Source organism: Balearica regulorum, chromosome Z, assembly GCF_011004875.1.
Source record: "Balearica regulorum gibbericeps isolate bBalReg1 chromosome Z, bBalReg1.pri, whole genome shotgun sequence".
Taxonomy (NCBI): Eukaryota; Metazoa; Chordata; class Aves; order Gruiformes; family Gruidae; genus Balearica; species Balearica regulorum.
This window is the reverse complement of record NC_046220.1, coordinates 30,928,997-31,051,106: the sequence shown is the minus strand read 5'-3', so window position 1 is coordinate 31,051,106 and position 122,110 is coordinate 30,928,997. Positions and strand designations below refer to the sequence as shown.

Sequence of the window (122,110 nt, the reverse complement as noted above, 5' to 3'; positions counted from 1 at the left end):
GTCCCCTAGCAAGGGACAGGGATCAAGGAACGTTTTCCATTGTCAGTTCAGAGCTGTGCATACATAACTGGGGTAGCTCTGGGCAGATTCTTGCATACTAACAACTTTCACTTTCATCTGATGCTCTGCTTAGGCAAATATATCCCATTGCAGATGGTGCCCTTTGCAAAGCTCTATGCTGATGTGCATAGGCTGCTTTACATCTGCACAACACTCAAAGATGTCATTCAGACGTACCCTGAGTAGCCTGATATTAGCCTTGCCTAAACTGTCATTGAGAATGTGGCCAGGAGGAAGAAAGTATGGAGACAGTGTCCCTGGCTTTCAACTAACGCACTCCTAACTCTGCACTGCAAAGGCAGAGGAGAGCAATTTCAGTTTAAAGTTTGGCTTTCAGTGCAAGTCAGCTGAACCTACAAATCAACACACAGATATTCATGCTGACATTATTACCACTGTTAGATACTTTTGATTACAGTTTTGGGTATGAAGTGATATTTTCTCTGGAAATGCCTAAAATTGCACAGCAGCTTTAACTCGTTTTTCCTGGAAAAACCTACAGAAAGAGTCTCCTTTGCCCCTAAGACTTGTGGTTTCCATTTACTTTGCCTGATATGTGTACTTAAATGCATTATAGCATCTGGAGTGGCCGCAATTGTTCTTGACACAGTGCAGTGAACTATAGAATAAAGTACTATGCAATCGTTCCCCTCCTATTGTATTATGCTTTTGCTGGTTGTGGATCTATAACATGATTGATGGCCCACACATTAACAATCACCCCATCAGCTTCTGCATCTTTCAAATGTTGAAGTGTAAAAATAATTTGTCATTTTTGCTTTATTATGTGGAAAAAAGCAAACATTGTAGCCTAGTTTCCAGTGGGGAGTGAGGGTAGACATCATCAAAAGAAGCAAAAATAAATGAAAGAAAGGAAAGGAAAGGAAAGGAAAGGAAAGGAAAGGAAAGGAAAGGAAAGGAAAGGAAAGGAAAGGAAAGGAAAGGAAAGGAAAGGAAAGGAAAGGAAAGGAAAGGAAAGGAAAGTAAAGGAAAGGAAAGGAAAGGAAAGGAAAGGAAAGGAAAGGAAAGGAAAGGAAAGGAAAGGAAAGGAAAGGAAAGGAAAGGGAAAAAGAAGGAAAAAGAAAAGAAAAAAAAGGAAAGGAAAGGAAAGGAAAGGAAAGGAAAGGAAAGGAAAGGAAAGGAAAGGAAAGGAAAGGAAAGGAAAGGAAAGGAAAGGAAAGGAAAGGAAAGGAAAGGAAAGGAAAGGAAAGGAAAGGAAAGGAAAGGAAAGGAAAGGAAAGGAAAGGAAAGGAAAGGAAAGGAAAGGAAAGGAAAGGAAAGGAAAGGAAAGGAAAGGAAAGGAAAGGAAAGGAAAGGAAAGGAAAGGAAAGGAAAGGAAAGGAAAGGAAAGGAAAGGAAAGGAAAGGAAAGGAAAGGAAAGGAAAGGAAAGGAAAGGAAAGGAAAGGAAAGGAAAGGAAAGGAAAGGAAAGGAAAGGACCCCCCAAAAGGTAATTAATAATGCTATAAATGCATACTGAGATACTGTGTCCAATCTGAGACACACTGAAGCTTCTGTGCCTGATCTATTCCTCTCAACAGCATAGGTATTTTGCTAGCAAGACCGCATAGCTGCAAATATAATTGCCGTATTGATTTCTCTCCCCTTAGATATCAATGTGTGCAGCAGCAGAGGAGAGCTGTGCTAAACACAGACACATCTGTAACGTCTCAGAGTTGCAGATGACATCTGCATGTTTTCTTTGCAATCCTATTTCCATATACCTTTTGCAATACAACCATCCCTGGTATGCTGCGTTCAGGGCAGTAGGCCATACTTCCAGATGTCCACCATGTTAAAAAAATTGGAAATGCACGACTCCATCAAGAAATAAGCATTCAGAACTTTAGATAAAGCAAAGTGCTGGTAGCAAATAACCAGTGGCATCTAATTGAACTTCAGTCTACTAAATTACATTAGAAGAAATGTGGCAGTATTTCCCACTTTTGTTTTTCTAGCCTGGCAGGCTTTTCAAGTCTTTGAAATTCCCATCTCTGCCAGAAAATGTAGCTGCTAACACAGTTTACATCAACTTTGAAAAACATCCCTTTAGTGAGGAACACTAATAAGCTCTTTATGGTAAATTTGCAATTCCAAAGAAGTAATGCCCAAACACATTTTTCTTTAAAAAGTAAATAAGAAAGCACTAAATCTTTAAGGAGGGTTAATTAAACCCTCCGCTCTTTTAAATGCTACAGTATCTGTTATATTACAACTCTGAGCTAAACATATGAGGTGTCTCTGATGATTCCCAATGCAAGCTAGTAGGGCAGCATTCAGCACCAGGCAGCATGTAGCACTCCAGATGCTGTGAACCTAATTGAGTGATACTTTTCTTCTGTTTGCTGCATATAGAAGTGTGTTTGATTTAAACTGCACTTAATTTTATGATGCTGTGAACATCTTAATTTTCTACTCAAAACTATGAAGATGAATTTCTCTAAAAGGGTATAATTTATTATTTTGTTTTTAGTTTTCTGTAAAACTGATTATATTTTTAAAAAAGAGTATAAACTGAAGAAGTTCTTAGCAAATTTACATATGGGTTTGTTGCAGCATTTGCCTTATTTATCTCTTTTCTAAGTTGTCTTTAATGTTACATTACTCAACATACCAACCCCAGGTTTTTTGTAGAGGAGTTGTATGTCAAGATTTTTATGTGGATACTTCTGCCACCAAATCTTAATTTCCTTTTCTTCCATATGCAAATGAGATCTACCTTATCAAGAAGTCACAACAAGTTGGCAAATTTAATTTTATATTCTTATAAGGCACTAAGACCTGCAAGAGAAGCATTGTATTTTCTTGTGGGTTCAAGAAAACCATTTGCCTTTATGAAGTGCAACTAATACAAGTGTTTAAAAGTTACTTACATAGATCAAATCTAACTTCAAATAAGGCTATTCATTTATGTGAATTTTTTTTCCTTACTGTGGGATCTAAATGCAAGTATGGCAACATTAACTTCATATTCTGTATGAAAACTATTAGAGAGCCACATTAGTGAACTTTTTGAAAATTATAGATCTTATTTCTATCACTTCAAACAAATATACTAATATATTCCATTTGTACACATAGGATCTAATATTTGAATAGGATAAATTATAGTTTTACACTAGACATTGAATAAATAAAATTGTATGCCATAACTGTACTATAGGCACTTCTCCAAGAGTATGTGAATAAGTACATAAGGAGTATTTCTGTAGTGTTGTGGTTATCACATTTGCCTCACATGCAAAAGGTCCCTGGTTTGTAACTGGGCAGACAACACTTAATTGTTTCTATACAGTTTGACTCAATGATTTTAAGGGTCTTTTCTAACCTAAATGATTCAATGAGTCTAAGTACAGAGAGCAGAGGCTCATCTGTTGTCACCACCTAAATAAAAATTACTTTATTGGACTGGAATTGTGTCTCGGTATGGTTGGCCTTCACATATATTCTTTTTCATTTATGTGTAACGTATCAGGCTGAAAACCTACAACTGTTGCTGCAGAAGAGCAAGCATTTTCACAGAAACGAAATTTGAACACTTTGTTAGCAACCTTCAAGAATTTGAAGTGGCATGTTATCAGAGCCTAGTGCAATCAGAGATTTTGGGGTATGTTTTTCAAAGCATCAAAATTTACTTGTAATGAGGGGACAACTATTTTCAAGAAGTTATATTGGGAAACTGTGAAATGAAAAAATAAAGTCTTTTTATTTTCTGCAATGATGATACTCTATTGTATTTATTTCTATTTAGTAGTCTGTTAATTTGTGTGATGCTGTCTTAAAAAAAAAAAAGGATTGTAACTAAGAACTACCCTCAGAGCCATACTTATAAACTGAGAGGTTCAAAATAGGAGATTACCAAAAAAGACATTTTGATCGTGTGTTGTTTTCTTTCCTACATGTGCTTAGCTAGTGTTTAAGTAGCTATTTCATTGAAAGTGGTAGTGTTTGTTATTTCTTTTCTGTATCAAGACTCTGAATTCAAAAGCATATTTGAAATCCATGGATGCTGCATTGATGGGGAGATAAAGTCTTTGCAGAAATGTTGCCCATGTATTCATATATAATAAATATTATTTATATATAATTATATATATTTATAAAATAGAATATATATATATATGATCAGAGGGCTGGAGCACCGCTCCTATGAAGACAGGGTGAGAGAGTTGGGTTTTTACCCCTTTTAGGTACCAGAAGGCTGCTGTAAGGTCTCCCTGAAGAAGAGAAGGCTCCGGGGAGACCTTACAGCAGCCTTCTGGTACCTAAAAGGGGCCTACAGGAAAGCTGGTGAGGGACTGTTTATCAGGGAGTGTAGTGACAGGACAAGAGGTAATGGGTTTAAGATGAAGAAGGGTCAATTTAGATTAGATGTTAGAAAGAAATTCTTCACTGTGAGGGTGGTGAGGCCCTGGAAAAGGTTGCCCAGAGAAGTTGTGGATGGCCCATCCTTGGAAGTGTTTAAGGCCAGGTTGGATGGGGCTTTGGGCAACGTGGTCTAGTGGAGGGTGTCCCTGCCCGTAGCAGGGGGGGTTGGAACTAGATAATCTTTAAGGTGCCTTCCAACTCAAGCATTCTATCATTCTATGATTCTATGATTCTCTACATGTATACATATGCATATATAGGCACATATATATGCATCTTGGGCTCCTGTGACCTAAAATCACATTCTAGCGAACATTTGGACCTATAGATAGTGATTTCTGTTACACTACAAGCATAATACCAGCTATTAAATGAAGAAGATATGATAGCTTTACTTTCATCAGTATGTGTAAACATGTGGTAAAGCACATCTGACTGATTATGTCAGTGATTGTGTGCTATTTATGGCCTAACTGCTCCAAGGGACATAGCTGGGTTGGTTGCATAAGCTAGAAATACTTTATTTCTTACACAACACTTCTGTGCTTCTATTGACTTGACTGTTCTACACAACAGAAACTGGTTTAAAATCTTGCAAAGAAAAATAACAAATTAAGTATGTTAAGAGATGCTCAGCTTCCAAAAATAAATGTGACTTCTAGTATGTTATATGGGAATACTGAACTTGAATGAAACTGAACTCATGCTTTTGTATTAAATAGATTTCAGAGACTAAATAGCAAATCAATAGGAAGTCTTATCGACTCTTTTTTACCCCAGACCTTGCATTAAAAAGAGTTTTTGTAAAACTGTAAACGTTGCTGTAAAATTCTTTCTTAGGTAGGCTGCAGCTCTGTAGTGCTACAACAGAACTTTTTCCTTGGCTAATCTTAACACTTTGGGACTGTATCATCATTTAGAGTAGAGAAAGTTTATTACATTGCATGTTGCATATTTTTTAAAACTGTTGCTTTGATTTTTAAGTGGAAATGAGTGCTTTTAGTCTGAGATTAAAAAAAAAAGAAAAAGAAAAGTTAAACATTTTTGATAGAGTTGAAAGACCTGAAGCATTGTTAACAGTGGGCGATGCTGAGCTGGTTGGATTAGCTGTTCAGATTCTGTCATTGCTTGCCTCTTAAAGGAGATAAATGCAATATTATGTTGATGTATTTGGAGTGTTCTTGCTTGTCATCTGTGCTAGGCATGACCATACTTCGGAGTGGTAGGAAGGAATCACTTTCTGGCTTCTGCCACCAGCCTCTATGCACTATTCTGAGCTGTAGTAAACTGGTGGAAAGGCTTTATCCTGTTGTAAGAGTGATCTGAACTGCTCAGTGCTCTTCTTTCATAAAGTCAATAGCAGAGAGATGGTGAGAAGATAAGGAAGGGAACAGTTTGTTGGACAGGACTGCTGCAAGGTAGAAATGTCCCTCAATGGTGTTACTTCTGAATAGAGTATAATATCTCCCCATGGCATTACTATTTCTGCATACTGGAAAGTTACAGCACAAAAGCTTATTTTAAAAAAGTGTTGCCATTAGGCTGCTGTAGTGTTTTTCTAAACAGAGTGCATGCCTGTTGATAAGTTTGAAGATGCTGTTATAGCTGGGTTTTTTATCAGTGTGTGAAAATTTTAGGTTTACCGAGAAGCACACAGGGCAACTTATTTTATCGTGAGATTTCAGAGCATAAGGCTTACTAACTCTGAGTTCTGTGGAAAAAGTTACATTTGGAGTAGTTTAAAAGTGTCATCTGGTACTGACAATTAGGGAACCATGATTCAAAACAGCTAAGGCCTGTTCTAAGATCTGTCAGCCAGTCTGAGCCTTAGTTTACCGATGTATATGAGAAATGTAAGTCTCTCACAGTTACTGAATTAATGCTTGCAAGAAGCTGAGAATTTTTAGACAAATAGTGTTATAAAAGACTAAAGAGTAATTTTGGAGAACTGTATTTAAGCTTTTTTCTCCCCCCTTTTATTAGCAGTAAGATAAACAATCCTGGATTTTCCTATTAATTACATTACCTCAAATAACACTATTATTTTTCTAAAGAGGATCATTTCAATATATAGGTAATTTTTGTACATAGAAAATGCTGTACACCTCCAAAAGCCAATATTGTAAATTATATCTTATTTCAGTTTAATTTGTTTTGATGAAATGACCTTACAAGACTGCTTGTGTCTTCTGTGCATATTTTGTTTTGTCTGGAATGTTAAGTAGTTGTCTGCTGGCCACAGCAGGTATTTTTTTCCACCTGATAGTATCCCTGGTCACTATTCTAAAGTGAAGAAAGATTGTTTTCAAAGGTAAACATAAAATGCATTTTAACTCTTACACAGTGGAAAATTTAGGAATTCCAATTTTGAATATCTTTCTTTTTTACCTATGTCTTCAAATCATAGATTGTTACATTCTCATACTTAAGTTTTCATCTTTTTTTTCACTTATAGATGTATTTGAAAACCTGTCATGATATGTCCTCAAACCCACACCAAAAAGAATTGGAGAGTCAGCAATTTTTAAATTGTCCTGTTTCTCTCTGATATCGCATCATTATCACATATCATAGCAGGATTACCACTAGTGCTTGTGCCCAGAACTAGGCCCAAAATACCTTTTTTTATAAAATGACAAGGAATTGTTAAAAATATTGCCTGTTTTGCAATGTAGGATGGATGTCTTTGAAGAACCTGACAATTCAAAAACCACTCTTGCATCATCTCTTTCATATTATTTTGCTTATCCCTTTCTCCTTCCTTATTCTGTTTATTATTTTGCTGTTTTCTCCTTACTATCTTTGTATTTTTTCCCCCACTTACTTCCTTTCTTTTCTTCACTTTTGTTCTCCAGTTTCCTGTCTCTATTCCCCAGACACTTTTACTTTCAAGTCTAGGGCCAGCCTGTGATCACCCCTTCATTTCACCTTTGCCTTCTGAAGGCCAAAGCACAAATAAGAAGAGTCACGCAGATTTCAGTGATCCCTTTATTTCACTTTTCCTTTTCCCTGCAATTACAGTTTGAAAGCAAACAGCACTCCCCTTATCACTGAAAAACAGCATATGCATGAGGCACTCAGGGAATGCAGCATTGCTACTCTGGGTTCCCATCCCTTCGAAGTTAAAGAATGATGAAACCACTTGTAACTCATTGTCACACCACTTTTCTCTTTCATACCTCATTTTCTGAGAATGAATATCTCATTCTAAAATCCTTACAGTGTGAAATTATAGGCATGATCTGGACTGTCAGTGCAAATTTTGTGTTCTAATGCAATTGTGTTTCTGTGTACCAGCTGGATCGGTCATGTTATATATTTTCACATCTAGTTATTTTCAGATCAAATAATTTGGCTGACAAAGTGGTAAATAGAAATGGAAAGTACTGGATAGTTATAACTGTAGATAACACTTTCTGTGCCGTTTATTTACATGCATATTTTATGCTGTTTTGATTTAACTCCAGCAGCTAAAACAACCACACAGCTGTTTGCTCACTGCTCTCCTGCAGTGGGAAGGCGAAGAGAATTGAAAAGGAAAAAAAAGAGTAAGAGTCATGGGTTGAGATAAAGACAGTTTAACAGAACAGAAAAGGAACATACTACTACTACTACTACTACTACCACCACCCCCAACAGCAGCAACAATAATATTAATAAATAAATATACAATACAATAAATATGCAATATAATAACAACTATAACTATAAATACAAATATGCTGATGCACAGCACAATTTCTCACCATATGGAGCTGATGCTCAGCTAGTTCTTGAGGTGCCCTGGCTCACGGCTGACCCACAGTTATATACATGGAGCATGGCATTGTATGGTATGGCATATCCCTTTGGCCAGTTTGGGTCAGCTGTCCTGGCTGTGTCCCCTCCCAGCTTCTTGGGTGCTCCCTGCCTTCTTGTTGGCAGGGCAGTATGAGAAGCTGAAAAGTCCTTGATTGCTTGGCAACAACTAAAAACATCAGTGTGTTATCAACATTATTCTCATCCTAAATCCAAAACACAGCACTATACCAGCTGCTAGAAAGAAAATTAACTCTATCCCTGCCAAAACCAGGACATATGCTTATATAACTCTTTTCCAAAAGTATCCAATACTTTTCCTCTTCTGGATCTATGCTCTTCCTTTTGAAGCTTTATTACTACCCAGTGTCAGTTATGTGTGTCCATAACCTCTTGTGGATGTACTCAAAGGCCTTAAGATGCTGATATGGTAAAAGACAATCCCCTCTGTGATTTCTGCTCAATGTCTAGAATCCAGATGTTTCACACAATAATTTAAAAGTTTTCCATACTCAAAGAGAAACCAGATCAAACACATCATCATACAATTAATTTTTCTTAGGGAGTCAAAGAGTGAGACTGGTTATTATTTATTTTAAAGTGTTATTTTTTTGTGGAGAAATAATCATGTTTAATAGAAATTCGGTGGAGCATATATGGCACCGGAATATTTTAAAACATTTAGAGTGTTTTGAAATTAAGTCTCACGGGCTGAACTGAAGGCCATTAGTGATAAGAGCAGAGTGCAGCCGCAATAAGTCTCATTCTTTGTCCCGTAGTCCTCAGAATTTTTAAGAGTGTTCAGGCTTCATTAACAAGTCACACATTTTGATAATCTCACAGTACTCAAGATGTGTAGCTCTCTCCTGCTCTCTCAGAATAGGAATTACTTCTTCATTGCTCCAATTAATGGTTGAGAATCATGACTTCTTGAAAGCAGCTTCTTCATAGAAAGGTTTTGCAGATCAGTGTGTGCTTCTGGCCAGCAATCTGGATACACTGCCTAGCATGTCCCTGAGTATGCAAAATAGGGTGGCTTTCATCTCACGCCACCTATTCCAGTCTAAAAGTTAAGATATCTAATCTAAGTCAATAGTGACAGGCAAACATCTTCAGAGGCCAGTTCACCCCATCCCAAGAGAGGTGTCTTACCACATGTAAGCTTAATTGCCCTTTGCAATGATGACTAGCTTAACTTGAAGCTTAACCTTTATGGATGACTTTATTTTGGTGTAATGTTTGATCCTCTACAGGTTCATAATTTTTATAGAGACACTTGAATTGTACTTCAGATTGGTTTTGAGCATATTCACCGAATAATGTTTTAAACTTTGTCTAATTAAGAATGGTGGAAATGAAAATATGCTGTTCTTCTCCATTTGTTATCAGTGAGAATAACACTCCAAATAACCAGGAAACAGTGTGGACTTTTAGACTGAGGAAAGATGTAGAAACTGGCTTCTAAAGCAAATAATTTTGGCACTGGTCCCGATTTGTTTGCCTTGCACATCTCTAAACTAATTCTTATCCTGATAGTAAGACAGAATTATTGGCTTCAGACTACTTTGAAGAGTTCAGTTTGAAGAGGTACTACCACCCCTGCAAAAAAATAAAAGAATAAAAAAGAAGGAACTTCTTATTAATCCAGTTAATTGGCAGAACATCATCTCTTTGCATCATTTGTTGCTGAGGTTGTCCATTTTCTACCTGGTATGTGTATTTCCATGACAAGTGTACTACAGAGGAAGTTATCTTCAAATGAGCAGTTAGGGCCATATTCTTATAATGATATATCTCTTATAATTCCTTATTGTTCTCTTATAATTCCTTATTGCTCCAAAACTTCCTTTAAAGCAAATGACAGAATTCACAAAAAATGTGGTTCTCAGTGCAAAAGATGATGAAAAATATAAATATATTTTCTCGCTATTTCACATTTATATGCATACATTACAGATGAACATATGATTAAAGAAACAGGAAGTTCTTCAAGTTGTAAGAGATGTCAAAAAGGAGTAACACACAATTGGCACAACTTCATTTGATATGTTAACTGGGGATCTGAGAATGAATGTATCTTTCTGACACCAAAACTGGAGGAACAGTGATAAGCAACTAAATTACAAACTTACTGCTTTGGAGAAACTGTAGTGTTTTAAAACACTAATGTATCTTAAGGCACACACATTGAGAAGGAGTAAACAGATATATGTTCCCATGAAGGATACTGAAGGTAACCAAATATAAGCAACAAGCATGCAACCGGCACTGATGATCTTCAGCTGGCTAGACCAAGTTCTTGTGCAGACAATTGCCATTCATTCTGGATTAAAAAAATCTGGCTGTGATTAGGATACTGAATTTGAATCAGCTCAAAATATTTTTTTCCCCCTCCTAGTGCTATTTCTTGGTGTTTTTTAATCATTTAGGCCTGAGATCAGAGCAAAACTGCCATTAGTTCTAATAGGGTTAGATACAGGGATGAGGAGTACCTTGGGTTATCGGTTGTTTTGGGTTTTTTTTTTGGTAAATCAAAGATACTATCTGTATAGTACAACAGCTATTAGAGCTGTGTTGTTGCTGTACCGTACTTGAACAAGTTTCTCAGAACCCCAACGCCTGCAGCAACAGCAGGTGTCTCTGCTTCGCAGCACATTCTGCACAGCCCAAGCATTGGCTAGCTGGGCCCTGGCTCCCTCCTCCCCTGCCCGGCCTGCGCAAACTGGGTGCTGCTTTTGCACCCCAGTCTGAGCTAGCAGCAGCAATAAAACCTACCTGCTCTTCTGTAAAGAAAAGAGGCTTTAATGGCACAACTTTGTAGTACGTGAAGTGCAAAAACCAAAATTCCATCTATTCCAAAATAGTACTTAGCAGTTATGGAAGGCAGATTTCCCCTTGCAAAAGCTGATTTGGTAGATTAGCTACTGTCCTCATTATTTATGATTGCTTTTCATATTTAAAACATTCTAACATTTGTTTATCATACAGAGGCTGCGTTAAAAGGAGTATGTGTGGGTGGGGTAACATCTGTGTCTCTTTGGGGCTCTTTTGTGGAGAGCAACCACCATGTAATGGTTGCTTAGTTTCACAAACCATTTTCCTCCCCATGCTCCATGCTACAACTTTAGTCACGAAGCAGGATCACAGGTCTGATTTACCTGAAATATCTGGGGAATAAAAAGTATCTCCACTTAAACATGCAGAAATATACAGAAGTGGAAAAGTAATGATGTCCTTCCTTTCTCAAGCAGTACCCCAGGGGAGCACATGATGTACGTTTTTGTGTGGATTTGGGTCTCCTGACGGAGCCGAGGACCAGCTTCTACTCGTGGGACCTAAGAAGCTTTGACGATTTTATTCTTCGGTCACCTGGCAGGTAGGTACCCATCGTTCACCGGAATGAACAAAATAACCTCTGATGCCCCTTATGTAGCTTTCACTTTGCCTGCAAGTGACTGGAGGGAGGCTATTTTGGGGCGAGGGGTGGGGGAAGGCATCATCCGCGCTGCGGAGCGCTCTACGGCGACACCAGCCCGAAAAGCGCGTAACCGGGTAAGCGTCTGCCCGTCAAACGTCTCTCTCCGTCGTGGTACAAGGCGCTGCTCGGACGCCACCACCCCCCGCCCACCCCAGCGGCGGGGCCGGAGGCCGAAGCCAGTGGTGTGGGCGGGCCGGGCCGGGCGGAGAAGGGGCTGCGCCCCGCCGGCCTCGCCGCACACACCGCCCCTCGCTCGGCGCAGCGGCGGCGCGGCACCCGGCGGCGGCACCCGGCGGCTCCCGGTGCCCGGTCAGACGGGGAGGGCGCCCGCGGGACAGGTAAGCAAGGACCCGTCCCGTCCCGCGCCGCAGGTGCGGCGCCGGGAAGCCGCGGTGCCGGGCGCGGATGCGGCGGAGCAGCGCGGCGGCATCCCGGCTCGGGCGGCGGCATCTCGGGTCGAGCTGTGCCCGGGGCTCGGAGGCGGGATCATCCCCAGAGCGGAGCGGGAGTTGCCCTCGGCACAGGTGTACTTGGGGGTCGTCGTGGGATGCCGGCACCGCTCTTCGGTACTGCCGCCTTTGCAGAGCAGCCAGGCACCCGAGCGTTTCCCTCCGTGCTGTCACTGGTCGGTGACCGGGCTGGTGGGGCGGCTCTGGAGCCTCGGGCAGGCTCGTATCTCTCTCCCCAGGTCGCATGGCCTCCGTCTCCCGTGCTAGCGGTCCAGAGCCGGGACGAGTCCGTTCAGGCTCTCCTAAAGCAAAGGATTTTTTTAAAAAGGGTTTTTAAAAGGTGTTTTCAAGGTTCGTTGTCACGAAAAAGCTTTTGGCAGTCCGAAACAGAGCCTGGAAAGAGGGTACATACTGAGATAGAGGGATATTTTTCTATATATGTAAATAAGCATAACCTGCACATGAAAATGCACATTCTTTAATAACTTGACTTCGGTCCAGCATATGTCTTTCAGCAGAAGCTGCCTAGAGAAATTCTCAGTTATGCGGTATCCTGTACAGATTTTCTTTTGGCGACAGTCATAGTAGTGTAAATATTTCCTATTTTGTGTTTCAGCCAAGAAGTAGGCTCTATCTGGAAATCTAGGCACAAATCAATTAGGAAAAATAAGCATCTGCTTTTCCCAGAATGAGCTGGGAATGCAGGGCTTTTTGGTAATCTTACGAATTACTTAAATGTTGCTGCTAGTTGTTGAGTACTTAAATGTAGTCAAAGCAGACATGTATTTCCCGGAATCGTGTACAGCTCTGAAGTTCTTCTCAAGTACCAACTTTTGATTATAGAGCGAGTTTAAAACCTTAGCTTGGAACATACTGTCAGTACTGAAGATGTTTCATGGCGTACTTTCTCAGGTTTGTAACAGAGCTTTGGCAGCAGCAGTTTGGAAAGCAGATTAACGAAATGACTCTATTTAGGAAAAATGTTTTTATGCAGTACTTGGAAGAACAAAAAAAAAGCCAAGTCTGGAGAGTGACATTTGTTTTCCAGCAGATAAACTACAGACCTACACTGAAAAGTCTTAGGTGCTTTGACTGAGCAGCATGTCTGATGTGAGACTGAAACTGAAAGCTGGCTTCAGGCTTCAGTTTCCTTGAAAACACCCCTAAATGGCATTTGTGCCCAATAACACAGTACCATGAGGAAAGCATATGTAATTAGGTATGTGCATTCTTCCTGAAGTGCAGGAGGGTGTGCAACTGTCTGAGCTGGAGACAGAATGTAGGAAAATAACAGCTTGGGTGGCCAAATTACCTGTATTGCTTGCTACTCAATGACCTTGTAAATGAAATGGTATTAAGAAGCCTATTTTTATTTTGCATTTCAAGGCAGAAAGGCCAACTGGGCAGATGTGCTCCAGATTTTTAATAAGCTAGACAAACGATGTAGTTTAGGCCCAAGTTTCTACTTGTTTGCTCATATAACTCATGCACCTGCACAGCATCAAAACATGGGACCATATCTAGTAAAAGTTATTTAATTTCTCTTACACTGACAACTGTAATCACCATGTGGCCTTGTCATACAATCAAATTTACAAGAGGTGCATCAGTTGCATCATATTAGTATTGATTGTTAATATGCTGTGGAGATGGCATGGCTTTGCATTTGGCTTCTGAAGATGGTACAGTTGTAAGTCTGGAGGTTATAAGTCTCTGCTAGAAGATGAGCAGTTCTCAGGATTGGCAATGAATTTTCTATGTCTTGCTCTCTGATTACAATCCATATCTTCCAAAAAAAATTCTCAACTGCTGGCTGCTCAGTGACCTGTGTGAAGTAAGCTGGTTGTATCTGTTTAATTTCCCTGGAAATCACTTATGAGACTTCTCCTGTTTTGTGCATCAGATGGTGAAATGGTCCAGAGTCTGCACTGTTCTCCAGGGGCAGGGCTGTGCATGCCAGTTTTGACTCCACACACACAGCCCCAGTAGACAGAAACTGTACTGCCTTTGCCTCAATAGCATTTCTATACTATAATTTTTACCACTTAGCTGGTGTAACTAAAATATGCATAGCTAATACCAACGCTTTAAATGCTACTGGAGGTGTGGGGTTGTGTCCTCACAGGCTGGGCACCTGGATAACCTGTCCAGAGGTTACAGTGTTAAATGAGCTGTTCCTGTGCTGCAGGTGAACAGAAGAGTTTGACCAAGTATGATATGTCAAGTATGATATAAGTATGATATAAGTATGTCATCCTTGACCAAAAGGATGTATTCTGCAGTATGGAAACATACACCTAGGGAAGTAAATGCAGTTTAACAAAAGCAGTTAACTTATCTATGCGAAGAACACAGGAACCATGCATTAATAGACTTAAGTTTGATTAACATTTAACAGAGTTTGGAGTGGGCTTTTGCCTGCAGCTGGTAAGGATCCCTTGAATTTATATTCAGATTATTTGGCAGGAGTTTTGTGCTGTGTCTCTACACACCTTTTTCTTGTCTAGGCATTTTCACTTCTTCTTATTAGGGAAAGTTTAGTGCCTTTTGAGGAAGGAAAGAAAAACCCCCAGATTCTTTGCATATGTGCTACAATTTTAGTCAAAACAAAGATATATTTATTCTTCTATAGAGAATACTATAACATGGATGTCATCCAGTATATTAATTTTTTAGATGGAACACAGTGTACAGCAGTTAAAATCCACTATAAGCCTTTCTTTAGATGCAGAGTGGAATGGTGTAGTGGAATTACAGTCACAGTTTTTGCATCCTTATTCCCGTTAAGCAGTGTCTTCCTTGATGAATTATGCCAGTGTCACCAGATTTTACTATATAGTAGTAATGTTACCGACTCACTGTCAGCAATGGAACTTGACCCTGATTTTTAATATTAAGGGATGAGTTTTCCAGTAACTGGTATTCATATCCCCCCTTGAAGATTAGAAACATACACTAGAATCAGCATATCATGAACTTAGATGTAACTGCATTATTTTTTCATCTGTGAGAAGAATGTGTGTGTTGATACATGTTTTTCTTATGAAAAGAGTGTGTATCATCTAAAGCCATCTGTCAGAAAAATAGGAGTAGTATTCTTGGGAGGGATTGCCTTTACTAGAATAGCTTTATTGATTGTGTCAGCATTCTTGTTAATTAACCCATTCAAACTGTCTGGTCTTTAATTGATGTTTTGCTTATGTAAGGATTTGTGGTTCATGCCTTTGGATGTACACATTAGGTTTATATTAAAATGTAGACAGCCAGCTCTTCATGTTTTATCTGTGTTTTGTATCTGATTGTCAGAGAAATTAGCCCATAGTCAGCAATGAGGTACTAATTCTGAGCCCTTTTGATGTGCAAGACAACGAAAGAATACAGATTGGGAAGCAGAAAGCAGAATTTTAACTTTGACACTGACTTGCTTTGTGACCTCAGGAAAGAAATTTAATCTTTTTTCTGCTGCTGTAAAAGAACACTCTTCTCAGCCTACCAAATTATTTTTGTTGAACACACAGAGATGCAAGTTAACTCTTGCAAAGAAAGTTGAATATAAAGACTTCATATTAATGTCTTACATTTAAAATAGAAACACTGGCACTAACAGCTGTTGGTTGCATGGCTGTAGTGTCCCACCACTCCAGTAACAGGAGCTGTACAACAGCACAAAAACAATAGCAAAAATGATCTTGCCTTTTATAATCTAAAATTTAAGACAAAAAACAATAGGAAATAAGGAAGGACAATGAAATAATGAAAACAGCTGTCAAGCCACAGTAATATTATTATTCATCAAAAATCATGGAAATGAAAATGTTTAAAGGCATTAATGATAGGTGAGAGTCTTCAAATAGGAGATGACACATAACTACCTCTCTGAAACACCATTATATTACCAATGAGGGCTAGTACTATGGCCCTGCCAAAGAAGGAGTCAACATCTTGTCAAGTACGAGAAAAGTTGGGCATGGGAAGTGACCATGAAGGGCAAGGGGAAGCTCGGAGAAGTCATGACCTTAGAGTGATGCAGAAGGTGGATATGCAGTCTGGACAAGTGAAGACCAGCAAGGTTTTGTGGTGGGGGAAGGTTGTCCAGACATGAGACTGGGGGGCCCTGACCCAGTCTAGTGGTGTCTCTCAGGGGCAGTGCTGGTCTGGGAGGATGTGCTTGAAACAGTAGCAGGGGATGTAGAGAAAAGGGAGGGCTGGTCAAGGCTGCTCAAGAAAGAAAAATGATCAAGAGAGTGATAGTGTGTGTTTAGGGTGACTGACACATCTAAGAGCAATAGCAGGATGGAATACCAAACCAGAGGTTAGCAGACAATATGTTACTTTCATGGACTGAAAAGGAAAGAAAAATAGACTGGACAGAAAACAATAAGCAAGCTGGTAGTTTGTTGTTCCATGCACACTCCCATTTCTTTTGGAAAGACGCGATTGTTTTGTAAAGTTTTCTGTACATCACAAGCATTGTGCTATGAGTTCTTGCCACATCATGCTTATCTCCTGCAGGGGTAGACCCTGTAAGCCCTCTTCAAAGTGACTAGCACTGTATTCAAAAAGTAATCGTACGAAACAAAACACTCTTCCATCAAAGGGCTTAGGAACAGTCATTATGAGATCCTCATCCATGGTTCGCAGTGGATCTGGCAGTGCCGTGCACCGCCTGTGCTCTGCAGTCATGCCACAGCTCTGCAGCGGTGCCAGCCCAGGGTGTGGGAGCTGCCTGATGGCTCCCCAGCTCTAGTTCTGCGCGTGTGTTGGGGTTTCTCATGGGCAGCCAGCATGTGCTGGAGGAAGCAGTATGCTGCAGTCTCATTTTGACATGCAGTTTTAACCATCGTAATTCATGTCTAAAGATCAGGGCTACAGGGTGCATCTGCCTTGCGTTGTAGACGCAGGCAGGAACAGTGAGGTTGTTAGCTTGTGGAACAAAGGGGAGGAATTTGCAGCTGTGATGATGTGCTTGTCTTTTCCTAAACTAGGTTGTAGGGGGATCCCACTACCATGGTGGTATCCTTCTGACCTCACATACTGCAAAGGTGAACTAAATCAAACTTACTTTTATGTTTTCACTATTGCTGGCTTCATTCAGACCTTTTGTACTATGACAGTCTATTTTTTATTAACCATGTTGCTCAAAACTTGAGTTTGGTGTTGATTCATGCACAGTGATTGAGATGATAGCTATTTTACGTAACCCATAGAGAAGTTTCAGAATCAATTGATTTGGATGAGAGCTTTAGAATCCTGACTTTTAAAGTTTCAGTATTGCTGAACTGATTAACTAAAGAGGAGTGAAACAGTTTTGATCACAGGGCTCTGCCAAAAAGAGCCCCCAAAGTGAATGTTTTGTGCAGAAGCATGCCTTGCAGTTTAAGCCCGGAGTGACAATGATTGTAACACAATGCTGTTCATGTGACAGCCAGACAAAGAGGCCATTATGCACGGCTGGCTGGCATCAGATCCTCCTAAAGCCAATAGTCAGACTGAGCTTGGTCGCCCCTGAGAACGTGAATACACTTGCATGTTAAAAAAGAAGATGTGTGTGTGTGTGTGCACGCACGCACATATGTGTGTGTGTGCGCCAAGGTCGCGTTAAGTTGTACATCCAAAAAGACATAATTGATTTGTTTATGTTTTTTTGGAAGTTGCTGTCAGGATTCTACAAAAAACATGTAATGTAGCACTGAGGACAGGCATGGTGGGAATAAGACAGAGTATGTCAATAGACCAAGTAGATCTTCCAGTTCCTTTGCTCTGTGCTACAAGATTGCTTCCCACAGTACGCTTTTGAGCGCGCATAACTGAGTTTTAGTTTCCTCTAAAGTCTTTATGAAATTTTGGACTGCACTGGTCTGTCAACAAACAAGTTATGATCACTGGAACTTAGGCACAAATAATGCTTATATGTGTTTGTGAGAAGCATGTATGTGGTGACTTACAAACCCTTTTTAAAAGATTCAACAAGAATCAGAGCACTTGATACATGAAGAAATGTCCCTGACAACTTGTGAGCTTCTTCAATCTTGGCCCCAAAGGCAGCATGCTTGTGTCAGCCATTGTAAATCTACTTAAAAAATAGATACAGCAGCTAGACTGGAAAGCTTTTCAATTAAAAATGTATTTGTTTAAAAACAACTGTTTTGCCTTTGCAGCCCTGAGGGCTGCATTGTCTTCTCCATCGCACAGGAGGTGGCACCCGATGATGACCGGAGTCACTGGTGATTACAGCTGGCAAAGACGCTTTGGCCTCATTCTCTAGCTACTGCTGCACATTACTTTTTTTCCCTCGTTTCCGCCCCCTCCCACCCCGTTCCCCCCCCCCCGTTTCCCTCCCCCCCGTTTCTCCCCCCCTTTCCCTTCCTTTCTCCCCCTTCCCCCCCTTCTCCCCCTTCCCCCCTTCTCCTCCTTTCCCCTTTCTGTCCACTTTTCCCCCCTTCTCCCCCCTTTTCCCCCCTTTCCCCCCTTCTCCCCTTTCCCCCTATTTTCCCCCCTATTTCCCTCCCTTCCTCCATCCCTTCCCTTCCCCCCCCTTTCTCCCTCCTTTTCTCCTCTTGCCCCTCCTCTTCCCCCTCTCTTCCCCCCTTCCCCCCCCTTTTCCCCCCCTTTTTTTCCCTTTTATTTTTTCCTTACCCCTCTCTTCCTTTTTCTTTTTTCTTATTCTCATTGAGAACCTTATTAAACTAGTGTTTTCTTTTGAATGGTATTTGCTCCTAAACACTTAGCTTAAGGGAAACACATTTACCGAGCAGTCTTTGACTGTTTGTTGATATATTGATACTTTTATAAAAACAAAGCACTGTGAGTTCAATTTCTTTAATTTCACGTGAAATTAAAATATGTTTTTTCATTTTGATCCGTTACATTATCTGAATACAGAAACTCAAAATATAAAATTATTTCATATTCTACGGTTGTGTTTTGTTTTTACTGACATGTTTTTCCTACTTTATTTACACTTTCCTAGTGAATATTTTACTTTAGAGAAGCTTTTGAAATGCAAACAGGAGCAGAAAGCATTTTTTGCAACTGGTGACAGAGTAGTATTAAATAATTCATCTTTTTATTTATTCAGTTCTCCATCATTATGGAGGCTTTTTTTGTCTATACTTCTGGGAGAGACGATCACCAAAACTACTTGTACTTCTGTTAAGAGTTTTGTGTCATCAAGATTTAATCCGAAGAGGGTCAGGCTGTATTTTGTGTTTGGGGTACAAATGATAAATCAAGAAGCATGGTATATTGGTAGTTCTATTTAAATACACAAGTGCTGGAAGATATGATGACTTCGTTATTCTTGCCTGCACCAACAAAGGGCCAAGTTCAGTCCTGCTCCATCCAGCATGTGCTGAGGGCTGCCCCAGCAGCCAGCCCTTCCCTGTGCTCACGCCCTGCACTCCAAAGGTATGATTCTCAGGAGCTGTTGCAGGCTCTGTATGAACATGGCACTTTTGCTCACAAATTCCTTTTTGTGCCGAGTTGCTTGTGGTTAAGGGTCAAAACTAGAGAGCTTAACGATTTTGTCTGAACTTTACATGTCAGTAAAAATCCCAGCCAATTTTGGCCTGACACTTGGATTTTTGGTGGTTGTCGCTTCTTTCTTTAATTTTAGCGTGCTTGAAGAGTCTCACTGCTCCTGGGAAAAAACAAGAGCTGTGTGGTTTGGGGAGCAAGGTTGGCACAGTTAGACTCGTGACCAGTGTTTACCTTACATGTTTTAGTAAGTCTTTCAATAGAAAGAAATACTGAGGATACAGCCCAGCTGGTGTCAGAGCGAGACTGAGCTGGTTAAGAAATTCAGTGATCTGAGTAAGTCAGGTGAATAAATGCTTGCTGAGGGTAAAGCTGAGCTAGACAGGTGGTATTTTTCAAACAGTCCTCAAGAAAAGGATTGGTACTTAATAGTTTTTTTTAAACTGTGTTAGAAGGGTGCCAGACTGTATAGAAGTTAGGATTTCCTTTTCTCTTGCAAGCACTATGGAAATGATGCTTGTGACCTCTGCATGTGCTGCCATTAAAGGATGTTTGTAGGCCACGACACATCCTTATAACAGCAGTGGATTTTCATTATCCATATAGTTACTCCTCTGTGGATAAGAATCTCTTCAATTATAATGTCAGTATGAATATCCTAAAAGTGCGTGTCATGTGAAACAGCACATTGTCCATCTCCTGAAGAGAGCAAAGCAAACAGCCTCTCCAAATCTAAGATCTTGTCTGTCACATGGCCCTTTCACCCAGCGAAAGGAAATTATTACTGCCAAATACTAATGTTTGGATTTGTACAAATGAACTCATGTCCCAGGTGTGCTTTACTGATCAAATCACATCCTCCTGGACCATGATTGGTTTTGGGGTCATAAAAACCAAGGAAGGACATTTGAGTATGTATTTTAAAAATTGTGGGTGGGGCTTAATGCAGAGATGGTGCTGTATGATTCTTGCCTGCTATATACGGTTTGGTATAGGTGTTGCTATCTCTCATGAGGTAAGCTCTCATGGTCCTGTTTGACGTTGTCAGGTCCTCCCATCCTTTTGGTATTTTCAGATGCATTGAAAGTATTCAAATGACTGCATTCCGTGACATCAAAATATGGGAACTTTGAAACTTGTGAAATTTTGGGTTTTATGATGCAACTGAGATTTTCAGGAATCTGAACACCTCAAGAAGATTTTGTGGAAAGATGGGAAGGAGATTTATCAGTTGTCTTAGTTTATATGCTCTCTATAGTGGTGTTTACTTTCATAGAAAAACTAGATAATTGTAATAGGAATAGAGTTTTTGTGAAGTCCTAAATAGGAGTCCCATTTGCCCATCTGTAGCTTTGTCCTATTTGCTCTAATTTTGTTATGTTACTTCCAGAGCCGTTACGTGCTTTGGGAGTGAGCAGGTGAATATCCACAAACCCTGGGTGGTTCTTCCATCAGAGACTGCATGTCCCCTGCCACTACTTCACAATCCCTTCTCACGTCCAGAGGCCATGCTCCTCAAAGCAGCAAAGGTGAAACAGTTAAAAATAATTAATACCCACGTCAGCTGTATGTTGGTTGGAGAGCATGGAAGAGAGGCAAAATAAAATACCTGGTGCCATTATTCCCACAGGGTGGTGTTGCTTTGCCTTTTGGTGGGAGTTTTCGATATACTGCAGCTGAGTAGTATTTCACTGGCTGCAGTGCATTATTATTATATATATTTATGTATTTATTTATTTATGTGGATTCTGATTAACGACATGATTGCTTTTTATGCACCAGAATTGAAATTAAGACATTGATTTTTTTCCCTGCCATGACAAAGATCTGTGAACCTGTGGCTGGATGGCTGCTGCTGCTGTTTTGCGCTGGTCTTGTCTTCCTGGCATGACCTATAGGGGGAAAAAAAAAAAAAGTAACACTCCGCAGTTTCTCAATGTCACATGAAGTCCAGAAGCAATAAACCCACCTTCCTGGCCCTGCTGGTGGTTTTACTTGCCTGCTGAGATGCAGGAAGGCTAGTGGTCTACCAAGTGTAACAGTTCTGGTAAAACCATCTCCTTCTTTTCCTGCAGGGGACTGAGGACTTAAACCTTGACCAGTGGAGCCTCTGCACCACTACTCAGGTGTTTGGCATGGGGACTGCACCTTCCTCTGGCTTTCAGTTTTGACAATGGTGTTTCTAAAGAAAATTTCACAATTTGCACAGGCTGCCTGACTCCATTGCTCCGTCACCACCAAAATCATAGACTCCCTCTTCACTATCCTCTTTTTGCCTACCAAAAACCCTCTAAACATACTCATCTCCTTCCCTCCAACTCCCTTCTGCTTAGACAGTTAACACATAAAAGCAGAAAAATACTTGGGGTCCTTTTTTCCACTCTGGCCATGGACTGTGTGAGAGCTGTGCCTGAGCTCCGCCCGGCACTGGGGAAGACCCTTCGGGGCAGGGGCGCCAGACAGAGGGAGACTCCTCGGGGCAGATCACCAGATGAGGACATTACCAGTGGCACCGCCGGCTTGTGTGTTTAACTCACGGCTCCGCCTGGTCTGTAATGGAGCTTTAGTGCTGCTTTAATCCATGCCACATGCCGGTGACCTGAGCAAACCCTGTGGGAAGACAGAAGCCCTGTTGTGTGTTTGTGGAGCAGTTGCTCGGAAGCTGATGTACAGCTGTGGCCAGGCTTGTTTGGAAGTGAAGAGTAACTTGATCTTTTAATCTTTTCTTTTTCTTTCTTTTTTTTTCTTTCTCCCTAGACTGATGTTGTAAATAACAACTGTTTCTGAAGGGTACCTGCCAGTGATATTGAAATGCGTATTTTAAACTGAGGGATAGATTTCATTAACATTGTAGCTGTGTGCAAAGAATTTGTGTTTTTTAATAAATTAATGTTAGCTAGTTTCATTTCTTTTAAAAGACATAAGACAACAGAGGCTGAAGGCCCAATTTTCTTATGTGCCTTGAGTAAACCAGGAATAACTCAAGTGAAGTCAGTGGACTTTTAGAGTAACTGATGTGAGGTGCATGAACACAGATTCCTTATGCATTGCCCAGGTAATGCATTGTAGGATCTGTGAAAAAAAACCCACACAAACACAAACACACAAACACACACAAACACTCTCTCTCTCTCTCTCTCTCTCACTCACTCTCTCTCTCTTCTGTGTCATCCAGATATCCCAAAGCTGGCCTCTTTTAATAGATTGTTAAATTTTCTTTTAGAAAAAAGCTGAGTTGCCAGACCTGTAATGGACTCTGCTAAGAATGCTTAGCAACATTACTGCTTTTTATGGTTTAGGCTTGTTTTGGATTAAAGGCACTAGACTTTGCAACTACTGCTACGCAGGTGTGCCACAGGGCTTCATCACTTCAAGACAGAAGATAGTACGGAATAGAAGTGATTTTCACTATTTCTGGGGAAGTTGTTTAAACTCTGAGCCCACAAAAGAGTGCATTTTTAATTATTGAATAAGAAGATTCGGTGAGTAGTTGTTGAAAAACTAAACAAAAACACAGCAAGAGAGATGCTTCCTTGCTTTAAGTGTCCCTGCTGCTGTCAGTAGATTTTTCCGTCTGCATAATCCATTTCAGAGAGCTGGGAGACTTAATCACATCTCTAGAACAATATTGTTCCTCTGCAACTTTAATGCACTTTTAAGACATGCTTCATTGTTTCTTGCTGAACTTTAGTTCATGCCAATTTGCATTATGTATGAATAACAACAGCCAGGATATGCATTCATGGTAAGTGAACCTCAAAGGATGCAGTGATTTGGGATTCTGGTCTGCACCACTAAAATACAGAAGAGGTTTTTGTGTGTGTTTACAGACTGTCAACCTTTCTGAGTGTACCACACCCTTTTACAAGTCAATTTTTGTTTTGACAGTGGATCAACTTCAGACAATAGATTTTTGTTTGGTTTGGTTTGCTAAAGTAGTGCTGGGATGCAGGGAGGAAATACTCTTTCTCATCTAGCAATGAGAGAAGACGTAAAAAATGTCTGAGGTTGCTGCCTCTTGGTTTGGAATGAAGTAGAAATCATTGCAGTCCCTCCAAAAATGTCTAGTGGCATTCAGAAACATTTCTGGAGGCTACATCCTAGGCTTCTTCCTCTTCACTTGTGGGAGTCTCTCACTACACTTCTAAAAGTTACCGTGCTTTCTGTTGTGTTGTCTGTCTCCAGGGAAATGCCAAAGTTGTAGTACATCAAGGTTTTCTTTTAGGCATGTACACGTGTTTTTCTTCATTGCAGTTTACAACAAGAACACCGATGGGAAAAATAAATGAAAAAGCAGACAGACAGGAGGGCGTTATTGGTGTCCTCAGAGGTGACCCAAATCTGTTAAAAATTCTCTCAGTTGTGATATTGTGTGTGGCGATTCCTTTGTAAATGTCGAAGACCCAGAAGTCTGTATTTCGTGATTCTGATGCTATACCCACAGTAAGCACTGTAAGCACTTTGTGCGTGTTATTGCCACTGTGGCGAAATATCTAACTGGAGGCATGGGTCCAAAAGGTAGGCTGAATATGGAGACTAACAGACCTAATTTTTTTTTTCAGCTCTGCTACTAATTTCTTTTATGAAATGACATAAAATATTTAGTCAGGAGTCCAAATACTTTCCATATACAGTGTGCTTATTAAGAGTAGCCTTAAGAACAAAAAGCCTTCCAGTGTTAGAAAAAGTGTTGTAGATCTTATTGGGAGTTACGTTGATAAAAATACTGTATGTGAGATTATTACATAACACATACTTAAAAATAAGTGTGCTTAAGTAAGTGAATCCTATCCTATCTTTTGCTAAATAAAAGAAGTTGAGGAAGATCAGGTATTTGCAAAAGGCACATGAGAGGAAGGAGAGCTCAGAGATAGAGTGCCACATGGAAACTTGCTGGAATCCCTTGCAGCGTGGAGCAGCCTTGGACTCCTGAGAGCACAACAAAGACCTTCAGACAGTGACAGAGAGCATCTGCCCTGGCTCATCTCACTCATCAGGGGAGACTCTTACCAAAAAACAGTCACTTGCTTTCCTGGAAGGAGGGAATTAGAGTGTCCCAATCTGCCCTCCAGAGAGAAGAAAGATGTATTCATATATTAGTTCACTGTGCAGCTAATAGGTTGGGTCAGACTAAATGCCTGTCACTTACCCTAGCCTGTGGTAGACAGCTTTGCTTTAGCTTTGAATACAAGGGTATGCTTCTGCCTTTCAGGAGCAGATGGAATGGATATCAATGCAGTTTTCATTCCTCTTCTACATATTCCTACCTTTCTTTGCACTCTCTAGAGCAGCACAGAAAATCAGTAAGGAAGGTCAAATAATCCCTTGCTCCTTACTGGATGAAATGGATGAAAAGAAGTCATTTTAAGCAATATGGCAGCTGGATTGTCCATCTTCCTTGCTGACAATAGCAACATACGTTTCTATACTCTTAGTAGAAAGCCTGTGTGAAATTGGAAAGAAGCAGTTAGTTGAGGGAGAAAGTGCATGTAAGCTGAGAGTCATTTTGCAATGTCAGGACTGGTGATGCTAAGAGCTTGGCTTTTAGAGCCAACAGAAGAACAGCTGATAGTAAAAACCAGCATAATAGCAGTTATTGGCCAGCCGAGAGTGGAGTTTTCACCAAGTGTCATGATTGTGAATCTGAGTCTTTAGTCATTAAAGTCAGTTGTCAGCACCACCCAGCATACTGCCATGGTCAGGAGGAGGGATGCGCTTCCTCCCAGCATCACCAATCATAGAATCATAGAATCATAGAATGGTTTGGGTTGGAAGGGACCTTAAAGATCATCTAGTTCCAGCCCCCCTGCCATGGGCAGGGACACCCTCCACTAGACCACGTTGCCCAAAAGCCTCATCCAACCTGGTCTTAAACACTTCCAGGGATGCAGCCTCCACAACCTCTCTGGGCAACCTGTTTCAGTGCCTCACCACTCTAACAGTAAAGAATTTCTTTCTAACCACTAATCTAAATCCACCCTCCTTCAGCTTGAACCCATTACCCCTTGTCCTGCCACTACACTCCCTGATAAACAGTCCCTCACCAGCTTTCCTGTAGGCCCCCTTCAGGTACTGGAAAGCCACAATTAAATCTCCCCGGAGCCTTCTTTTCTCCAGGCTGAACAAGCCCAACCTCATAGGAGAGGTGCTCCAGCCCTCTGACCAACTTGTGCTCCAGCCCTCTGACCAACTTTGTGGCCCTCCTCTGGACTCTCCAACAGCTCCATTTCTTTCTTGTACTGGGGCCCCCAGAGCTGGACACAGTACTCCAGGTGGGGTCTCACAAGAGCGGAGTAGAGGGGCAGGATCACCTCCCTCGACCTGCTGGTCATGCCTCTTTTGATGCAGCCCAGGACACAGTTGGCTTTCTGGGCTGGAAGCGCGCACTGCCAGCTCATGTTGAGCTTCTCATTAACCAATACCCCCAAGTCCTTCTCCTCAGGGCTGCTTTCAATCCATTCCTTGCCCAGCCTATAGTCGTGCTTGGGATTGCACTGATCCACGTGCAGGACCTTGCACTTGGCCTTGTTGAACTTCATGCGGTTTGCATGGGCCCACCTGTCCAGCCTGTCAAGGTCCCTCTGGATGGCAGCCCATCCCTCCAGCAGGGAGGTCTCCCCTGATCCCTCCCTCTTATGTGGGCTTTGCTTTCCCCTACTTGTTTGCACTGTCTGCTGCCAGGGAGCTGCAGTCAGGTTTGCCACCCCTGCATGAAGCGCCCTGCTAAGCTGCTTGGAGTGTTCCTGCTGTGGCCAGCAAGGTCATTTGGCAAATGCTGGCAGCTTTGAGCTGTTGGGCTGCTCTGCATTTCAGAGAGAACAGTTTTGTGAGTGAGTTTAGGTTTCATCCCAAATTTCCACACAGATCAGAGGAGAGCATCCATTCCATTGTTGCTCTTCCCAGAAGCTCCCTTGCCATGATCGTCCAGTCCCTCTGCGAATGCTGTGCTGTTGTTCACTGTCCTCTCAGCTGGTTGCTTATCTGCTAGCAAAATAAAGCAGGAGATGTACTACGGAACATGAAATTTCATCCTGTGCAGTTTCCAAACTCTGGATTGCTTATGTCTCTCATCCATTAATGAGAGATGACATGTTCACACCTTCAGATGATCACTGCATTTCCTTCTGAAAATAGTGAATACTTTTAATTTCTCCTTGAAAAAAACCCCATGCCCAATTTGCAGTACTTGTTTTTATTTCAATGAATGAATGAACCAAGGCCAATGTTCCTGTAGTTTTAACTGAGCGGCAGTAGAAGTTGTAACAGAGATGCTGCTAATGCCAGTTGGGCTGTAAGTTACAAGTCTACTTACAAAGTTTGCCTGTTTCCTGGCACAGTTTCTGACACACACTCCAGTCAATCACAGTAAAGTGCCCAATAACAGATGTGGCAATTAAGCTGAAGAATTCTGTCTTTCTCTTTTAATTTTTATTACAGAGAATAACAAAGTACCTCATTAAACATACCATCATAGAGATTTTTTTAATTTGGCATACAAATGTCTGCAAAAATTAGATCTCTGAATAGGGTGCCTTGTTACTAAAGGTGCTTTGTCAGACAATGCTATGAATAGACCGTTTTTGTAATGACAGATATGTGCTCATGCTATTGCTGTCCTTTCACAACCCATACTGCAAAGTGGTGTGGGTTTAAAGAAGGCAGTGTGTGTCCTGAAGGATAACATTTTGAGGGATTTAGGGCCCTGTGCTCAAGTTAATAAAAATGTGCTCTTGATTCTTCTGGGTTCAAATTACACTGCCTTCAGCTGGAATTAGCAGCAGACATTTAGGAAAGTTTCAGATAACCTGTAACCAAAGTATATTGACATATTTTAATAAGAGAAATTATCTTGAAAAAAGATATTAATTGCAACCAAAAAAAGTCTTCTTTTGATTGTTAGAGCTTCTAAGGCATTTGCCTTCATTAGTTCCTTTTAATGATGTACCACGCACTCTTTCTAAAAGAGAGTCTGATTCATCATTAGAAGAAATTAATTTAAGAATGATTTGAGATGTCTTAAAAATTATGGTAGGAGAAAACTGAAAATTATATAAATCAGAACGGAAAACTTTGATATGAAATTACTCTTTTAGTATCAAAGTGGTTTTATGCATAAAATACAAAGTTGTTTACTTTGTCATTGTAGGAAAGAACATGTTTTTTACTGCCCATCACAAGTGTTGGTAGCAGTTTTATTTCTTAGAGGTATTATTTATTCATTAAAGCACAGCATCTTGTCTTACAGCTCAACTATTTATCTAGGAGTAAACTGAATCTGTCTGTGTACATTGACCTGCATGTCTATATGTGCACCAGTGTGCAGATGTGCGTGCATGAAGGAGAGTAACCTGCAGACAGCATGGCACCTGGCAAGCTGAATTTCTCCCTAAGGATTTTTTTTATCTGATGACACATAGGGAGACTAAGCACTAAAATTATACAACTGCAAACATGGTTTTAATTTTGTAATATTTTTTTAAAAAGTATGTAATGTTGAGTTTAGGTGTTTTAAATGTTCAGCTACTCCTTAACCTGTTGTTCATACTATATCTGTAGATATTACAGGCCACAGATGGGATAATGAGACCAAATTGTCACCCTGTAATGTCAGTGCAGCAGTGCAAATCAAACCAGCTAGTAAATAAAGGTCAAGGGGGAGGCTCAGAGGTGTTGTTTCTATAACTGCATATGCTTACAAGTGTTATGAAAGGCATACAGTTAAAATAAAACTGAAGTCTTGCCCCAGTTCTCCAGAGGCAGTAGCAAGGATATACAACTGCCACCAGTATAAATGGACACAGTATAATCACTTGATGGCATCTCATTAAGGCCTTCAGCAGTAGTAAATTAACTGTGGTGAAGAGAGACAGGGAGGTGGGTGAGAAATGAAATGCGTATGTGGGAAAATGGGTCTGGTCTTGCACATGTTGTTTTATGGAGCTCCTTCCATTTAGTCCAGCTAGTAGCAATTCCACAAGATGCACTGAAAGGATCTCCCAGTGTTGCTGAGCCAGTTTACTGTGCATACCACAGTCTTATATGTTGCTCACTCTGTAGGATCACCTCATTGAGTTATATTGAAAGCTGTTCAGGGCAGGATTCCCTTTGACTTTAATGGGAATAAGTTTTGTTCCTTTAAATGTGGTTTTGTTAAAAAACTAAAATTAACCAGTCTCGCTTGGTTTTCCATTATGGTCTTCTGTTTTCCCCTTTGAGGAAAGAATGCAGGAATACTATATCTGTTCTAACCTTTGAAAATGCCAAAATAAAAGATGGAAGAAGTGAATGAATGAAGTATCAAAGGAAACACTTCTAGATTCCCCATTCTTCTACTAAAAATATTTGGATTGATTTTGTGGGTCAGGGGAGGGCGTGGGAGGCTTGTGCAATGAATCATAGGTGCTTTAAACTAGACTGCTGGAGGTGGAAAAGAAAAGCTGATAAGTAATGCATTGAAATGTTCAGAAGCTGTTAAAATGAGATGGCATCAGAGTTAATTAACTTTTTTTTTTTTTACAAAGCAGATCATTTGAAAACTGAAGTCTGTAACAAAGTACTGTGATAAGGATTTACAGGAGTGAAATGCTCAGTGTAAATCATGAAAACAGGAGCTAACTGGAATGACAACTTTATTTTCTTTAGAGCATTATATGCAAAATGGCATTTCCTTGGATGATTTATGAAGATGAAGGTACTGAAGCAGTGTTACCAACAAATTTGTTCACAAATTATAATAACTTGTTAGCAACTAGAAGATGTAAACAAATGATGGTGTTCATGTGTCTGATTTTTGTAGTGAAAGGGTCCAATAAAAGGTTGTGACAAGTGTGGGGAGTTGCAGACTAGAGAATTTTGCCAGTGATAACAGAGACTATGTCTGGGAAGAGGAAGAATCTAATGTATGATGGAAGTGTATCTGGAAAAAGAGAACATGCATGTAATGGGAGAAGGAAAGAAACAGGCAGTCTTTGAAGAGGGCCGAAACAAGACAGCAGAAGACTTTTAAAGGAAGGCAGGCACATTTGAAATGGATCCTAAATAGCCTAGGAAGTGAAAGGAATTGTCTGAGTCCTGTGATTATACTCCTTTATACTGTGGCAATAAGCTGGAAGTGACATGGTGTCTGGGAGGCTGGTACTTGAGATAATAGGAAAAGAGGGGTCACAAAGCTATCGACAAGAGAGGGTAAAACCATGAATGAGAATTTCTGCAGCAGTGGAACCAGGGCATCAGTGTATTTAGGCAACCACAGGATTGTCCCAGGCAACTTGTCAGCAACTACAAAGTTTTCACCATTGCATCCATGAATGCAATATCCTTTTCTATGATTCCCATTAGAAAAAAATGAGATATCATATGTCTGGTGACGCTATCTGCTTAAGGGACTATGCAAAAAATTCTTATCATGTTATTCTGTAATAAACAGAGCTTTCATACTTGCCTCTTAACATCTAACTTGAGAAGTAATTTTCCTTAAACACATGCATCTAGCCATTTTTACTCTTAGCCTTCTAGCTTTCACCTGTAGTATTAAAACAGCCCTAGGATTAATACACAGACTGATGGTCCAGTAAGGAATACATGATTTGGTTAAAAAAAGGAAAGAGGAAGAGCAGAGAAAGGGAGTCTGTCTGTGTGGATATGATTTTTGTATCAAGCCCTGTACTGTATTGCCTCTCTTTCTTAAAATATGTGTTACTTGCTTTCGTTACTGTTAACTGACTGTTAGCTGTCAACAGTTGCCCAGATCCCCAGGGCTGATAGGTGCCATCTGTGCCTGGACTGAAAGCTGCTGGTCCCTGTGTCAGTAGCCTCATCTCAGCTGAGTGACATCACCAGCCAGCCCCTGGCTCCTGCATGTCTCTGCATCCCACCACTGTTTTCTTCCAGAACATGGCCTGTGCCTTTCCTGGGGGCAGCTGGGCAGCCCTGGGGCAATTTGCAGCTGTGGAGAGGGTCTGGAAGGGAAAGAGGAAGACCTTGAAGGTCTGGTTGGAGGGTGCAGGCAAGGAACAGCTGCAATAGCTCACCCGCAAACAGGCAGGCAGGCAGTCAGCTGGGAAATGGCAACCTCTGAAGATCTAGACACGCTTACAAGAAAGAGATGGTGGTTGAAGGTGGCCTTTCTAAAACCAGGCTCCTGCATGCCCTTCCCTGTGTGTGGAAGAGGGAACTACTCTTGGTCCCAAGTTGTCCCCTGGCGACAAGCTGCACATTACCATTGCCCAAAAATGTGACCCTGAGGCAATGCTACCATCAACAGTACAGACACAGCCTGTGAAGATTTTCAGTGGTCTCTGTTTACAAAATTGTTTTTTTATAAATTATTTTTAGAAACAAATTCCTTTCATTTGTCCTTCCTCATCTCACGTATAGCTTCTCTGTCCATTGCTTACTCTTGTTTCATTATTTGGCTTGGGACGAAGGAGCATTAAGCATTTAAGGAATTTTCCTTTTTTTTTTTTTTTTTTGTACGAAAGCCTGAAGTTAAAGCAATAAATTATTGCCTACTGATAGTCAGACCAGAAATAGTTAATAAGTATACTTCCTTAACATAGTTTTATGTGGTTCACTTAGTGTCTTGTGGAAAAGTAGTGTATCAGGGTTTACGTTCTAGCTGCTGTTTCATCTTCTGAAAGTGTGCTTTTCGTATACTTTCGTTTGGATTCAAGACAGCTTTAACTGTCTTTGGTAACTTTTCATCTGTGTGGAAAATAAGGAGACAGCACATTGAGCCACAAGATTTTTGTTCATCCTGTCAACTTTCTGTGTGAGTAATCTTTAAACATGTAGTACCATGTGCTGTAGGTAACCTTAACAAACATAGGTTTGCATGTTCATGACCTATACTTGTTATCTGCCTGAAAAAAAAAGTGAACAGTACTCTGATTTAGTGGACAATGAGAGCTACAGTGAAATGACCCCATGCTTGTGATGTTTGGCAGCCTGCCTCAGAGGAGTAATAATGAGTCCATCTGCAAAGGATCTGGCATACTGGCATTTGTCTTTACTGTGCCTCCTTGCCTCATGCAAACTTGGCTTCCACTCAGCTTTCTTTCCCTCTCCTTTTAATACTAATTTGAGGGAGAAGAGGACTGATAAACGGATCTATCATCCCTGCCAGCTTAGTGGCTATGGAAACTCTCACTGTATGGTGAGAGTGTTGCATGGCAGTAAGTGGAGCTGGTGGGCCAAAAAGAGTCTTGCTTTTCAAGAGGCCAGAAGATCCTGGGGAAACAGTCATCTGATCTTTTACAGTAAGAACAAATCTTGTGAAAGATGCTGCTGAATGACTTGCAGGGAAATCCGGAGTCCTCGAGGATCCCCCTTGTCCTGTCACTACATGCCCTTGTAAACAGTCCCTCTCCAGCTTTCCTGTAGGTACTGGAAGGTACCAGGAAGGTACTGGAAGGTACTGTAGGTACTGGAAGGCTGACATAAGGTCTCCCCAGAGCCTTCTCTTCTCCAGGCTGAACAGCCCCAACTCTCTCAGCCTGTAGGTGCTCCAGCCCTCTGATCATCTTCATGATCCTCTTCCTCCAACAGGAGCCATGTCCTTCTTGTACTGGGGCCCCCAGAGCTGGACACAGTACTCCAGGTGGGGTCTCATGGGAGGGGAGTAGAGGGGCAGGATCACCTCCTTCAACCTGCTGGTCACGCTTCTCTTGATGCAGCCCAGGACACGGTTGGCTTTCTGGGTTGCAGGTGTGCCTTGTCAGCTTATGTTGAGCTTCTCATCCACCACCACCTTGTCCTCAGGACTGCTCTCAATCCGTTCTCTGCCCTGCCTGTAGTTGTGCTTGGGATTGCCCAACCCATGTGCAGCACCTTGCACTTGACCTGTGGAACAGTACTGATAACTGCAGTCCAAGAGATTGACACTTAGAAAACAACGTGCAGTGTGACACATCCCAACCTCTCCGAGATTCCAACTGAAAGTTTTCATGTTTAAGTGGAAGGTGCCTACTCCAAAATACAGTTTAACAGGTGTTCTCTATTATGTAAGATCAGATCATGTACTATTGTGTTTATATTTAGAAGGAATGGTACAGATATTCAGCCTGTGAAATGATAACATTACTTAAAGGATTGTTATGTCATAGCTTTCAAAACAGGTATTTCCGTGACTTATGGGCAAATAAAGCCTGTTCTCCAGACTTCTGTGTTATCAGTGGATTCTCTGGAAGTTGACAATTGAAGACTTCTTCACTTCTGTTTACTCCAGTTTAAGTGACCAATGGATTTGGAAGTTATTGGGCATGAGGCCAGAACACATACATAAACATTGTGATTACATAAACCTCATTTTCCTAGAAACCTCTGATAATTAAAGACAGAAAAATAAAAATTATCTAATCTGTAACTGAAGAAAAATGGCAATTCATTAATGATTTGTTTTTCTTAATAGCACGGCACTTGAAAAAAGTAGCAGTATATCTGTCCCCATAAAGGAGACTTTTTCCAGCACACTCAGCCTCTAATTTGGTTATTCTTCAAGTATCATTCTAAATTAGTTGGTTTTGCATTTCATGCACTTAGTCCATTTTACACACCTTAAGACTCTTCAAATGTGTCAGTTTGTTTCACTTTGAATCTTAGATAGTAACTCAAATTTGAGACTTTGTCTGCAGTGTCACTGTTTCTGAGTGACTTAAGGGTACTCTATTTTTCATGCAAGACCAGCTAGCGATTGAGAAGGGAAGCTGGGGTGCAGCTGCATTGGCGTGTCTTAATTGACATGAATGGCTGCCACCCCCAGAGGGACCTTAGGAGTGATAAAGCTTGCAGAAGAATAAACGTGTGAAGAGGAAGACTGGAGGGGCTGTTACTTTTGTGTGTTGGGGTATGAAATAAGGAAATTAATACTGTGTTTTGAAGGAGGGCTCAGTGACTGGTTTAGTATGATTTATGGTTAGTGATATATTTAGCAAATTCATCCAGCTGGGTCAGGTTGTCAGTGCGTGGTTAAGGCAGTTACCTGTCAGCACGTGTTCAGATGAGCAATAAGGTATAGAAGTAAAGAAACATGAGTTAAGAGGATCAGATTGGATTGAACTGCATGAAGAAGGGCCATTGTAATCTCTGATCATGGGGGATGTGAAAGGCTTATTTAATTTAGGGCACTATTGGGTTATCATTTAGCAAACTGTAATATTAGCTGTCCAGATCCCACATGTTTTCTATCAAGAGGAGTCTCAGCCTTGCCAGATGGGTTGCATATTGGTCTCTTCTGAGCTCCCCTAACTGGCAATGATGCCTTTGGAGTGACATATTTTGAGGATCTGAGAAAAGACCAGTCATTTTATTTACACTTGCTGTGATTGTACTTCTTCAGCCAGTTTAGGGTCTGTGTGATAATACTCCTATTCAGGTTAATTCGTATTTGGTTTATGAGAGAGGTTTCATGTGACACAGCATTAAAATGATTTACTGATTTCCAAAGGAAAAATGCCTTCTGCTCTTCACCCATTAATTCTCTAATGTAATCAATAAAAGCAATCAGGTTTTTTCACAGAAGTTAACATGGGACTAATTATCATTGACAAGGTTAGGTCAGGTTCAAATTTTGCTTTGCCTGACATTGGTAGTGTAAGAGATGATTTTATAAACAAATTGTGCCCCTGGTATAGCAGCTGAACTTCAAGAGTGAGGAGAGTACAATGTTATGAAAAACACTATATAGGAAGTGAAGGACCAAACAATTCTTTACCAGAAAATCTTTAGGAAAAGTCTTTGTCTCTTCTGGAGCCGTGATTTCCGGTTGTGGGTAACAGTCACTAAGTGTGACACGCAGTGCTGGCTTTGTCATGCTCTGGAGAGTGTGAAGGCAGAGGCACCAGCAAGGGACTGTGCAGTAATGACTGTGTGGTTTACAATTCAGTCTGAAAGTTTAACTATGATGCACAGAATGAAGATTTTTTTTTAAATAGCATTTGTTTTACATGCAGGTTAATGCAATGCAGATGTAATTAAGAACAGCCCATGGGATTACAACCCAGAGAACAGTTTGACATACCTGTGCCATATCACTGCACGAAGAGAGAAATGAGTGTTGTAAAACCTTAAAGATAGTATGACAGAGTATGAAAAGGTGTTATTATTCTGAAGTTCATCTTCTAACTAAACGGCATGTTCCTGCTGCATTTTTTATGTTGCAATGGTAAAAATGCTTTTGCAACAGTAATGAGAAAGCTACATCAGCATTTCCCCTGGTCTTGGGTCCATTCTGTCATGTTAGCAACTGTATCATACTGTTCTCTGTGGCTCATGCAGTTCTAATCCTGCTTAGTTCACCGACAGCACTTGATTTTGCTGACCAAAAAATACTTGTTCGCAGCCTTGAGCAACCTTCACTTCTTTTACTTTTTGCATTGTTTTACCTTCCTCTGCTCCCCTAGTTCCACTTATACTTATTTACCTTTTGTTACAACAAGTCTGAGGGAGAGCTGTGTGCCCTGAGTTTTGCTTGTGGCTCTGCTCTGGGTGGGTGGAGAGTTTAGTTTGCAATCATGTCTCAGTTTTCACTAGGTAGAGGAGAAGCATTTGTTTGCCTTTTTTAGTTATCTATTCTTTCTCTGGTTTTGATCCTGAAGTCCATAGGAAAAAAACCCCAAACCAAAGTAAAACATGTCCAAAACTGTCAACATCGTTCATACTGGCGGAGAAAGTGCCTACAAATCTCAGATGATGGGTAGTAATGGTTAACTGTCTGTGTTTATATGGTGCACGTACAGGCTTTTCATCTGCTTACTAGTGAAATGAATGTAGTTTGTGTAGTTGCTCCCATAACAGTGTATTTAGGGGAGTACCTGAAATTTATGGGAGTATATTTTTGGGATACTTGTACACCTGTTATACTATTTTCAAATGAGCTTGTTAGTAATTCTAATGTGCCTTGGGATGATCAGATTAATTTCTTAATATGACTATTATTGATGACGGTATCATCAAATCATGGAAAATGTATTTTGCTAACTCCAATACGAAGTTTGAAAAATGTCTTTTCTTACACCCCCCCCCCCCCCACCTGCACACACACCCCATATATGCAAATGTGTTGCTGGATATTGGAGAGCATTTTGGGAACAACTATTTGCCTCTTTGAAATTCTTTTTCATGGAGGTCAATGGTGCTACTTAAAGTAGAAAGCTCAATGCCTGGTAGCAAAATTCCTGTTTATGGCTCAGGGATATAAATTATACGATATGCTGTAGGAGGTCAGAGGAGCTTTCTGGTTTCGGATGAGTTAGTTACTCTCTCATACATCTACTAATCACTAATTTGCGTAGAGAAGGTGTTCTCCAACATGAGCATTTTCGGTACTTAAATCACAAGTACTACATATATGTAGATAGTGAAGATACCCATGTATTATTGGGTGACATAATTTAAGTGAAATATAATAAGAAAAGTGAAACTCTGAACAGGGTATCTCAGTGCAAACTATAGACAGCAAGGGTTAAATGAGTCATCTACATTTTTTATTGCTAATATAAACACTTTAGCAATGCTAATCAGTTGTACTGATTTTCTGTTTTGATTTTCCTTAATAATTAAGCAAAAGATCTGGAATGCAATCAAGTTTTACACTAGGGGGTTCATGCAAATGATTTTTTTTTTTATTTTAAATTTTGTTAAATGTATCCAGAAGGAAAGTTACTGAAGTTGAGAAAAAAAAAAGAAAGGGAAATACAATCTGCATAATCAAAGTGACCATTTTCAATGAGGGAAATAACCACTTTGTGGAAATTATTAGCTGAAAATACAGCTGGTTTTACTGTTTTTTAAACAACTGCACATTGACTACTCTGCTATGCAGTGTGCATGTGGAGAAACAGTTACAGACCATGAAATGTCTTTCAGCAGCCCTGATTTTTCAAGTGGGATTTAGCAAAATAGGATCATCTCTGTATCCTCAGATATCTTAAATATAATAGTTTCTTTTTGAGAGCTTTTTTATGTTGACTTCTGAAGAAGGCATTGTAAAGTAAGGCTATTTCATCTCTCTTTTTTTTTTTTCATGGCTCAGTGGACTTTTTTCTCCTAAAATAAAGTTATTGGTGTGGTTTGCTTTATTCTGTTCCATAATATTTAAAGTAAGAAATTTCCATTTCTGATTAATTTACTTTGTTTAAAATGTTTGTATTATTTCAAAACAAACATACTTATTAGAAATTATTTTCTTATATACTGCAGATTAGACTCAAAGATCTTCTATTTTGGTGATCTCGGTAGCCACATAGTGTTAAAATTTGTGTAAAAATGAGGATATAAGGTCAAATGTTCTCTGAAAGGGAAATATAGTAGCTTAAGTCATTACAAATTACCTATTACCACCATTCATTCTTGCATTTGTGGATTAATGGCAAGTTGGATTAAACGTGTTTCAGTATGCAAATTAAAATAATTTACTTGAAAACAAAGATAAACCTAGTCAAAGTGTTAGGATAATCATTTAGATTTTGATATTATTACAATCAATTTTTATAAGCAGAATTTTTACTGTATTTGGGAATTGTACGTCTGGCAGAGGAGGGGGTATAGCTTTTACAAACTATATTGGAAATTCAACTTTAAAGAGCAGTAACAATGCAGGATAACACATGAGGCTGTCTGTTAACAATGTAAAGCAAAGTAATTTAAACCTTTCCCCTGATTAATAAATTGGTTTGTATGAGAATTATAGGTTAGTTAGTAAGTGCACCGTGCTGGTTTTGGCAAGTCCTGAGCTCTCATTGCACCTTCCAATAGTGTTGTTTAATATCTTGAAGAACTGATAAAGAGTGTTCATGCATCTATATATAATTTCATTTATGTATTTGCATTAAAAAATAAACAACACCACCCCTGAGTCCTGCTGAACATCTTTATATTGCTTTTTGTTCTTCTGACTTGCATCTCTCCATGTGATGCTGTTGCGTGGGCCCTGTAGGAAGGCAGTTTATGGAGATACTCAGGTCCAGGTAGTGCCCAGGTGTTAGGGTGCAGCCTTTCCCAAGCTGACCCTGGGTCCAGGTGCTCAGACATCCTCATGAAGCCACATAGTGACATCAGTGTGTAATTTTGGGGAAGAGCTTTTTACAAAAGATGCTGCTTGAGATGGGGTGGCATCTGGGGTTTTTAAGAGGTCAGCATAGGCTGCTGGCAATAGACAGTGTAGCACAAACTCCTCCTGCGAGTAACTGATGTGAAGGATTTCTGATCATGTGTCATCACCTGAACCTTTCTACTCTTGCAGTGATGAGCAAATGCCAACTTTTATTTTAAATTACAGCTCTGTCATTTGGTGTGGACACTAAACAGACTGAGCCTGACTGCCTGCAATTTGATAGAACAGTGGGACCTCTAAAATGTAGCTTGTTCACCAGCTGACTGCCCTGCCACTCATGTGAAACTACTCCATTTGGGTTCTTCTTCCAAAATGGGCATGATATTGCTGCTACTAGGCAAGCAGTGTATGTTTCTTGAAGTACTTGTTGCTTTATATCATACATATTGATTATATATGGGTCAATACTTTTATCTCCTTTATCATTTGTATAATATTGTTAATGCATTATAAATATTTTTTCTTACAGCCACCTTTTTGGAAAGATGGTTCTTCATTTGAACTTGTTTTTTGGGTTCCCTGTCATACTTCTGTACCATTGGATGGGGACAACTTTATCTTTGAATCTGGAAGATCCCAATGTGTGTAGCCACTGGGAAAGGTAATCTTTTCTTCTGGAAAATACATAACATGGATTCTGATTATAATAATTTTGTTTTGTTTTATTTGGCACATTTAAAATGATTTAGAGCTTTTAGTTGAGTAATGCACTAGGAAGAAACTTCGCATTACTGCATGGGCAAGGTAAGTTCATGGATAAGTAAAAGACTATTTCACACTGGGCTGAAATGCAGTCATCTTTGCAGTAGGGGTTAGGATGCAAAAAACATTACAGTGGCACCACCAATGGTACAGAAACATCTGGGTACAGGAAGTGAATAAAAATACCTTTTTTCAATTTAAGTGAAAAGAAGCTTTTACATATGCAAAATATAATTAACCATATTGGAGTTTGGCCAAATTTGATTATGCTAATTCTTCCCTATTGAACATTCACTGAATATGAATTAAGATTTGTTGTTTAATTTTTTTGATGAGGTTCAGGAATTTATAACATACAGAAAGAAATTCAGCTATTTAGTCAATCCATTTATTTGCCATTGTTATGGCTGCATCTTTACAAAGAAAACTGAAACTTGTATTTACTTTTTTAAAAAGTCTCTATATATTAAAAAAAAAAAAAAATCACTTAAGGACTTTCCCCAGGAATTTGTCTGAGTTTCATGTGAAGCATTTGGAGTCTATGTCCTTAGTGTTGTTTACAATTTGACTTATAGAACAATGTATATATGAAGTAGTTACCATACTAAATACCTGTTTATAGTATTCAGACACGTATCTATTATGTTACTGGATACTGCTCTATATTGTGTATGTTTTGTTTACTATTTTTATAGATAAAAGTGGTTTTCAGGGAAGCTACAACATAGTGAAAGCAAAATGGGGAAAAACTCTAATATAACTATTTACATTGCGTAATGTATTTTAAAACAAACTAATCAAAGTCTGCAGAAAGAAAAATATATCTAGCAAGCATGCCCATTTTGTTGCATGAACTTTTTTCCTTCTTCTGCTAAATCTCAGAAATGGGGAGGAACTCCAAGTTAACTTACTAAAACATTCGCACTGTTGCTCAGAGCAGGCAACAAAGGTGCATAAGTATGAAAGAGAAAAATCCCAGATACAGGCTCTTTACTGCTGTTGTCACTGGCAGTGCTATACGCTTTCAATAAATCTACCCCAGCCAGTAATAAAATGGTCTTTACAAATGAACCGCAATCACAGGAAGGAGTAGAGCGTGTCCTGCTTTGAACAAAAATGCGTAGAGCCCCAGGCAGGCATTGGCATCCCACCAACATTTTGTCAGACTGGGTTGGACAGCTGGATGGATTAGGGTTGCTTGCCTTCATATGGATGAAGGAAAAACAAGGACTAAGTTCTGGGCTGTTAGAGTAAGTGGGTCTGGATGTGTTTTCCTTCAGGATAGGTGATGACAGTAGGAAGAGGAGATTGTGGCTGTTGCCGTGCAATAGGCACTAAGAGGTCAAAGAGGGCGTAAGTGAAAGTGAGTGAAAGCCAAATGGGCTGCATACTTAGTAAGTGTTTTGGCTGGTCCTGGGAATTAGTCCTACTGCAGGAACTTGCCATGCATTCCCATATTTTCTAACCCCATTGTGCAATCAAGGACTGACTGACTGCCAGCACAAACAGCCTGCTGAACAGTTTTCTAGGATGATTCAATATTTTTCCCTTTTACAACAGGGCTCTGTTCCTCTTGCCCCACCAATAGCTCTGTAGACTCTGGACATCAGAGTGTAGATTTATTTCTAGGACACTGCACTTATAATTTAACAGAAAATAATAATAGGACTACAGTATAGTATTTCTGAAAAAAAAAAAGTTCTCTGTTAAAAAATAGCTGGTAAACAAGATAAGGTATGGACTTTAATATTTTATAGTTGCTGATTGCTGAATAGACTGTTTGATGGCATAATTGTTACATCACTTTTCAGTAATTATTACTTAGGTGTATTTCTGTGCTAACACCCACTTAGTATCTAAATACACTGGTGGACCTTTCCACTACGAAAGGAGATATTTTGCTATGGATAAAGCTACAGTTTTGAAAATAAATTTCTCAGAAAATGCAGTTGGATTTTTCTATTTTGTATGGTAACAGAAGAAACCTTGTTTTCTGACTCTTAACTAGTTTTCCAGTTACCCAGTGACGTTAGTAAAAGTTTGTGGCCACAGGAGAGCATGTACTACACACTACTTCAATTTGCTGCTCATTTGAGACACAGGTGGTTTTTGGTTTTGTTTTTTGTTTTTGTTTTTGTTTTTGTTTTAATTCAGGCTTACATTACTGCTCTTTCAATGTCTAGTGGTATTATTTCATCAAATATATTACACAGTAGAGATATGATGGCTCTCCGTATACATATTTTTCTTTGCTTGGTTGAAGAAAAAAACTTTCAATTGATATCTTCTGTTTTTTAAAGTTAGCTGGTTCATGCTTTACTTAAACTTCCTGTGAATTTTTGTTGCACGCGAGTGTTTTCTCCTATTTATTTCTTTGTATACCAGGACTCTGTAAAAGACTTATTTAAATCAGTCTGTAGCATAAAGGACTTAACTTGATAATCTGCTTTCTCTCTCTCTCCCCCAGTTATTCAGTTACAGTGCAAGAGTCATATCCTCATCCTTTTGATCAAATTTACTACACCAGTTGTACTGACATCCTAAACTGGTTTAAGTGCACACGACACAGGTGATGCATGCTTGTTAATATTGTCAAACTGCTGATATTGTAGATATTTGTAAAGATTTTGTGTCTGTCCAAGTCAAGCATGATATGTAGGATATTTTAGTTATAGTGGCTAGTGTGTCTAAATACTATGGTCTGTGTCAACTGGAAAATGCTGTCCAAGCAATGTCACATAGGTTTCATTAGCAAGACGAGATGTATCATCCCATGAAGTGCTAACAGAAAATGAACACGTTGAGAAAAAGTGTACAATGCACAAAATTAAATTCCCCAGACCCTGGGAGATGTATTTGTTCAGAAATGTCGTAAGAAAGAGACCCCTTGCTGCTTGCAACCTTATGTTCTGGGGAAAGTGCATGCTACTTGAAATGAAAATAAAAAGATTTGTTAAAGGAAACTCCTGGTGCTTGCAGAAAGTAAGCAAGGGATGAATGATTAAAAACTGGTGACAGCTGTAAAAAGCATTTCCTCAGAGGAATATGCCCATAAGTATGAACCATCAGCAGTGGGAAAGGGTCCCTGGAGCACAGCAGCTGAAGCAGACAGACCAGTACAGACAGTATGTAAAAAGCAGATGCTGAGTTTAAAGAGAGAGTACACTTTTTTTACCTATGACATTCCTTGCTGGGAGTTCAGACTGTCTCAGGTGTTGTGGCAATGTGTTGTGTTTACTGCTTGGTGGAGTATGTGGTCAGCAGCCAGGAGAGCCAGGGGGTGGAAGGGAGATTTACAGATGTGGTGAGGAGCAGAGAGGAGAGAGCAGTGGGAGAGCCCACTTCTGATAAATTCTACTTGCTCGTGTCAGAAGGAAGCTGTATTTTCTGCAGTTCTTGACAGGTTTATGTGCTGATTTCTCTGTGTGCTGCTCACCACTGCTCTGCAGGGCTGCATTCAGCAAAACACAGCCACCCCCCTGGCAAAAGGTGTGCAATGCTGTGGGCTGCCCAGGAGGGCCAAATTCTCTCTTGAGCCCTCCCATGTCTTGCCTTAACCAGACCTTCTCTTTTCACAACATCTCTGACCCTAGAAAACTGACTCACCCTTGGGAGGATGTTCCTCCCTTGGAAACTGATAGCTGCAATGATCCAGCAAACTGATTTGTATTGCCAGCCCTTAGCTTCCATAGATGCTGCTAATGGCAAAGGCAGTGATGTTCTGGTTTGCATATTAGTTAAGTAGCTTTTTTTCTCTCCTCTTACTGATACCTGAATGTTCTTTAAAATGTGTAAGAATATATATTGTTTTGTTTCTGAACCATTAATTGTACGTAACAACCATTCATTCTTTTCTTTAGGATCAGTTATCGTACTGCCTATAGACATGGTGAAAAAACAATGTACAGGCGTAAATCCCAGTGCTGCCCTGGATTTTATGAAAGCAGGGAAATGTGTGTCCGTAAGTTTATCTTCTTTTTGCTTTGAAATTCCATACATTTATCACAATGTGGGTTTGACTCCCCTTTGATGGGCAGCTTGTGGAAGCTGAGTTTTGGGAGCTCGGTTATTCATCAGTGGTGCACGTGCAGCTCTCGTTGAAGTCAAATGGTGTTGTGCATATGCAAATGACAGGATAATTCGATCTCAAATGTCTAAGTAACCAGCTTTGATGTGATTCCAGCTAATGATTGTATGGAAAATGCAAAGCACAAGTGTCAGTGCATTTTTCAACACGATAAATTAATATGAGGTTCAAAACCAGAAGGGAAATATAAGGGTTTTCTCCTTACTGTGGGCCCTGGTTGCTCCCCATGTTTATCCTCTCTTGCAGATACAGAGATCTGTAACAACTGTTTGAAGGCAGCAGCACTGCCTTTTTGTGCGGCACATGCCCCTGTCTCCACGTCTTCCTAAGTCTAAAGAGGGAAGAGCTGTGTCCAGAGCCTGGTGGTGGCCTTGGCTCTTTTTCTCTTTTGTATGGCCTCGTGCAGACCTAGGAAGGCCTGATTCTTAAAATGGTACTTATTCAAGAGCACAGTAGCAAGGCAGTATGAAAGTAGAGGAGGTGTTCATCCAGAGCCTTGGAAGTGTATGGTGATACGCTTCCATACAGCAGGTTGGGTAGTTGCTCGTGTTGGCAGGACTGACAGCAGGGAACTTGTGATAGGCAAGCAATTGCGAAAGACAGCATATCCTTGGAGATGGGAAAATGTGTAGGGCTAAAAATGAAATTAATTCAATAGTATTTCAAATTATTTGTCCCTGTGAATGTACATGTGCAGCATGGACTGCAATGGTAAGATTCCAGAAGTCAGGGAATCAAACCTCTTCATCTTTTCATCTCCTTGAAAAACTGGGCTCATCAGGGGCAATCTTTTGTCTATAATGTCACTTGTGATGTTGACCTGTGTGTATACTTTTATTAATTGTAGGAGACAGAGAGGGCATGCATTATAGAGGAAAACAGGTAAAAATCCATTCCTTGGTTTTGCTTCAGCTCTTCTAATAATGAGATTTTAAAACCCTCCAGAACCTTAACCAACAATGTCAGGGAGACTGAGGTGGTATAGTTGAATTTTTTCTGGAAGTGTGGGGCCCTGTAGGAGCAGATTTGTGAGGGGCTGGAACATCTACACTGCAGGGGCTGCCCTTGGGCTTGTCGCCCAGTTCCTGAACAGGCAACTGATTGGCAAGCCTTGCCAGGAGAAAGATGTGAAAAGCCCAGCTTATTGGGAAAGCCACGGCATGTGAGCTGTTTTGGTGGCTGCTTTGCCTTGTCTTGTGTGCAGCTCTGTGTCACATCCCCAAGTCAAATCCCGACTTGGCTGGTCTGCATGGGAAGCCAACTGGCACACTCCCACTGCCCTGGAGCGGGACCTGGACCGAGGCGTGTGCGAAAAGCTGGCTCTGTAACAGGATGCTTTCAGCCTAACTCTCTGAGACACGCTGCTTTACCTGGTGGTTTTTTTCTCAGCCAAGAATGAGAAAAATGGAGATACATTCATTGCTTTATTGCCTGCCTTACATCTATAAGACAGTGGTGAAGCATAGCGTTCAAGGTATGGAGAAGCTTGTCCAGGAAAATGTTCTGTGAAATAACGGATAACTAGAGATTTGTCATTGGCGCTGGATTTTGCAACCCAGTTCAGGAGACAGCAGTGCAGTGGCTAAGTCTGTGGTCTTTACTGATAAATGAGAGTCTGAAAATCATTATCAGTATGTATGTTATTTATTCAATACAAATGCAAAATAGTTTCTTAATTTTTGCCTTTCTGCTTCTGTAAGGTGCATACTGGAAGTGACTGTCAGAATTTATTTGTGTCTATCCCTGGCAAATTATACCCTGTGAATATCATAACACATCACACTATCCTCATTTATATTTTTGTCTTACAGCACTTCCTGGAATTTGAAAATGCAGCAGTAAGATCTTTGATTTAAAGTGTTTTCTGCACATGAAAAGCAAGGTCAAAATGATATATTTAAAAACCAAGTTTTTAAAATAATGCATTTATCTGAGATCAGATTGGCAATTTTTTTAACCTTTTTGTTTTTAACATGTGTATTAGACTTTTAGGAACCAATGTCTAACTACATTTGGTTATTATGCAGCATATATGAGTGATCAAATTTAATTTTTTTATTAAGTAGTATACCTTTTGAACTATATAACAGCTTGACTGATCACGTGAGAGGTGTGATGATAAGTCTTTTATGTGGCTACAGCTTTTACATAGCTATGGTATATGTAGCAAATTCGTTCTATATCAACATCGTAATACTTGGAACCTGGTAAATTTAGATCACATTGGATGTACAAATTTTTTACTGTTATTACATAAAAATATACCAAATGGTGATATTCAGTTTAACTTGGAAAGCAAGTGTGATGCTGTCAGCTGAGATTAAATAGTAAGAGTTAGTGATATGGGGAGGACTCTTCTCATACATCATCGTAGCAGAAATATCACTGGCAGAGAGCCAATACAAAATCTTTTTCTGCAAGAAAATGGTGACCTCATTGAAAAACGCACATGCACCTCCCCCTTTTTTTATATCCTAGGATCACTGAATGATAGAATGGTTTGGATTGGAAGGGATCTTAAAAACCATCTAGTACCACCACCCCTGCCATGGGCAGGGACACCCTCCGGATCCCCATCCAACCTGGCCCTGAACACTTCCAGGGATGGGGCATCCACAACCTCTCTGGGCAACCTGTTTCAGTGCCTCACCAACCTCACAGTGAAGAATTTCTTCCTAATATCTAATCTAAGTCTACCCTATCTCAGTTTAAAGCCATTACCCCGTGTGCTGTCACTACATGCCTTTGTAAACTGTCCCTCTCCAGCTTTCCTGTAGGCCCCCTTTAGGTACTGGGAGGCTGCTATAAGGTCTTCCCAGAGCCTTCTCTTCTCCAGGCTGAACCACCCCAACAAGATGTGAAGATAGAAGAGGATCAAAGCTATTTGAAGTGTTGCAGATTTCTTCTTTTATGCTGTTGCTGCTCCACAATGCCACAGCATTTCTATTAGGGTAGTTTTATGTTTCATGCAGTGTGAATTTTTTTTACTTAGTGGAGGATGTAGGATGCTTCTAAAAGGCCAAAATATGTGTGGTGCTGTTGATGTTTTGTTTTTTGTTTGTTCCTTTATTTGACTTCTCAATTTAGAAAGCTCAATTAAAAAATTCTGCTGGTAGATGATTTTAGTATGACTCAACACTTAAGTGCATACAATGATGAATTGAAACCTTGTAACTTCCTTTTAAAAATAATAATTAGGAATCTACAGCATAAATACTCACCAGTCACTGTTCCCCTAGAGGTGGTACTTACTAGTGGTAGTGCCACTTCACTGCCTATAGTGGGAAGACAGTTATTTGTAAATGCATAAAGAATTGCAAGAATGTGCCAGCCTCACGTTGCTAAACTCTGTAAATGTTGTATTCAGAAAGGAAAAGAATGACCAACAGCCACAGAAAAGCACTGGCTGAAATTTAAATGGGAAGAGTTTTTTTGAGTCCTTTTCAAGTCTAATCTGAACAGATAAATTTGAATTCATCTTAGGACACAAAATTTCTGAGGAATTGTGACTGACTTCTATACTTGTCCTGAAAACTTTCAATAGGTGAAATTTGTGTTATGTTTTCACTGTTTGATGCAAATTCGTTTTGTGTTTTGTCTTTTGATTCAGTATATATGTAGACTGAGTTTTTTAAAAAACTGCAATCTTTTTTTTTTTTTACATTTTTTTACATTTATTTATTTTACATTTACAAAGTTCATTCAATTGTTAGCATGTTTCTGAAATGAAAGAATTCAAAGCCTTTAAGATGTCTTCTGGTGGCTTTCTTGTAGATTAACACACATGCAGAATGTAGATTTATCCTAGTAGCATTTTCATAGCTTGAACATTAGTTTCACCTACAGTTTCTGACTGTATGTGAAACACATGTAACACATTTCTAGGAACATTAAAAAAGACTTATGCCTGTTGAATTTCCTCTAGACATGAAATAGAAAATAAACCATTTATCTTAATGCATAACTGGATATCACTCACTTCAATAGCAACTAGTCATCAAGCATAGGAAAAAAGGATTAACCAAATGTTCTAGCATACAGTATGGAAGTGAAGAATTTATTTGAAAAAACACATTTATAATGTAGTTTAAAAGATATTTGAATTTTATTTTGCACAATAAGTGCTGAGGGACTTTAAGTAATTTTGAGGAAGTTGAAGTTAAACCTTGTGGAATATGTAGAAGGAGTTTTTTTCTATTTCCAGTTTGAAATGGTCTGTGCATTCAAATTTAATTCAGAAAATTTTGAGAACTTTAACAGCTGAAGTAGCTTTTTTTTCCTTCTTCAATTTGCTCTTTTCAAAGACTAGGTATCCAAATCAGGATAGAGTGCTATTAGCAGAAATGCTAAACACAAAGCACAGTCAGGCATGTAGTATGACTTCTTTTGTTGGAAGTCATTTATCTGAAATAAATAAATTGGAGATTTACTTGCAATCCAGAAGCAGGCCCAGTTCAGATATTACTCCAGTCTTCCTAATATGAATTCTCTGTAAAGTTGACAGGAATTTTATTTAATAGATTTCAGGTATGAAATCTCATGAAATCAGGTATGATTTCAGGTATTTGCCTTTTTGATGATATGATTAATTTGTTTAAAAGGTAGAAGTCTAATTGCAGAACTGTAGTTCTGGTCATTTACTTATGTGCATAATTACAGCCAAAATATTTCAAGCTTTGTTTATGTTAATTGATTTATGTCTGACTTTTCAAAATGAAAAAGCAACAGTCCCTGAAATGCATACATAAATGTCATTAAAGATCTAAATGCTTTTTATTACTGGAAATTTTTCTGTATCTTCTTTTAACATCACATAATGCAATGCACAGCTGTCTAAATGTCATCTATGGTGACTTACAATGAAATAACTTCATGTCACTTTCTTAATCGCAGAGCAGATTCATAAAATGCCATTCAGAAATTTCAAGTCTTACAATGTTCCACCCTTCATATATGCTCTAGTTCAGAAGGGGAAGTGGATGTTGTATGAGGCGCAGGGGTTACTCCACTCAGCTGTAGTACTTTAAGTAGGTATAGCAATGGAGGAGCAACCTGTGTTTGAACCGCAGGGGGTACGGTGGAGCCCATCAGCATATAAGTAGGCATTTGAACTGCAATCTTCTCATATGCTGCAGCACTGTCTTCCTCTCTTCATTGACATCAGTACGAGACACGTGATCAGTGTCTGAAAGTGCAAACTCGAGCTAAAATTGTATTATATATTCTATGCCTTTAGCATGACTGGCTTAACCCCCCTGGTATGAGCTCCCTTCCCAAAGCTGTGGTGCTGAGGCATGTCTGCGATCATGTTGGTCAAGCCCTTGCCTCACATCACTTTCAGCTTGCTATAATGTTGGTGTCGATGGCCTGGGTGGGTTACACATGTCTTTTCACATTGGTTCACTTTGCTGAGCTTCCTCAACAGGGCATGTTCATCCAGCTGATTGCAGAAGTACCAGTGCCTGCAACTGAGGTGGGAACAGAGCTCAAGCAGCCTGGTGAACTGGTGTCCAGGGGACAGGGCAGCTCCTCCCATGGTGCAGAAAGGGCTGTTACAGGGAATTGCACATGCAGCAGCAGATATTTTATAGATACTTCAAGCTGGCTGATACTCTATAATCAGAAAGAGCAAATCTACCTTTTGTTTTTTAAGAAAACAAAACGATACGATCCTCTGAAATAGACCTGTAAGTTGGACAAGGAAAGATTTTAGAGTAGATTTTGAAGGGAACAGTAAGACAGAAGAAAAGGGGAAATAAGATGTGAAAGGAAACACACGAGACTAAGCTCAGATTGCTTTTCATATGATAATTGATTTTTCCCTTACAAAAGAAGAAAATATGACTTATGCAATTTACTGCTGCCAGTGAATTTTTGTTGTTTCTTTACGCTGCTCAGTATCAAAAAGACTTCATGTTAAGTTTTTCACCTGCTCTTGCACATAAGTATTTTCTTATATCACGTCCAACAATTCCTTAGAAAATGAAGAGAAAATAGTCTCTCTGTTGCTGATGGCATTCATGTCTTTTCAGCTTGTTCCAGTGCTTTTCATGTTGTCCTCACCTTACACCTTTTGGTAGGTCCTGTAGTGAATTTTACTTCTCTTATGTTCAGTGCAATAATTTTCTTACAGATGCTGTCTCTTAGGGTTGTTAACTAGGATTCAATTGCCAAGAATCAGTTAGCCCAGAAGGTGTCTAAAGAATAATTTCTTTTGGTTACAAAATAGGTTTTTATGTATATCCAGAGTGTAGAAAGAATCATTCTTTGATCAGATATATTTTGGGGCATTAAGAAACTTTGGGGGAAAAAAAAAAAAGGTAATACTGGATATGTTTAATTCTTTTGTATATCTTGAACATTTTTTTGATGCATTCTTGGCTTTAGAAAAGAATTGCATGTACCCCTTCTTTGAGAAAGAAATTTGTGTATTTGTATGCCATATATATATATATATATATGTAAATTTTAACTGATCTTCATTGAATTTATTTGGAAGTAGCAATATTTATATTATACAACTTCCTTCTTCTTCAGTGGTCCTTATCACATATTTCTTCGTCATTAGAGTCAGCAGAGTTTTGGCTGTCAAAACCCCTGACATTGTTACCTATAGATAACTTCTATAGAGACTTAGAAGTGGTAGCGTGTTTTGAAGACTTGTGTTTGATTTACGTTCTACTACTGGAAAACTGAAACACCACTTCAAGTGGCTGAAGAGAAGTGACTATTGATTTATGCTATTGTGGCTAAGAAAAGAATACAGCTTTAATTTGCGAGATGACTCTGCATTGTAAACACTCTGACCCAACGTTTCATCTGTTGTACATTTGTTCTAAGACAATTCTATTTTATTATTGGATGTAATTGATGATTATTTGCACAGTGCCATAGCATGTGCTGTTACACAGGGACTGTAGTAAGGACCTATGTGCTCAGCATGGTTTGAGAGGCGGTGCAAGGAGATGCTCAAAGATGCTTCTTCTGTACTTCTCTCTGGGTCTAGTTTCTTACAACATTTTTGTATTTTTTTTCATCTGTCCCACAGAGTATGCAATGGAATTTTGCTTTATTGTATTTAGCCTTATTGCTCAGGAATTTGGGTTGAGTATGTTGGTATTCACTAAGTTATTCATACATGTGAACATGCAGAGATGTGTATGCGTACAGCTACTGTCTGTTGTCTTATCATTTTCTGGTAAGATTTTTCACACATTTGATTTAGAAAGAGCTTCACTCTTTCTAAATCAAGGCAGCACTTACTAAGCAAGAATGTTCAAAGATACAAGTAGTTCATGTTGAGTTATAAGAGTAATGGAACATTCTGATGTATTATTTAAAGTCATTCTTTTCATACTAAATAAATAAATAGAGAACAATGAAATAACTTTGTATATTGTATCATCTAACATTTAAAAATTCATATTCTCCCTGTTGATTTCTAATGAAGATCACTTTAATGCACATCTGAAAAATACCTTATTAGCAATAAAAGTTGAGAATGAAAATTAAAAGCTGTAAAAATATGAAATTAATGGCTGGGATCCCAGATAACCAAAGATTTTAATAATATATATGATTGATCTCTGTGTGGCTTTCCTTTTCCTTGGCCACACAAAATAGATGATCAACCATGTTTCATCATGTTTAATTAGGAAAAAACCAGGACATTTTGCAAGTATTTTTCCTAATTACTGTAGAGCATTTTCAATCCATTCAGGACCGAAATGATACACATGTAGTCCCATTAAACTTCTTCTAAACACCAACTTTGTCTGTTTCCCACTGTTCACCTTGTATTCTTTGGTATACCAATCAGATTCCTGTTGTACTTTCTCTGGAAGTGTTGGTACAAAGAAAATTCTCATCCTGTGCACATTTTTTGTTTTATTGTTGTTCAAACTAGAAGGAAAGTATTACAGTGTATATATTTTGGAAAGTTAAGGGTATTTCATGATTAATGTGATGCCAGCCGACTGTTTCTGATTGTAGATTCTTCCTCTTCAGTGTATTTATTCTGAGTCAGTTACATCGCTGTGCTGGGTATTGAAGCCGTTTCAAGTTTTTCTTAAAACTTTCAAATAAAAGCTCTATTTCAAAGTAAGCCTTAACTGTAGAAAAACATGCTTGCAAATCATAAAAAAAATTATAAACAAAAAATTTCAAGCAGCTCTGCTTAGCACTTAGAGGACAGGTTGCAGTGATTCACAGGGTTTGTATCTCGTGCATTACCTTAATCATCGCCATTTTGTTGTGCTTCATTTGAACTGTGTAACCATTCAGAAAAATCAATATTAAAATACTGATGTGTTGCAAATTGTATTTTACCCATGCTGTTGTAAGAGAACTACTTTTTATGCGTGCAGAAGTTCCCCTCTTTTTCTTGGTGTAAGAGTTTGCTTCAGAGAATCACAGGATGGTTGAGTTTGGAAGGGACCTCTAGAAGTCATGTTGTCCAACTTCCCTGCTCAGGCAGGGCCACCTATAGCCTCTTACTCAGGACCACGTTCAGATGGGTTTCCAACCTATATCATACTGTAAGTCTTTTCATTAAATGTGGACAATTTTCACTTTGTTATGCAAAAGTAGTTGAGTAGCACCAACATGGTTTTAGCTGGACCCTTCAAACTTAGGAGAAATAGAAGAGAGTGAAGTAATAGAAGAGAGTGAAAAATTATTTAGAAGAGACACTATCAAACATTAATACACTATGTTTATTTTGCTTTTAAAACATATTTAAGACATGAAAGATCTGGATTAGGAATATGTTTAGAATATTTTTCCTAGTGTTAGGAGTTCTACTTTAATTCTTTTTTTATGTCCTTCTTTGATAGCTCATTGTGCTGATAAATGTGTCCATGGTCGTTGCATTGCGCCGAACACCTGTCAGTGTGAGCCTGGCTGGGGAGGACCTAACTGCTCCAGTGGTGAGTTTTCACCTGCTTCTGCCTGTCTTGTGCTCTTTTCCCAGTGTTGTCCTCTCTCTTGGGCAGATTATCATGGATCCTGTGCTTGGGCTCCTGCTTTCTGGTCAGGGGTTTGTTCTGAGTTACCAGGTTACTCTACGTGACCTGATTTTTCGTCATTTGCTTGCAAACAATGTTACCAATGTTAGCAGCACTAAATATCATGAGCTATTTTGTGCTCAGAAACATGCCAGATTATACAGAACTTAGTGTCTGGATAAAATGATATTTTAACTATAAGAAAATCTCTTATTTTTTTTTTTTCCTAATGCATAAAGAATGATGGTGCCAGGTCATTTGTAAAAGCTATGAGCAAAGCCTTTCTCACAACCCTACCCCTTTCACTCTGCCACTAACTTGTCCTTTCCCCCCCTCCACTGTGTTCCCGTCTTGCATTATTACTTGCTCCCTGTCTGTTCAGTCTCTTTTCCATTTTACTTTCACCGACTAGTCATGTTTCTCCATGTTATCTTTCTTTCTGAAAGCCTTATATATCGAACTCTTCTGTAAATAATCAAATATGCAGAAGAAATGTCTATCACTAGACAATGTAGAATGGGGAGATACTGTTATTGATTGAGATTTCTAACTTTTACATTCTCTGAAAGGGCACTTTAGATGAGACAGGAACATCTAAATCTGTCTTTGGAAATAATCCTTCCTCTCACAGGACTTTCCATTTGCCTTACCTGTCTGGTATAATTAATTTTTTTAATACATGTGCAGCTCTTTTCCTCTGTTTCTTCCTTTGATTGCTTCTTTGATTGCAACCTCAATAGCAAAAATACTTTCTGATGTGCGTATACAACAGGCCAAAGCTCAAAGAGCCTTTGTTCATGTACCTTTGAACAGTGTGATCTCCGGAGAGGTTGTTGATCCTCTAAAGACTGCTGCGTGACGTTAGAGCTAACTGGAACTGCTGAAATTTGTTTCGGATCGCTAGTGTACTCCTAGGAGACGGGGGTAGGCTGAGGAAGAGGATGTTTTTGTGCACATGCTACAGGGACATTTCTTTTGGAATTTATCCCATTCCATGTGGACAAACTTAAGAAAGATGTTGCTTTCACCAGATTGTCCTTCTGAGTTTGAGTCTGCTGTTTGCTGCTATCTGTGCATGATTTCCCTATCCATGTGTTTGAGAACTGCAGTGCAGATCAAATTGAATTGAAGAGCAGTGAATAGTGTTGGAAGTACAGTAAGTGATAGGGTTTTGGCTCTCTGGCACTGAGTTTTATTGTTGCTCACCCTACACAGGAGATTTTCACGTGTTGCCTTTAACTGTATTTTCTGCACGATCCCCAGCTTGATTAGTTTTGGTAACAGAAAGGTACAATGAGATAAAATAGATGCTTTTTCAGATAATAATTTTGATTAAATAGCAAGTTACGCATTCAAGAAAAATACATACAAATTGCTATACTGTAATTATGTCTATCATGGAAACATTTTAACTATGTAACTATTTAACTGAATTAATGGAGAAGGAGCAATGATTAAAAGACAGGCCAGTATTTTTGTAAGGCAGACAGTTGGGGATTTAATGGTTAGTGATGACCAAATAAAATACTGTAACTGAAAGGGAGAGATTATTTGCAAAGTGTGACATATTAGGCAAACTTCCAGATTTAGTAATCTATTCATTTTCATGGACACAAACATGTCGGAAGCAACTGTTCTAAGCACTAAACGTTTTGTAAAATTGCAGAACTAAACTTTTTCTTCCAAAGTATTATCCTTTATTAGGATTGATGATTCTCCTTACAAGGGATTTCACCTGTAAATATCTGAGAGCAGAGTTAGTCCTTTTGCAGCATCTGGCCAACTGCCAACTTGATTTTGTCTGTTGTTTCTCAGTTGTGCTTAAAATAAATTTTTAAACTGTGCGCCACGGCTTCTATGTGACAGTGGCTTTCTGGATGGTAATTGCAGACAAGTGCAAATCCTAAATGCTATAATGTTCTCTCCAAAAATGACAGAATGATTGCACTGACTAAATTCATGCATTGTGCAGTAAAAGCTGAATCAGCACGCTTCCTCTGCATGTCTTTGCATACCACTGTGCTACAGCCTAATAACCTTTCTAGGGACTGAACTTTTTGGGATGCTCACATTTCCTTTTGTAGCAACCATTGCCTCCTTTTTGTGGTGAGTCTTATCCAATTCCCAGTAGCCTAGGTCAGTGGCTGCTTTCAGTTTAGGGAGAAGAGAGATAAAAATTTGACAAGATTACTTGAGGCTGTCCTTTTTCAGCGCTTAATTCTGGCTCAACCTGTAACTTTCCTCTCCATCACATCCTCTGCCTTTCTGAAAACCTTACACCCCACCTGAGAGGAAAATAGGATTGGATGTATCCTTTTGTAAGTAAAACCTGAGTGGTAGTCTCGGAATTTGACTAATTAAATAATACCTCCTTGGGGAACATTTCCTGTGTGAGAGGTATTTTTTCTTCAGGCCTTTTTTTTTTTAGTTAAAGGAAATATACTGTATTAGGCAGTGTTTGCTTGCAGTGAGTTTCAGTGGGAGGTGATGAAGGAGATGATGGTAACGTACATGTATCTGAAAAGAAATACTACTCGGATTGAGAGATCACTCATTTGCAGATCATTTCCATTCTAGCAGGAGAGATGACAGTCATGCAAAACAAGTTATTCTAATGAAGTTTTATTGACTGAACACAGTAGTGAGGTCAATGACAAACAAGTGGACAGAAGACGTGTTGAACTTATCCCTTGGAGCAAGCGAATCAGCACAAGCAGCACACTGTCAGCACCCCATTGAATAAGTGTTTGTGAACTTCAGGAGTATAAATTGATCAGTTCTGGGCTGGGGACAAGGACAAAATTCAGAAAAAAGGACACAGTGGTAAAGATAGGTGTGTTTGTAGATTAAAAATGTAAACAGATTTTATTGAAAAACAAACCAACACCTTTCCCTCCCAAACTGGATCATTGTTTATATCAAATTTTTAACTTGTATATGTCAGATTGGATTGTTGCATGTTGTAAGAGCATTATTGACTGCAGTTTGTGTATAAAGCAGTCTTCTGTAAAAGTTGCTACATGTAGTAATAGTGGGCTGTCTAGATGTGTAGAGATGATCAAACTATGTTTTACATTTCTAGATTGTTTTCTGCCTATTTTCTGCTCACACTCTTGCAACAGTATTTGCTGTAATACATAATATTCAAAACTGATGGTCAGCTTTGAATGTGTGTGCAAGATAGGTACACATGCAGCCTAACATGGAGCCCCACTAAGCAATCAGGGCATTCACTTTGTTTTTCTTTTCATGCCTAGTAGTCCACAAATAATTCTGTCGAAATCAATAGGACACTTTCTGAATAAGCTGGAGCAGAGGCAAAAGGCCAAAATCAATATTACACTGACTCGTCTGCAATGGTTATAGCCTTTGTGATCCCCCAGCTGGCCTGAGTAGTACAGCAAAAAGGGAATGGCGTGGTTTTGGTTTCTGACAAGTATGTTAGGATTGTTTGCAGAAATGTGAATAGGTATTTTCTATTTTTATTATATTTAAGTAATTAGATTTGTTTGAATCACTGGATTTTAATTTATAATTTGATTCTGTTGGTGATTAGTAGAGTTGCATTGGGACTAGAGTCTGAGGGCATGGGGGAAGAACAAGTGGCACTAAGGCGTAATTTGGATCCAGGATTTTATAAAGCATGAGAAGAGAACTGGCTTTTTCCTTAATACATTAAGCTGAGCATTTAAAGCTGGCATCTCAGAGAAACATCTTCTTTCCTTTAGATGCATTTGTTAAGGAAATTTTTAAGGGACAGTAGCTCTGCTTTACTGTCATGGGTGTTTGTAAAGTTCGCAAAATCTCACTGTTTTTTTCATGGGACTTGGCAGATGCAGAATATGGCAGAAACTGGATCCCTTGGCATAGCATTGTGAGGCACTCACATGAGTTACAAGCACTGCCAGTTTCTCAGTGGAGCTTATAATTTCCATTAACCCTGCAGAGGTGGATGTGTGACTGTTTTCCACAGACACACTTGCACCCCAAGTGAAACAGCCCCCTTGGTGCAGATACTAGGCAAGGTGCCTGGGAGAATCTTGTACACTCTGACGGCACAGCTGGTGTATCTTGAATGAGCTTCTTTGACAGAGGTATTGCTTTCCTTTCTGTTTGTCAAAAGCATTTTGACTAACAGAGCTTGCAAGATATGTCTAAAGAGCTAGCTCATCCTTCAGTTTTCCAACAGGCTGTAGAAATAGGTTCTAGTTTTAACCATATGCTTACACCAGAAGGGCCTGATTCCCAGAACTGAGAAACTGCTAAACACACAAGCAAAACTGCAGAGTAGCCTGACAGAGAGGTATTTGATTTTATGGAAAATGTAGAGAAATAGCTCATTCAAGTAATGCAGAGCTGCCCCCCGCCCTGGTTCCCAAATGGCCACATGTGCAAATGCATCTTGTTAGCAAAAGGACTGTTAGGTCATAAACAGCGTTAAATTTAGCCTTTTCTTTTTACATGTGTCTTCCCCGTACTTTTCACTAACCTTAATTCTTCTGTAATTGTTATTCCTGTAATTTCCTGACTTCTCAGTTTTGCCAGGTGAACTCTTTATTTTCTCCTCTAACAAGGTTGAATATGGTTGGCTTGAGAAACTAACCAACCAGCAAGTTAGATCAGGTGTAAATAGGGAAAATAGGTATTAATGGAAGTTGCCATCACCTTCTTTGTTGACAGTGTCACTATGGTAGGTGGTGTCAAAATTCCCAGGGTTACATAGCAGTTGTGATTTTCTGGAGTTCAGTACAACAATGTATTGGAAATATTATTCTTATGTTTTATATAATTTCTGTCCTATAAAGCATTTTGATTTTGAAGTTCTAGGGAACTAGACTTTGTGGACATGCTTTAGCATTTTGCTGAATTACAATTCCAATCTTTAAGCAAAAGCAGAAACAAAAATATTTTTTCTACAAAACTGTAGTTATTAAAAATATTGAGATTTACTGAAGGAAGGCATTGCAGTAAATGGTGATAGTTTTATTGATTTGTAAACATTTTCTGGATCAGAGATGCTTTTCATGTCTGCTTTTCACCATTTCGTAAACTCAGTATATTTGTGGTGTTTACCTAAGTTGATTTCCTGAATAACATCTGTGTAATTATTTTTTCTACTAACAGTGCAGAAGTATTTTTAGTATTAGTTTAATTTCAATCATCTGCCTTATGTATTGATGGACTTATGTATTGTCAGTGGCTCACTTAGCAGGTATTTGAGGACGTAAAGGATAACATTTGTTGCCAACTTAAAAATTAAGATGACCTTCAAGTCATTGCAAAAAAGGAAAAAGGCTAATTTATGGTCCTATAAGGAGATGTGTGCAAAATCAGGATCATGGACATCAATCTATTTTATACAGTACAATCAGATACTTACAATTTTGTAAGTTTTCCTATAATAGTGATTATTTTTAACAGGTTTTATCGCAGTAGCAAGATAAAATGAACACCAATAGGCATCTGTGTGTGTTTTCCTTAGCAATTATCCAAGCTTGTGTTCTGATTTCCAAAGCTCTTTAAAGAGTCTTCTGAAATTTATGGCATGTGAAAGGCATATAGTTCCAGCCTTTTATAGGATCTGAAAAACACATTTTCCTTGTTCTTCCACTTCATGGATCAAAAGGCTTTTACAAAGTAAAAAAGAAAAATCCTAAAATTAAATTAAAGCTTAGCATTTTGAATAAAAATCCTTTCTTATACACAAAACTAAAAGGAAGAATGAAAAACATGCCACAGGGTAAAAAGCCTACAGTATAACAAATAAAATCACATAGAAACAAAAGATTCAAAGAAAATCTAGATTTAATAGAAAGTGCATTCTGAAAAAAACCCACTACCATGCATTTCTGTGTCTGGGATGTAGGTAAGATAAGTCTTTTACTAAAAGGCATTGATATTTTATAATTATTATAAGTTATTCTCTAAAGGAAAAAGATTTCTGTTCTGATATGCATGTGCATATATTTTCATAACATCCTGAGGTGACTAGAACAGAGCATATAAAAAAATATAGAAAGAATAATCTCATATTTTTATTAAATAAGACTTTGAAGGTTGTTATAAATGATGATTTTATTCTACTTTTAGAATAGCTGGCTTTATTTTCTGGCTTTTTCAGCTCATCTCTGAAGTTTCTGTTTGCCATGTTCCACATTTACTGTCTTGCAATCCAGTCTGGTGTACAGGTTGATATCACTGGGGGCTTAAGGCATCTTGTTGAATTTTGAACGCACTTGAGTATTTATAGCTTTTAGAATTAGCAGGAATTTACTTTTATTTGGTTTAAACTCCAGTTGAGAGAATTATTATCTGTTTCCTGTCCTGCAGGAATATCTTAAGGGAAATAAACGCCATCAATTTAGATCCACAGCTAACAAAATCATAATAGCAGAGAGCAGTTTCAAGAATAGTCTCTAAACTTCCAGTAAGGATGATGTGGATTTAGATTAGTGACAACATGCATATTTTTATCCTTGTTTTTCCTTAGTGAATCAATGAATGTTGTTCTGAACACAAACACACTTAGAAATTAAGATCATTAAAAGTGGCAGCTGTATGGCTGTGACTTTTCATGTCCTTATCAGCTAAGAATAATCGAGGATCCAGGTTTAATTTTGCGTAGACCAAAGGTACATGATGCCTTAATGTAATATATGACCTATTTGGCTGTTGTCACAGTATGTGAAATGCATTGTTTCCTATCAAAAAGAATATCAATCCAGTTTTCTGACAAAATTTTAATCTAGAGTGTGATGTACACCATGCCTTTGCCAGCCTTCGTACTAATTATGGCAATCTCTTCAGGCAAAGCAGTAAACACATTTTCAGGTATGCAAAATACAAGACTATCATCTAACACATGAATTAGAATTAAATTTTCCTTCTGTTGACACTTGAAAGTTAGATGGGCATCTGTTGTTGATGGAGAAAAGGGAGGACTTGTCCTGGGTGTGTTTCCGTAGTGAGGTCATCAGAAGGAGAGTTGAGGTGAGTGGCTCCCTTCACCTATGAATTTAAAAGCAGCCTTCATAAAAGTTATTCTGTTTTGTTGTGAAATTCTTACTGAGATTTATCAGATTCTACTTATTGGCAGTTAGGTATCTAAAGTATTTGTTCCACTAATGTATATTTATTTTAAGACAAGCATGATTCTTGCTTCTGGAACATAGGGAAGAATCATTCTTCCAGAACTCTGGACAGCCTTAGACAATTTATGGTAACAAGATTGTCAGCAAGATACTCCTTTAGATAAATCAAAGTTTTCTTAATATTGGCCTATTTTACTTATGCTGGCTACACTTGGCTATTAGTGGTGGTTATTCTCTGATAATGCAAGTCACTTGCGGGCCCTCCCAGAAATGTTACTCTTATTTATATCCTCTGCCTCAAAAAAACTGGAAAAGTTTTTAAACAGGGCATGTTTAAAACACATTGGTCTACTTTTAGATGATAGTCAGTCTTGCTCCTTGGTGGACCTCATGGCTGTCCCCGCTAGGGATTTGTGGACTCCTTCTGCAAGTAAAAATTCAGAACAGAAAGTTGCCTCTGCCCCAGAGAACCTGTGATTGAAAGAACATAACACAAAGCTGGCAACACATAGGAGATGAGGAAGGAAGCAAATACTGATAAATGACTGGCAGGTAGTGGTTTTGACACACTTGCCACATCAACTTTTTGTGGACTTCACAGGAAAGAGGAGTTGTAAGCTAGGCACTTGTAGGAGGACATCATGGGAGTTTTATGGCTTGGAGTGTAGAGAGCTGTGCCATGTTATAGAGGCAACTTGAGGAGAAACAAGTAAGACAATAGTTTGAAAATGCAACAATGGGGCTAATGTCATGGGCGATGTAAATGTGGGGGTTGATATTTGGATACTGGGTGAGAAATCATGGATGAGAGATAGACCATAAAGGCCATGGAAGTAAGGACAAGGCAATAAAGATCTGAGAGTCAAAGGGCGAAAGCAAAGGAAGGCACAAGAAGACTTGTCCTTGATGTGACAGTCTAGAAAGGAAGAAAGGTCAGTTTGTTTTACATGCTGCAGCAAGGAAAATCAGCTTCCACTTAGTAAAGGCTGTGGCTCCTTGAACTTACCCAAAGAAATTATATTGGAGTTTTGACAACAGAGAGATAGGAATTCTGCATATTTGGCACTGTTTGCTTATTTAAAATTTGTGCTTCATAATATTGCATTCCAAATGAGGGAGCATTCACTCTGTTTCTTCTGTCTGTAGTAGGGAATTTTGGTTTTGGTTGTTTTACAAGACCATAAAAATACATAAGCCTAATGCTGTGGTAAAAATCTCCTCTGTTTTGGTGACAATGGTATGTATTTCCAGAAACACACAGCACTGTGTGTTGCAGAAAGATGTGTAAACCAGAATAAAATCTCATTCTGTTGTCTTGGTGCTACATATAAGACAGCTACAAAAAATGATAGCAAGGAAAGTAAATCTTAGTTTTGCTGTGATTCTTCACTTTCACCTGCCCATTAGCAAAAGAGACAGACAAAAAGAGAAGAAAGATCTTAAAAAAAGCATTGCAATAAACATTGTCTGGCTTGAATGTCATGTTATAAAGGAAACTGTAGCATACTTAAAGGACAGATGCAAGTCAGAGTTTCCAAGGAGGTTTTTCTTCTGAAATGCTCTTTGACTTGATTTGATAGCCTTATTTTGTTCTCATTATAGTCCATTCTTTAGAGAAGTACGGAATTGTAGGTGATCAAGGTGAGTTTTTCAGGAATAAACTTGGGAAAAAAAGGCAGAAAACCTCCTTACAAAGTATGTGACCACATTCAGTTAAAAATGTCTTTGTTTATATGGAGCAATAAAGGAGTTAATAAATTCTGCAGGTGTACTTCAGATTATTATAAAAATTCATATCTTGCATTATAAAATATCAGGGCTCCCTCCATCCCAATTTGCAAATCACCAGCTAGTCACAGAAACCATGTGCACAAAACCACATCTAGCCCAGCATAATAACAATATGTGCATTAAAGGTATTATACTTGGAAATTCAGAACTTTAAATCTTCAAAAATGCTGCAAGAGGCCCCTGAAAATAGCAATTTCAATCACAGATTTCAATTTCTTCTTGAAGGTGATTTTTTCACTGTTGAATCCTTGAGCTTCTTTATGTTTCTAAAGTTGTTATTTGGCACTCAGTTTCAGCAAGCATTTCTTTATGATGGTAGACCTCTATTGTGTTAGAGTTTCATACTATACTTGCTCATTTTAAATGAGAGTTTATACAATGTAGTGCCCTTGTTCCCAAGGGCAAGCTTTTGCTTTTTTGAGAGAAAAGTTCTCTGTCCTGTATTTGTGGCATTGTGTGATCTGCACAGCATGTACTGTGGTGACAAAAAAATTTAAAATATTCCCACATGAACAGAATGTATTAAAAGAAAAATGGCAAGGTGTGGCAATAATACCATGGTGTTTGTTAAACATTTACTTTGATTTTGTTTTTCCCCTGCAGCATAAGGTGAAGGCAGAAAGGACCATGTGACTCTACTATGAAAGCTGATAGGGAGCAGTACAGCTAGCTAGTTCTTCTATGTAAAACAGAAAAACCTGAGTGTGAATATGACATATGTTAAAAGGGAAAGGACAACAACTTTTGTAAGGAAGGTGCTTTGTGTAACACAGAACAGCATTAGGCCAGTTCTGTATGATCAATGCAGAAAATTTACCCGGGTTTACTGATTGAGTTTTGCATTTCTGCAGGATTCAGACTGTTTCCAGGAGTTATTTGGCTGAGATACATCGTCCTTGTGTTGAAACCATTCTGAATATGGGGCTCTTGTCTCTATACTTTGCTTCCCTTTCACATATACCCTGTGCTGAGACAGGTGATGTACAGCTCCAAATCGGTTCAGAAACCAGTAGCTGACACTTTTGTGTGTGCGGGCATGTAGTGTTTGCATATGCGTGTGTGCCTGTGACCTTGGTGCAGTCAGGACAGTCAGAGCAGCTATTCTGATTAAACTCCAGCTGACAGTTTGTAACCTGACGATAGTCATTAACTCAAAGACTATCCCATTCCACTAGATTAGCAGCTGTGTGGCTTCCAGCCTGGCTTTCTTAGTGTCTGAAGCAGCAGAAATAGTCTGATGTAATAGTTGGTAAATTTAGCCTCCAAAACTAATTAAAAATAAACCAAACTCACCATAGGAAACAGTTCTACCCTTTGCCGTCTTCTTTTTAATAGTAAACTGAGCATCACTTTTTGACAAATCACTTTCTTACGGGGTGCATTAGTGATTATCAGTCAGAGGACATAGAGGTAAAATATGTGATGTATCCATCTCGTTCAAAATTATTATTTATTCCCATTAATCCTGCAAACTTCTCCACAGTTCTGCCCATAGGTCAGAGATAGATGCTAGGTTGGTGACAGACCTTGCGTAAAGGACTATCTATTATGTCTGCGGTCATACTATGCTGGGGCCACCATTGTCCTAGTGGAATGCTTCACCATTGTGCTGCAGTGAAAAACTGCATAGTCAATATTTGTTACCCACCTGGCCATTGCCAGGAGAACCATCATGAGACCGGAAATCCCATTAGCAGCCATATGATGCTTTTTTATATTAATGATTTCCTGCAAACATAATGAGAAGTTCACGCCAGGAAACTAATAAATTCTTATGTACTGTGTGGTACATGCTCTTATAGTAAAATAGTTGAGAAAGGTTCAAGTTCACAAACACAGTACGTTCACCTTGGACATCAGTAAATCTCCAGGAGACAGCAGGGCGCATCCCAGGAGACAGGCTGGGGATGGGATTGTAAAAAGAGCAGAGGGAGTACAAGGCCCCTGCTGCTTCACAAGTGAAATGATTTCTAGCAAGGCAGTCTTTGTACCTGGGTGTTGGATGCAATGGCAGATGCGTGGTAGTAGATGTTTCTGGTCTGTGTGGCTCTGAGACTCATTACGCTGTATCTTCAGCATGAATGTTGTCGCACTGCATCTAATATCCCATTTCCAGCTACTGGTGAAAGAACACAAGCTCACACTAATCACCCAAGATTAAGTCTTCTCTTGCCTGTCGTGTTTATATCTAGAATGTGCTCAAGCCACATTCATCCTTGACTGAGCTTTGCACTGGAACAATCAAGGTCTGGTGATCAGTCTGAATTCTTCTGTTTATGAGGACAGGGCTTTTAAATTTTGTTTAATTTTAATTTTTAAATTATTCCATGAGGAGTGGCTGAAATTGAAATTGTCTATTTTGTCTGGGAGCAGGAGGTAGCCTGTTATCTGAATGCAGACTACTGTGTTAAGCAAAAAAATACGTAGAAGTGTCTGCTCAAATCATGACAGAACATGCAGTTGTCTCAGACGTCTCACCATCCGTACATGTACCTATATATATCGCAAAATAACTAGTTTCTTGATAACAATTTGAGGACTGGTTAAGCGTGAGGGTCTCACTTTCTATTCCATGCAGACATGTTGACAAGAAACATATAGCAGTTCTGAACAAATGTGAGTTATCATGGGAAAAGGCAACTTGTGAGATGCTGTGTGCTGTAGACAGCAGTGTGTTGTAGTATAGTCCAGAACAAAACCCACACACTGAAGATGTGTGAGATGAAGAAAGAGACCAATAATAGATGGACAGTTGTTCTGTCCATTTGGCAGTATTGCTGGGTGTTTATAATACATAACAATACTTTCTGTTGTTCTGTATTTTAGTGTGTGTAGGTGCTCACAGTATCTCCATTATGGATGCATGTTCTAGTGACCTGTCCAGGAAAAAAAAATCTTAAAGACTAGATTCTTTAAAAGACCCTAATCCTTTTTTATTTGTGCAGCCTGAGTGAACAGCTCCTACAGCTGAATAATTCCTACCCTGAGGAGGATTCTTGAATTACTTTACATTGGTCTAGGAAAGTGTGCCTGTTCTCTGCCTGGCTTTTTTGCCCCCGGAGAAGACTGGGAGAACAATGTTGTCAGTCTCCCAGGAGGAGACCCCGGACTTCCAGTCACTGCAATTGAAGTTTCCCATTGTACTGCTGTTATCAACAGAACATAAAAATAAAATCAGATCATTTGACCGTATAATTAGCACATTCCTGTTGAACTCCAGGTGACCTTAATCTTCTGGCTCTTTACAGAACTCCCGTGTTTCTCACTTAGGAAAAATTTCTTCCTTAACTTTAAGATTTTTCTTTTGTTGCTAAAATAACCTCCGAGTGGTTTGCTTATAAGGTTTTAGTGGGCTGCATTGGGGCAGACAAGATGCATTTGAATGATCATGAAGACACATTGGATAACCAAATCTGTAGCATCTAGATTAAGTTTAACCATGTAATCATTAATTTCTATTGCTTGGTGAAACACTTCATGTGTTTTCTTTTGCCCTAACAGTACATTGCAAGACTGAAAAGGAAATATTTGCAATTATGTTAACAAGTAGGAACTTACAGATTTGAAAAAAATCATAATCTTATGTTGAGTAAGCTTTGCAACTTCCTTCTGGGAATCAGACAGTTGTTTGTGGAGTTAGACTACATTTTTTTACTTCTTTTAAGTTAGCAAGACTTCTCTGTGTAAATGGAAGCTCACTGCAACCATAACTGTTATTTGATGGTGGAGAGTCATAATGAAGAGTTTTGTCAATGAAGAGCCTAGAACTTGCATTTATTTCAAAGCTTCGCATTTTAAAGTGTTTGCTTTTATGCTTAAGAATTTAATTTGTGTGCATAAGTTAAGTTCTGTCTGCCTGCCAAGATCCTTGAGGACCAAGGAGAACTGAAGACATACTACATAACTATTTCCATTTTATAACTTTTTTTTTTTTTTACAGTTGACTCATAGTGTCTTCAGTGCTGTAACATGAGCTATTGTAAAACTGCTGTAAATTTTTCCTTCTACCCCTTCAGCATGTGACAGTGACCACTGGGGACCTCACTGTAGCAGCCGCTGCCAGTGCAAAAATGGAGCCTTGTGCAACCCCATCACTGGAGCCTGCCACTGTGCATCAGGTTTCAAAGGTTGGCGCTGCGAGGAACGTTGCGATCAAGGGACTTATGGAAACGATTGCCATCAAAAATGCCAGTGTCAAAATGGAGCCACCTGCGACCACGTGACTGGAGGGTGCAGATGTCCTCCTGGTTACACTGGTGCCTTGTAAGCAGCGGGTATATTATTTATGGGGGAGACATACGTGTTTTGAATAGTGCTAACAAGATAAATTAAGTTTAGATTAATTTTTAACACTATGCTGTTGGTGTGGCTGCTATGTAACGCAGGGAGGCAGGGCTAGTGGCTAAGAAGCATCTGGGCAAACCATGTTGCAGTGCACGTTCAGATGTGTAGCTGAGAGAAAGCCCTCTTGATCTGGACTGCTAAGTGAAAGCCATAAAACATAGCAGGAGGAGCTTCTTCATGACCACATGAAAGCGGTTTGGCTACAAGTTTGGAAAATCACATTGAAACATTGTGTTATTTGGCTTTGTCATTCCAGAATCGATTTTGAACTTTATCAGTAAGAACGAATGAGCACCAACCAATGTAGAAAGAAATATCTTTAAGAAGAAATAATTCCTAGATTGCTAGGTCTGTTTGCTTAGATTTGTTGCATGGATACTTCACAATATTCAGCGTGTGCCTCTTTATGTTGGACTGCTTTCGATTTCATATTTTTGGCTGGAAAAGTTAACAACAGTGTTAAAAATAAAGAGGTGGCTGGATAGTGGAGCATGTGCTGAAGTAATGGTTGTCTTTGTTGTACACCACCACCTGCCGCCCCAGCTGCGAGGACCTCTGTCCCCCCGGCAAGCATGGACCACAGTGTGAAGAGAGGTGCCCGTGCCAGAACGGAGGCATCTGTCACCACGTCACTGGGGAGTGTGCCTGCCCACCAGGATGGATGGTAAAAACACTTTCTGAAATCAACACAACCCCATAAAACTTCCATATTTGTAGATTTTGGGCAGCGTCAGAAAAGGTTAGCAAATGAGGATAGCAAATGCAGTCTGCCTGCAGCCAGGAGTAATGAGAAACGGATTTTAGCATAACAGACTGGAATAAAATACTTGCAAAACCATCTGTTATTGAAAATCCTCCAGTTCTGTGCTGCCTTTTTAACCATATCAGATTCTCAGAAGCAAAAGATATGAATCGTGCTGTGACGAGGCAACATCCTTTAGATCTTGTCTGGAAGTCATTAGTTTCTAGATATAATTTGATGTTATAGGGAGGTGACACCATTATATATTTTAGAAGTGGGTTTTGTGCCTGTTTTCATATATATAGTATGCATGGCAAAACCACCAAACCTTTAGATACTGTGTGAAAGGTTGGCGATAGAAATGGGACATCAGCACTTTGACATTATCTTTAGATTTTCTGCCCTTTTGTCAGTGGGTAGGGAAAGAAGAATTTACTTCGGAGCTGCAAGCAGCTTCCCCTACTTTCAGGCTGCCAACTCGACTTGGCAGGTAATGGAGTAGGAAGGTGATCAAAAGGCTGGAAGGCGATCAAAGCCCAAATAATGTCTTGAAATACATTTGTAGGTAATAATTTATCAATAATATGTGTTAATAATGTTTTCTATTTGCCCATTTTGGGTGAAAATCCACATTTACTGAACTTTTAATTATCTCATGATAATTGAGATATTATATTGAGATAGCCTGTGGCAGAGGTCAGTTTTTCACCAGCTAGAGAACATAGCTGTAAGTGATCATCTCTGTGTGTTTGATTAGCACCACTACCTAACTTGGATTACAGCCATTTTTACTTTTTAATCCACTTCATGTTAGAAGAATGAAATTCTTGGTCATAGAGTACAAATGTTTGCATAAATTCTTTACTCCTACAGCTAAGGAAAAATGTGATAGCACATGATGCAGTGATGGAAATTTTATACAAGTTTGTGTGTTAACTAATAAATTACCGTTTAGCCCTTTGACTAATTTCTATTCCAAGTAGTTATTTAAGCATATCTCGTTGCTAGTTTTAGATTTTTCAATTCCGTGAAACACAATTTTTTTCAGTATAACCTTTTTTGCTTTTCATGTAAGGAAGGTTTGAAGTAGCCAGGTATAAATTCTGCAGTATCTTACATTAGCTGAAATACCTACATGTCTTTTGTTTGATGAAATGCCATAAATAAGTTTTTCTTGAAATGGCTTTGTAAATGTCTTAAGATCTGATGCTTCCCTCACTACACAGGTGTAATTAATTCCAAGGATGTAAATAGCAGTGCACAAATTCAAAATGCATTGAAGGGAAGCAGACATCCTACCTAAGCTTTTAAGATATGCTGCTATCAATGAAATTACAAACAGCTTTTCCTTTCATCAGAATAAAACTACTTATTATAAAGTAGTATAATTGGGGCATTACAGCAAATACTGATTTCCACGCCACTATTCATTGGAGGGCATTTCCCGATGTCTTGATATATACTACTCCTGATAAATAAATTGGGAAGAGCTAGACATCAATTAATCTTAAATGTCTAAATTTTTTCAGTGTTGCTTAGAGATAGCGTCTGTCATTAGCTTTGGCTGTCAACATGGAAATCCTACAAGATTATTCCTTCCCACATTTAAAGCTGGAGAAGAGTTTGGCATTTCCAAGCTCAGCACTAGATGACTGACACAAGATCTTGATCTTCATTACAAACCTTTCTTCATTGTCCATTCAAGCTGTAATCCCAAATCTAATACTGTGATTTTTTTTCTGCACACGCAGGGAATGGTCTGTGGTCAGCCTTGTCCTGAGGGTAGATATGGGAAAAACTGTTCCCAGGAGTGCCAGTGCCACAACGGAGGGACCTGTGACTCAGCGACAGGTCAATGCCATTGCAGCCCAGGTTACACAGGGGAACGGTAAGGAAAAATCTTTGCCTGACTGCTGAACCTGCAACGGATCTGCTATGACAGAGAAAGTTAAGAAACTGGTAGAAAGTGGAATGAAAGTATCTGTGATACCATTAAAAGAGTCTTACGAAATGTTTGCCATGTCACTTAGCTGATGCTGGGTCACAAGTTAAAAATGCCTATGTGATTCCCTTTCTGTGAGGAACTGCTTGGTTTCAGGATTTTCCTGCTGTGGCCCATGCTCTGGCAGTGTCTTGTGGGTCTTCGCTTGAGTGGCTTACAGAATGATGCAGTTTGGAGTATGATGAAGGGGTGAGAAAGGAAACTCCTGGTTTTGTGCAGATTTTTGGCAGTCATAGTAGCAAGGGAGGCTCATTTAGTTTGTCTTCATAGGGAGCAAGCTGGAGAGTTGTCTCCTGTAATATTTCATTCAAATGAAGAAGTGAAACTTCTTTATTTTCTGACTTGATTGTTAAAAATAATCTTTGGTAGATTGAAAAGATAATATAGCAAGACATCATTTTTGAAGGCAGTGGAAAGCGATGAAAGAAGTGTTTTCCTGCATATATTTTAAAGAGCACACAACTCATTTGCTGAAGTCAGCAGCAGCTTAATCACTGGGGTCAGTCCAGGGGACCTCTGCCAAGAATAGTAGGTATTATAATCATATGCACTTGCCACAAAGTGTTCACAGGACATGGGGAGAGCTGTACCAGATATAAATGGGAAAAAAACCTCATGAAGAAGAGAAAAAATTAGTCCAGAGCCATTTGGATGCCAGAATTAAATTTGCATCTGTGAAGAAACAGTGCAGAAGGTGGTAGATACATTTAAGGAGACACAGACAAATCAGCAGGGAAATCAAAGGAATATCCATATGAGAGTCTATGCACTGCACTACACTGGTGTTTCTAAAAGCCATTAACTTTTTTGTCTTGGAATTTAAGTCTGACTTTAATCTGAAATGCCTGTGTTGGTTTTGCGTGGCAAGGTTTTGGTAGCGGGGGGGCTACAGGGGTGGCTTCTGTGAGAAGCTGCTAGAAGCTTCCCCTGTGTCTGACAGAGCCAATGCCAGCCGGCTCCAAGACGGACCCGCCGCTGGCCAAGGCCAAGCCAATCAGCGCCTCTGTGATAACATATTTAAGAAAGAAAAAAAACAGAGAGTGCTTTTGCAGCCAGAGAGAGGAGTGAGAAGATGTCAGAAACTCTGCAGACACCAAGGTCAGTGCAGAAGGAGGGGGAGGAGGTGCTCCAGGCGCCGGAGCAAGATTCCCCTGCAGCCTGTGGTGAAGACCATGGTGAAGCAGGCTGTCCCCCTGCGGCCCATGGAGGGAGGATGAGGGGGTGTAGAGATTCCACCTGCAGCCCGTGGAGGACCCCACGCTGGAGCAGGTGGAGACACCTGAAGGAGGCTGTGACCCCGTGGGAAGCCTGCGCTGGAGCAAGCTCCTGGCCGGACCTGTGGATCCGTGGAGAGAGGAGCCCACGCCAGAGCAGGTTTGCTGGCAGGACTTGTGACCCCGTGGGGGACCCACGCTGGAGCAGTTTGCTCCCAAAGGTCTGCACCCCGTGGAGGAGACTCACGTTGGAGAAGGTCGTGAAGGACTGTCTCCCGGGAGAGGGACCCCACGCTGGAGCGGGGGAACGATGAGTCCTCCCCCTGAGGATGAAGAAGCGGCAGAAACACCGCGTGATGAACTGACCGTAACCCCCACTCCCCGTCCCCCTGTGCCTCTGAGGGGGAGGAGGTTGAAGCCGGGAGTGAAGTTGAGCCCGGGAAGATGGGAGGGGTGGGGGGAGGTGTTTTAAGATTTGGTTTTATTTCTCATTCCTCTACTCTGTTTTGCTTAGTAATAAATAAGATGAATTCCCTCTCTAAGTTCGGTCTGTTTTGCTCGTGATGATAATTAGAGAATGATCTCTCCCTGTCCTTATCTCGACCCGTAAGTTTTTTTTTCATTGTACCTTTTCTCCCCTGTCTAATGAAAGAGGGGAGTGATAGAGCGGCTCTGGTGGGCACCTGGCCCTCAGCCAGGGTCAACCCACCACAAATGCCTTACAGGCTGCAGCATTTTGATCACTTTTGCACGTCTGAGCTCCCTTTTTTCCCTGCAAAACAGGCTGTATTTGCAATTCTTTTGCTTTTCAAGATACTCCAAGGACAGGAAGGGGTCAGAAGCAAGGTTTTAGACCTGGTTCTTATTCCATGTCAGTGGACTGGCAAGGGAGGGAAGTGTTACAAGAAATGTGTGGGCATCAGCTGAGCTAGCACATACATACCAGCAGCAAAAGAGATGGTTTTTTAAAAGTACTAGCTATTGTCCATTTCTGTGTGTAAATTCAATAGTATTTGTCTGAGATTTTGGTGTGGTGGTGATTGCTGGAACTTGGTCATACAGCAGAAAAAGAGGACTCCTAGAGCATATAATGTTTTCCCAAAACTGGGTTCTTCACCCAGTGTGCAAAGAGCCAATGACAGACAGAGTTGAGATATTTGTTAATTTCAATTCTGGCTGGAATAGGGTGCCAGGCATCTAACACCAGCTGGCACACCGAGTACATCAAGCATGCCTTTTTCATAATAAGAAGATGTAGCTGACTGGTGTTCTTAAACTTCCTTAACCGCCTTTCACCCACCTTCACCATAAATATGCATTTTACTTCACGTTTCAAACATTTGGGGAGGTCTTCTTGTTAGCATGCTCATTATTCACAAACGGGTGTACATTTTAGTATTACAATCAATACAGGTGAGTTGAGGATACACTATTTCTTGATACTATTCCAAGGCCAGATATATTTTATATACATTTACAATAGGGAAAGAATACTTTGAAGGGGCATATTGTTCTAAATCTTTGATCCATTGGGAGATCCTATCCTGATTACTGTAGTTTCAGAACATACTGTTAGGGGTACTTGAAGTGGTGTATACTTTGCAGTCTTAACCCTTATTTTTCCTATATCAGTAACAGATTCTAGGTGATCTGAGTTAACACAAGGGAATCTAGTTTAAACTACCTTTGTAATTGTTCTGCCTAATACGTTTTGATCAGTACCTGTCATCACCAGGAAGTGGAAAACGGTGTTTCAGAAGCTTATGAAGATGCAATTAAAAAAATAAATATAATTGTAACGTTAAATTTTGTCTAATTTGGCTGGGATTCCTGATTGTCATTTGGAGAAAATTAATTTTCAGCTTTATTTGTTTATCTTCATTAAGAGACATTTAAACAGGGTTATTAGCTTTAGTATTATGATACACCTCTGAAGGAAAGGGAATTTTATTGCTGGCTTCAGTCAGGGCAGAGTTACGAATATCTTGAAACTTCTGGATAACAGTACAGATTGAGGCAAATACTGTGGAAGCATGACATAACCATGTATACCCATTTCACCTCAGTCAAAGGGCTCTGCTAAATTCTGTAACGTTTTGCAGGGCCTTGTATCATGTGCCTTTGAAATTCTCCTGTAATAAACCACCAATCATACAAAAAAAAAAAAGCCAAGTATATAAGTAAAATGGAAAGAGACCACCAAGGAAATTCTTTTATAGGGCTGGGAAAATGACCAGGTTATAAGCTGATAAAACCATTAATAATGTGCTTTATTAACAAATAATATTTTTGTACAATATGTAACTTGGTAAAACTTACAGGTACCCAAATTACAGAAGATGTTATGTGCCTGTGCCCACCTCAGGACTTCAGTGTCAGCATGTTCTGGCCCTAAAGCTTTGAGATTTAGCTGGTTTGTCTTTTTGTCTATGTCAACATAATCCAGAGTTTATAGGATGCTTAAACTGAAAAATATGGGGATTTCCCCTGACACACAAGCTATGAAATGTTGTCACCCTTGATTCTGAGGCATGAACCTGTTGAGCTGAGAGGTCTACTTTCATACATATAATCAAATATTTTAAGTGCAATTAGTGCTGGAGCCTTTAGTAATGCTGTAGTAGTCGTGGCATTTCAAATTTTAACAATTCAGTTATAAACCACAGAGAAGTTAAAGCTGAAAACATCAAACTCATATTGTATCTCTTCAATACGTCACCAAATGAAATTGCTATCTGGAAATTCATTAGTAAATGAGTTGCTACTTTTAGAAACAGGGTACTGAAAGTTGTTTTTTTTGTAGTCAGGCTAAACAGCTAAACGTACAGTCTGATCTTTAGGTTAAATAATGTCTTTGTAAAACATTAAGGAAATAAGACTGTTAGTCTATTAGTCGATAAGACTATTAGTCTGTTAGTCTATAAGACTAAAGTAGCTAACTTCTAAAAGCTCTGGAAAAGCTTGGTGAAGAAGTCTTTTTATTAGGATGTATTTTCCTTAAGGAGCAACAAAAATCATTGCTATTATCCCATATGGGTTAAACGCAAATCTTTACTAATTTTCACCTTCATCTATTAGAAAAGTCAGATGAAAGGAAGGGTTTTGGCTTCCTGAAGATTTTTCCATAACATCCAATGAATTTTTGAAGGGCAAAATCACGAAAGAAAAATAGGCTTAGAGTGGCATTCTGAGAAGAAAGGTATTCTGGAAACATCGTGTGTTTCGAAACAGAAAATATTCTCATTGGAGACTGCTGAGCGTGATTGCCAGGGAATTTCCTGGCCTGAGTGTCTGCAGGAATGCGAGTGTCTGCTGGTTATTCACACTATTGCTAAGTGGAGAATCTAGATCACTTTAAAAAGTTACAGATGCATGGCTTCTAAAAGAAAATACTTGAAAATTTATTCCTTCATGCTTAAGGTCTGATTTAAGAGGGTCTGGTTTTGTTCTGGTTCCTGAGTGCGAAGTGCAATGGTCTGTGTATGCATGTTGTCTCCTTTGTTCGAGAGAAAGGAGACCTCTTCCAAAGGAATTTGCAGAGCCAATGGTTTTAAGCCTGTCTAGCTGAGCAGCAAAAGAAACCATAGAGACAGGCACTTTTAAATATGAAATTATATAATTCCTGCTCTACTTAAGAGGCATTTTAGACCAGTATAAGAGATTCCTCATAAACCATATTTCTATTAAATCTCCAAAAGCTGTGTTTTATGGGAAATAAAACTAAGTTTTGTTTGCTTGTTTTTCTCACAGGTGCCAAGATGAGTGTCCAGTGGGGACTTACGGAGTGCAGTGTGCTGAGACCTGCAAGTGTATGAATGGTGGGCAATGTTACCATATTAGTGGTTCCTGTCTCTGTGAACCAGGATACACCGGAGAACACTGTGAAGCAAGGCTTTGCCCTGAGGGAATTTATGGTCTCAAGTGTGATAAAAAGTGTCCCTGCCACATGCCCAATACCTGGAGGTAGGCTTTACACCCTTTAGCTTGTTTTTTCTATATAGAACATAAAAATCCAAATATAATCTGAAAATAAATATTTCCTGATTTTTCTAGTAATTTCGTGCAAAATGAAGCAGCTTAATACTTGTAAGAGTATTTGGTATTCTCTAACCATATCAAGAAAGAAAATACCAACTCAAAAGAGCTTCTGAATTTTAGTGCTTACAACTATATTTGATCTTAATATTCACCGCTATATTTGGTCTTTGACCCATGAAATAAATGTTAAAACAAAGTGTGACCTTTGTCTCTATTTACCACATGAATAAATCCTTATATTGTTTGCAGTAAATAGTAAACATCATATGTCCCTTGCATATTCTGGTGTGCTGTAGATGAGAAATAACTGAATGTATAGTCTTACAAGTCAGGCATGAGAGAATCCATTTATCTTTATCTGTCTCTGTATGAATATATAAGAATTGGTGTAGGCGACTATTTTAATACAAAATTTCTGCAGCCTTATCAATTTTAAGTTTCAGGGGTTTTTTTTGTCATTTAAATGATTTTCCTAGAAAGCAGGTAAAATCTGATCCCTGGAAATCCAATGAAAATAGTTTTCCAATTGACTTACCTTTTACCATCTTTCCTTATTCAGATGGTAATGAATCCTATTTTTTTGAGTTTTGTGTGTCTTTGTGGATTTCACAGTGTTTCAGCATATTGTTATGAGAATCTAAAAACTAGCTATTTGGAGACAAACTTTCAGCTGTGAGAGAGGAATGTGAGATGTCAGTCAGGGCGAGCCAACATATTTATAGAACAATTCTGGACAGCTTTCTCTTGTTACAAAACACAGTTCTTCTGATGAAATACTTTGGCCATTGTGCATTCACTTACACTTTATTGCATTACTAATCACAGTACCTTAGATAAGGTTTGTGAGCGTAGTCTAAGTTTTTGCTGATGAAAATAGCTGTGAAAGAAACTTGCAGAAACTATTGACTGTCACATAGAATGTTGCTCTATGTTGTATATAAGATGTGCTTTTCCTCATAAATAAAACAAAAGCCTTCAGTCAGAATTTAGCAGTGATGTTAAGGCACTGAAGTACATACATGGAAATACCTATTCTTTTAGGCTTCTGTGAAAAAGTACTTTGTAGGTTGTCTGAGTTGTTCAACGTGCCTTTCATTGACAAACCAAGTGACAACAAACTGAATTCTTTTCCCTTCCCATTCATACGCTTTTACAGTTGTGTGCTTGCACTTCTGTTTATCCCATTTACTTGAAATGTCTTTTGAAAAAATACAAGCAATTCATTCTTTGGGCAATGCATTCAAGAATAAATGTCACCATAATGTTGACCTATTTAGATATCAAATTATGCTAGTAGACCAAATACTATTGTATTATGAATTACAGTTAGCTGCTTTCCTGAAAATTTGTCTGCAGACTCTTGTAGCAGCCTTGTTTGACAGGAATGCATTATACTGTATAGTATTTCTGATATTATAGGGATTACTTCTGATTCATGTTCAACACAGCTGTTCCTTCATTTATACCACTGGAAGACAGCTTGTGGTCAAATCAGATCACAAATGTTCACATGTAAACAGCAGCATATGGCTGGTCTGTTTTTGAACATTTTCCCCTCTGTATGACAAATCAAAAGGCACTTAACAGCCCTGTAGGTGCGGGAGCAGATTTGCGAGGGCATAATGATCTGTGAGGACAACAAAGATTTTCATAACTTCACCAGTGTATTTTTCATATATAAGTTCCTTCCCCCTGGGTCAGGAAGTGGTTAAGACCACCAAATAACAGAAATCAAAGCACATCTGAGTAATGGTATAGAAGACAATGCTGCCTGTAGACACTTTACACTTTTGAGAATCTTTTGAGAAGCCAGTTGTGTCTGGCTGTCTTCATCTCTCACTAAATATCAGTCAGCCTGGAGACAGCTTTTTAAGCACATCAGGGAATATCCTCATCCCTTACTTGTCTACCACAAGTACTATTTGGGCTCACTGTAGCCAAAGAATATTCTTTATAGCACTAACCCATTTAGCAGCAATGTTACAACCAATAATCCAAGGGCACAAAAAAAGGGGTACAATTCCTTCTTCAAACACACTTTGTGTGTCTGTAGGTCTAGGATTCTGTTAGGACTTCTAGGCCCTTTGGTATTGTAAAAACCTTTTTCATCTGGGTATGACCACTAGTTTAGATATCCTTGAAGAGGAGCTGTTGGTAGGCTTAGAGCCCTATGTTATTACTTATGTTCTTTGTATTCATAGATCTGGAAATGAACTAAAGGTTAGTTAAAAAAATACTTAGCACCAAACAATATTGCTATAAAATATATGTACATGGTTGCAATATACAAGTATGTGTCTAGCTGTTTTATTCAAATACCTAAAGATACAAACACATTATGATATACCATAGTTCAAAAATGTATACATATTTCTATTACTGTTTTATGATTGAGGAAATTGCATCAAAACAGCTTTTGCAATCATTCATAATTTGCATTTTGGGTAGGCTAAGCTACAGGGATTTCACTGCTGGTTGATGGCAACTCCTGGGGATGAAAGACAAGCCCATCCTTGTTCTTAGTTCTATCAGCAGCCTTTACACTTTGTAAAGGGTTAGATATAAATATACTAGAGAGATTCTATTATTTTTGAGGGGTCCAGAGGACAGCAGCAGGTAACAACCCTCTTGTGCAAAGACTTTTTTCACAAATGGTTCTTCTCCATTGCATCTTTTGATATATATGAAAGGATTTGAGCTAGAGTGCAAATCAGACACAGACCTCTGTTCTCTGTGACTAGGTGACATTATCAATTTTCCCTTTTTACATCAATAGTCAAGAAAAAAACCTAGAATGAGTGCTAGCTGGCTGATACAAAGACCACATAAAACATGTTTCCTCAGTGGGGTACAACAGCAGCACTGTGAGCTGGTATGAGCAGATCCGTGTGTCCTTGCCACTTCCAATCACAGTTTGTGAGGCTTAGAGAAACTCGTCATTCTGAAGATCCAGTTTGCAGGAATAAGCGAAAAAGGCCTCAATCTGCCTTTGTCAACATTGTCACTGTTTTGTACAGGAATGTTCTTCTAGACTAAACCACTTTTAGACTGAGTTTCGTCGTGTCTTTACTCAAGTGACATCTGATGATCATTAAGAAAATGTAAAAAGGGCACGCTGTAGCTTGCATATTTATATAGAAGGTTTACAAAGGACATTTGTTACACCTGTGCTACAGCATATGCACTGGTTTCACGTTGATCTCCAAGCTAAGTTTGAGATGTCTCTGGTGTTTTTTCTTGTAAAGCTCTTTCTGGTGATCTTCCACCACTGCTTCACATATCAGGGTAAGATCATCTGGGGTCATTCTATAGCACCAACTAATTAGGTATAGTTCAGGATGGAATTAGGGTTTATTTATGAGCTCTAATAGGGTTTATTTTGTCTCATGCTTTTTCTGGGATACATATATAGGGTTGAGTGGAATTTTATGGTGTGATACATGCTTAGTTCATATAGTCTGGGTGTATTTTTAAAGTCAAGATTAGGGCATCTTGCAGTTTTGCATTTTTCTAATGGACTTGTACGTACATGTACAAGAGCTTTTCATGGAAATTTTATATTGCATAGGGTGCTACAGAATTTAGTTGGATATTTTAATAGTGAAACATCTATATAAATCATATGAAAATCATTAAGTTCACATAAGTTCTTCAAATATATAATATCAACTATGCATAAGGGGGTTTTTGTCTCTGGACAGAGTAGGGTTGTATTTCCAGAAAGTGTGAACGAAAGACCAGGGATAAAAGCAGATGTACTGGAAGTGTCTCTCAATATCTCTTTCTTTCCCTATCTTAATACATAAATCTTATTGCCAATTAAGCTAACTGCATGAGAACCCATCAAAAAGCTTCAGAAGTGCTCCAGCTTCCTACATCTAATTACAAATTACAGAATACTAATTTTGGTGTCAATCAATATATGTGCAAGTATGCCTTAGTAACACTCACTGGGGGGCACAGAATATCAATGCCTCTGATTCATACCTAATGCTTTCTCATGTGTGTGGTCTTCTCCTCTCCTGAAAGGAAAAAACCCAACAACAAACTCTGCTGTGATTTATGTCTTAAAATGACAGTACTACTAATTTGATGTTATAAATACATTCTATTTCATATCCTAATGACTATTCAGTTGTGGATTGAAAAAATCTTTTCATATTCCCTGCCCTGTATTCTTCCACTGATAAGAAACATGGAAACTGGATCCAAAATGCCACTGGGTGCCTACAGGAAGTTAGGAATAGGGGACAAATCTAATTATCTTGCTGCATCATGTGTTTTCCTGAACCATTTCTGCATATATCATTTATTTGAAAAGACCTTTCCTCTCACTTCATGTAAACCAGCTTAATACTGTCAAAGAGATTTTAATATCTTTAAGACCCCTAAATTCTCATGATGTCATAGTGTATGCGATAATATAGAGAGAGCAGAATGCATAATATTCCAACTTTAATAATTCATACTTTCCTTGATCAGCAGTATGTTGTCAGTTAGTTGTATCCGGCAATAGGAAACTCTTAGCTTGACAATAGTAGTCCTCAAGTCCAAGAGCAGTTGCGAGTAATACTGCATTCCCTTGTTACGTTACAACTTCCTCAAATAATATTGTTGTTACTTATGTTGTAGCACCTAAAAGTGCAGTAAGTATTTTTTCAAACTTTCAAATGGTCAGAAAAATACTCAGTTTCAAACATAGCCCCACACAAGGAGTCAGCAAATGTTGCAAAATCAGGCTCTTGTCATGGGTCATTTAATGTGTCTGGATGATGGCACATTGTTTTCCCCAGCAAACTTAAAGGAACTTCACTTAAATCAGTGGCAGACAAATATCTTTAAACAGTCTTCCCATTGTAAATATATTGGATTTGGATATTAAGGCTTTCCTTTGGTAGGAATTAAGCAAGTGCTTTGTCTGCCAGAGTGCTACAGAGTACCCCATTGTGTTCACTTTTCCAGCACATATTTCTTTGCACAGCTGATAATGTCCATTTGTTATGAGGCAACAGCTGTCTGACTGGCCATTCAATGAAGCTGCTGTTCCAGGTAGGGACAGCTGGTCTGCCACCAGGTATGGCCAACATAGGGGAGATGATACTCTCCAAAAGGTCACTGCTCTGATGGTATATCTGACTTCTGCCCAATGCAGATGATTTTGTGTAATTCCCGGAAAGATGCCAGTTGTCCTCTTTTCAACCAAAGATTTAAAGAAAAGAGCGTGCTTACTACTCATTGGGTGCTGTGTCGTTATTTTGTGTTGGATGCCATGTTATTTTACTGAAGCATCATATTTCTCAGACAATTTGCTGCTGAGTTTGGGCAGTGTTATGAAAATGATCCTTTTATACTTGGAGTCAAAACCTAGCAATGTATTTTGAGGAATTTAATGGTTTCATCACCTTAATATTTGTAACCACGAATATCTATTTTATGGTAAAAACTATGTTTCAGATACTTTTTTTTTCAACTAGCTATAGAAAAACAATACCTCTTCTTTTCTTTCCATGTTGTCCCAAAATGTCTATATGTTGTATGATGTTACATTTCTTATCTTAATTGGCATGCATTTATATATACATAAACAGAAAGTTTTGCTTTGCGGTTTGGGAGTAAAACCATCTCTATGCTTAGCATACAAGATCCTTTATGCAACCTATCTATAACGGCATTCTGTTCTCTGGAAAAAAAAAAATAAAAGAAATCGATGTCACGTTTAGTCCTGAATTATTTATCCTTTCATCCCCTCCTGGCAGCTGTCACCCTATGTCTGGGGAATGCTCCTGCAAGCCTGGCTGGTCTGGGCTCTACTGCAATGAGACCTGTTCCCCGGGATTCTACGGCGAGTCATGTCAGCAGATCTGCAGCTGCCAAAATGGTGCTGACTGCGATAGTGTGACTGGAAAATGCACCTGTGCCCCTGGATTTAAGGTAAATAAGTCTCACTTTCACAGTCCATTTTCAACTCCACTGCCTTTAGTTAAGTGCCAAATTCTTCAAGATGCCAGGGTGTCCTTTCTCCACCAGAGAAAAAGAAAGGTAAGGATATTTAGGTACCACTGGGTGTGTTACAAGATCCTGAAAAGGCAAAATATGTGATTGTTTCTCAGTACTGAAATGAAGCCGTTTTAAGGAAGAAAAGTTACTCGCTTTATAAGACGTTGTCCTGTTGAGGTGTAAATAAAGGGAGGAATGATAGATTTCAGTAATTATATTGTTGCACCAACTCCTCATGTTCCATCCAGAGAAACTCTAGACAAAGACATCTGTTTTTACAGTTCAGGACAGATTATTCTGCAGCTTTTACACACGGTTGCTGTTACCTTGATGCTAATCTAACGTAGAAAACATTTTACAGTATGACTGTTCTTCTAGGAATAATAACTCTGAAAACTTCAGCCAAATTAATTCTTAAAAATAGTTTACATATCCACATTTTTTTTCATTAAACTGCTGTCTTACTGTGTTTTGGTTTCATGAAGGACTTCTTTATTACTGAAAATACTGTCCATTGATCTAACCAAGTGGTGTTAGCTATGTGACCTGAGCTTTCACAGTAGCTAACAGAAAACTAATGCTTACTGTAAAGTTAAAAAGCACGAAGGACTCCCTTGCCATTAAATTTAGGATAACTTAGTGACAGCCTAGGACAGTCATGAGCTGTATGCTTTCTGGCTTTTGTAACACCTGAGTCAGTCTACATCATTTATTAGTTTTATTGTCTGAACCTCCTCAAATAGTTTTTAGACTCTATTTTTGTAAAATTCAGGGTGCTACTTGTGGTACTCCTTGTCTTCCGGGGACATACGGAGTAAACTGTTCGTCTGTATGCAACTGCAAAAACGAAGCCATCTGTTCACCAGTAGATGGTTCTTGTGCCTGCAAAGCAGGTAAGTGTCCCTTCAGATTATTTTTCTTTTTCTGTAATCATAAAATGAAATCGGATTTTTGAGGTAGAGAAGAAGACAGAAACTTAATAAAAAGCAGACCACCCTGAAGGCCATATCACTAGATAATTTATGCTTCTGCTGCTCTGGGAGGTGAAAACATCTGCTCAGAGAGGAGTGCATGTACTTCATGTTTGTGTTTCCTTGGCACAGTTCTCTGTGGGCTGGATACAGTGGCTGAGTGAATTACTAGTGTTTACCCTGAGATGTGCCATCACTTATCTCCTGTGGCAGTGCTATCCTCTGCTAGAAGGACTACTGGCATGCCTGCCATTTATCTGATGGCAGCCTTCCTAGTCAAAATACATAGCCCTGTTTCCTCTCAGCCTGGGTGAGCACCACCTCTGCCTGCCCCCCTTGGCCCTCTCAGTAACACAGAGGCACAGACTTCTTCCTGCCAGTTTAGCACTGACATTGATATCTACTGGCATTTTATTTGAAGACTCTTTTCATCAACAGTCCTCTGACAAAACCTTGCCTAACCCCCTTCCGAGCCTGTGCCCTCTACTGTTCCCTGCTTCCATGAGAAACTTTCTGAATCTCCCACTATTAGTGCGAGTGGACTAACGCTCCTTGAGCCCTCTGCCTGGCTCTCTCCTCCCAACAGTAATTCTGATGGTCAGTGTATCTCCACTAGAAACTGTATATGGCTGCCCACCTCTTCATCTCCCACTGGCACATGCGTTTGGAGCAAAGCTATCTCAGACATCCTCCAGCGCCGCTTCTGCAGAGATCTTTTCCCATATAAAGGTCTACATAGTGTTCCTGTTCAACCCAAACTATGCTACTAAACTCCACTTAAAGATTCACTCTTGCAATACACCTGTTCTCTTTTTCACTTCTGCTGTAAGGAATGATTTAAAGTCCAACGTCCCTCAGCTGTGATGCTGGATTGCTGAGAAGAGAGAGGCAGGCTGTTGAATCTCTCAAGCAAATCCCATGCCTACCCTATGTTGTAGATCCCCCCGTCTAAAAATGTTTTGCTAAAAATACATGATGGTTGAGAGTGGGGAAGAAGTGTTAGAGTTACCTAGACAAATAGCCACTAAATTTGTCAGGGACTAATATGATTAAATCAGTCATGTAGCAAATGTGGAGAGTTTCCGGCTTCTACTCTTAGCAGAGACAGTGGAGCTGATTTAACTCTGTTAAAGTAGGTAAGCACCTACTGCTAAGTAGCTAGGTTGTGAGGAGAAAAACTGTTCACTGAGCCATGCATAATCCTATCTTCTTGTGCATCATGCAGTTTTAATCATACTACAATGAAAAAGGACAACAAATGGTGAAATTAAACTAAACCCAGATACTTGTCATGTAAATGAAGGAAATTTATAAATCCTGGGAAGACGCTTGAGAGAAAGCATCTCAATTCTTTAGCTAGTCTAGTATAACATTTTTTCCTGAAATGACCCCTAAATTCAAAGTTATCAATCCAGGGCACGAGGCAGCTTCATTTCAATACATGTGTTTTGCATAGTCTATTGATTAGGCTCAGTGTGGAATTATTTTTCCCTTCGCTTACTGTAAACAAGGTACAAAATTAGAAACGTGGCTTGTGTCATTGCTGGTGATAACGTATGACTAGCTCACACCATTTCTATTGTATCCAATAGATGATCACATTTTTAAAAATCTATTTACATTTCTGTCTATCCAGTGTGCAGTCTGCAAATTGTTGCTATCAGGCATAATTAGTGGTTAATGCTGCATTTTAGAACCATTTTCCATTACATTCTTTTTTTGTATCTGGAGAGATGTACAGAAATAATCTAAAAGGTCTTCTATGTATCCTTGGAGAAATCCAACTTATGCACAACTTTTATGTTTTCTTGGGTTTTGTGTCTAAGAACTCTGTTAAAACCGTATTGCAGAACTGTCTATATTGAACACTGGTGGAAGAGTTATGAAAGCAGCAGCTTAAGTCTAGGGAAAATATTCCTAATTTTTTTCAGCCTATGTCTTAAAACTTTCAGTACACTTTAGTGCTTCTCAGTGAAATTTCAATGTGTCTCTATTTTCATTTCAGATCTCCTATCAATTGCTTTTGTGTGTTGGCATCTGTGCATAGATGTTACAAGGTGCCCTTGAGCACCTTTGTTCAAACCTGGGCAAGTCCTCAGCTGAAACAGCTGATACTGGCCTGTAGTTAATGTTACCCCGGTATTGCGCATCTCCAAGCGGTGCCACATGGTAGGCAGAGGGAAACATCCTCAAAGAGGAATGGGGGAAAACCTGATTAATTTGTCACTTTAATTCTTATTTTTGGCAGGTTGGCATGGTGTAGACTGCTCAGTAAATTGTCCCAGTGGTACCTGGGGACTTGGCTGTAACCTAACTTGCCAATGTCTTAACGGAGGGGCTTGCAATGCTCTGGATGGAACCTGTACCTGTGCACCAGGCTGGAGAGGAGAAAAATGTGAACTCCCTTGCCAGGTAGTTTAATAATTTCACTGAATTTTGCACTGTAGGGTAATACTGGGCAGGGGGATGCTTCTGTCATTCTTCTGACTTCAGGGGCATAAGTCCCCAAGGAGCACTGCACCTGGTAGCCCATACATGACTGGGTTCTAGATCAGGGACATGCAGCAACAATTCTTCTGGAAGAACTCTGCTGCACAGCACACCAAAGCACAGAAACCACAAAATGAAGATGCACAGATGAACACGTTTTCTGCTTTCATGCTTTAAAGTTGAACCTCAAACTTTTCACCAGCTCCTTTAGAATTTATTGAAAAACACAGAACCTAATTTTTCTGTCTCTATCAGCATCAAATGCTATCCGAACTGCTTCTGTTAAACTACTTTAAGTAAAAATGATGAGAGAAAAAATGTACCAAAAATGTATTTCACATCAAACAACATAATTTTAATTAAATTAGCTTTTATCTGTGGTGCAGTATGAATGAAGAACTTCCATTCCTTCTCAGTCAGACATGAGAAGTCTCTCTTACTACCCAGTCCCATGACAGACAGGTCTTTGCCTTCCTATTGCGGCTCTGACTTCCACTATCTCCCAGACTCTGAGAACTGCAAAATTAGAAATCATTGTGTTGACAGACATTCACCTCATCAGTTCTGTTCCACCTTATAATCTGTAATTTGGGGAAGCCATAAAAATATATAATTTCAAACTTTTAAAAAAGGTAAAATTCAAAACTGATTTGCTTTATTATGTAACTGTTTGGTTTTAATTACATTTCATAGAGAAAAAAATGACATCTTTTATGAAAAATTGGGTTTTCCAGAGTCCATCTTTTCCAACAATGCACTTGAATTTTCAGGGAAATTTTTAACAAACTTCCTTTATTTAATAAACTGTCTGCTCCCCTTTTCCTCTCCACTGTCTGTGCTTCACTTCTGCAGTACTACTGCATAGCAGGTTGTTGGTTTAATGTAATTTGTAAAGGAATCACCTGAACCAAACATAAACCTTGTAAATTCCCCTCCCATATAATATTTAAGCCTCTGTAAGTTTGGACTAGATCTACTGAGCAGTAACATGATAGGAATAGCTGAACTACACAGTAAGACTGGAAACCTCACCTTTGTTTTGCATGAAAATTTGTTCTGTTGACCTGCTCTCAGAATACTCAGAAGTAATTTTTTGTGTGGTTGTTTTTTGTTTTAAGATGAGATGTAGCATACATTGATAGAGCGATTAAAGTGACAAACAAATTCTAAAATATTCTGCAAAGCTGATTAGAGTACCATCTGTGCACGTTTATGTAGTGTTTCCAACAATGCATCTCCATCAAAGACTAATTTTTCTTTTTTTTTCTAAAGCAGCTTTGTTTATCACTTAGTGTCTGATTCTGAAGGATGATGAGATCTCCCAAGCTCTATTAGCTCTTCCAAAACTGACTTATTAAAAAAGATAGGTATTGTTTCACTGTTGCAAATTTAGCCAAATAATGCTTAAAAGCATTTCTATATCAGGTAATTTAGCATGCCCATGCTCATTGTCTTGCTCTCTCTCTCTCTACCTGTGTCAAATGATGTCCATAAGTGTTTACATATTTCAAGTGCATATTCTGCCTCAGAATTCCAGAACAGGAGAATAAACAGAAAACTAATTGAAATGTGTCCAGTGTTGTCTGGATTTTTTTCTTGTTTGAGCAGTGTATTTCAATTTGTTTCAATAACTTCAGAAAATTAGTATCACTGCCCAGATTGTTACTTCAGTCCAAATACATAGCAGATTAAAAATACCACTTTTCAACAACATTTGAGGATTTAGTTTCTTTCCAAATCTGATTATATGCAAAGGAAATGCTTAATCTTTTCTTTCTCTCTATATAAAAATGTATTGTTGCGATGAGCAAAAGATTCCTTTTACTCAAGTAATGTAAGATTTTGTTCTACTTTAGATTTGAAAGACTGGGAATTGAATAGCTAAATCCTGTGGAACTCAGTAGAATTGTAGCATGAACATCAAAGAACAGAAGATGAGTTTTCATATAGGTTTTATTCTGATTTTTAATATGATGGAGACCAATTTTTAGCCTCTAATTTAAATTATTGGGTTTTAAACGTGACATGTTTTTTCCTTTTTTGCCTCTGCTGTGGGTAGCCCCAAAAGTATTACCTTAAATTATACTGGCTTTTTCCCATGTTTGTTAATTTGGTTTTGACACTTTTTCTGTAAGATCAATTTACAGCTGTACTTTGCCTTGTTTTGAGAATGCAGTTGTAAAGATTTTGCTCTGTTCAGTTTCTCAGATTGATTTTGTATGGAATTACCCGAAATGTATGTGCCACATTCTATGGAAGAAGAAGAAAAGGCAAATTCAAATGTTCAGATGTAGTACCATGAAAATCAGCTGTGCTTTTTTGGCACAGCTGAATACACTAAGAGGGGTGTTCAATTTGTAACTTTAATTTCTCTTGATGGTTCAAAAAATATTGCATAGCAAAAAAATAATTTTGCGTACTGTCTCATAGCCAAAGAGATTCTCTTTTTAACAATATATGCTGTAGTGCATAGGGAAGGATTTTTAATCAAAAGAAACTGATAGAGTTTGTATTATTTATGCAATAAACTTCACACTGTAGATATATTTTAACCTAATATTTTACTACTCTGTTTTAGAAATTGTGGCTTTATGTGGTATCTTTTTTGACTAGAATGTAGAGAACTCAGGGTCTGAGGCAGAAAGGAGACTGAATTCTTTACCTTCAAGGGACCTCCAGGTCCTGGAGTAGGAACTCACCTGTAAGGGAAATTAGAGGGACAGTACAAAAAAGCTTTCATTGCAGCCTCTGATGTTGTAGGTTATTGTGTTATGAATCTCTGTCTCCAAGTCCAGTAGTCTGGGATTTTTCAGGAGAATGTAATTAATTCTTTATTTTCTCCTCTTAAATGAAAGAAAGAAAAAGCCAGAAGCGTTTTATGTTAAGAAAGTGAATTACAGATTCAGGAGAGATCTGTGGTTGCTTTTTGAGGCAGGACTGACCAGAACTTGTTCTCTAATTCCCAGTTGTTGTCATCTCCGGGTTGTTTTTTTTTGTTGCCACAGGACGGCACATATGGTATGGATTGTGCTGAACGCTGTGACTGCAGCCATGCGGACGGTTGTCATCCCACCACGGGTTACTGTCGCTGTCTACCAGGATGGTCAGGTACAAAAGAGACTGTCATGAAGGACAATGAGAGTTTCCACTATGGTGGCACTTGGTCTTGCCTTTCAGTTTCGTGGGTACAGGAGGTCTGTGTGGGGCTGGAAGGAGAAAAGGGCCAGTTCTGGGGCTGCTGTGTCCCACATGTGATTCACAGGTGTGGAAATTTTGTTGAGCGTGGGATCCACAGAAAACTGGGAGTAGAAGGATTAATCTGCAAACTTGGGTGCCTCCACAGTATGATTCCTTATGAAAGTGGTGAATAACTGTAAGTATTCAAGGTTGTGCTGGCAGCTTTGGTGCATAAAGCATCACATCCAGGAACTCGGAAAAATTTGCTCAGGCAGCCAAAAAGAGGATAAATTGTGCAGAAGCTGTGCTGCCATTTATGTTTTTCAAACTTTTGAAAAATTAAGTTTCTCTGCATGTATTTTGTTCTGTATGAAAATTATTGCACTTTTTTCACAAAGTTTCTCCAGCATTTTCCTTGTGGTTTTAAGGACTATATATATTTTATTATTCATCAGAATTTGTGTTTGAAACAGTTGTAGCACTCTCTTGTTTGCAGAAAGCAAGATTTTTTTGAAAACATGATGAAACTATGCAGAAACGCATGCTATTATGAAACCTTCCTTTTATCTCTAGGAGGTAGTTTTAGTTCTCACATGAATTTCTAAGCTTTAAGTGTTGCAAAAACTCTTCTGTCTTCAATAAGGATTAATTGACACCCTAAGTTTGCCCCTCCTCGGAGTGTTCAGGACTTTGCGTCCCACTGTGATACTCTAGTTTGCAAGGATCAGTTTCCATGTCATCCATCTGTGTGGACTCCTTCCATTTAATAATGAGAAGTCAGCATGAAAAACACACCTTAAATGAACAAAGCATGCTTCTGCTGTGAAAAGAAGGGAGGTTTTTTGTGATTTCAGATACAAGCTTGTATTATTTATTATCCACTCACTCATTTACAAATTACTATTTTTCCTAATTGACTTGCAGGTTCATGATATGATTGTTTCCTTTTTTCTCTGGTGCTTCCAGACATGGTAGATGGAGGTGAGCAGAGACAATCTGCATCAAGTCATTTATTTGACAAGTTTAGCAAATCATTGTGCTCACAAAAGTTTGTGTAGAGCTTCTGACTTCCTCATACAGTCTTTACTGAGGTTTTTCCCAAACTTTATTTTTTATATGTTTTTGGGTTTTCTCCCTAGCTCTGTAGATGGACCACAGGCATTTTGTTCAAAGTACCTAATACTCTGTGTCTGCAGTTCAGGTTGATTAGTGTAGTTGATTACAGCTTACCTGGTGTTTTTTTTCTACTTTCTGCTCAGATGAACATGACTTTTATGATTATTGGGGGTAGGAAGTGGAAATCTGTAGGGGATACAGACATGGGCAGGAAGGGCTCATGCTTTGCTTTGGAAGACCAAACCCATTTCTTATTTGTGCAAGGTAGCTGAATACTAAGCTTCTGCCAAGTTGTTTGAAAAGGCCTTTCTCACCATTGGGTTTCCCCGTTGTTGCCATTTTCAGTATGAAAGAGACTCCCAGAGCCAGCACTCACCTAACTGAGCCAGGAGTTTGTTGGTTTTATTCTCTTTCCAAGAGCTGCAGTGTGACTTACTATCAGTCACTCAGATACCTCTGGGAAATGACTACCACAAGAGTGCAAAAATAATAAAAGATGAGTGCAATGAAAAAATACTATTAGCATTATGCCATCTGTTACTATTTTGTGAGGCACTAGGACTGACAAATCATCAGAGACCAGAAGCATGTTAATGAATGAACCCAGATTTAAGTAGGTAGTTTTGAAAGGCCATACTAAAAACCTAGCATCTTTTTATAACAGGTTATAAAAATTACCTAGCCAGTGTGATGTATCTAACCTGGGATGTGATAAAGGCTTCAAGTATAGCACAAACCTTGACTGTGCTTAAACTCAGGTATTGAAAAGCAGACAATATTTTTGCCTTTAGTGAAATCTTATTTTGTGTTCATATTTAGAAAGGAAAAAGAGTTTACTAGAAAGAGACTTCATTATAGATGAAATTGAGTATCTGTCCCTGGATGATGTCATCACAACAGTGTGTGTAACAGACTAGTTTCAACATGTTGGTGATGTCTAGACACACAATATGACATAAACGACATAGTTTGCTTTATACTCAGTGTCTGGAAAAATCCTCCTCCCACACTTCACATGTCAGAGCAATACCCATGAGGAATCTGGTCTTTGTGTAGATACTTATATTTAGAATGATTAAAAAAAGGAGAGAATACTTTAGAAACAGGTTCTCAAATAGCTGTTCTGTAATGTTACATTGCAGAGATAGCATTAGATTGTAGGATTAAGAAAGGTAGTTGTATACGTATTTGTATGCATGATAGGTGGAGAAGCAGATGGAGGATTTGTGAAAATATAGGAAGGTACTAAACTGCAACAAATTATGTTAGAATAGGTTAGATTTTTTCTGATAGATTTGCTAAACCACCGTTTTTGGTGGTTAGTATTACCTACCAAAAAAAAACAAAAAAAGAGGGAGAAACTGATTTTGGATCAGCCTAATGCTTATCTAAGCCAAATGAAGGATTTAGTTGTTTAAAAACTATGGGGAGGGTATTGTTAAAAATAAATACATTTAAAGAAGCTTAAAAATGTAAGTCTTTTTTCAACAAGAATAAACTGATGAATCCAAGGTGAACTTCCCCACATGTTTTGATGCCACCAAAAATACATAAATCTTCCAAAAAGATATTTTAAATGTTATATTTTTCTCAGCCCTGTGAACACAGCAGTTGTCTACAGTTTCCCCAAGGAATTTCATCAGAGGGAATAGTTTATATAACTTTGCAGAAATAAATGAAGGGGGGAAGATTTTTCCCTTGCTGGATGACACAGTTGTACCATAACGCTGGGGAACAGCAAACGTGCTGCACAGGGAGGGGGGTCACAGCGTACATTCCATGCTCCCTCAGGTAGTGAGGGAGCTCCAAGCTGCTGAAGCAGGCACCAGTGCTGTTGTTGTGTACCAAAGGGCAGCCTAGCTAACGTGCTACCCTTTACTTTGGTCTCATGATATAGCTGCAGCTGAGCGTTGGGTCAACAATAAGATGCTATATGGTTTAGTTTTTTTAAGTATTTTTTACTTTACTTTTGAACATGCCTTACGTATTACCTTTTGCTTCTTAGGTCCTAGTTATGAATGAAAGTGTAAGTTCAGTTATACAACTCAAGAAATAATTAAAATTGGTTTTAATTAGGTTCTATTTTAATTTAGGGTTTCTATTTTTAATTTAGGTTCTGTTGCGTATAAGGATACTTAGATATTTCATCCTAAATGAAAGTGGCTTCATTTATAGGACTCCTGTTAGAAATCCTGCCCTCTCTGTAGTTTACACTAAGTGCTCCTATTAGCAGCTTAATTCTTAGAAAAGCAAGAGTTAAGGGTGATTTTTTTTCCTGGCATCACGTTCCAGGAGCCACATGACAGGATGGCACAAACGAGAAACATTTGCCCGCACATATGATGATGTCTGTCCCAAACACTCTTGTCCCTTGACATTTTCACTGTATCTTATAAATAACTTCTTCATTTGGAGGGAGCGCAAAAGCTAGACTGTGGAAAAGAGTAGGAACCATTAAAATAGCAGAAGAAAGATGCAGAAAATGTACTCCCCCAATAGGGAATGATAACGAATTCTCCTAATATATACCAAAACTTTAAGTTAACTTCTATTAAAGGGCCACCTTTAATAGACCACTTCTCTCAATGACTACAATCCAGCAAGCACCACGATAACTGTTAATTTCATCGCTTAATCTTATCTGTTCTGTAAGCAGCTGTCAAAATACAGTTTTTCCGAATTGCCTAAAAGATGAGAGAGTTCATTTTCTTGCAAACTGGGTTTTCACATTAAAGCATTGTAAAAAGGGCAAAGGGTTTTGTGCAGACAGTTTGTTTATTACTGTATTACAGTAATGTGGGTGTTACTGATAACACATTACTGTTCTGCTTTCTTGGGTGCAGTTCTCCTAGACCTTTCGGTTTGTGAAGAAATGCATTCTCATACTGACAATTTTTAAAATCGATTTAAAGGTTATGCGGTGCCAGGGATTATGAAATACCACTGGTCTGCTATCTGTACCAAAATAATAGCATTGGTTTATGGAAAAGACAGATGCAGTAGTATCAGCCTACATTCTACCAGCATGCACAGTATTGTGTTCATCCATATACTACAGCAGATAGGGTGTTGGTGACTTTTTTGCTGTGCCGAACACCTGCTGATGCTGGTCAGATTGCCCATCACCAGATGTGTTGTTTCTGTGAGGAAGTGCTGTGTCTTCCCATGTGCTCCTGACATTATTTCTAAGAGGCACATTTGTTGCTGGATTATAACAGGCAGGACTGTCATCTGACACCCACCACACTGATGCAAAGTACTAAGTCCCCTGGGAAGCCTGAACTAGAACTCTCCCTTGCTCCTTAGCTTTTAACGTGTACACATTTTTTCCCCTCCTTTGCAGAAGAAAAGACATAAAAGAGTGCTGTCATGGGTCTCCCTCACCTTGAGACTGAGAAATGAGCTGCTACTGGAACGGTGTGTGCGGTGCTGGCACCCCGGTGCACACAAGCCAGGTTTCCCTCCACCTTAGCTGATTTCCCTGGGCTTCTGAAGCACAAGGTCCCATTGTGATGAGTATTAAGTGTGCCACGTAATAAAATCATATGTGGGCACTGTGTCATGATAAATGGCGTATTTACTTTCCAAACCTAGGGAGACTAATTCTTCAATATGAGGTTTGCCCTACCCTACGTCTGGACTTCACTGTGTCCGTATCTCTATTGCCTATGCATTGTGGTGGGTCTTTATGTGGAAAAAATACCATTGTTTTAGAAGAAGAACTTTAAATAGTAGATTAAGTATATTTATTTTCTATCTGTCAAGAAGGTAAGAAAAGGAGAAGTGTTATTTTCTTGTGGCTACCTAAAATGTGGTAGATGAAAAGAAGAACACCGCTGGAGTGGATGGTAGTATGTAGCAACAATATGTCCTTCAGAAAGATACCGGGCATATCTCAAAAGTAATTCTTCAACTGAAAGTTGCAGATACTGATGTTTGCCTTCAAACTCTGATACAGTGCTGATTTTGTTGACAAGCTTCTGTAGCTGGCTTCCTACCAAAACTTGTGGGCACAAACTCTCCTGCTGCCACAGTGAAGAAGCAGCAGTCTGAACTTCTAGAGAAAAAACTTTGTTCATTTCTTTAGCTCCTTAAATTGAGACACTCTAAGTTTTCTGGCTATCTTCAGCTCGGGAGCAAGGTACTTAAAGGCAATGAGAGTACTTCTAAATAGTTCCTATGCAGTTTTTCACCACTTCCCTGTGCTGGTTTTTTCCTTTCTTTGGGCTGCTCGTCCATCACTTGACAGAGGGGTAGGGAAGCAATTCTCACCATCAGAAGTCTCAGCTTCCTTGAGCAGAAGTGATCTAGTGTTTGTTTCTCTCAAATATGAGGGGTGAGATTTTGGACTGTAATGGAAATGTATCATTAGCTTTAATGACAGGAGGATTTCCCCAAGTTTTGAGGACTTGACCCTTCTCTTGTTTAGGCTGTTGGATATCCAATTTAGCTCTGACATATGGGAAGTACACCAATATACAAATAGGTTTTAATTCTGAGAGACTATACTGGAAAGTTCCATGTGTTGTGAAGATAAATTGTATAGCAAAGACATGTTCTTCATGAAAAAAATCATTATCTTTAAAGTTTGGATAACTTTTTATCAGACTAATGGACACATAATAAGCTGGAAAATAACACTTAGTCCAATAATAAATTTGCCTGGGAACATCTTAAGAAATAATTGGTAGATTTTTTCCCCTTTGAGTGCTAAAACAAATTAGCTCTCCGTTGATCTGACTTGGATAGATCATTGAGTCTCAACTTAAAAATATAGCATAGGGAGTATGTAAACTCTCTGCTAGCATGGGCAGAAACACTGGTATCCCTAAAGAATTATTTACTTCATTCATGCAATTACAAATGCTGGGAGAATGCTGATTTAGATGTGAGGCCCCTAGCATAAAGCACTGGGCATTAAATGCATGAGCATTTCTTTAGAGCAGCTTAGCTGAAGTTTATCATGACCATTCAGCTATTGCCTAGCAACTTGTGAAGGCCATCAAAGAGCTCTTTGTCCATAGCTCTTGCAAAAACACTTCCTCGCAGATATCCTTATCAGTATCAAAATCAACATGAAAACTTACCAAAAACTGTTCTGTTGCATAAGAGATTAATACTCACTTGAAATTGTGGCAATCATAAACCAGTACAATGATGATACCATCGTAGTAAAAGCTGAGTCTAATCTTGCTTTGTAAGTTCTAGTAAAAATGTTTCTTTTTACTTAATTTCTAGCTTTTCTATAAAAGCATAGCTTTCTTTGAGGAAATTTCATATAAAGTATAAGAGTCTAGAAAAATATTTTTATTTTTTAATCCTTTAAATATTTCTAGCCTGTTCTTTCTCAAAAATACATATATTTGATTTTTACAGCTATAAGATATGAAACTCAGTTTCTCATTTTTAAATGCCTTGTGACCTTATCTAAATAACAGTGAGTGAATGAAATTTAAAACTATTTTTATATGAGATGCACTAAACTACTAACTGAATTAGTACTTCTGCTGTGCTACATTCATTCTTGACACACACAGGAGTGGAATTGATTTTGCTTATGATCAATAGTTAATATAATAAAATTCCTTTTTTAGTGAAACAGAAGTAATATTCAGCACTCTTTCAGTATGTTATATTGTCATCATTATTATTCAGTGATATTTACAATACACTGTTTTTTTGCTAAGTAGAGGGATATCATTCTTCACCTGACTACCTCCTCATAAGGGGTGAAAGTGGGAAAGAAAAGGTAATTTTTTCAGTTTCCCCAATGGATAATTTTCCCTGATGTGTACTGGAGGAACTTTTTCCTTTTTCACTTTTAATGGTAGTTATTGGCTTTTTTAAGTATTGTGCCTTTATGCAGCATGGAGCCCATTGTCTTTTCTCTCCCAGTGTGCCCAGTATCACCCTTTGACACTATGCTGTCATAAAGAATCCTCTGTGCACAGATCAAGATGATACAATTGAGCCTGGTGTTACTGTACGTCATTGGTCTACATAATCTCAGATAATGCACTATGGTAACTCTTGGCAACCACTGACTAGTTAATAGTGACCATTGTATACTGAACACCACTGAAAACCATTAAGACTCCATGAAATATATCTTTTCTCTAGCAGGGTTCACTGAGTGAAGCTATGTATGATATGACAGATAACACGTGAACAGAATGCCAGGCTCAATTCTGAAATTCTCTGCATATGTCTGCTTGTGCTTTCACAGACTTAGAAACCCGAGTTCTCAAATTTGGGAACCTCAAGCAGACCAGTTTTACGCTTCTGAAATAACTGAAAGAAATGCTGCGATGTCATGCTCCTCATGTGCATCAGCATCTCTCAAAATCAAACCACTCTCTTTTATCTATTTATCCACAAATAAGGACTTAATAAAAAAGTTGAGCCAGGCTATTGAGAAGCAAGTCTACACTGCCTCTCAAATTTGATGAAGATAGGAGAATGACATTGCCTATGTAGGCAAAAATGAAAAAGTAATTATATAAGAAGCTTTCTTTTTTTTAAATAAATTTGTTTTAGGTCAGTATTAACCAATGATCATTGTACAATTAGGGCTTTTAGGTGGTCTGTGTACTGTTTGCTGCTGGTTAGCATCTGGATTTTAAAAGGCGAGTGTTTTCTCTCTTTTTGGTGTTTGTGGGTGCAATCTGTTGAACCACATATTTGATTATTCAATCTGTTGATTGTCTTGCAGAGAAGCAAACAATTTGAGAATCTGGAGTTTCACCTTTCCTCTAATTAGAGAATATTGGGATATAGGCAGCTTTAGAAGGCAAATGCTGTGAGGGTTGAGGAATCACCTGAGTCTGGTCTATCATTAAACAGCATAATTATTTTTCAGTGTTGTTATGAACATAGGTTTTGCTCTTCAAAATTAAAACATTTTTTTCTTGTCACATGTGAAACTGTTCTGCTTTTTTAGGAATCTGGCAGCCAGTAAACCTGTGGCATATTTTGCTGGAATTACTTACAAAGCAAGACGTACTTGTGGTCGGATTCATTCACTTTTCCCTTAGCGAAGGGCTTCATTCAGTAGAGGCGCTACAATGATACTTAATTGTTAATGCAAAGTACTGTAGACACAATATGGTCTGAGTTCCACATTGGCGCCTGCTGGCATTTAACATGCAGCCTGCTTTAAAAAGCTGATAGTGGAAAAAACAAACAGGAAAGTGATATTTAATGTTGCTGCATTGCAAAAAAAAAAAAAAAAAAACACAAAACCAAAACAAAAACCAAAAAAACCATGATTGGATGATTATAATTCAGTGGTTTCTACTGTGATTTATGTATAGGGGTTCAGGTTTGGCCATTTTATAATCAATTTTATACCAAAAATGGTTAGACAAAGCAATGACTGACCAGCATCCTTAACACTGTTGCAGCTAAGCATTTTGGAATGCTCGCATGGTGTGTTTGGAAACCCTTTGTGTGCACTACATTTTTCCATTCGGTATGAGGCTTAGCAGTAATCAGCTCACCACTAATTAGAAATCATTCTGTATCCTGCACCCCATTATTACTCAAAATTACGTCAGACCTTAGGAATTTTTACATTCAGAAGGAAAAGTCTCTGCAATGCCTTTTGTCATGCATTTCCCTAACATAAAATTTGAAAATAAGCTTTTGCTGTTTTGAAACAGCCATTATGGAGGAAGAAAAAGACATTATTTCACTGCATTTAAATTACTTGCTACTTTCAGTTCTCTTTATTGATACCACTGGTGAAAGTGGGAGGAATAAAAGACCTTTTAAAATTTTTATATGTACAAAGGTCTTGGAAAATTATGGAACTCTTTATGTTATTGAGAGGTTTGCATTCATCTTTGTAGATCTTAAATTATCGGTGGGCTGGAAACCTGTAAGTAGCATCCCATGGAGCTCTTATGATGTGCCACATAAATCTGCAGAAGTGCTTTCCTGTTACAGAACTCAGGATCAGCCCTTATGTACATCTCGTCAAAACTGGAATACAAAAGAAATTCACTTCTGGGGAAAGGAGAGATGCAAGTTTACCTTGTTCTGTTTTCTGGATGTTAGTGATACTTTCATAAACAGGGTTTGTGAGCTGTGTTTTTAAAATGAGTCCTCTGGGGACCAAAGGTTTAAACTAACTATGTGTAAGAGTTCTTTACAAAGGCTGACAGTTTTGTTTATTTATGGTTGCAGGCATTCACTGTGACAGTGTGTGTGCTGAGGGACAGTGGGGTCCAAATTGCTCATTGTCTTGTTACTGCAAAAATGGAGCATCCTGCTCTCCAGATGATGGAATCTGTGAGTGTGCACCAGGATACAGAGGCACCACTTGTCAGAGAAGTAAGGATGAAATAAATACTTTAATATCTCTGTTCTTCCTCCCTTACTTGGAATACATGTGATATAATATCATAATGCTTTGTTAATTGTAGTATGAACTACTATGAAACATTGGACATTTTATCAAAATGTATGAATATACAGAAATAAGTGTTAACTACAATTAACAAATGTTTCCAGCTAGTAGTGGTCTTCTTGTTATGGTACTTTAGTTTTATTCGCTGTTTATGCCTGCCATGATGACGTTAGGCACATAACTTTGTAAGAAACAAATTTAGTAGGAGATTCCATTCTAAAGCCAAGCATTTCCAAATGTGATTGTCAGTCATTAATTTTGTAATGTATGTTTTGGTAGGTAAATAAAACATGCGTGAGTTTCAGAAGCTAGAAACCTTTGCTTCCCATTGCGTCTGATAGGAATCATTGACTTAATTATTGTGCTTTTTTTAACACTTATTTGGAAGCAGCAGAGAATGGCCAGTGGGATCAGGCCTCACAATAAGTAGAGGATGTCGTAGGTCATCCATAATCACATTTGAAGAGTTTGTCTCTGTAAAATTTAAATGTTACAAGAAGAGAGTTACAGATAACTGAGGCAAATCATACCAGAAAGAGGGAGGCAAAAATAAGATGATATGCAAAATATCTACCCTACCAAGAAGATTTTTCAGTTTTCCAGCAGTTTTCTAGCTGTCTTCAGTTTCAATTGTTGAAGCTGTGAGGGCAAGGTATTCAGAGAAGAGAAATGTGGGTCTTCTGCACTTGGAGGTTAGACCTGTTTTCAGAGGAGGTCTCCCAGAAACAGGGTCAAGAAGAAGATGGAGTAAGGCCAAGCAGAGATCCTACCAGGTCCTCCAGAAGAGGCGTAAAAGGCAGGAGATGACATGAAATGGTTCCTAGAAGGTAGAAGGAGAACCAGAGGAGGATGAAGTCCTAACAGTCCAGGAATGGCAAAATTTCAAGCTGAAAAATGTGATTGCCTATGGCACTACTAAATCCCATATTCGTGGGGCATTAGTATTCCTTAAGCATTTCTGACTAAATTCAGTAATTATTCTCACTATCTAATGTCTAAAGGCCTTGCTGTTAATCGAAAGACAGACTAAGTGTAACACCACATGTAAAAAATGTTCCCTGTGTTTTGGAATGGTGCTTATAACCTGGGCAAGAGGCTTCCAGTCTGGTGGCTCTTAGAGCCCTCACTGATGCATGATCTGGAGGCCAGGAAGACAAAGGTCATATGAATAATTTGGATCCCAGTCAGAAAGTGCCTTTTCAGTAAACAGGAAGACCTTTTGGCACTGTTTCACTTGGAAAAGTTAATCTCTCTAGAGAGATCTGGCCAAGTAACTTGTATCAAGTGTAGAATTAAAAGACTGAATCTTGAGTGAAATTAAAATATTGAAAAGATTCCAAGTTAGTTTTTGTCAGTGCTAATTGCTGCTGTGCAACAGGTATTTCTCTTGATGCATTACCTAATATTCTAATTTATCAGGAAATAAATGCCAAAAGGGATTAGAGCAACAAAGGAGGAGATTTTATGTGACAGCCTTTTCCCCCCCCTCTTTTTTTTCCTTTTTTAAAAAGAAACTAGTACCTTTAGCATTCATCTTAGGTGAATGACTCTGTGTTTCTAGTCTCAGGTTTTCTAAAAGTTAGGTGATGTGTAGCTGCCTGTATCATGTAATGAGTACAGTGAATGCCTAAAGGAAAGGATGACTGGAAAACATTTGTACATTTTTCTGAGTGAAGAATGTCTATTATAAAAATAAGTGTTTCCAAGTTAGGAAACACATAAGAAGTCAAGGTCTAAGATGACCATACTTATCTACAGATAAAACTATCCACTCTACATTTTTAAATTACTTTTCTTCAAATATGCTTTTAAAAATGTTCATGTTGTAGAGGACATATAATGTATAACCAAATATGTATAATACAAAAAGCATGTATACGTTTCAAACATAACCCAAGTACAGTGTGGCCTAACAAGTAACAGAATGTCAACTAAATCATTACTAACTAAATATAGTAAACCCTTAAGGAAGACGAGCAAATTTCCTTTTGTGAGTGTAAAGCATTGAACTGTATGAATAATAAGAACCACCGCTGCAAGTCTTGAGTATTTAGAAAGCAGAGCTAATTCAAAGTGAGGAACAAGTGCACTGAAGAGTAGTTCATGGCTGTATAGAGAGTGCAGTAAGCAATGACAGTTTGTTCTTTCTGATTCCAGTTTGTTCCCCTGGGTTCTATGGACACCGCTGCAGCCAAACATGCCCCCAGTGTGTACACAGCAGTGGTCCCTGCCACCATATTACTGGCTTATGTGACTGCTTACCTGGATTTACAGGAGCCCTCTGTAACGAAGGTACAAGTTGCAATAAAGACTCTATGGGATGCAGAGACGGAGTACTTTAATAATTTTCATTTCATCACTTGGAAACTATAAAACTGAAAATAGCTTCCGTTGTAGTATGTGCAGTTTATAAATTAGGAATCTTAAGTGGGTTTAAGCTGTTTGAACATTTGATCCCTAAGTACAAAACCCACTGTACTGTAATTTGTATTATTTGTATAATACCAGGATTTATAATGCCTTACTTTAACATTATACTAGGCAATACCTTTCTCGATCCAAATATCAGTTGCTTTCTCTTGAAATAAAGAAAATACAATCTTGTTCTGATTACTAAGGAGTTCTAATTCTGACAACTTGTTCTTAGTATGTCCCAGTGGCAGATTTGGCAAGAACTGCATTGGAATATGTACATGCACCAATAATGGAACATGTAATCCTATTGATAGATCCTGTCAGTGTTACCCTGGCTGGATTGGTAGTGACTGCTCTCAGCGTAAGTATCAGCTTTTTTTCCTTTATTTTTAAAACAATTAATCAGGGTTTGTCTATTTAAATGATCTACTTTTTGATAAAGAAACATTGTCTAAGTCAGAAGTTAGGACTTCATGGTATATAATGAAGAAATCTTAAACTTCTCTGCACTTCATCGGCACTATCAGAAACGTATTTGCACTATGATTTTTCTAATAAGTGTGCTGGAGCATATGACAGGAGGGATCAATTTTGAGTCTTTCACTGCCCACAGAAGAGTTGTAGAGAAGCTGTATCAGACTTGTTTCAGAAGTGCATTGTGAAAAGACAAGTCACAATGCCCACAGGTTGCAGCAAGTCTGACTTTTACTAGATAAAGGAAAAAAAATCCTTACTGTGAGAGTGGTCAAGCACAGCAACTGTCCAGACAGGCTCTGAAGTCTCCAGTCTGGAAGATGTTGTGAAATTATCATCGTTGAAGATCCTTTGAGCAGGATGTTGGACTAGGTGATGCTAGAGGTCTCTTCCAACATGAAGAGCCTGTTACTTGATGAATCTTGCATTGCAGAGAGGGTTCTTGACCTATTGTTTGCTTGTCTGTGATTACTTAGTCTTATAACAGTAGTGTTGTGTACATCCCAGGGCTTGTGTCCTCAGGACAGTCTTATGAATAACATAGGTATTATTTTACAAATAAGGAGCTGAGGCACAAGGTGTTTTTTCTTAGTACAGTTGCATAGAGAGCTAGTGGCAAGCCTCAGAACAAAGCCAAAATTTTCTCAGGTACAAGTTAGTTCTCTGGCTGCAAGATCATCCTTATTCTTGTAAACATTTGAACATTTTGTTAAGAAATTTTTCACCATTACTTTTTTTAAGTGCTTACAAGTTTTTGATGGATTTTTCTCCTTTCTTTTATAAATGTTTCACAGATCACATTTTTAGTGTCTTTCTGTCTCACTTGATGAACATTGTCTTGGTATGCTAAAGTCAGTGAAGACTTTGTTATTGACTCAAAAAGGAGAAGTGCTAGGCCCTGATTTTATTATGTTTCATAGAGTTATTTTATTAAATAATTAGGCATTGTCCAGATGCCTTGCCGGTTCTATGCAAATACTAATAACAGTAGAGAAACACTTGAAGCAAAATTCTCACAAGAAGCATATCCAATTCCATAAGGGACCAAAATCCACACAGTCTGAAATACATGTATGCCAAAATTTCAGTCAACCCATTTTTATGAATAAAATAAGCTGTACCAGACCCTGATATGTCAAAATTCAAAAGATACTGTGCTGGTTTCCATGAAGTTGCATTTCCTAATAACATGCCGCATTGGTTTATATCATTTATGGTTTGACTGGTCCAGGCTCTGTACCAGTGCGATGTTAACATCTGGTCAATTTGGAAAAAAAACCTTTGCTGGCTAAATTCTGTGAAGTGATTAGCATGCACAACTCAGTATGATACAGAAATAAATCTCGGGCCTATTCCTGTGGAAGCCAGTAGCAACAAAGGTCCCTGTTTTTACGGTAAAATAAGTAGGTAGTTGGGAGAGTAGCAGAATAGGGGTATTTAAGAGGAGGAGGGACTCACTCACTGAATCAATAACAAGAAAATGGTGCCAGCAATATGAATGGAAGCTTCTATTGAGACTGTGCTCATGGACCGTAACAGAGGAAGTTTATTTGCTTTGTATAAAAGCCTTTCGTTCACATGGAAAATAATGATTCCATTAATTTCTTTTGGAACTAGCGACCTTTTTGAAACTTGTAACCTTTCGTCTGTACGGGATTTACATTCCTTCTTGGTTGACCACTAATTTCAAACAAAAAACAAAAATAAAAATCATCATAAGGCACAACTGAAGTAGAAACAACAAAAACAAACTTAGTACTTTCTTTCAATACAACATAGTGTATTTCTTAATGAAGTGAAATTTGGGCAAAGATAACACTTTGCAAAAATACAGCCCACATATAGATGAGTCATCATGCAAACATTTAAAGGATTCAAGAGTTTTTATTGCTCTCAGACAGGTCTCTGGACAACCAATCAGTACACAACAATAAATAGTTAACAGCCTTTTTAAACTGACACAGGAATAAAGCTAAGGTTTCCATATCTGACTTGCTTCTTCTCTCCTATGAAATACTCATGCTGTACTTCCACAAAACTATTTTTAAATTATGGATATCGTTACTAAAGGAACAAATAAAAACCTCAAGATGTTTTGAAAACCTAATCAACAGAAAGAGGTTATTCTTAGAGCACCCTCTGCACTTAGTGATAGTCTGTCATGAAGAAGACTATTTTTTGCTGTCTCTGAATACTAATTAGCATTTTGGAACCACTTCACTATTCTAATGGCAGCACATAGTATCAAATTCATTCACCATGACGTTTTCAAAGCAGTCAGTAAAGTTCTATAACACAACATGTCAAAATGATTGTGAGGGGAAAAATATCTCCACTTTATAGATAATTACTTGGTTTTTAGACATATTATATTGATCAATGGACCCACGGAAACAACTGAGTTAGTTAACTTGATTAAGGTACAGTCCTGATTATATGCACCACATTTAGGCAATTATGTAGAATCTAACAGTGGAGATACAAGAAGTAAGCTTAGTATTGGGTCTAAAGCTATGGGCTATAAGATATGTGTCAACCTTCTCTGTTCTCCTTCACTTTTGAGGCTTAAAAAGCTTACCCCTTTACTGTGCTCAATTTAACTGTTTGCAGATTAAAAAATAAATTAAGAAAGGAAACTTACATGGCTTTCTCTAAGGGAAAGCCAGTATGAGTGTCCTAGTTACTGAGTATCCAGTATGAATCACTGGTTTCTTTCACACTTTTAATCTTTTGCAGCACTTTTTATGTAGAGCAAAAAGATTCCTTATTTACAAAAAAAAAAAAAAAATCTGTGGTTATTTACTCAGAATGGAGCAGCCCAAAAAATGCATTTAAAAGAAAAACAACAAACACCAAACAAAGCAGTGCTCATATGTGAATGTAAGCAGCTCTATTCATAGATATCAAGGATCTTTGTCATTTGAGATTAATTAATTGCTCTGGGTTGTTTTAGCTTGCCCACCTTCCCACTGGGGACCAAACTGCATCCACACATGCAACTGCCATAATGGAGCTTACTGTAGTGCCTATGATGGGGAGTGCAAATGCACCCCAGGATGGACTGGCCTTTACTGCACACAAAGTAAGTGAATTTTGTTATCTGTTCTTAATCTACAAATCAGTGACAGGATTTTCCTTCAGTATTTTCACACTTTATTCACTGATTTCTTCCCATGCTGCTAACCGTTTTTGATCCAGAAGATAGATTACCTCCATGGTTGCAGTGAAGACCCCTGTATCAGCACTGGCATAGTGCTGGTGACTACATTCAGACTCCTCTTTAGCCCTCCTTTAGGGGAAGGCAACTTTTGGCTGTAGCTGGGCATCCCTGTGGAAGAGTCTATCGTATGCACATGCAGAATGAATGACTCTGACATTCAGATGTTACCACTGCAGATGTGCAGTCTGTAGCATGGATGGTGTCAGCTCTGCAGGCATTCCCCACAGGGTGGGATGATGGTACTGTCTAATTCCTTCCCTCTCTGAAGCCTCCTCAAAAAGTACTCTAGCAGTAGGGACTCAACAACCAAAATTGTAAGTTAACACAGACAGAATGAAGCCATGAAAATAGCTTCTAGCTTAGCTGTAGCTGGCGTCTACTGAGGCACAGTCCCTGTTGTCACTGCAAAGGAGTCATACAGTACATCTCCTATCTGTAATTGCTGCCTCATGGGGGAAATTGCAACAACAGCTCTAGCTCAGCAGATGTAATTCAAATACTGATATAGAAACTATTTTATTTGGAACTTAGAAACTTAACTTCACTAGACTGTAATGTTACAATTTCTTTTGGAATTTTCTTAATGTAATGAATACATTAATACTGGTGGATTTTTTTTTCCAAGAGCTTTTCATAAAAATAAAAATACAAGCAGTGCAGTGACTTGTGTAGGTATATGGCACTCGTTATATGCTGGGTAAGTGTTCATACAAAGTTTGAGAAATAAACATTTGCTAGAGCTATATATTGATAAAGTTAGCTTCTTATCTTTATCATACTACAGCTTCAGTTTGGTTTATCTTCAATCCAGGCACCCCCACTGTCTGTAATCTGGGCACAATCATTATCTTTGAACTCAAGAAACATAAGTCTGCTGTGTTTTGCATTCAGTGTTTAAATAAATGTTTTTCATAAAATCAGAACTCTCCTTTTTCAACTGAATAATGTTGTAGTGGCAGGAAATAATAGATATATTTTAGGGCCATATGGATGCAGCTCTGGAAGACATTCACTATACTGGTTGAGCTGTCAGCTATCGTGGTTATTTTGCTTCCTGCTGGTGAATAATGATCTCTTTGCAGTGATGTGTCTTCTTCATACTGAAATGGTATCTTTGTGAGGAGCTGAGATACAATATGTTATTATTTTTATTTTTGTTATGCTTCAACATCAACTGTGCAGAAAATATGTCCAAAGGTTCATTTATCACTGAACAGATGCCCTGCTCTGGTAGACAAACTGCCCTCTTTCTCCTTTTTCAAATACCTTCTTCAACCCATTTCTTTGAGGAGCCCTTCTTGCTGCCTTCATCTGAACATCTGCTGTCCACACAATTTCTCAACCTCATTTTTATGTATTTTTTGCCTAACGTGTATTTTAAACCACTTAAAATAGGATAGGTCGTGATCTACTGTGTTTATAGAATGCCATGTTGAGTAGCAGAGCTACAGAAATTACTTCTCAGTAACATACTTAACCAGAATATTTGCATTTTATTTCTAGAGCAGTCATTTCACTCCTTTTCTCTTCCCCCTCCATGTATTGCAGGATGTCCCCTAGGGTTTTACGGGAAGGACTGTGCATCAATATGCCAGTGTCAGAATGGAGCCGACTGCGACCACATCAGTGGGCAGTGCACCTGCCGCACGGGGTTCATGGGGAAGTACTGCGAGCAGAGTGAGTAGGGATGGGAATTGTTCGTGTCTAATAGCAAACACTAAACCCTGAGCCCGACCCGCTGTTGTTCTGGCCAGTGTTGTGATACAACCTCTTTGTTTCAGTGGGAGTTTTGAGGGGGATAAAGCTTCAGGTGTTGGACCTAGGCTTTTTCCAAACAGATAAAAGCCTGCAGAATTATTAAGACTGATTATGATTGTGATAGCTGTTTATTTCAATTCATAACAACACTTAAGAGGCATTTGTACTACATTCTAGTTGCTTTGGACATAATACTAAAAAATCCCAACAACTCTGTCATGTAAAAGTAACAAATTAATCCAAGTAATTGTCATTAGCGTAAACCACAATGAAAACTAATAGAAAACTAAAGATAAGAAGTACCACATCGATCCAAGTGGATAAAATTAATCTTTGCAATGTGGTTTTAGAATGCAATTGGATTATAAAAGCATAATAGATGGCTTTTTTTTTTCATGTGTGTGGTTCTTCACTCAAGAAAATCAAGAATAACACCACTGACATCAATGGTGGTATAAAGTTGTACAACATTAAAAGAATAATCAGGCTTATAAGCACAAAACTGTTAGTCCAACTTCTGCTAACACTACAGAGTGGTGCTCACACACTTCATGCATTATACAGCAGTGCAAAGTAATCCATTCTACTATTGTGAAGGTTTAAACCTGTCTTTGGCATCAGAGTTGTGCACAGGGCTTTGCTTTTGCTGTGTGGAGGACGCTACATATTACCTATAACCAGGACTGATTTAGCTGCATCTGGATCTGAAGGGCTGTGCAGTGGCCCAGATAGCATGTGTCACACCTGGCAGTGCTGTAACAGAAGGGAGGGGTTGCTGTTCTTATAGACACACTTTATTCTCTCAGCAGTGGGTCTAGTCCCAGCTGCAACATAAGTTAGGTTTTTAAGGCTAATCATCATCTATGATAGAACCACTAAAAATTTAGAAGTGGATTTTTTTTCCTAGGAAAAATGCATTTGCAACAAAATCTGAATGGTTTAGAGGAATAGATTTATTTCAATGAAATAATGTATCGCAACATATAATTATTAGCTATTTAAAGTTTCTTATTCTTGTTTGATGATTTCAGTGTTTCACTTCAAAAAAGCAATAATGTTTAGGAAAAGATAATTTTTTTAAGATCCTTTCTTGATCTCATGATATCAAAAAATAATTTTGAATACTTTGGCAAATCTAACTTTATTATTATGTTTTATAGATTTTATATTTTATCCTATACTTTGATAATAATTATTTGACAATATTAAATAAAATGTTTTAGTATTTCTGAATTTGGACACCAGTTTTAAAAATAGACTTTTCATTCCAATTCAGATGTCAAAATGCCAAAATATATTATGTTGTGATGGTTTTTGCCCAGCCATTGACTTCAGTAGTTATAATCTTATTTTACTGAAAGTAACCGAGAGAAGGAGAAGGTATACAAGCATGAAATTCCACTTGAGTCTGGATTTATCAAGACTGCAAGAAAATTTCTCTGGCACCTATTTTGTTATCTATCTTGTAAATTGTTCTATATTAGGAATACCTAAAATATGAGTTAGATTCTTGTAAAAAGTCAAAATGAAAACCAAATTAATATAGTTACAAAACTCCTGAGAGATTTCAGAAAATTGAGTCTCAGAAGGTAAAGAAATACCACACTTCCTCAAACCATCAGAACTATAATAATGTAACAAGCCGCACAGTAATAGACGTGGCAGTAGAAAAGAATTTTTATCAGTGTAGGATGATTCTGTACTATGCTAATTATGTGAAGTAGGAGACACCTTGATGAGTAATTAATTGTTGTATTCACATCATTCTGGGAGAGAAAAAAATCATGTAAAACTCTTCCAGTTAGTTCTTCATAATTTAGCATTTTTCTCCTGTAGGTAGTTTCTCAATGTATACATCATAGTATCAAAGTATGCTATAAGCAGCCTAGGACCACTTTTATTTTTATATAAATACATGGTATATATTAGACTCATGGCCCTTATCTCTTGCTGTCTTACCACATCAACACATCTGTCGTATGACATGACACCAGCCAGATGTCTGGCTCCACTCATATGATCATGTGATTTTTCAAGCACTGGGATCTGAGTAACCTGGGAGACCTGACATGCTGGTGTAGAATGGCACATTTTGTCCATTTTTTCACTGTCTTTTACCCTTTTAATCTTTTTTGGTTTTTATTCCTTCCTAATTTCACTGTCTTAGTGGCAGACACATTACAAGTAAAGGAAAATCACTTCTGAATATAATTTCCTTCTCCTTTTCCTTCTCCTTTCCTGCATATACACCACACACATAGAGGTCCTCTTAAGAAAGTATTTTCCGTAGAGGTCTACCACTAATAACACGTTGCCATCTGCTGGCCATGTACAAAAAAAGGTATGGGGTTAGAAACAAATGGAAGTATGTATGGTGCTGTAGATCTGTAATACCAAAACATTTAAGAAGTACTGACTATTTCTGATTTTTATTTGCACTTATTTTGTGCAGAATGTCCTCAAGGTACATATGGGTATGGATGTCGGCAGATATGTGACTGTCTGAACAACTCAACCTGTGACCACATCACGGGAACATGTTACTGCAGCCCAGGCTGGAAAGGGGCCAGGTGTGATCAAGGTAAAGCCTAGATGCAATAGAATTATTGTAATTGTTTTATATAAAACTTGGATTAACCTATTAAATGCCATCTCTGTATCATTAATTTAATTAATCTGATAAGGCATGTGTGTTTAAATAGTCCATTCTGTTGCCCCAGTGATAGTTTATTGGAGTAAAGCATTCAAGTGTAGATTGCATGAAATGTTTTACAGTGCTGTGCTGTCCAAAGCTGCTGATAGACCATGTGCTTTACCTGCTCTGTGCTTTTGCCTAGAGAATGTTCTTACTTTTTCAACTCCATGAAAATATCTCTTTCTATGAAGAAGATGAATCTTTTCCTTAAGGCTAGGATTGTCTTCACATTGGTTTCGGACATAGTTCTATTTTGGCATTATTAAACACAGTTAAATTAACAGATTCAGAAGTGAAATACTGTCTTCTGCTCCTGACACATAAGTATGCCACATATTTTCATTTCTTCTTTTATTTCAGCTGGTGTAATTATAGTGGGAAACTTGAACAGTTTAAGCCATACCAGTACTGCCATCCCTGCTGATTCTTACCAGATAGGGGCTATAGCAGGCATCATCATTCTTGTCCTGGTTGTGCTTTTCCTGCTAGTGTTGTTCATCATTTACAGACATAAGCAGAAAGGAAAAGAAACAAATATGCCCGCAGTGACCTATACCCCTGCTATGAGGGTCATCAATGCAGATTACACCATTTCAGGTAAGTGATATTTAGAACAGGTTTTTTTCCTCCATCTCTTGACTTCGTGCTTTTTTAGCTGAGCTCTGAAGGGGTTCAAATCTGCCCCTACCAGGGCTTGAATGTGCACATTTCACCTTTTTGGATTAGTGAGGGCTGCTGTGAGCAGGAACATACTCAACTTCAAAAACGGTGTCTACAATTCTGCCTTGGAAGCCTTCCTGGAAAGAGAGGCAGGGGAGGGTTTCCCTCTTTAGGAAGAGGAAGTCTGAGGCACTGCTCTTACCGGCCTTTCACAGGGGAACAGCCCCTTAGACCACAGACAGTGGTGCTGGTGAACTGGCACACGAGACCATGTGATGGTAGACTTGTGTGCTTGCCTTTCAACTGTTGGAGGTAGTTCACCCGAGTTCAGAATAATGCTGCCCCAGCATCTATAGCTGTTCAGTTTGTTCTGCATCATAGTATTTTAATCTGTGCTTTTGATACTATGAAGGTGGCTTACCCTGGTAAAATGTGTTAATTGTAAGGAACAAGTGACCAGATACCTCACTTTACTGTGTAACATTTTGTACTCTAAAATGTTTTTCTGCATTAAACAGTGGAAGTGTGGACTTTTCTGTTCCTCTGTGGCTATTTTTAAACAGAATTGGAAAGTGTGGCAAAATATAGTTTCTACTAAGACATTAAATTCAGTGCCAACAGCTTGAATACAGAAAGACTGCTATAGCTGTAGAAAATCAGGATTTCACACTAGATGTGGCAAGATTTTGTAGAGAGGCAGATAGCAGAGTGGCTTGAGTTTGAAACAAACAAAAGGAAGGAACAATGCTACTAAAACAAAATAAGAGTGATGCAATGGGTACATGAAAATTCAGGCAATGCTGACTTTTGCACACAGCTGTTAAGGAAGGCTGCATGTGAAGAAGCCAGCAGTGACAGTTGTCAGAGCCAAGGAAGATGTATCAGCAAAGGTGGTCGTGCTCTTGAAGCACCAGAAAATGTTGCTGTGACCTTGATGGTAAAAGTGTCTATAATTAGGACAATAACTACAGAGGCAAAAGAGAGAAAAGGACCACAGCAGAAAGAGAAGTTAGCAAGTAACCCTTGTGAACGCTCTTTGCTGAAAGTGAGGATGTGACTAGTCATTTACTGCTCTGTATCTCTAATTTCTTTAAATTAATGTAAGATTTTTAGATTTTTTTTTTCAAGAAACTCTAAATCAGATTTTGGAATCAGTGCAGCACTGTTGAAAACATATCCCAAGAAAGAAATTGAATGTTATTTTTAATTGTTCATTTTCTTTTCTTTTTCTTTTCAGAAACCATCCCTCACAGTAATGGTGGAAATGCTGACAGTCACTATTTCTCTAACCCTAGTTATCATACTCTAACTCAATGCACTACCCCACCTCATGTCAACAACATGGACAGACTGACCCTGGCAAAGGTAAAGCAGAAAAATCTCAATGCTTCTGTGTAAATTAGCCTTTGGTTTATTTTATTTTGTTCCCTAATGTTTTGTATTTGGTTTATTTTTGCTTTCCCTGATTATCACCTGGAAATCCAGCAAGTACTCATCAGTTTCAGTTTCTATTACTTTTCTTTCTCTGAATTAGGCAAAAAATAATCATCTGTTTGTGAACCTGAAAAATGTGGTGCCTGGAAAACGAGGAACTGTTATGGACTATACAGGAACACTGCCTGCAGATTGGAAACATGGTGGCTACCTCAATGAGCTTGGTAAGAAAACAAAAAAAAAAAAGGAGGAGACTGTGAATGTTATTCATTGTGTTTGGAATGACTGGAAAGCAGAGACATTTTCCTGGTTCTCCACTGAGGGTAATGCCAGGCTTGTCAGACTGTGTGTGAGGTTCAGGGTTATGTGTTCAACCTTCCTTTAAGGCAGTACCCTTAGAGATAAAAAAAGTAACTCCTTGTAAGGAACGGTGAATCAGTCTGATGCCCAGTGTAGACATGATATGCAAAATATCTCATATTATTTTTATAAAATATTTTCTTATTAATTATTTTCATAAACCAATGGGTATTATACAATAATTTTTGCTTTGGCAAAATTACTTATTAAATAAATGAGAGGTTGCATTTTTTTTTTTTTTTTAATCTTGACCAAATGGAATCAATGCTTTAAAAAGTAGTTTCTCATCATCTGAGCTGCTTCAGATGTAAATTCTAGGAGCATCTGCCCAGCTAAGCCTCCTGTTTGCTAAAAGACAGAGCATTGTCCTTAAGGAGAAAAATTCCTGAGAAGTAGTGAGAGCTGCTGTATCCTGCTTTATGCTATCTTTTGCTGTCTTTTCATCCTTTCCCAATGTCCTGCATTCCAAAAAAGCTGGACTGCACTCACCATATCTCTGACCAGTGACAAACCTTAAAAAGGACTTTTAGTGCCAGTATAATTTAGATCACAGATTCACCGATTCACAGATTGGTAGCGGTTGGAAGGGACCTCTAAAGATCATGTAGTCCAACCCCCCCGCTAAAGCATGTTGCACAAGATGGCATCCAGGTGGGTTTGAATATCTCCAGAGAAGGAGACTCCACAGCCTCTCTGGGTAGCCTGTGCCAGTGCTCGGTCACCCTCAAAGTGAAGAAGTTTTTCCTCATATTCAGATGGAACTTCCTGTGTTCCAGTTTGTGCCCATTTTCCCTTGTCCTGTCACTGGGCACCATTGAGAAGAGTCTGGCCCCTTCCTCTTGACATCCACCCTTTAGATATTTTTAAGCATTGATAAGATCCTCTCTCAGTCTTCTCTTCTCCAGGCTAAACAGACCCAGCTCTCTCACCCTTTCCTCATGAGAGAGATACTCAAGTCCCTTAATCATCTTTGTAGCCCTCCGCTGGACTCTCTCCAGTAGTTGCCTGTCTTTCTTCAACTGGGGAGCCCAGAACTGGACACAATATTCCGGATGTGGCCTCACCAGGGCAGAGTAGAGAGGGAGGATAACCTTCCTCGACCTGCTGGCCATGCTCTTCTGAATGCACCCCAGGATACTACTGGCCTTCTTGGCCACAAAGGCACATTGCTGTCTCATGGAGAGTCCACCAGGACTCCCAGGTCTTTCTCCACAGTGCTGCTTCCCAGCAGGTCAACTCCTAACCTGTACTGGTGCTTGGCATTGTTCTTCCCTAGGTGCAGGACCCTACACTTGCACTTGTTGAATTTCATATGGTTCCTCTTTTCCCAGCTCTCTAGCCTGTCAAGATCTCGCTGAATGGCAGCACAGCCTTCCTGTGTGTTGGCCACTCCTCCCAGCTTAGTATCATCAGTGAATTTGCTGAGGGTACACTCTGTCCCCTCATCCATGTCATTGATGAATATGTTGAATAGGACTGGACCAAGCACGGACCCTTGGGGCACACCACTAGATACTGGCCTCCAACTAGACTCTGTGCCGCATATCACAACTCTCTGGGCTCTGCCATTCAGCCAGTTCTCTACCCACCTCACTGTCCACTCATTCAACCCAATCATTTAATTACTTTCATTTCTGGTCCTTATCAGTATCAGGTTTTGGGAATCAGAACAACAGTATGTAGCATTATTTTTTCCCCTGCTCATCCCCACTTTCGGTCTAACCACAATTCAGGCTGAGATCTGGGGTTTATTTAGAAAAGAGTTTCAGTCATAATGCTCAATGTTCAACTTTACATTTTCTTAGAGCATTTGTACTAGCACTTAAGACTCCTAAGAGATACTGGCTGTGATTAACTCACTGCAGTAGATCTTGAGTAACAAGGAGATTCTAGAGGACTGGATGAATGCTGATACTATGTCTGTTTTCTAGAAGTTGAAATGGGATTACTTGGGTAACTCTAGGCTTGTGACTCAGGCATTAGTCTTGGTAAAAACAACAGAACAGCTGACATGAGATCTAATAAATAAAGATGGGGTAGGAATAAAATTAATTGATTTAGGTCTCCTCAAATAACATAATTTCATTCTTGGAAACTATGAATTTTGTTTAGAGATATATTGTATAGATAAAATTATTCTAGGCTCTTGTAGTGCTTCTAGCATAGTACCACAATACAATCAGATTAAAAAATTAGCACTCCATAATATCAATCAAGCTATTTGAATGGATTAGTAACCAGGTAAGTGCCAAGTCTCTGAAGATAGTTGTCAGGCATTGCTGATTGCTGATGTTTATAATGGTATTTCTATTGAGAGAAATATGTTACTAACAAATAATTGCAAAGCTGTTGATTTAAGAACTAGGTGTTTAAGCCATTCCTGCAGGTCAAGGGACTGGAACAGAGTGACCTTGGATAACACAATGGGAATGATTAACTTTGGAAGCAAAGTACCAAGAATGGGAATGAACTTTGCATACCCTGAGATTTTCAGGTCAAGATGGCATGCTTTTCTGGTAGATATGGTTTATCCAAACAAAAAATATGCTTTAATCAACAGCAGTTATTAGGCTCATTCAAGAGTAACTGGGGGAAACATAATGGCCTGTGACATATGTGAGGTCAAACTAGATAATTTAATGGTCCCTTATGACTTTAACCACCTTCCCTGTTCAGGTAGCTACTGTATGAAAGTATGTAAGCAAATAGTAACAGTGCTTCTGTAACCCTATAGTGGGCAGTTTCACAATGCTTGTAAGAGAATTGTTCTGCTAAGATAGAAATTATTCCCAAAGTAATTTTTAAAGCTTTAGAAGTTGTAGTCTAATCACTTTTCTTTGATTTTAAAACTACTCTGTTTTTATATAATTTTTCTCAGGTGCTTTTGGACTTGATAGGGGATATTTGGGAAAGTCCTTGAAAGGTGAGGTAATTTTCTGAATGCATTTAGATGAAATGAGGTAGACATTCAGTTTACTCTTCTAAATTATCTTTGGTTTCTGTGTGAAGAGAATGTAAAATTATTTTGGACTAAATTATTCCCAGACACTGAATCAATGCATGAAGTTTGTTTGGTTTTTCTTTTTTGAGGGGAGTGTTTTAAACAACCCAAAGCCTTTCTAAGTCCTCTATGTGACACATACATCAAATTTTTCTGTAATGCTTCAGTCATGAAATGGCTCTATTCTAGACAGCAGAAGGGGGATGGCCCTTGAATGCAGCCTAGTGAGCCAGGTTAAGGGTGCATGTTGCTTTAAATTCTTCTTGCAACTGGCATGGTCAATGTAGGACTGCATGACTACAAGTCTGCAGTGTTTCATTACATTCACTGGAGGCCTTTGGAAAGTATATCAAAATATGAATACATAGAAAGGAGTGAAAAGCTTCAGAACTTATGGGTGGTATATTTATCCAGTTTTCTCTTAAGACTTTATACTGGACCATACTGGTTTGTGTCACTATTTTTGTTGTACGATTAAGGTATGCCAAGGGTGACTAGAATGCCTGGATATCCAAACAATGAAAAAAGTGTAGCTGAGTCCATATGAATAATGAGTTAAATATATAGACAAAAGCAGCTGGTTTGTCACCTTGTATATAATACAAGACAATTAAACTGAAAGAGTGATTTATTACACCTGACATTTCCTGGTTTTAGAGAATTAGGGGAAGCCCAATTTAAAATACCTTAAAGGAGTCACAAAATCATGAGCACCTGTGCACTGACAGGCTCATCAAGGTCTGTCTCATGCTGGATATTCAGAGTTGGGAACAAGCTGAGAAAGTCTCAGCTCTAAAGGTTAAATAACACAGCATATCACAAAACAATACAGAGAACAAAGTAACATGGACACCACAAAATCTCTACCCAGCATAATACATCTTCTCTTAAACTACAGTTATCTGTCCTATTAAATCCTGAAATGACAAGCCACAAGCCTCACTGGCACACACTGAAGGGAGGGGGTCCAGTAATACAGAAGAATAGAAGCTTGTGACAGCAAGGACCAGGAGGAGGAAGAGACTTCCCCCCAAGCCTGAGGTGCCCTTGCAGAACCGCTTCACCATGCTGCAGACTGAAGAGGAAAGACCCACCACATCAGGAGAGATGCTGGAGTTGAGTAAGGCAGCCCAGTCAACAACCGGATAACAACCAGCACAACTAAGAAAAGGCAATGGGTGATCGTAGTAGGCGGCTTTTCTGAGCGGTACAGAGCCATCCATCTGCTGACCTGATGCAGTCTCTAGAGAGGTGTGCTGCTTACCAGGGGCTCAGATCAGGGATGTCACCAAGAAACTACCAAGCCTCATACAGCCCACTGACCACTATCCGCTGCTGTTGTTTCATGTGGGCACCAGTGATGCAGCCAGGAGCAGCCTGAGGAGCATCAGGAAGAATTAGGAGCCCTGGGAGCAGCAGTAAGGGACTCCAGAGCATAAGTAGTGTCCTGGTCAAATGGAGGGGGTGTGAAAGGGCCAGTCGAATCTGGCAAGTCAACAAAACAGGACTGGTGCCACAGCAAGGGCTTCAGCTACTTATACCATGTGACTTACTTTGAGAAACCCAATGGGGTCCATCTGTCAGAGAAGGGAAAGAACATCATCCGTCATAGACTTTCCAAGCTGTTGAAGAGGGCTTTAAACTAAAATTACCAGGGGAGGGGAACTTCAATCCATCCCACTCCTACCAGTTTGATGCCAGTGCCAGCAATAGATGCCTAGAGCTGGGAGAAGGATCACAGATCAACAGAAACACCTGAAGTGCAGCACAAAAGAATTCCAGCCACTCCAGCCAGTAAGTCAGCTTCATCAGGGGCCCAACTTAAATGCCTTTAGGCAAATGCGTGTAGCATGGGGAATAAACAAGACAAGTTAGAGACATGCGCATGCCTGCAGGCTATGATCTTACTGGCAAGATGGAGATGTGGTGCGGTGGTTCCTATGACTGGAGTGTTGGAATGGAAGGATACAGGGTCTTTAGGAAAGGACCGGCAGGGGAGACGAGGAGGGGGTGTCACCCTCTATGTCAATGACCAGCTGGAGTGCATGGACTTCTGTTTGGGGATGGGTGAGGAGCCCTCCGAGAACTTACGGGTCAGGATTAAAGGGAGGGCAGGGACAGGGGACATTATAGTGGGGGTCTGCTACACACCACCCGACCAGGAAGACTGAGCTGATGATGCCCTCTATAGAAAGTTAGGAGCAGCCTCACGTTCAGAAGCCCTGGTCCTCATGGAGGACCTCAACCACCCCAATATTTGTTGTAGGGGCAACACAGCAGGGCATAAGCAATCCAGGAGGTTCCTGGAATGTCTTGATGGTAACTTCCTTCTCTGAGTGATAGAGGAGCCAATGAGGAGAGATGCCATGCTGGACCTTGTTCTCACCAACAAGGAGGGGCTGGTGTGGAATGGAGGGCAAGGGCAGCCTTGGCTGCATTGGCCACAAAATGGTGGATTTCAAGATCCTCAGGGCAGTGAGGAGGGCACACAACAAGCTCACCACCCTGGATTTCAGGAGAGCAGAGTTTGGCCTCTTCAGGGATCTGCTTGGTAGAGTACCATAGGACAAAGCCCTGGAGGGAAGAGGGGCCCAAGACAGCTGGTTAGTATTCAAGGATCACCTCCTCCAAGCTCAGGAGTGATGCATCCCAACAAAGAGGAAGTCAGGCAAAAACACCAAGAGGTCCCCGTGGATGAACAAGTTGCTTCTAGGCAAAGTCAAACACAAAAAGGAAGCCTACAGAGGGTGGAAGCAAGGGCAGGTAGCCTGGGAAGAATACAGAGAAGCTGTCCAAGCAGCCAGGGATCAGGTTAGGAAAGCTAAAGCCCTTATAGAATTAAATCTGACCAGGGATATTAAGGACAACAGGAAAAATTCTATAGGTACATCAGTGCTAAAAGGAAAATGAGCGACAATGTGGGCCCTTTCCAGACGGAAATAGGAGACCTGGTTACCCAGGATATGGAGAAGGCTGAAGTACTCAACGACTTTTTTGGCCTCAGTCTTCACTGGCAAGTGCTCAAGTCATACCACTCAAGTTGCAGAAGGCAAAAGCAGGGACTGGGAGAATGAAGAACTGCCCACTGTAGGAGAAGATCAGGTTCAAGACCATCTAAGGAACTTGAAGGCACACAAGTCCATGGGACCTATTGAGATGCGTCCATGGGTCCTGAGGGAACAGGTGGATGAAGATGCTAAGCCACTATCTGTCACGTTTGAGAAGTTGTGGCAGTCCAGTGAAGTTCTCACTGACTGGAAAAGGGGAAACATAACGCCCATTTTTAAGAAGGGAAAAAAGGAAGACTCTGGGAACTACAGGCCGGTCAGTCTCACCTCTGTACCTGTCAAGATCATGGAGCGATCCTCCTGGAAACTATGCTCAGGGATGTGGAAAATAAGGAAGTGATTGGTGGCAGCCAACATGGCTTCACTAAGGGCAAATTGTGCCTGACAAATTTGGTGGCCTTCTATGATGGGGTTACAGCATTGGTGGATAAGGGAAGAGCAACTGAAATCATCTTAGACTTGTGTGAAGCATTTGACATCCCACACGACATCCTTGTCTCTGAACTGGAGAGACATGGATTCGATGGATGGACCACTTAGTGGATAAGGAATTGGTTGGATAGTCTCACTCAAAGAGTTGTGGTCAACAGCTTGGTGTCCAAGTGGAAACTAGTGCCGAGTGGCATTCTTCAGGGGTCAGTATTGGGACCAGTGTGGTTTAATGTCTTTGTTGGTGACATGGACAGTGGGATTGAGTGCACCTTCAGCAAGTTTGCTGACGACACCAAGCTGTGTGATGCAGTTGACAAGCTGGAGGGAAGGGATGCCATCCAGAGGGACCTTGACAGGCTGGAGAGGTGGGCCTGTGCAAACCGCATGAAGTTCAACAAGGCCAAATGCAAGGTCCTGCACGTGGGTTGGCACAATCCTGAGCACAACTACAGGCTGTGTGGAAAATGGATTAAGATCAGCCCTGAGGAGAAGGACTTGGGAGTGCTGGTGGATGCGAAGCTCAACGTGAGCCAGCAATGCGCTCTTGCAGCCCAGAAAGCCAGCTGTATCCTGGGCTGCATCAAAAGAAGCATGACCAGCAGGTCGAGGGAGGTGATTCTCCCCCTCTACTCCTCTCTCATGAGACCCCAGCTGGAGTACTACATCCAGCTTTGGGGCCCCCAACATCAGAAGGACATGGACCTGTTGGAGCAAGTCCAGGGGAGGGCCACAAAGATGATGAGAGAGATGAAGCACCTCTCCTGTGAAGACAGGCTGAGAGAGTTGGGGTTGTTCAATTTGGAGAAGAAAAGGCTCCAGGTAGACCTTATAGCAGCCTTCTGGTACCTAAAGGGGGCCTACAGGAAATCTGGAGAGGGACTGTTTCCAAGGGCATGTACTGATAGGACACGGGGTAATGGGTTTAAGCTGAAGAAGGGTAGATTTAGATTAGATATTAGGAAGAAATTCTGCATTGTGAGGGTAGTGAGGCACTGGCACAGGTTGCCCAGAGAAGTTGTGGAGGCCCCATCCCTGGAAGTGTTTAAGGCCAGGTTGGATGGGGCTTTGGGCAATGTGGTCTAGTGGAGGGTGTCCCTGCCCGTAGCAGGGGATTGGAACTAGATGATCTTTAAGATCCCTTCCAACCCAAACCGTTCTATGATTATATGATTATCTGTATTTAATGCTAGCTACTATTCTCACCAGAATTGATGATGCTCAGGCTTTGCAACAGGAATTTGCTGACTGCAAGATCAAGCCCAGAAAAGAGTATAGCAGTAGAGGTGCTTTCATTAATTACTGTATAACATTTTGAAGTGTTATGACTGGTTTCCAATTAAATATTCATTTTTGAGTGACTTTTTAGAACTCAAAGAACATCCTGTTTAGTATCAATGTCCATAGTATGTAGCATGCTTGAAAGAGTAATAAGTCTTTCTTTTCGCAGATCTAGTGAAGAACTCAGAATACAATTTAAGTAATTGCTCATTAAGTAGTTCTGAGAACCCATATGCTACTATAAAAGACCCACCAGCTCTCGTACCAAAAAGTTCAGAATGTGGATATGTTGAAATGAAGTCACCAGCACGCAGGGACTCCCCATATGCTGAGATCGCTGGCTCTGCTTCAGCCAATAAGAATGTTTATGAAGTTGGTAAGTACAAACTCTACTTCTAGATGTTGAGAGTTAAGAAGAAAGAGCACAGGACTTTTTTTCTTCGAATCAGTTTAATCAAAACACATGAAAAATCACTGAAAGAACAGTTTGAAATATGTTCAGGTCTGTTCTATAATCTAGAGGTACCTCTGAATCTCCCTGGTTTGACAGCCTTTCGTTAAACAACAGCGTAAGATAAGCTTAGCATTTGATTGCACTGTAATTCAACTCTAGGTTAGGCTGTTAAGTACTGAACGCAGCTGGAGTAAGTGTACGGGAGGGATAGAAAAGATCTGTTCCCTGCTTTTGACCAGAAGACCCTGCTCTTGACCCACAGACAGAGTATTTCACTGATATGGGCCCTATCTAGTTACTGCAGACTTTGTAGTTACAGAAAACTTTGGGGTCTTGTAGAATGGTAATTATCCTAATGGCCTCTGGACTGGAATAAAGTGTATGTCACATGTCATAGAATACCATTTTCCTTTTCTGTCTGCAGTTAGAGATTCCTCTGAAATCCATCAATATCCCCGTTGTGTTTCTAAGGATTTTTATAAAAACTTGATTAAAAGCCCCAAATGTGTTTGGGGTTTTTTTTGTTTGTTTTGGTTGGTTGGTTTTGGGGGGTTTTGTTTTTAGTTTATCCACACAAAAAGAACAGATGTTAGTCCACTTGCTTCTGTCAGTAAATATACTCATGGCAGGGCCCTGCTGCAAGCCCACAGGTGTAACTTAGCATAAAGCCAAAATACCTTAGTATCGATCTTTGTTTCTACACCTGCATTTCAGGACTCAGCATGACAAGGAATATTGAAGCAGAAAGGAGAGGATATTTTGTAATGCAAACTGAAACGAAATACAGTGTTTGCCTTCTGTTTGCCGCTTCTAGCATTGCATGCATGTGCTCTCTTTTATTATAGAGCCTACAGTGAGTGTTGTCCAGGGAGCATTCATCAGCACCGGAAGTTTCAGCCAGGATCCTTATGATCTTCCAAAAAACAGCCATATTCCATGTCATTATGACTTGCTACCAGTTCGAGATAGCCCCACATCCTCTACAAAGGAGGTCAGCAGTGAATGACTCCAAAAGCTGATGCGTAGTACAGTGGGACTCTCAAGGGGCAAAGTGGCATGATTGTGCTCCTTCCTCTAGTTAATTTACCATCATATTTGGTTCTGAATCTGTCCAGCAGACAATTGCTGTACATTAAACAGAATCTCAACATGAGGTTTATATTGTGTGTACAAGTGACAGATGGACAAATGCCACACTCTGGGGATCCTGTTCATTCTTTTTTTCATGGCAGTAAATTTTATAGAAACAGGTATGCAACACATTTATACTGTAATATACTGGCTTAAAAATATTAGTTTGCAGATCAGTTTTGATAACATCCTATTTCAGCAACTTTAAATATAGACTTCATGTTTGTCATGTTTCCGAGTAGAAATACTCCTAGGACAGTGCAATTTACCAAATACCACTTCGTACAGGTGATCTGATTCACTAGTTATGTAGAAGAAAAACTGCTTTGCCAAATTTTACCTTTCATTCTGATACTTAGTCAGGACATATTAAGAATCAAGATCTGATGGGGATAAGTAAGCACAATACTGCAGTTGTTTAGGAAATCCATTATCAGGCTTTTTTGTCCATTACTGATGGTGAGCATACCTTGCTTGAATAGTCTTGGAGATAAAAGCATTGCATGCATCAATATCATATGATGCCTCAAGATCTCTTGGTACTCCAGACCCAGCACCAGCCTTCAACAAATCTTTTGTTGCCATTTAACTCCATATGTTGTAGTTCTGACCACTATTTCTGCCATACACAACTAATAATCCATAACATATCAGTAATTACTTCAGAAAATATGTATATTAAATCAGTTTATTTTTGTCACCATGGACTGATTATGTAAGGAGTGGGCAAAGGTGATGACTGCTGTAAATCTTAACTGCAAGGAAAGGTTTACATTTTATAAACAGGTAGTAATAATGACTGTAATATAGGATAAAAATAGTAAAGTGTTCTGTTTTTTTTTTTCTTAGAAATAACTAAGCAATCTCTGTGCATACTTGCTAAAAAGGCACCTTTTCTTTTTTATAGTTAATGTAGAGAAACACATGCTTAAGCTGGTCTTTTGCATTGCTAATAATGTGACACATACACCCCATTCTTAATTAACTTGTGTCTCCATTTTTATGCTATGTGTCTGTGTTTCTAGTGATCTAGCTTGTAATTGCAAAAATATTCTACTGTGTGTCCATTTCTCTTGCATTTTTGCCAACTGGCCTTTATTTTGTCTGGTTAAGGGGACCTCTGGGCAGAGGGAGAGGATTAAGAAAGAATTCATGTCATACTGATTTCTGTCAGAGGTGGTTAGCTAATACATAACTTAATGAATTAATTGGGAAAAAAAGTCAAGGCATTTTTGTCGAGGATAATAACAAGAAAGCAGAAGAAGAGTAAAAAACAGTCCCTCTTTAATGTCTAGCTCATTCTGTTGACTATATGGATGGAGACCATCTTTCCAAAAGGCACCTTTCTCTCTCTCCAAAACAGTCTGTTATGAACTGTGCAATTCGATGGAAATTAAATTTGCCAAGGTATCCATCCATTGAAGCAAAATTGTCCCCCAAACTTGTCAGCCTAAAAATAAAATGGTTGATATAGCCTGGACATTCTCTTTCAGTAGAAAGTTACCTTTAGAAACCTAAAAATGATGTGGCAGTATTACTTCCAGCTGCTGCTGCTGTCAGTGATACTTCCTGCTGACATGCTTGTAACATAACCAAGGCTTTTCCACCTTGTAACATAACCAAGGCTTTTTGACCTTACCCTGGTGGTAACTCTCTGTCTTCTTGTGAATAGCTTGTCCTGAGGGTTGGTATATCTCTGATTGATGGTGAAAGGATACAGGCGATTGCATCATATGGCATATAATGGGAAGCACTATTTCTATCTTCTTTCTGTGTTGGGGTCACATTTTGGCACCAGACCTGTGATACACTATAACAATGTGAAGGGCAGTTGATAGGCCAAGAGTTTGGTGTATGTGCTCTCCGGCTTAGCACTGGGAATGCCATGACCATTTTTATCTTTACATCTGGGCTGCAATACAGTCTGAGACAAAGAATTATCACTATTGTGACAGCATTGATGTATTCCTAAGAAAATAACAATCAATCGCCTTTGGAATACTAAATGCAACAGAGGATCAACTGGAAGAAAAACTGAAAAAAGTTTTGGAAAATTTTTTTAAAAGGAACCCCGGAAATGGAAATATAGTTTGCTTTTATTTGTTGTCACTGAAGTGGTGATAAATGAGAGATGTGTACCCAAAGACATTGTTGCGGATGTGCCCAAGCCTGAGAGTGTATATGCCTGTATATGCCTGTAGTGCCCTGTAACGTTCTTGGTTCTCGCAGGCCATGAGCACTGGCTGTTTTGCAGTTCCCTGGGCATTTCTTGTACATCCGTGGAATAAATAATTTGACTATCTTTGGATTTTGCAAGTACAAAAATTACTTACAAGATCTCAAAGTCTAGTTACCATTTAATCCCTCCGTAAGACAAAGTATTGATTGGCTTTGTGTGGGTGTAGATAACATATAGAGCTACTGGTATATACATCTGTTTGTACTGTGCAAAACAGACTTTAAAATAAAACCTTTCTTCTCTGAAGCCATGAATAGCAAATGCTGTATTTAGCAATTGTGAGCTCACAAAAAATTATTTTCTCTGTAAAATTTGGAGACCACTAGATAAATTAATCTTCATAATATAAACAGTTCTTTTTAATATGAAAAAGTGAAGACCTGAATAAATTATATGTTTGAAAACTTCCAGTCTGTCACATATCCTCAAGTGATATATTGAGCCAAATATTCATCAAAACAGATGAGTTTCTGATAATTTTGCCTATTGTGTATGTTCTAAATATACATAGTACCAAAGTCTGCCTTTCTATATGTGGGTAAAACTCCTACTGTGTAGTCAGCATAAGCAATGTCTGCATATATCCGAGCTGGATTTGTAATACATATAGGTCAAGTAAACAACTTTTGAATTTACTTCAGTGAATGATTGTTGGTAGACACTCAGAAAGCAGATTGCCTGCAGGGCTAATGTGTTTTTGTTAAATGATAGCCATGTGTCATTCCAGAGGAAAAAAGCACATGGAACTTAGATTAGCAATTCTGCTGTCTCCTGTATACCTAGGGAAGCTTGCTCTGGAGTACACTCCGCTGTCAATTTAAGAGACCCCCCACCAATCCTCATGCCTCTTATGTAGCCCTTTTCGTAGATCCCAGTATGCTCTTTAGAGAACTGAAATATTTCTGAACGTGCATACTATATTGTGGTGGGAACTTAATGAGTAAGTTGATAGAATAATTTTAGCAAACACCATCTACTTAGAGAATTGCCTTCACCACAGACAGGAATGGAAAGAGATGCCTTGCCTCTAAATATTCATATTACAATAGTGAGAAATGTAGCATTGAAAATGCTGTCCCCTAGCAATTTGGTATCAGTTTAATAAAGTGCAAAATGCTGCCCAAGGTTAATAGCTGACTTTAAAGTAAGTAGTAAGTATAAACTTTAGGTTTTAAATAACGTAGGTATATTAATTTTGGTCATTTAGAAACACCATGAACCTCAAGGCTTTTTACTATATCAAAGATTTTTAATCACAACACAGTTATGCATAAAATTTGTCCTATCTTGATCTACCCAGAGAACTCACATTAATTTTAATCGGAGATGTGCATGCAGATTACAGGGGAAAGAAGATTTCATTGTACTCATACTTTCTGCTGAGACAATCTGCAAAGTTGAGTTAATATTGAAGTAAAGTTAGGATAAAACAAAATCAAAAGTGAGGAATGTGTTATTTAAAATATATTGGATTTTCCAAGTACCGGGACTACAATTGAATTTTTTATTAGGTATGTGTCCAAATAATAATCCATATACTGAAGCACTAAAGTCCAGACTGAAGAATACAGAGCTAATTTTGACAAAAATGCTTTATATTAAAGATTGTATATATAGTAGTTTAAATGACTGAAAACAAATGGGTGCATGTTTATTAATTATCTTGTCATTTGGTACACTCATACTAGTGCTAGAGCACTGAACCTAACTCTTTTATCTTCAGGTTTTTAGCCAACAAGACTTCACTTTGATATGATTGAACTGTAATACATTTTTAAAGAAAACCTATCAAGTATGCCTTTTTTTCTTAGCTGTAACAAAAAAGTGTTTTGTTGTGAAAATATATCTATTTTCCAAAGATGACTGATGTTCATCATTCTGCCCTTCACTGTCATTTATTTCACTTCACATACCTGTAGGTTAGTGTAATAAAGTTTCTAATGAAAGATGTGAAATGCTGTGAATTTTTTTTCTTTGTTTTTCATTTGCTTAGGATGGATCTAGAAATAGATGGGAAATATAAAACATGTTATACTTGCCTGTGCTGGACCACCAAGTAATGTATTTTATTTTCCCTCTTATAGAAAGCAAGTAGTTTATGAGATGCTTTGTGGAAAATGAAGGATTTTGAACTGCTGAACTTCTGTGATTACTGTCTGTTCCTACATAATTCCGTAAATGGGTGTGATTCTTTCAAGCCTGTGTCTTGAATGCTTAAAGCTTTAACCTTGAGAGAGACAGGGAGCTGAGTTGACAAAAGCAAGGCATTTTCCATTTAATAATTTAATAATAATAATAGCCTTGGGTTAACCATTAAAAAGCCAGTAACCCAATTACAAACATGGCATAAAAGGGTATAACATATTGTAATTTCTGTTTTGTAACTCTGACCTCCCAAGGTGAATTTAAGACACTGGCTACAGATAGATGTGTGGGAAACTGCTCTTTACTATCACAGTTTGATCAAAGATGAGAGATTTGGCATTAAGAACTAATCATAGAAACACAGAATTGTTTGGCTGAGGAGAGAAAGTCAGGAGAAAACCTGTCAGAGTGAGCCACGCGCTTAAGGTCCGT

General features: G+C 39.0%; 1 protein-coding gene across 3 annotated transcripts; it reads left to right on the top strand.

Moving 5' to 3' along the window:
• The first annotated feature begins 11,910 nt into the window (after nucleotides 1-11,910).
• Nucleotides 11,911-121,391, top strand: MEGF10 (multiple EGF like domains 10). 3 transcript variants are annotated; one of them, XM_075739862.1, is made up of 25 exons: nucleotides 11,911-12,041; nucleotides 38,207-38,338; nucleotides 40,907-41,008; nucleotides 42,300-42,400; nucleotides 51,361-51,453; nucleotides 64,430-64,676; nucleotides 65,301-65,421; nucleotides 67,251-67,387; nucleotides 72,466-72,678; nucleotides 78,510-78,684; nucleotides 79,523-79,643; nucleotides 81,970-82,133; nucleotides 85,217-85,319; nucleotides 94,692-94,838; nucleotides 97,072-97,206; nucleotides 97,562-97,690; nucleotides 100,757-100,885; nucleotides 102,572-102,700; nucleotides 105,234-105,362; nucleotides 105,837-106,073; nucleotides 107,374-107,501; nucleotides 107,671-107,794; nucleotides 110,809-110,853; nucleotides 115,879-116,085; nucleotides 117,009-121,391. In XM_075739862.1, exons 2-25 carry the CDS (start codon nucleotides 38,223-38,225, stop codon nucleotides 117,167-117,169), a joined length of 3,393 nt encoding a protein of 1,130 aa, XP_075595977.1. In that variant the 5' UTR covers nucleotides 11,911-12,041; nucleotides 38,207-38,222; the 3' UTR covers nucleotides 117,170-121,391. The 3 variants fall into 3 exon arrangements, with proteins under 3 accessions (XP_075595977.1, XP_075595976.1, XP_075595975.1); XM_075739860.1 differs by lacking the exon at nucleotides 11,911-12,041 and adding an exon at nucleotides 12,442-12,556; XM_075739861.1 differs by lacking the exon at nucleotides 110,809-110,853 and having other exon boundaries at nucleotides 11,914-12,041; nucleotides 117,009-117,315.
• Nucleotides 121,392-122,110: the final 719 nt, after the last annotated feature.

Excerpts from the sequence above, each read along its gene's own strand:
- MEGF10 (XM_075739862.1), top strand. The coding sequence starts at position 38,223 with ATGGTTCTTCATTTGAACTTGTTTTTTGGGTTCCCTGTCATACTTCTG. Across the intron at positions 42,401-51,360 it reads AAGCAGGGAAATGTGTGTCC|CTCATTGTGCTGATAAATGT; the intron begins GTAAGTTTATCT and ends CTTCTTTGATAG. Across the intron at positions 85,320-94,691 it reads CTGTCTACCAGGATGGTCAG|GCATTCACTGTGACAGTGTG; the intron begins GTACAAAAGAGA and ends TTATGGTTGCAG.